General features: G+C 36.9%; 4 protein-coding genes, 1 long non-coding RNA gene, 1 other non-coding gene and 1 pseudogene across 9 annotated transcripts; 4 read left to right on the top strand and 3 right to left on the bottom strand.

The window, feature by feature from the left end:
* Window positions 1-4,602: 4,602 nt before the first annotated feature.
* Window positions 4,603-7,048, top strand: LOC148848164 (protein GRAVITROPIC IN THE LIGHT 1-like; annotated as a pseudogene). The gene has a single exon (XR_016100360.1). The product of XR_016100360.1 is annotated as a protein GRAVITROPIC IN THE LIGHT 1-like (transcript).
* A 4,798-nt stretch (window positions 7,049-11,846) lies between these two features.
* Window positions 11,847-11,951, top strand: LOC148848163 (U6 spliceosomal RNA). The gene has a single exon (XR_016101640.1). It is a non-coding gene; the product is annotated as a U6 spliceosomal RNA (small nuclear RNA).
* Window positions 11,952-23,794: 11,843 nt separating this feature from the next.
* LOC148848162 (protein YABBY 4-like) lies at window positions 23,795-26,961 on the bottom strand. Its single transcript, XM_088948561.1, has 7 exons — window positions 26,520-26,961; window positions 26,180-26,335; window positions 25,962-26,079; window positions 24,919-24,967; window positions 24,664-24,739; window positions 24,410-24,484; window positions 23,795-24,261 (listed from the first exon to the last, which is right to left on the bottom strand). Exons 1-7 carry the CDS (start codon window positions 26,610-26,612, stop codon window positions 24,193-24,195), a joined length of 636 nt encoding a protein of 211 aa, XP_088804687.1. The 5' UTR covers window positions 26,613-26,961; the 3' UTR covers window positions 23,795-24,192.
* A 30,277-nt stretch (window positions 26,962-57,238) lies between these two features.
* On the top strand, window positions 57,239-63,635 carry LOC148848161 (Pentapeptide repeat-containing protein). 2 transcript variants are annotated; one of them, XM_088949174.1, is made up of 8 exons: window positions 57,272-57,540; window positions 57,635-57,797; window positions 57,892-57,921; window positions 58,200-58,306; window positions 61,525-61,551; window positions 61,671-61,705; window positions 62,198-62,326; window positions 63,250-63,635. In XM_088949174.1, exons 1-8 carry the CDS (start codon window positions 57,393-57,395, stop codon window positions 63,439-63,441), a joined length of 831 nt encoding a protein of 276 aa, XP_088805300.1. In that variant the 5' UTR covers window positions 57,272-57,392; the 3' UTR covers window positions 63,442-63,635. The 2 variants fall into 2 exon arrangements, with proteins under 2 accessions (XP_088805301.1, XP_088805300.1); XM_088949175.1 differs by lacking the exon at window positions 61,525-61,551 and having other exon boundaries at window positions 57,239-57,540.
* On the bottom strand, window positions 63,497-98,091 carry LOC148848160 (Golgi SNAP receptor complex member 1-2-like). Its single transcript, XM_088949176.1, has 6 exons — window positions 97,647-98,091; window positions 95,301-95,488; window positions 65,088-65,177; window positions 64,901-64,972; window positions 63,846-63,975; window positions 63,497-63,760 (listed from the first exon to the last, which is right to left on the bottom strand). Exons 1-6 carry the CDS (start codon window positions 97,783-97,785, stop codon window positions 63,663-63,665), a joined length of 717 nt encoding a protein of 238 aa, XP_088805302.1. The 5' UTR covers window positions 97,786-98,091; the 3' UTR covers window positions 63,497-63,662.
* Window positions 98,092-111,389: 13,298 nt separating this feature from the next.
* Window positions 111,390-115,140, top strand: LOC148848159 (uncharacterized). Of its 2 annotated transcripts, XR_016100435.1 has the most exons (4): window positions 111,390-111,629; window positions 111,752-111,868; window positions 114,445-114,541; window positions 114,624-115,140. It is a non-coding gene; the product is annotated as an uncharacterized LOC148848159 (long non-coding RNA). The 2 variants fall into 2 exon arrangements; XR_016100434.1 differs by lacking the exon at window positions 111,390-111,629 and having other exon boundaries at window positions 111,721-111,868.
* On the bottom strand, window positions 114,100-122,376 carry NAC007 (NAC family transcription factor). The gene is made up of 4 exons (XM_088948686.1): window positions 121,680-122,376; window positions 116,636-116,817; window positions 116,258-116,533; window positions 114,100-114,999 (listed from the first exon to the last, which is right to left on the bottom strand). The coding sequence occupies exons 2-4, from the start codon at window positions 116,793-116,795 to the stop codon at window positions 114,341-114,343; spliced, it is 1,095 nt and encodes a 364-aa protein (XP_088804812.1). The 5' UTR covers window positions 116,796-116,817; window positions 121,680-122,376; the 3' UTR covers window positions 114,100-114,340.
* Window positions 122,377-144,179: the final 21,803 nt, after the last annotated feature.

Raw genomic sequence — 144,179 nt, 5'->3', positions numbered from 1 at the left:
TAATAGGATTTTTCGATGACAAATTGTTTCTCGAACTTATCCATTGTTTCCGACATCTTCTAGAGATTGTCGGTCGCAAGAGATGACTCTTAGGGTTTTGGTGAAGTGCCAAATAATAATAATAATAATAATAATAATAATAATAATAATAATAATAATAATAATAATAATTATTATTATTATTATTATTATTATTATTATTATTGTTATTAATTGAATCCACATGGCGATTCACGTGTGGGTTCACGTGGGCTCCTAGTTGTCATGAAGTGGGGTCTGTGTGGGCTCTCAGTTGAAATGTATATTATAATATGTGAAAAGCATTGTATATATGTATGAGTGAAGTGAGGGTTAAAATTGTCATTTGCATCAATATAAGCACTTACGGGGGAAATAGCTTACCAAACATTCCCACTCCAATAAGTGCTTAAAAGCATAATAAGTGATTTGAAAAGTTGATTACCAAACAACCTTAAGTGGTTGTTAAAATAAGTACTTCTAAGAAGTACTTGTAAAACAAGTAATTCTTTTAACAAGTACTTAATCATCAAACAGGGCTTAAAAGTCCCTACCTCCACTTCTAAAGCAATGTTTCTCAGAGCACTTGTGTAAATAAGTCATTATATGACAACTCTCAATTGTTTGGAAATATACACCTAACCAGTGGATCTGTTGTTCTTAGGGTTGAGATTAATGTAAATAATCTTGGGCACATATGTGATATGTTTCAACGCAGATATTGGCGTTGGTCGTTTTGTGAGCCATCCAATTAACCAATCTAGCATTTCCATTCAGAATTAAAAAGAAGAAAAAAATGAAACGGATGATATCCATTAAAGAAATAACAAGAGACGTCTAAAATCCAGTAAAGAAACTTAGGGAAGTTGGCTTACAAGTACCCTATGCCTTTAACCAGAAACAAAGAGGGGGAATAAGGTAAAAGTATAAATTAAACAGAGAACTTAGAGAAGTTTTGAAAGACTCACCTATGGTAGCACCAATGAGAGTAGAATGATGGTAGTTGCAAATGCCAGGGATAATCGGATTCCAATAAGTTGAGAAAATAGGATTACAAGTTGGGAAGATAAGGTTCAGAGAAGTGATCAGGGTTTCAAAATTTTAAACGGTGAGAGAAGATGGGGTTTAGGGTCGATTGAGAGAGAGAAGTTCAAAGATGGGGTTTAGGTTCAGAGCAGTGTTTAGAGATAAAGAGAGAAGTTCAAAGATGCAGAGAGAGAATGAGGAGGTGGTGATTAAGATTTCAGAGATGAACAGTATTTAGAGATAAAGATGGGGTTTAGGGTCGAAGAAGAGAGAACATTTTCTGAAATTGAGTTTGAAATTTTTTTGGAAGCTAACAATGGGGTTTAACACTCATGCGTTAGTTTCCCACACATGCCAAAATGTTTTGCATGTGTATGGACAGGTGTTATCTTTTCATGCGATGGTCAGCTCTGTGGTCATACAATTGTGGTCAACAGATCCAGACTCCATCTTGAGTGGGTTCAATTTGGTCTTCAATGTGCCAAGCGTAGCCTCAAACTTTCAAATTAATACATGGGCTGGTCTTGGGTCAGGCTCAGGCTTTGGGGCCATGGTCTAGTGGGCTTTCATCAACCCAAGCATAAAAGGAAATTTAACAAATCCAAATGGACCAGGCTCGGGCAGTCAAATCCTGTATTGCTCTCCAAAAATTGTAAGGAGATATATCATCCATGAATGAATTTAGATATGCATGAGGTGTTCATAAATTATAACATAGGATTTGAGTTGTTGGTTCAGTCAATTTGCAGTTAGCCAACACGAGTGAAAAACTGAAAACAAAGACTCCCATTGAAAACATTGTATCCCTTGTCGAGTAAGTAGAATGTAGAGTAGGTAGATAAACAAAGACTCCCACTTCTTTTTAATTAAACAATATTCAACCACTCTAATTTGTCTTCTCCTAGCCTGATGTTGATTCCTTTATATCTCCCAGTCACAGGAAGCTGAATAAAGTTCTGATTAGTGAGATTTTCTTTATTATTGGTGGTTATTGATTAGAGAAAAAAGACAAGCTTTGGGATAGAGGTTTTAAAAAAAGAGGGGTTGTTAACTAAAGAAATAAGAATGAAATCACATCCTTTGTTTAATGCCTTATGAAACGACATTTCCCGTGACTCATGATTCATCATCCATGATCATTACTGTGGGGACGGTGTTCCGTTGTCCATGATCAATTAATTGATCATGTCTAATCTAATTTGTTTGCATTATTACAACTACATACAAGTGATACAACAATTAATTAAATTTTAATACAGAATCATTTGCTATTACATTTTTCAGGGATTAACTCTATTTTTTTATTTTATTTTTTCTGTAGATTCTGCTGGACATTAATTTGTAATTTGGGTTCAATTAAATTTGGATATGCTAATAGCTCTTTGTCGTGAATCATTTGGATTTGCCATTTATAATCTTTTTATTGTTGTTGTTGTTGTTAAAGTTAAAAAAAAAGTATTTACGCCCAACTCAACTGTGCACAAATTACAGAAACCAATGTATAATGCAATAAAAAAACGAAAAAGTTGGTACTTAGGCACTTGGCAGTGGGATAATTTTGTCTAGAAAGGATGATGGCGTTGAACTTTTCCAATCCTTGTATTGTAATCTACGCTCCCCAACTGTAACTACCCTCATCTTCGATCTCACTATCATCATCATCATCAGCCCAGCTGGCAAATGGCAATGCCCACTCTAAAAGAATGAAATTAAACTCTCGGCCACTCAGGATTGGATCACTTACCACCGCCCTGTTTGCTATTTAAAGCGAGAATTCTTGAATCCAAAGAAAAGAAGAGACAGAAAAGAGCAGGGAGCTACTCACCTGTCTTACAAAACTACAACCTCAAAGCCCTTTTCTTGTCTTTGCTAAAGTTGCAGAAAGCAAAACCATGCTTATCTGATTCTTTTCTTGTGTCTCTCCTTTCCAACAAGCAAACCCTTTTCCTCTACTACCTTAGAATAAAAACATATTTTACACTATAAAAGTAACCAAAAGACCACTAAGGTCTGAAGCAGCAGAGGTTATCCATAATCCATTCATGTGCTAATCTACTATATTGTTAGCCATATATAATTAATTCCAAACTCCAACTACTTAATAATGACAGAATTGAACACGCCATCAATCCCATAAGTAAATTGGGATGATTAAAAAAACATAATTTATTGATGTCCATTACCCCAACATTCAGAGACAAACATATTAACCCCAGAACCTGAAACCCTGTTGTTGTTGTTCTTGGGGTATCATGTTACACAGAACCTGGTGAAATGATGTTCAGTGGCTGGCAAATGCAACTTCTTTTTTCGTATTGAGCTTTGGAAGTTTGTTGCTTGCAGAGTTGGAGGTTGGAACTCAGCCCCACACCCTCATCATTGTACAGAAGACTAAAGTGAGAAAACCGCGTTGTCAGATATAAAATTTCCTCATAGTTTTACCATTGGATCTGTAGACTCTCTTTTTTGCGAGATATGAAATCAGATGGCCCAGACTTAATTAATTTGGCATGTGAGAAAACATAATTTACAATTTTCCTTTTGGTATCATCAATCCAAGTGGGATTTAGGAAGAAGATTCAAAAGGCTCACACAATACACAGTTTCACATTTTTATTTGAAGGAAAATTTTAAATTTACTATCCTGAACTTTTAACTTTGGGTAGTGTAAAGTTAGTATCCGAATTTTTAAATGTGTCACTGTTAAGTTGGTCTCTACCGTTAATCAATCGTCAATTAACTATTGAAAATGTCAAAACTATCATTCAAAAGAAGATACTGTTCATTATCTTCTACCTTGAGATTGATATTGAACCGGTTATCTTCAAATAAAAAGAGATAGAGGGAAACAATAACCGAAAGCAAAGAAATAATTAGACAAGAATGTTTTTAAGATATAAAGGTAGAAGACAATGACTTCATTAGTCTAGAATCTCAAACACCTCAGTCAGTTCAATCTCAAGTAGAAAAAACAATGAACAGTGTCTTCTTTTGAAGGGTAGTTTGGACATTTTCAATAGTTAACCGATGGTTGGTTAACAGCAAGGACTAACTTGAAACTTTTTGAAAGTTTAGGTACTATAGTGATACATATGAAAGTTTAGGTACTAACTAGGGGTGTTAATTGGACCGATTTGGTCCAATCCTATCCTGTCCAATGTGAATCCATTATAAATGGACCAGGTCTAATCTAGTCCAATGAATATATTAGACCATTTTGGACCGGTCCAATTCAATGTTTGGACCATCCAATCTATTCAAATTCATTTTGATTTAGATTGGTTTCAATCTAAACCAAGCCCATTGGCACTTATACTCTTATTTTATATCAATGGATCAGATACCAACCCGATCCAATCTAATAAATATTTTGGACCGGATTGATCCAATCTATTGGTCCGTCCAATCCGTCCAAATTGATTTTGGACCGGACGGGTACAATTCAAAACCGATCCGTTGACACACTTAGTACTAACTTGATACTACCCCATACTTCAAGTTAATTAAGTGTAATTTTCTTTTATTTCAAATACTAATAAAGAAGTGAAGAGAAAACTTCCGTTCGTTGGAATTCTCGAGAACCCCTTTCAACATTACATTCCATCCCCATTCAAAAGCACTGCAACAAACCCAAGCGCCCTCTCTCTCTCTCTCTCTCTCTCTCTCCCTCTCTCTCTCTCTCTCCTGTTCAATCACGACTTCTCTCTCTAGTCTCTGGTCTCTGGTCTCTGGTCTCAAGTCTCTCGGCGGAGTTGTTCGTCTCGCCGGATAACAACAAAAATAAGCTTGTATTTTCTGTTTTTGGTTTCTTCTGCCAAGTTAAAAGAAAGAGAGAGGGGAAATGCCAGAGATGGAAGGTCCAGCAAAGGCTCCCCCCCAAATCTCCGAAATGTTTCAGAAGTTCGCCTTGGCCTTCAAGACCAAAACCATCGAATTCTTCGCGGACGAAGAAGACGACGATGCCGATCCCCTCTCCCTTCTCGACTCCACTGAAGAAGTCATCACCGGTCAGCGCGTCGTCGTCATCAAGCCCGATCAACTCATTAAGCCAACCCCACCTGCCCAACTGCAGCAGCAGCAGCAGCAGCATCACCAACACCAGCAATTACCATCACCACCACCTCAACAACAACAACCACAACAACAAAATGAGAGAGATCGTTACCACCCCGACAATCTCCAAATCGTCCAAACCCTAATCTCTTCCCTCTTCGCCACCATTTCCTCCTTCGAAGCTTCTTATTTGCAATTTCAGACTGCTCATGCCCCTTTCGATGCCGACAATATAAAGACGGCTGATCGAGCTTTGGTCTCACACCTTCAGAGACTATCCGAGTTGAAACAATCTTATGGGGATTTTCGCAAGAACCCTACCCCTAACCCCAATTTCCCTATCGCTTTGTCTGATTTGGAAGCTCAGGTACAGGAGAATCAGAGTCTGCTCCGTACTTTGGAGATAGTCGTCAACACGTTACAGTCCGATATCGATCTCAAAGATGCTGAGGTTTCCACAATGAAGCAAAAGTTGGAGAAAATTCAAAATTCCAATCTCAGGTTATCCAAGAGGCTGTGTAATTCGAATTCTACTTCGTCATTGAATTCTTATTCTTCTTCATCTTCTTCATCGTCCGCGTCCTCGTCTGTTTCTTCTTGTTCTTCTTCTTCTGAGGTTCTATTGTCTGTCGGAGTTTTCAGTTCGGTTTTACAGGACGCTTGCAGATCGGTGCATAGTTTTACTAAGCTCTTGATCTCTTTGATGAAGAAAGCCGGGTGGGATTTGGATTTGGCTGCGAACTCCGTTCAACCGGGTATCGACTACGTGAAGAGGGGGCATAATCGGTATGCGTTTCTCTCGTACGTTTGTTTAGTAATGTTTGAAGGCTTCGATTTAGAGGGTTTTGGCTTGGGAGGAGATGAAATCGAGTATAATGGAGTTGATTTGAGTATTCGGAGGAAAAATTCTTTGAGGCAATTTGTCGAGCAAGGTACAGGTAACGAGATGGAGCTTCTAAATAGGGACCCAAGTGGTGATTTCGCCAGGTTTTGTGAGAACAAGTACGAGCAGCTAATTCACCCTACCATGGGGTCCTCTCTGATCAAAAACTTGGACCAGAACGAACTTGTGTTGAGTTCTTGGAGGGCTTCCGCTGCTTTCCACGAGTTGTTTGTAAACATGGCTAGTTCCATTTGGATGCTGCATAAGTTGGCATTATCGTTCGATCCACCGGTTGAGATTTTTCAGGTGGAGAGAGGGGTTGATTTCTCGATGGTTTACATGGAAAACGTCACGCGGGAAGGTGTGACACGAGACCAAACAAGAGCGAAGGTTGGTTTCACGGTTATTCCAGGATTTAGAATTGGGAGGACCGTCATTCAATCTCAGGTGTATCTAATTGGCACCAAGCGTGCAGATTGAGTGTATCCTTGTTTCCCAGTGTAAAAGCCAGAATGAAGAAGAGAAGCACATATTGGTTCTTCATCCAAATCATTAGTATTCGACTTATGGAAGGAGCAAATGGTGAAAACAATTGGGTATAACGCATTTGATTTATGAAGGGGGCTCCCCATATTTGGTGTCTTTCTTCGCAATTAGATAGATCTTGGATGACTTTGGCTTGTTGGGCTGCAAGATTGATGCTAGGATTCTGCATATGACCCAGGACAGAATGTCGAGCTTGAAAGGAACCTCGGCTTTTGTGTAAAACAAGTGATGAGATTGGCATCCAAAGGATGCTTCATTTCAATGCACAGTTGTGCTTCTTCTCTTTACTGATTACAGAGTTCTGCTTTCCACTTTCATTACTGATTGGGGTTTTCTGTTAGACCTCCCTTGTAGAGCTGCTTGTAAAGAAAATATTTTCTTTCTCCCCTTTCATGTCCTTGATTGGTGAACCCGACAGCACAATAACATACGAATTTGTGTATCTGAATCAAGTATTTCTCATAATTACAAGAGTTATGAATTCAGGTGATAAATACCTAAATGATTCTATTTCATTTTTCATCTTCATCGTTTTCATCTGGTTCATATCGAAAGGTATCTAATTTGTTTTGCTATTAAATATATGTACTGGATATTTAAATTTGGTTAGCAACCATATCGGGACTCCTTTTTCCCCAATTCTGTATTTTTTTTTCTTATTTATTTCTTGAAATTCAACTGAGGCATAATGGGAAGACGGCTTCAGGTCAAGGGGAATGGAAGTTATGGAACTGGGTAGATATGCATATGGCTTACATCCCAGGGTCAATGGGAAGACAGCTTCAGGTTCGCTTCTTTTGCAGGGTCTATGGTGTGTTCTTTGAATGTTGCAATTGATGTTATGATGAAGGTCGGAGCTTCTTTGAGTGCATCGTCCTATGCATTACCTTTACTATTCTTGCTTAATGGAGAGAACTTCATAAAGCAAACTGAGTCTTCAAGGAATAACCACTTAACCAGAGTGGATGACTCCATTAAGCATGTCTGTATTTTCTGGTCAGTAACAAAAACAATCAAATGCTCATTTTGTCATTGAGGGTTATAGGTTCTATAGCACCAGAAAGGTGTCGTTTGTGCTTTTAATCTTGTACCTTGTTTGCAGTTCAGTTGGATTTAGCCACGTGATTTGCGAAGCCTATGTGTGTGTATGTGTTGGGCAATGAGCAGCAGTTAAAGGGTCTGGGGGAGGGGGGATTGCTTAAACCTCGGATCAGAGTTGACTAGTGTAAGAAGATTTGGTTTCATGTTTAGGTCTGGATGGTTAGACCTATTTTAGAATCTAGAGTTCGTTGTACAGAGCGTTTCAGTTCTTGGAGGCTGCAAGGCGATTGAAGTCTGGAGACTTTGTATTCTCGTTATTCTATCTAGCATATCTGCTTTATTTATAAAAGGTCCAATCGGACCCAGTAAAAATATATTTTCCATTCGACCAGGTACTACTTAGTCGTCGTTCATTTTTTGGTACACGGGTAGTGAACTCATGCAATTTGCTTTTTTATATGGAAAGTCATTACTCATGACCCATACCATTAGATATGGAGTAGCTCTGCAACCGCTAACCAAGCTCACTACTAGTGCTGAATGGCTTAGGTAATCTTATATGGGTTGACGTAACAGGTCAAGCTTGGACATGCTTTGAAATATTTAATGAATGAACTAAACCAAGCTTGGGCTATTGGTCTCCAGCCTGTCAGTACCAATAGGTTCATATCTCAAATCCTTGTTGCTTAAGTAGGGTTGATCTGTCCCCGTGCATCTTATCCCACTCTTTTCTGATCCAGTACTACTTGCACAGAGGAACTCTCCTCAGACTGCTCTTCGTCCCTGCGTTAACTTGTTTTGATCCTGAAATGCAAGTGAATGGACATATCGAAGTAAAAGTTTAGAGTGGAATAATAGATAGGGATGAATGATCCTACATTTTTCATTTTCACTACTAGTATTTACTGCTTTATTTTGGTAGATTAGTAAAATTTCCCGTGCGATGCACGGGGTATTTGAATCAATGGATGATTAACCATATAGAAATTTAACTAAGTTGGCTGTAACAACTTGGTTGATTCTTGACTGCTTGTGTTAGCATCAATTTGTTCAATTCTTGATGTTTTGACCCAACATAAAATCACAATTCAATTTCTTTAATCCTAATTGAAAAGGACGGTTAAGGTTAAGAAAATAAAACTTATTTAAAACATGATGAAGAATTCCACTTGGTATAATGGAAAAAACTAACATTTATGTATCTTAAAAAAGAAAAAAAAGTGACTTTATTCATGTTATGAGTGATCTGAAGCATAAATTATTGTACGTGTAGTTCAAACAGCTTGTTTAGAACATAAAAGGAAGGTACCGAGATGAAAACACAAAATGATCAACACAGGTTTTACAAAAACTGAACAATAATGCAGGTAAGGTTCAAAACATCAATACACCTGATATGCTGGTAGGGGTGTATCGGGCGAATTGATACTGTATTTTTTTTATTTTTTTCTGAAACTGGTTCAGGGGGGCCAGTTTAGGACTCCACCTCCTGAACCGGTCAAACCCCCAATACACCCACTATAGAGGCATATCGGAGGAATCCCAGAACAATATGTATCGACCGATACAGGCCGATATGTGTCGATACTTCAAACCTTGAATGCAGGTACTTCACATTTACCAAAATCCACTCATCAATACACTCCACATGAAAATTGTAAGCACAAGGGAGTCCATGAACCTGAAAAGCTTCCAATACTCACTTGCAACGTAACAATCTTAACATATCCTAAAATAGAAGGGACAGCACCACAATTCCTCTTGGATGAAACCCAAAAGGAAAAACATGCTTAAGGTAGAAAGCCCAAAAATATGCTGGCTTTCCATATGAATTAGATTATGGGAAATGGTCAAGTACATTTAAAACTTGGTTAGAAAACTCTTCATGCCATGATTTTTCTTGCTTCTACAATTTACGAAAATGACATCTATTATGTGGACCATGACAAAAAAGAAAAAAAAATGAAAAGAAAAACAAAGGGTGTAACCATGGGCAAAATACACAACAAATGAGCAACATAAAAATGAAGTGGATTTATTCAAATGGTTATGGCATCATGACATTCTCAAATATATATATAAAAAAACAAGATGATCAAATTTTCCCACTATAAATGCTTGGTCATTTTGATAAAAAACAGTGCAAAATTAGAATTATTTACCTCATTCCCAACATTGAACTCGCAAATGGGACATTCACTACATGTAGTTGGAACAACATTTAGATTAACTTGGGAAACTCCTGATTAAGTACTTCCACTACATCTCTACATAACCAAAAACAAAAGTTACAACAGCTAAAACAGTAACAAGAACAGAACCAAAGGTGGGATAAGAACTTATTAAACAATACAATATTGGCATACATACATCCTTGAGACAAATATATATATATATATATAATATAATAAAACAAAAGTAATCCTTACCTATCCTTTACAATGTAGTATGGTAGAAGGAACTGAACTTTTGGCATGCCTAAGCTAAAAAAAAGACTTGAAATTGTTGAACAACCACTATTAACTGAACCACTGGACCTGATAGTCATTTTAAACCTATTTGAACTAATGAACTGAAAAATCGATACCTAATTCAATAAAAATCCATTGTTAAACCAAAACACTAATTGATTAAAAATAATTGAGTCACAAAAAATTAACAAGAGAAAACATAAAACACAAAATCTGCTTATAAAACATGTAAATCTACACCTGATTTCGTTACATATGTTGTTAAACTGAAACCCTAATTAAAATTAATAGAATAATAGTAACAAAAGATTTCATAAAAGAAGTACTGTAGTTAAAACCTATGGCATTTCTAGCTAAAAACTAACTGATTATCAGAGAACAAGAATAAAAGAGATTAGAAACAATCTCTCAGATGGGGAAAAACACAAAATTGCTGAGAAGGATTCCGGCATGCTTTCTCGTTCAGTATTCATTACCGCAAAAACTCTGATTATCAACGAAACACATGGAGTTCCATTTTCGACAAGCGAAACACATGGCTTTTATATAGGATAATATTGTAAAATCAAGATCAGGCTCATTGTACTTGCTCCATTCTCATTCATTATTGGGGTTTTTATTGTTCAGCCCATCCCTAGAAATCTTAGCTCCACTGTACAGGTGGGATGAATCCTGACCATGAATCCATGCCAAATCCACGGGCATGATGTGGTTTATAGGGGGGCTACTGATAGACTAGGATGGTATTTGGTATTGATGTAGCTTTTGGAAGAAACAGTGCCAGCTTAGCATTAGAGATGCATTTAACAGAAAATGCCTAAAAAGTTATTTGGTTGAGCCATTTATATGATAAATGACTCTCTCGAAAATCGTGTGAACCGTTTATTAAAGAAACACCAATCTTGACGTTTTTCATTTTCAAGACAGATTTTTCATTGTTTGGCTTATATGGTGCCTAAGGGCGTCTAGTGGCACCCATTGGCGCTGATATAAAAAATCGTACAAAACGTTTAAAACAGATTTTGTTTCGTATTTCAAGACAAAATCATAAAAAACATTTATCTTATAAATGCCATGAATACCAAACAACCTCTAGGAGGGGGGCTGTAATTTCAGATTTCCGAGGTGGAGTGCAGTTTACTTATTCCTTTATTTTATAAATGGTCAATAAACTAGTATGTACGGTACGGGTTCATGATACTATGCTAGCCCAAGTCTTTTATCCTTCCTCTTTTTAGCAATCATTGTCGGCAGGCTCATGCAGTATGCTCCATCCAGCACGTGATTTAATGAGGTTGAATGAAGCCAAACATGATAATTAAGCACGTTAAATGAACATTTGATAAAATATTTTAACAACTTTTAATCTTTTTCAAGGGCGGATTGGAGGTATTTTAAGGGACAGGTATCAAAGAAAAATTTATGTGTTCATTAAACGTACTACAAAGTTGTGCCTACCTGGCCCGAGATGAAACATGGGCCTGACATTTCTAATAATTCAGCCCAGGGCTACCCAATATAAATAACTAAAGAACGACTGAACAAGCATGGGCCAGGCTAGACACTAAAGCCTGCCATTTAATGATATCGATCATAGTGTCTTTCACGAAAAATTGAGGAAATAAGATAAGCACGATTGTAATGTTACAACCTTTTTAGCTAAAAAAAATCCCTTTCATTTGTATGAGCAATTGGTAAATCTAGGTCTAGAATGCCCTTTATATCTACAACCCCGTCTCCTAGGAAGAGAGAGAGAGAAAAAGGATGGATCAGTTAGCCCAAGTCCCTCCTTATTGGAGAGGCAGCTTGTTTGTGTTTTAAGACATTCGATAAAATTGGAACGATACAGAGAAGATTAGCATGATTCCAGCACAAGGATGATACATACAAATCGAGAAATGGTCCAAATTTTTTCTTTGAAAAAAAATGTCTTGCTTCATAAATCAATGAGTTAGGATCTCCACAAATTAAGAACGCATCACAATTGACAATAGACTTATTCATGGGCCAGGTAGCTCAGCTGTTAGGCTATTGTTCAAGCAGAGATTGGACTTTGTAAATAAACCAGCCAAAACCATTTCCAATTTTCTCCTCCTATTTCCCATTTACAGATATGCTCCCTTTGTTATTTGTTGCAGCAGCAGCAGCATCCATCAAGTTAAAAAATATGGAATTAGAAGATAGAACTAAGATATTACATAACGTACACAGGACTTCAGGCTTTATATTGGGGCTGGGCTTGATTGGGTTCAAGAATAGGCTTGACAATCAGGCCAAATTTAGGCTTGAGCCTGGACATTATTTTGTTAATAAGTAGTAAAGCCTGGTTAGGGTCCGAACAGTGAACCTGTCTAACTGGGAATATGTCCTGCACATGGATGTTAAATTCAAGGGATCCTGTACATTTATATTAAATTAAATTCATGGAGAGATTCTTCCAACATCCAGTTGGATGCCTATGTTTTCAGAGTGTGCACAGAAATTTTCCGAAGACCAGAGAAAGCAGCAGCACATAAAAGGTTAAATATATGGATAATGTGGAATCGTCTGGTGCAAGGAAGCGAGCAGTAGATCCGGAGCCCCTTTTCTATACATGTCTAGACTTCAGGACAGTCCATTATTTGTTTTTTTCCCAAGTTATACCTAAATTCAGTTTGTTTGTGGTATGAATTTCATTTGTACTGGTATACAAAATAGATTGAGTGTAAATTTTGTCTTACCTTTTGCTTCAGATTCAACTTATATTTATTTGTAAGAAATAAAATAGCCCCTACTTTACATTGAAAGGGAATGGAGATAAGAAGAGTGTCATTTGTTGAAAGTGTGGTAGGAAGTAAAATGATATGATCCTCATTTTATATGGGGAAGAATTGAGGTATGAGGAAAGTTGTTAAATGAGGCAGAAAGTACGAATTTTATATCACACAGGAATGCAAATCATAGTTACAAACAAACTAGTGTGCAAAATTGAACCGGATGCAAGATTTATGTTGGATTCAGATTAACACCTCCAAGTTCAAACAAACAGAGCCTCAAAGCGAACTGATATTCAAAATTTGGACTCTGCCTTAGTGCCTTAATCATTGTCTTTCCAAAAACTGGAGGATGCAATGAACCAAATTAGCAAATATTAGAAGACCCCTCTGAGGCTCTGATTCATAAAAAACTTTCAGTCCTATTAAAAATTGTAGGCACAATCGAAGGGTGGATGGTGAAGCCACCACCTCCTTGTTTTTTAAAAAAGTTTTGAATATTGGGTGAAAAGTGACTGTATCTGTAATTTATAATAGGAGCCAAATTAAGTTGTCTCCTCTGATTCAGTTTCAGTGGTTAGTTTGTCATGTTCAACAAAATTTGTTGATATCAGATGAGGCAATAAGCAATATTAACAATTTAAAAATAGAAAAACAAATGAAGAGAATAAGCAATGTATGGAAACGATAGAAAGGAACACCACATAACGAAGCAATTTTGATTTTTGAGAGCATTACAATGCATTTCTTTGTCAATCGACCAGGGGATTGGGGCTCGTTAATGGTTCCACAAGTTTCACTTTTATATCAATGTTCTGACAATTGGAAATTTGGGTTGGGGTCCAGCTACTGGGTTTCCATGTTCCAACTGAGAATTCAACAACAATAGTCAGTTCACTTTTATATCAATGTTCTGACAATTGGAAATTTGGGTTGGGGTCCAGCTACTGGGTTTCCATGTTCCAACTGAGAATTCAACAACAATAGTCAGATTGGGAGGACTCAAAGGCTCAAGCTTATTAGGTTAATGGTGGCATAAAAGGGAAGACATTAGATGAAAACAAGAGTGAAAAAGATATTTTTGTTTTATATGGAATGTTTTATAAGGAGAAAAACACAGAGAGTTGGACCCAAGTTATAAAAAGAAACATGAATTGATCAGAAGTTCAGAACCATTCAAGTGGTTGAACGACCTCCGCCTTTGGCTCTCCGTGTTTTCTTCCCCCCAAACGTTGCTTTTTAACTTCTCTAAATTATGGAACCAGGTTACCAGAATAGGCTCCAGTTTTGTTCCCACTTCCATCAGATGGTCTAATCCAGTTTTCAGAGAGCTACTTTATAGACAAATTGATTGATGAGGAGAACACCTACCCTTTGATCTGTTTTCCTTTATACAGACCGTAATATTTTCCTTTTTTGTCATCCTAGAAAACAAGACATTGAAAAGAAAAAATAAAATGGGGGTGGATATGGAATCTTGATGCAGATTTGTGATCTACTATAGGTAGGTAGGACGCATCCAATACTCTGTTTTATTTTTTGTTTATTTTAATTCTTTTTTGCAGGAATACAAAGTTTGCACTAGGTTCAGTTTTGCATCAATCTGTTTATTTGTTACTATGATTTACAACTTTATCATCCTAAAAGTTTATGCAAAATTTACACCACTTTTCTTGCGTCTCTTGCATAAAAGTAAGGACCACATTATCTTGTTTCCCATGTCATTCCAAAACAAATAATCCTTCTTCTACCTCCATTCTCTTTCATGCAAGTCAGGGACCACTGGTCCACATCATTTTTCTTCTCACAAACAAATGAGACATTCAATTATTAAGGATAAAAAAAAACCAGAATTTATATCCAATATATTTCCATTCCCATACATTTACACCAGTGCAAAAGAAATTCGCACCGCAAAATTAAGTCTAAACTCTAAAGGTAAAAGCACAGGACAGGTGACAAGTTATTTAGGGGGCCCACCGCCAACCCATATAAGGGTCCTGTCTCTGCATACACAACATTTAGCCTTAATATTTCTATTTTCTAAGCAAATCAGTATTCATAAACCAACAAGAAATAATTACAAATCCATAAGAGATAACACAAACTATAGAAGTAAAATAACTCCTAACTTTTCCGTGCTCTATTGCGTTTTGATAAACAAAAACTAGGATGAGACAATTAACTGTGTGCCCTTAGGATGGTAATTTTTACCTTAGCCGATGGGTACCCGCCACTACCCTCTCTGACGGGGTGAATTTTTTTGAATGAAAGATGGGTTTTGGGGTGGGTTTTTTTTGCTTGAAGGAATGGGTTTTGGGGCAGGGGTGGGTTTTAGGACTCTACACCCATACGGGTATGGGTAAATAAGAAATAATAAGAAATTAGATGGGTTTTATTGTTTATTTGTGTTATTTTGTTTATTTATTGCTTATATATGACAAAAAATAATAGAAAATTAGATTCCAGTTCTAAATCCAACCCATCTCTACCTTTAAATGTGGAGAGGGTAGAGTTAGATAGGATTTTGTATTTTCATGTATAGGGAGGGTTTGGATTCTTAAAATCCAATCTGCTATGGATTTTGAGGCAGAAATGGATTAAGAGGTTTAGGGAGGCAAATAAAGTAAAAAATTTATAAAACCCTCCCAAACCTGTTCTATTGCCATTCCTACCTGCCCCTTGTTTTTCTTAAAAACAACCTTTGTCCATGTTATTTATTTATTTATTGATAAATACTTTTGCCCACGTCGGTAGTATGATATTTGGTTGTCTGGTTGCTGCTTTGCCCCCTAAATATATATAGCATGTTATATTTTATTATATCTCATTTAGTACAGTAGTAGTACAATTCCCCCTTATGATTAATATTGTTTAAATAAAAAGTTCCTATAATCTAATAAAATTTTGAGGAACCAACTTGGTTTCATGGTTATTAGAGCTAATATTCTCTAAAATTTATTAACTAACAATTTTTTAAGAATTTTTTATATTATTAGATATCAGAATGTAATTTTTACATGACTTTGTCTACACATACATGATGCATATGTGATTTAATGTCCATATATTTACATATTTAACATATTATTATTAGATTAGATATATAAATGAATAAAAATTATACCCTTCGTCTTTTACTTAAGTTTACATGAAAAATATTTTTCTCAATTCTTTATTCAAATGATATGATTTGTAGATTTCACTATATTTTATTTTCATACTTATTTATTTCTTTATTTTTACTTCATACGGATGATAAGGGGTGGAAGTTGATGTATCCTTTACAATCAACCGGAGATCTTAACAACTAGGGGTGCAATGGAATTGAGCAATAATTGAATAGTTCGGGTTTGAGTTTAAAGCTCTAATTGAATAGTTCAAGTTCGAGTTTAAAGCTCTAATCAAATAATTTGTGATGTATGTGTATATGGCAGGTCTCGGATTGCACCATGTGGCATTGGTTGGAAGGGATCCTGGTCGTCCATTTCTAATTGCTTCCAATCACTCTATGGCAAGGTCAGCTATCAAAGGGGGTATCCAACTCAAGGTAAAACCATCTTGCTCATTCTTGCTCTCTTGCATTTAGTATCTCGAGAGACTTCTTTTGAGCTCTTAAGGACTAAGCTCTGAGCTCTCGTTTCAAGCCTAGTCCGACCCTCTTTAGCACTTGACTAACTTGACCGTTGGGGTCTCTACCCCTAAGATAATACCCAGGGCCTCTGACGTGTGCTCTTCTCCTATTCATAGATTGGACCCATCAACCTCAAACATCAACTAAATTCCCTTGTTTCTCTCGGTCCCATCCTTGGCCGCAACAGTTCAGGTTTGAATCAATTAAGCAACTGATAATATATTCTTATATAATATATTTTCATAAAAATATAAGCCCCACGCATGTATATTTACAATGAAACTGATATCATGAAAGAAAGTTTTAATTAATAAAATCCCTTAATTTTCACCAGAATTATTAGTTGTTAGGGGCGTACTTGTGCATTACATTTTCCAAAAAAAAAAAAAGAACTTTCAAACATTGTCAATGGTCATGGTTAACCAGGATGGTCAAACAGCTAGTTTGAATTTATCAATGTATAAGTTCCAAGATGTTGGAAACATGGAATTTTGATAAAAACCGGACATAGTCAGTTTAGATATCCAAATAAGTTCCTCACTACCAAACACCCCCTAAAAAAATCCTTGTTTCCAAGTAACCAACTTTGAACAAAAAAAAACATTAATTAAACTAATGGAAAAGAGTCCAATTAACCAACAGAATGCCAGAATTCATGGAGTGCGCCCAATTATTGAAGATTGCAATGCTTTAAAAGAAAGATTAGAGCAAACGGAGTTTATCTCAGCTCCATTCCTATTCCTCTAAATATAATCACTTGTTTTGACTTATGGGGACGTGCTACCCCGGTTCTGTGTAGCCGCATTCTGATTTTATCAAAAATAAAAAATAAAAAAAGAATTACAACTCTATATAGATTGGAATTGTTGGAATCAGATCGACACCTCCCCAATCCCAATGGATAACTATGCGTGCGAGTGTATTGGTGGTTTCATAAAGCAATTTGGCAAGGGAGAGGGACCAGTCAGTCAGTCAGAGCCATGGGGTTTACAGGAGCCGACCGGCCATTTTGGTGGGACAATGCAGCCTGCAATGTCGCGAGACTGAATGCTGTGGATGTGGAGTGATGCCTCAACACTTTCAGATGTTGGGACGACAGCATATCATTGACCAACCTAAACCTAGTTTTATTTTTATGCCTGCTACTGTCTGCCTTATTCCTTTTCCGGCAGCATATATATATATATATATATATTTTCCTCTGAGTCTTTTGAACCAGGTCCAGGTGGGTCATAAATCATAATGACCCCCTGTGGTCCACATTAGCTTTAACAAGTTTCGACAGTTTGAATGGTTGTCTGTGATTCTTTTTTTCTCTTTTTCTTTTTAGTTGGGGCATGGCGTATCAGTTCAACCAGCAAACTAGATTGACGTCAAAGGCTTCGAATCCTGACTCAAACTGTCTGACATTTCAATCACGTTAGATTTTCAAAACAGTGCTCTCCATGATAGGGTGGATTGGATTCTGGATTCTGGATTCTTTTTAAAAGAATATAAAACCGGCAAGACAGATAAGAGGTGATGTTTGTCAAAAAGAGAAACTCTGGGATTGTGGGGAATAGGGTTGGTTGTAAGGGGCTGGCCGGTCGGCCCCAAATATCTCCTACTGTGCAAATTTTCACTTAAACCCTCCTCCAATGGCTCTTCCTTGTGCCAAAAAATGAAGTTATTTTCTTAACCGGCCGTTTCCTTATTCAAAAATTTTGACAAAAAGGGATCGATCATCGATGGTTGTGGTGAGAGATCATAAAGTTGGCCCGTACTACTGTTAGAAGAAACATATATGCTGAGAGACTAAATAGCTATCTGATGAATGGTCTGAATCGGCCACATCTGTCTGTGTCTTGGTGACTGAAAGCTATGATAACCGTACGTCTAATCAAACCTTGAAAGGAAAAAAGGATCAAGGACAAGCGACAAATTCTTTCCAAGGATCATAAAAGTGTTATCATCAGGATGGATATGACCTTCACTAGCTAAAGTTACATGGATATACTGTAACTCATTCCTGTTACTTGCCTGCTGCTTTCATAGGTGTGTTGTGTTAACTGTTGAGGGCCTCTTTCAAACAAACATCGGCCCTTCGACCCATGCAACAAATGGACTAAATATATATGAAAACTGTTCTGTTTCACATTATCTAGCTAATTCTAGGGAAAATGGGGAAAGTTCGTCCTAGCTAAAAAGTTATTCATCCATCAATATGATTTCTACCCTTCTCGCCTGAAATGGAATACCCAGCTCTATAATTTACCTGATGACCCTCTTCACCGTTTTAGAGAAAATGTTTTTGAGTTTCTACCCTTCTTCGCTAGATCTTATTTATTTTTTTATCTATTTCAAACAGACATCATATTCTACAAATTTGATTCTGCAGGAATATCAAACAAACAGAAAATGTAATACTTGTCTGAATCGTTGGGACCCAAATAATGTCTGGAGAACCCCCTGTTGCAAAACAATATTGTACAACTTAGCAAATTGCAAAGTTGAAAGTTGAAACCAAGCTATGACGAGGGCATCCCAGAAGAACACAACACGACAAACCACTAAACAGTCCTAAGCCCTATTTATTTGCAGAAACACCCTGTTCAGCCTTTTGTCCTTTTATGCTTTACAAGCTCAAGATTTTCCAGGGTTATTTGGGCCTCTAGCAGTTCTACAAGAATGTATCCAACAAGGTGGACAATTAACAAAAAAGAGAGCAGACGTCCTTCCTTTCTTGGCCATCACAACCACAACAACCATAAAAAAAAATATGAAAATGAGAATACAAATTTTAGGTTTTGTTTGACAAATAACTAAATAGTGAGATAGGGGAAGCTAAAAATGGGATAATTGAGTGCCACCATACTTCAATTCTTGGGTGAGATTTAAGAAAATGCAACCTATGTTAATTTTCTTTTGTACAATATTCTCACTAATCAGGATTCAACTTTGTCAACCAATTTTAATTAGAAGTTGAAAATCCAAATGTTGGTAAGGAAGCATCTCATGGAACTCTATTATGTAGGATTAGAAGGTAATTAATTAGCTTATCTAAAGTATCCGAATGCACTTAATCCCCAAGTGTCCACAGATAATTAGAAACTCAGAGTTCTTCAAAACAATTAATCATGATTTTTTTGAAGATAAATATAAAAATTTTAATCATGATGGAAGGTCTCATGCCCCCTCCTTTTTATTCTTAATAAAAATTTTCTTTCTTTTTTTTTTAATTTTGAAATAATTTAATCATGATGGAAGGTGACCATTCCTTTGATATTGCTGTTGCATTTTTGAGCATTAGGCGGATTTTGATTAAAAAAAGCTTATAAATATGACGTCATCACATTAAATTTTAAATACAAAATACAATGTTAACCAAATTATTAAAACTCTAAATTTGAAAGAAATTAATGAACGATTTCTAGTATCTTTCTTTCGTAGGTCAGAAATGTCAGTCCATAATAACCAAATAAACAAAACGCTTAACAAGAGTTAGAAGTCATAACCTGTAAATCTCTCAAATCTCTTCAGTTTGAAATTCTAGATAACATTTCAGAAAGTGATAATATTCAAATCCCATTGTTTTTTATTAACTTCATCTTTACTTTCATTTATTTCTGTCGTCTATGTCTCTAAGCTTCCATGACAATCAGACAAGCAGGCACTAAACTTGAAACAGTATGCTTCATGAACTCTAGAAGAAGTCAGAACAGAATAGCTGGTAAGTTTTTCTTTCTCGGACCCCCATCCACAGATATAAATGAATAATACAGGACCAGAAGTGAATATTATTCTACCATTTCTGCTTCTTTGGGCCATACTTTATCCTATTAGAGTCTTCAGTCTGCAATAAGGTAACCCTCGTGGCTATCATGCAAAATCTTCATATGTGAGGAACCGGCCAACTCCAGTTTTCCATGGATCTCTTCTTACTTCATTGACAATATCCAACCTCATGTACTATATTTTGCTTTAATCTCTTTCAATCTTGCTCTTAATTAATCCATATAAACATTCTTATTTTGGTTATGCTAATTATGCAAACATATTGTTTCCTGGTATAGTCAACCTTGTCCACGAAGGGTTTATTCTTCAACATGTTTTTTGTCCTAATTTGTTGTGATTTCAAGAAAATTGGGCCCGATAATGTTTTAAATTTATAAAATAAAAGTTATGTTTTTTTTTTTTTTGGAAAATTTCAATTTAGTACCCTAAACTTTAGGGATAATGTCAAATTAATATCCAAACTTCCAAAGTCTTTATATGATAGGAATTGTTGGTACGTGCCATACCGTACGAAATTTTGATCCTTGCTCCCTGCCAACTTAATAAATTATGCAACAAAAGGTTGCAAGCTTTAAAGGGCTTCACACACAAGCCACAGAAAGCCTAGGTCATATTTCCTTGGATATATTCTGTTTTGACATGCCATGGTTATTCTTTTGAGAAGAGATTAACGCAAATAATTCTAACCCAAGAACTTGGCTTATGCAAGAACCTCTCTGGGAGGAGCAAAAGAAAGGAATGAGTTGGGATTGGACCACCCCACTGCAGTTTAACTTCTTTTGGTACTAGGGTGCATTGCATGCATCGTTGATCCCCGATGGGTATTGGGTGTCGTCGTTTCCCCTCCCCCCTTTCTGTTCTGGTTGGAGGTATTATCGTTTCCTCCTCCCTTCTTTTCATTCTAGTTAGAGGTGGGCCTACCATCTAAAGGTAGAGAAGATAATGAACAATGTCTTCATTAGTTCAGAATCTCAAACAATTCAATCGATTCAATCTCAAGGTAGAAGGCAATGAACGGTTTCTTCTCTTGAATGCCAGTTTTGATATTTTCAAAAGTTTTAAGTTGTACATGTCACTATGTGATCGATAACTGGTTGATTAATGGTAGGGAGCAACTTGACACTTTTCTGTGGCTTGTGTGTGAAGCCCTTTAAAGCTTGCAACCTTTTGTTGCATAATTTATTAAGTTGGCAGGAGCAAGGATCAAAATTTCGTACGGTATGGCGCGTACCAACGATACGTATCATATAAAGACTGAATTTAGATAACCTATCGAGATCAATTATATTCGATAAACTACAGTAGCTCAACACGGTAATATATATATGGAAATACAAGCTTGGGCCCTTTGACTCAAACCTTCTCTCTCTCTAGGTCTCTAGCATGTATTCGATCCCACCCCAATTCGTCCCACCCGTTTCATTGAAGATTTCTATTTTCAATGAATGATCTTTTCTTTATGGTTGCAAATAAAAAATTATTTGTTCATTTTTGTATTTTTGTCGTTGATGGGAATATCTGAATCCATAACCAGCTTGACATTGGAGGTGGTTACGGGTTAGAGATCGGATATTGATCATAAGAAAATTAAATGATAGGTGAAGGGCATTTTTGTTCTTTTACATGATACTTAACTTGTTAGTAGTTTTGGACCAACTTAACACTTTTTGAAAATTTAGATACTACAAGAATACGTTTGAAAATTCAAGTAATAACTTAACACTATCCTTTTTTATCCCAAAATTTAAACTGGAAATATTTTTTATTTTGAGAGAAAATTACAAGACGTTATATTAATCCTAAGAGAGGAATATACAAGATTTGCAGCCCTTAAAAATAAGGTTAGGGCATAACATCGTTGCTATACAAATTTCTAATCATGTTTTTTTCCTTAAAAGCACCTTTTAGTTGGATTCTGAAACACAGTTGCGTTTTTTTTATGACTTAGGAATTACTACACTTGTTTGAACAACGAGCTAAAAGTTGGCTTCATATTTTCTAACTTAAAACTGGCAACTCTTTTTTAAGGTTGTAGGCATAAGATAGCTCGTTTTATTTCTTTATGACATATCGTTTTCACCTACAAGTAACTGGGTACGTAGACCAGTTGATGGATGTAGACTACTGTTAGCTCTCTGCTTCCAAAATTTTGCAGCCATTTTAGCTCCTAGTTGGAGGAAATGGAGTTTTGGTCAAAACATCTCATTTTCGTCCACGGGAAACGAAATTCCATTTCAACTTCCTTACAACTTCAAATTGAGTAATTAAGAATTGGCAGTTAGTCACCAAAAATTGAGGAAATTAATACTTCTCAAAACTACCATGTCTAAAGCACTGCTCCTGTAAACCCAAGTTTTACTTTTTCCCAATGTAATCCTACGGAGATTTCTGTGCATGATGGCTTACAACCACTGTTTTCAAAATCGGACCGAACCGGACGGTCAGACCGGATCGGTTCTGGTTTTTCTCTAAAACCGTTTTTCCCTCAAAACCGTTGATTTTGGTTGGTAAATCACTGAATCAGCTAGTTAATCGTTCGAACAGTTTTGATTGTTTTTCAAATTTTTAATTTTTTTGTCAGAACGAACCGGCCATTCGGGTCGAATGGTCGGACTGTACAAACCGGTAACCAGACCCCTGACCGGTTCGTTTTTAAAAACCATGCTTACAACTCTGTTTTTTATTAGTAAAACCTATAAAAAACAAGAACCATTTAAAAAAAATCTGATTAAGTGATTGATTTTTCTTACTTGTTCTAAGGTTGGAGCACTAAATTTCTTGTACTCTTCCAGATTCAGAACGTACGTGGTTTCAATAATTCATTGCAAAATATTTGGGTGTTTGTTATCCTCCTGCTTCTTGTTGTGGTGGTGTAACAAAACAAAACAAAACGAGGAAGAAAGGGAGAAATCAGAAAATTATCAAGACTAACATACGTTAGGACAAATACCTAAAAAGATCTAACTAAGGAAAGCTGCTTTATCACGTGCTCCAAAACCAAAAAAAGGGAGAATAATGGTTTAGCCCAGAGTCAGAATTTGTAAGCTCAAAGTACATTTGAAGTAGGTGCTAGTTCGGAATTGATGTCAATTCACGACAAGCATGGATGCATAGAGTGTGGAATTTTGAAATTTTGAATGTCTATAACTCTGCAGTGGAAATCAGAGATCTATATTGGGCCTGTCCAAAATTCTCTGAAAAAAATTGAAAATTCAAATGTAACAGTAGTAGATGAATATAATAAAAGAAGAAGTGTATCATTGAGACAATTAGAATCTCTCAATTTTATCCTATATAAAATCATAACAATGATGTATGTGTGTTTAGGAATATGATCACGTGTGGCTTTGTTAGGATACTAATTAATTATGAAAGATGTGTGCCTTGTAGACGTAGGTCACAAAAGCTAGAATTGTGTTGAGAATATCATCATTAGATACTTCCGAGTTTCCTAGCTAGATTTTAATTAATGTACTTTTGTTAGTCAATAGTATGAATATCCAAAATCAAAATACGTTCAAAGTTTAACAAAATGACCACATGGTTGAACTTAGTAACCGTATATATGATCAATCACATTGATAAGAAAACAATCTGGTAAAATAACAAGGGACGATATAATATGATTATATAACATGCAAATTAAAACACACCAGTATACTAAGAGCATTTCCAAACTCCAAACCAAAGGATAATTAATGTTCTACAAGCAAATTAAAAGTTGTATTGAAATTCCAAAATATACGTAGTCACGTAGAGAGCTATCAGTACACTAGGACCCTGACTTTTAGATGGGGTTATGAGGAGTTAAAAGTTGGTAGACTTGACATCCTAAACTTCATATATATATATATATATATATATATATATATAAGACTTCCTCTATCATTTGACATGAGAAGCCAAGACCAATGGTCTCTCCCCTAAAGAAAGGAAGTGAAGAAAAAGAAGAAGAGAATGACGAGAGACCCTATCTAGCTAACAGCTCACTATTTAGTAAGGAGACACGCCCACGTTGGCGGAAGCGAAGAAACCATCTTTCATAAGAACGTCTTCTCCTTCCTTCACCAAGAGCAAACAGAGAAACACGTTCAGTATCTCCAAACAGAAACCCGTGATTATATGTGTGTGCGACTATTTATGCTAGCTACTGTGCGCGTGGGTAAGAGAGAGAGAGAGGAGTTAACTAAAGTGGATTGCAGAAGGGTACCTGTTGGCGCACATTAGGTTTCTTCACGGTTTGATCAGGCATGAGACCAAAGTGGATGTGTGGGAAGTGGGCCCACTGAGAGAAAATCAAGAGGACTCACAAATCAAGAAACCGAAGAAAGAAATGCATAAATAAATAAGGGTAATACAGGTAGAGAGAGAGAGAACTCTAGTTTGAGAAATGAGAAGGAATGAAGGAAATAGAGATAGCAGTAGAGAGCTAAGAAATAATGCTGTAACTTTCTTGGATCTTACGTTCTTTGCAGCGGCACTGAAAGCCTCCCTATGGGTTATATCGGGATTTCCTGCCTTGATGCGTTGGATCTCGTCCCTGCAGCAGTAGGTGTCAAGATCATACATTTGTTTCTATGTTTCGGATTCTACCGTGTCTTAGAAACAACAACAATTGTATTAAAATGTCAAAAAGAATAAAATAACTAAAAGGAAGGAAATGAAAATGAAACAAAAAAAAAGAAGCTTTTTTCTCAAACACTTTTCATTATTACTCACTTGATGAATCGGTTGTACGCAGACGGGACTCTCTGTCTCTTCTCCGGAGCTGGACAGACACATTAAAAACACTTCACTGACTTTTGTGAAATTCTGCATTTTTTTATCTCTCTATCATCACTTCATCATCACCATTATCTGATCTATCTATCTATCTATAACTATCTATAGATTCTATTCTCCCTCTCTCTGTCCAAGACACACATACACACAAAAACAATTATAAACCACACACACGCACATCCTATATTCCTCTTCCCAAAATAAAAAACCACAACCCAAAAGAAAGCATGGATATATAAAACTCAAAAAAGCAACCGATTATAATCAATTCCGATACACATGTAACAAGAAGTGAGGAGAGAAGGAAACAAACCCAAAACTTGAAATTTTCAGAATATCTTCTGAATGGGTTTCATGGGGGATTTTGCTAACAAGGCAAAACGGCAGGGAAGTTCGCACCAAAGAGAGAACATCTTGATGGTACCCACAAATGAACTTTTCTGTGGCGATTTCAAATGTTAACTGTGGCTAACTGTAGATATGTATGAAAGTGGAGGTAAAAGATGGATGTTAAACAAAAAACGGTGCACTGAAAAGAAATGAATTTTGTGACAGTCATGACCACTGAAGAGAGTCTTTTAGTACTATAAAAAAAATGGCTGAGATAGCAGGAAAGGGAGGAGTAGGCTTCTATTATTGCATTAAAGTTTCTTTCTTCCCTCCACCAAACCTTGCGATTTTACCAGGGCGCAGTGGTAAGCCGCAAGCTTATAAAGTATATTGTCTAATTTTTCTAACTCTTCTTTTCTTGATTGACTAAGACATGACTATCCTTAAGGAGTATGGTGCAGGTCGTTTATATATATTTTATTTTTCTAAAAGGGAAATAAAGTTGTATACTTTGTTAAGGAAAAATGGAATGGAGAAAGAAGAGAACATTCTGATGGAACAAAGGAGCTGCCAGAGAAGCCACTCCTTATAGCAAACACAGGCGTTGCAGAGACATGAAAATGACAAACAAATGTTTCAAGGAATCTCACGTCTGTTAACAACAGGGGGTCTGGGGAGCTCATCGCTTCCTCCTCGGACTGAAACAATTGAGTCAGTTGGGTTAGGCTGATCGATCAACAAGTTGGGCTGTGGGCTTGGGATCTCTTCCTGCAACACAACCATTGATCGAGAACAACAAATAAATTCACATAAAAAAAATCAATTCCATAAAACTTGATAAAGAAATAACTAGATTCCTCCATTTTACCAGAAAGTTGCGGGAAGGAGAGAAGAAGGTATTGCCAAGGTGAAGCTGATTAGCTGCAGGTAGAAGCAGCCCGCGCATGTTTACAGAGAGGAGGTTGGTGCAATGCCCACATCGAACCGTAACCGTCTTGAACAAACTGCTGCACGGGACGCTCACCTATCATGGAACAAAGGAGCATCTTTTATGTAAGAAGAAAAAAAAATGAGAATAAGCTGAAACCCTAGAGAACCCTAATTGAGCTAAGTTGTGCCGCAAGTGCAGTGTCAAGGATAAACAAATGGGCAGTGGATGTGCAGTAGCCATGATTCACGACAAACAGAAGAGATGGGGAATTTGATACCGCGAGGACAGTGTCGCAAAAGTTGCAATGGACGTAGCAGAGCTGCTCGGAGGGAGATAGGTGGTCCAGTGAAAAAGCAGAGGACGAGGACATGTTTGATTCCTTGATTTGATTGGATCACTCGATTGATTAGCTTCGATTGATTGACTGATGATTGATAGATTGACAAGCTAATCAACTCGGATATGTTTTTGTTGACAAGTAGTTATAAATGGAGAATCAAAGATAGGAAAGAAGAAGAAGAAGAAGAAGAAGAAGAAGAGATGGATCGACTTATAAGGTAGTGGATGTAAAGAACTCAGAAAGCGCGCCTTCTCTTTCCCTCTGCTTCGGTGGTGCTTGGTGGTGTTGGTGGTGTCGTTGTTTAATATATTTTATAGATATTATACATGTATATATTGTAGAAATGTATCATTCATAGGGTAGAGTGAGGGAGAACCAGAGCCTACTCTAACATACGCCTGAGGTTAAATTGCAAGGAAATGTGTGGTTGGCATTCCCGATGAGAGAGGGAGAGAGAGAGAGAGAGTAGCAGCAGAGGCGGCAGAGGTGGGGGAGAGGAGCGAGAAAGGGACGTTTGCATGGGGTGATTAGCTTTCGCTCATTCACCTGTTGTTTTCGTAGTTAAGAGGGTGGATTGCCAAGCCTTTCTCGCTTTCCGAATCGATGTCCCCCTCTTCAAACTCTCGGGCAATAAGCTAAAAAAATTTTGCCACTCCGCCTTCTTAGGGTAATTCACCACCTACTCTATTATTTATTTATTCTGAGTGAGTTGGAGAAAAACAAAGCTTTACTTCTACCGATTTGACTACACACTCACACTTCTCTCTCTCACTCACAGACACATCAGACACACCCACACACCCACACATATCCACATACACGTATTCAAGTCAATAAACAACAACAGTAGACAGAGATCCTCTCCTCTCTTTTTCCTCCCTTGTAAGTTGCACCTTTGTCCTTTCCTAAATTTCTATTTCTTTTTGGCTTGTGTTAGCAAATTTAGTTAAGCCTTACCCCTTTGTTCACTCTCCAGTCTCCTCCACACATTTCTAGGGTTTTATTTGTTATCTGCTACAAATGTTGCGCAAAGGAACCCTCACTTTGGTGAAAAAGATGACCCTGACGTCTCTCTTACAAGTTCAAAAACAATCACCATCCATCCACATGTAAACAAAAGTTTTTCCTCTTCCCCAGAATTGCCCCAAAAGTAAAGCTTCACTCACTCACTCTCAAGTCACAAGCCATACAAGCTAAGTGAGAGACTGTGACTGTGAGAGAGTGCTTTCCGGGCTGCCTCTTACGCAACTTATATGTCCTTGTAAATAACAAGGGAATTAGCTAGTGGCTGGTTTTGTCCAACGTTTGTTGGGTTTATATGGACCATGGTCCATGGATGTAGTCTATATGTGTGGCCGTGTGGGTACTGGGGAGGGAGAGAGAAAGTGGTCCATGCAACAGAACTAAATGATCTATCCACGCACTCAATGTCTAAATAGTCACCCACCCAGTTATAGACAACAACATCATCAATGCTGAACCAAAAACAAATTAGAGTTTTTCTTCTCTCTCTCTTGGGAAGGGGGATGGCCAGGGAGGTTTGTAGGAAACTCACACCATGTATCAATGGGATGCATTTGATTCAATGACCATTTATTAGCCTCGGATTGAGAAAACTCAAAAGATGATGAGTAATTTAATGGTAATGAAACGGTGGAGGCAGCTTTGGGCAGTGGCAAACAATACAAATCCACATAACCAATGGGCTCTGAGCTGAGTGTACAAGCATCACCTGAGAAGCTTTTCTCAATATTACCCACCTGGACACTTTGTACTTTGCTTGGATAGACAAACAGAAACACCTTGGTTATATAAACTTTTATTTTAACTTAATTTGTAAACAATTATATTTGATATTTCTCCCTCCTTGACAAAACGAACTCAAACGGGAATATTGACGTCCTAATAATACTTGCAAATAAGACATGGCTTATTAAAGGGGCCCTACCTACGTACCGATCTCATTTTGTCTGGTAAACGCGCGGTATAGTATCTTCCTTAACAAAAAATCTAATCGGTAGAATGTCAATGACCATCCGTCCTCTACAGACCCAAGTGGGCCGGGACCATCGTTCATATATATTTTATATCTAGTTAATTGTTGACCATTCAGATGAAGTCACAAGATCATAGGGCTCCAACAAGTCGATCAAGTAACTAAATTGAGGAAATTAAACAGTAGATTTCCCATGTGACAAACCATACATACAGTGGGTGGGCCCTATATCCTAAATTCCTAATGCAAGTGTGAGAAGGAAAAAAAAAAAAACCGTACCAAGGCCTAATAGCTGATAGAGACCTTAGGCATAGACATCCCAAGTTTCTTTAGGACTATCCCATTGAACCAAGTGGTGGCAACTGTTATAGTCTCCGTTTCTACAGCACTAAGGCTTGACCGCTCAGTGTACAGTAAAATGGGTTTAAAGCCCAACATTACCTCACGGTGGCAACACTCACTGGAGCAAGAGAAGAGAAGAGCAGTAAATATGGACCACCTAAAACAACAACACAAAATAGTTTGCATTGATCGATCTCATGATATATCGTGCAAATAAAAACAAATAACACCGAGATCTTGGAGTTTGTCCTCTACCTTTGTCTTTCGTTTCCCATGTAAATGTCGTTCATGGTCGTAGTATGGATGCATGCATGCATGTACTATAGGGGTAAAGCTTTCTCTGCAAAAGCCTGTGAAGAGGTATTGTTGCTGTTGGCTAGGATACGGGGATCTCTCTCTCTCTCTCTCTTATGCTGGGTTTTTGTGTGACTGAAAGTGTGTGTGTGTGTTTTTGCTAAGGCGTGGTGGGGTAGAAACCGATAAAGGTGAAATTTAATGCGCTGTGGTTTCTGATAATTTGGACTCTCGACCTGACCGTGACCGTGGTTGGCCCCTCTGTGCTACACGTACATCGAGTTGGGGTGGGATAGCTAGATACTCCCACATGTTGCAGTTGTAGCCTCGTGGTATGTTGCACATGGTGGACATATCAGATTGGGTATATTGTTTTGAGAAACGATATGGATTATGGACAGTCCCCCACAAAAAGGATAGAATATAGGATCGATGTTCAGCATGAGCAAGACAGAGAGTGAGGACTGAGGAGAGAGCGCTTCACAAGTTTTATCAGTCAAACCTACTCCCTCTCCACACCTCAAGTCAAGTAGGAATAAGGCAAAGTCCAAACTCGGCTTACTCGGTTTTTCACTCGTTTTGAATGGTTAGGTTGTCCAGGTTCCGGCCAGCTGTTCACACTACTATAATTGTTTTCTGTATATATAGTGTTGTTCTTCGGAGAAAATTAAACTTTGATCCAGGTCCTGTTTGTAAATTATTCTTTTTAAGTGCTCCCTAATTCATCTTCCAAAAAATATAGGGGTTAACCGAACCATGGCTCTAAATTTCAAATCGAATCGTTTCGGTAATATCGGCTTTTGAAAAATCAGTAATTGAAACAAAACTGAAACTGATCGATTAATCGGTTCAATTAACTTAACTGTTGGTTTTTTTTTTTTTGATTTTATAAAATATATTGTAAATAATATATATGTATACCGATCCATTCGATTAACTCATTAACCATTGGTTTTTTATATTGATTAACCGAAATCGAATTGATACTTTCAATTTTTCAAAATACCAAATCAAAACAGAACCGATTGATTCAATTTACTAAAATTTTCAATTCCGTCTTGTCAGTTTGATTCGGTTTTTCTTGCTCACCCTAAAAAAGTTTTAGCCTAAAACTATCAATTGTGATTTGGGGTATCCACGTCCTAATATCTTCATGAGTCACTGATAGAAGGAATCTCCATTAGTATATAAGTATATTTTCACTTTTTCTGCCTTTTCCTTTAAAAGAAGATATCCCATTTTCAATAACATGCATAATTATTAGGGGCGGATTTGAGCTGAGTTGAACCGAATAGTATGAAGTTCGAGCTTGGCTCATCAAGGTAGGACAAGTCTCGAGCTAGAGCCTTGAGTTTGAGTTGGGCTCGAGTCAAAAACTCATAAATTCGAGCTTGGCTCGACTTGGCTCGAGCTTGATTTGAGAAAAAATAAAAATAAAAAATTATATATAAAAAATATTTTTGTTTGATATTTAAAAAATGTAGAATTATAATACTTTTATTATATATATTCGAGCTCAGCTCGCGAACCTCATGAGTCGAGTTCTATTAGGCTCGAACTCGGCTCAAAGCTCGATTGAAACCGAATTGAACCGAACTTTTCACAAGCTGAGCTCGAGTAGCTCGAAAAGAGCTTGGCTCATGGCCACCCCTAATGATGACTAATTCTGCCCTAACTGCTAAATTAGATGTTTCTTTTATGAATAACTGAAAAATTAACTAAGGACTTGCTGAAAAGCAGTGATGTAGATCGAGATGGCCAAATTCATTTACTATTAGGGTTTAGGAAAACATGAATTGTAAATAAATTTAGTGTATCTTAGTTTTCCATTGTTCTTTTATCTTGATTTGGAGGATCAAAATTGATCTGCTTGACATTTTATATAGTTTTGCCAATTATCCATCCAACTCCAACGAAACCAAGATAATGTAAATATGACATGAGGTATTTTTAGAATGCAATATGACATTACGTGATTTGGAAAAGGTTATAACAGTTATAATTTACCATTGGGTATGGTTAATGGTGAGATTTGGGCTTAATAGAAATTGTATTTTCAATAGGACTTCTCTTGGGTCTTAAGGTCGCTAGGGTTTTATTTATTATAGTTATTATTGAGGCATGCACTGTAAGGGGCTTTTTTTATTAAGCGGAGCTTTTATTTCTCTTGTGGATTCAAAAGTTATTATCAATTGGAAACAGTATCTAGTTCTCCTTTCTTTTCACGCGAAACACTTCATTAGGTGGGAATGAAAGAACAAATTAAAACTGAAATTTAATGTCCTTTTATATTAAAATCCTAAACCCTAACTACAAATTAGAGCCCCTTTTCTATTTATTTATTTATTTTTTGTATTTTGAGAAGGGAAAAAGTTGGTTAATGGAATTTTAATTCATATTGATCAAGATAAAAAGAATATAGATAAATAGACTTACTTCGGTAAGTGTTTCCTAGGAAATATTTACCCAGATAATTAAGTGCATTTACATGGACAAATAACTTCCTGAATGGGGCCTTAGGATCTATTAATCTTTCATAAAACAAGAATTTCAAGGGAAATCGAGTTTACATCAATGAAATCTATGATGGAAAGGATCTAAATCCCTGTAATAATATTTGAGGCTCTCAGGGATGCAGAAGGTTACACTATAACTTTATCAATAATGTCATTCATGGGAGAAAGTTTTTCCAATATACCTTAAAGCGGCACTAAATTAAAGATCTGCACATAACTTTGCTTAAGAGAGACATCTATAATGAATCCATCCATAACTCTTGATTATGGTGAATAGCCCTCTAGTCCATTAATTTCAAGATATTCTGATATTTCTTAGCCTTCCTTATAATGTATAAGTGGTGCTGATTATACTAATGTTATGTTTGGTTTGAAGGAAAAGGTAGAGAAAGGAAGGGAAAAGTAGAAAAATCTTTACAAATCTTGTATTGGTTTTCCTGTATTTTCCTTCCTTTCCCTACCTTTTCCTTCAAACCAAACATAACCTAAATATAACAAAATTATTCTTTTCCTACATTTTCTTGTGAATTTGGGGGTGAGGATGATGATTACTTGATAAGACGCTGGACTAAACCTAGTGGAAATAGTATAATTAAAGAAGTAAAACAGCAATATGGGGTGGAAAAAAACCATTAGGGTTGGTCTTAATTAATAATAATTATATCTTAATAAACTAAATGGAATCTATCTTTAGAGAACTTTCCATCTTTAGCCACTACTGTAGAAGTTTGAAGTGTTTATATTTGCGAAATAGGCGTTCTAATTTGGTAGTGCAAAACGATATATAGCTTTAATATTTCTAACTTGCAACTTAAATGCCAAACAATATCACTATAGAAATAGGTGATCGGATGCAATGTTCTCAAAACCGGACCCTATCGGACGGTTGGACTGGAAAAACCGGGAATCGGTCATCTGATCGGTTCTGTTTTCCTCCAAAACCGATTTTCCCCTAAAACCGTTGATTTTGGTCAACAAACCACTGAACCAGTCGGTTAACCATTTGAACCGTTCGAACAATTCTGACCATTTTCCAATTTTTTATTATTTTGTCAGAACGGGCCGGTCATTCAGGTCAAATGGTCGGACCGTTCAAACTTGTAACTGGACCCCTGACCGATTCGATCACCGGTTCGTTTTTAAAAACTGATGAATCGATTTTTGGTGATGTATCAATTTTTTGGCTAAGTACCTTGTCATTTGGTCTGAGCTGGGGGCAGATTAGGTGCCGAGATAACTGGGTCGAGCTAGGCAGGTTAGGTGACGAGCTGACTAGAGTGCCGAGCTGACCAGAGTGTCGAGCTGGCTGGTGGTGAGCTAGATTGATTGTTGAGCTCCGTAGTTCTTTAGAGACCTGCAAGGAATCAATGTCAGAGGACCCGGGGTGGCTAACCCAGGGAGGTCGCTCTGATGCTTAAGTCAGTACTCTCATAGTAGACTGCAAGCTAAAAATCACAAAGTATGAGAGTTAGAATATGCTTACTTGCCCCCCTATGCCATTGGGGTTGGTGCCTTTATATAGACATTGTTTGGCGTGGGTTTCACGCACCATATCCGAGATTTCTGAGAAGTCATCTAAGTGGTCTGAGATTCCCTGAGGTAACCGCCATGCACGTTGACCACCATCCGGATCGTTCGGCACGTGGGCCAACTTCCTAGGATCGTGGGAGTGTTCGGATATGCATGCCGAATTTGTTGGCGAGCACATCTCGTAGGCCGCTAGGTCGCGCCAGTGCCAGGCTACCAGCTCGCGCCTGTGCTAGGCTGCCAGTTCGCGCTAGGGCCAGGTTGCCAGGTCATGCCAGGGCTAGGTTGTGCCAGGGCCAGGTCACGCCAGGGCCAGGTCACTAGCTCGCGCCTGGGCCAAGTCGCGCCAGGGCCAGGCCGCCAGGTGGGACACCATCAACTTGACTAAGGCAAGTTGTTGCCAAAGTGGTTCTGGGTGTCACCTAATTTCTCCGAGGTGCCATGTGTCACAATATCATTGGAGGGCCAAATCCGCCCTCACCATTTGCCCCCACTCCCAAGCTGAAAGTAACTCGACGAAGGGAGTAGATTGCTCCTTTTGACTTGAAATGACTAATTCAATGAGCTTGTATGCGTCGGTTCAATTCCTTAGGCTCTGGGAGCGACTTGCAGTCCACTCTCCTTACGCTTGATTTTGCCCATGCCGAAGAGGCGATTGGGTCTTATGTGCCCATGCCGAGGAGGCGACCGGAACTTGTATGCACATGCCGAGGAGGCAACTAGGACTTGTATGCCCATGTCGAGGAGGCGACTGGGACTTATGTGGTGTTGAAGTCTTTTATTAGTTCTGCACTTTAGCCCTTAGGCTCTCGGAACGACTTGTAGTCCACTCTCCTGGATCTTTGATTTTGCCCATGTCGAAGAGGCAACTGGGTCTTATGTGGTGCCAAAGTCTTTGCCAGTTCGACACTTTAGCCCTTAGGCTCTGGGAGCGACTCGTAGTCCACTCTCCTTTATCTTTGATTTTTCCCATGCCAAAGAGGCGACTAGGTCTTATGTGGTGCCGAAGTCTTTGCCAGTTCGACACTTTAGCCCTTAGGCTCTGGGAGTGACTCGTAGTCCACTCTCCTTGATCTTTGATTTTGCCCATGCCGAAGAGGCAATTGAGTCTTATGTGGAGCCGAAGTCTTTGATCAGCTCGCCAGTTTGCGCCTGGGCCAGGTTGCCAGGTCGGCGCCCTTGCCAGGCCGCCAGGTCAGGGTCTGTGCCAGGTCGCGCCTTAGAGCTATGGCTGCGCTGCATCAGCCTCATTAGTGACGTCAATTACCCACTCCTACAAGAAGCTACTAGGAGCTCAACCTACAGGGGCAACACTACTGACTTTAGGTCACCAGCTCGCATGGGAGCCTTGGAAGGCTTGACCGGTAGGGGCGTCCATGTAGTCTGTTGGCCGCCTACTCCCACGGAAGCCACGAAGAGCTCATCTTTGTAGAGGGTACCTCGCGAAGAGGACTGATGAGGCTTTATCCGAGTTGAAATAAAGTTGGTAGAGCTGCTTAGTCTGTTGGCCATCAATTTCCTGTATAGTCTTTGAGTTCATAAAAAATGGAAACTAGAAAGTGAGACCTTTTAGTTTCTAAAAGGTGAGAACTTAGCTTTTTGGAAGAAGAGGACTTAGCCTTTCAGAAGATGAGAACTTAGCTTTTCGTAGTGTTTCCCACAGACAGCGCCAATTGATGAATCAATTTTTTGTGATGTATCAATTTTTTGGCTAAGTACCTTGTCATTTGGTCTAAGCTGGGGGCAGATTAGGTGTCGAGTTAACTGGGTCGAGTTAGGCAAGTTAGGTGCCGAATTGACTGGGCCGAGCTAGGCAGGTTAGGTGCCGAGCTGACTGGGCCGAGCTGTCTATTAGGTGACGAGCTTACCAGAGTGTCGAGCTGGTTGGTGGCAAGCTGGATTGATTGTTGAGATTTCGTAGTTCTTTAGAGACATGCAAGGAATCAATGTCAGAGGACCCGGGGTGGCTAACCCGGTGAGGTCACTCCGATGCTTAAGTCAGTACTTTCATAGTATAGTGTGAGCTAAAAATCATAAAGTATGAGAGCTAGAATATGCTTACTTGCCTCCCTATGCCATTGGGGTTGGTGCCTTTATATAGGCATTGTTTGGCATGGGCTTAACGCACCATATCCGAAATTTCTAAGAAGTCGTCTAAGTGGTTGAGATTCCCTAAGGTAACCGCCATGCACGTTGACCACCCTCAAGATCGTTCGGCACGTGGGCCAACTTCCAAGGAATGTGGGAGAGTTTGGATATGCATGTCGAATTTGTTGGCGAGCATGTCTCGCAGGCCGCTAGGTCGGCGCCTGTGCCAGCCGCCAGGTCGTGCCAGGGCCAGGTCACCAGTTCGCGCCTAGGCCAGGCCGTCAGGTTGCGCCAGGGCCAGGCCGCCAGGTCACGCCAGTGCTAGGCTGCCAGCTTCGCGCCTATGCTAGGCTGCCAGGTTGTGCCAAAGCCAGGTCGCCAGGTCACGTATTTGCTAGGTTGCCAGCTCGCTCCTGGGCCAGGTCGCGCTAGGGCCCGGCCACTAAGTCGCGCTAGGGCCAGGCCACCAGGTCGTGCCTGTGCCAGGCTACCAGGTGGGATACCATCAACTTGGTTAAGACAAATTATTACCAAAGTAATTCTGGATGTCACCTAATTGCTTTGAAGTACCATGTGTTACAATATCATTAAAGGGCCAAATCCAACCTCATCAAAAACCATGATCGGATGTGTCCCTATCATTAAAGGGCCAAATCCAAGAGACATGCACAGGAATGCAAATAGCGTTTGTTCTAATATCATGTCCCTATCTATTCGATCTCGATCGTATAAGATTATGGTATATGGCACATAACTAATTAATTAATGTGACAAATAGATATTCTTGCAATCACACATTTGCGAGTAAGCATTTAGATAAAGAAAAATAATATTAAGATACTAATTCCAAAAATCTTCAAGTGTTCAAACCTTCGAAGGTAGAAATAAATACAATATTATATCCTAAAGACGGGACATCATATAATTATAAAGAGAGCATTAACCTCAAAAGCCTAATCCAAAATATTTATCATTTGACCGCTTTTAGGAGTGTGACAAAACACTCACCACCATTGTCGACGCAGGTTAGCTCTCCCTAACTCAGCCTACCTAAACCCTCATCATCACCTTACATTGGGCTAGAGCTGCAACTAAATCGATCTCTAATCGAATAGTTTGGGATTGAGTTCAATTTGCCTCACTTCGACTTCGATTTTATTCAAGTTTAAATCTCGAGGTAAGCTTAACTATTTGAATTTAAGCTCGATTAATAAAATGTTCAGTTTAAAATTTTGTGAGCTTAACTTGATTAATATATATTCATACATACATATTCTTGGGGCCTCACAACAATTACCCACAATATGGTTTTTAAAAACGAACCGGTGATTGAATTGGTCAGGGGTCCGGTTATTGGTTCGAACAGTCTGATTGTTCGACTCGAACAACTAGTCTGTTCTAACAAAAAAAAATAAAAAATAAAAAAATTGAAAAACAATCAAAACCGTTCGAACGATTCAAGTGGTTTGTTGACCGAAATCAACGGTTTTAGGGGAAAAAGCAGTTTTGGAGGAAAACGGAACCGATTAGGTTCGGTTCCCGATTTTTCCGATCCGACTGTCCGGTCCAGTCCGGTTTTGAAAGCAGTGACCCACAGTATAAAAATACAAGGTATTTGAAATAGCAACCACAAGAAATCTAATAACAACAAAAATGGTGAAATCTAAACAAAGACAAATAAAAAATAAGCACCACAAAGAATATAAAGATTTATGTGGTTCGGCCTTACCACCTATGTCCACGGGAGAGACGAAACATGTTCATTACTATGAAAGAAAATTGAGAAACAATACAAGTGTTTTGTGGTTTGCAGCCCAAACCAATCCCTTGTACACCCATTCTCCCTTTCCTCTTAACCCAAAGAACAAAAGCAAGAGAAAAAAACCCACTTTTACACATTCTCTCCAAAAAAGGCATTAACCCTACATACAAAAGAAAGATTTTATATGTAAAACCTCTTTAACTTAATGAGGAACCACACCAATTGTTAGATTAAAATTAGTCCAGCAATTGTAAAATAAGACACACTCCCAATAGTCTCCACATTGGCTTATTTTTCAACTACCTTAGAGATATATTATTTGTGCCTCCACTTGTTTGCAAATACCGCAAATCTCCATTGGCCTTGTAAAATACTACCAACTACACATAACATGAACCACTAGGTCTTGACTCCACTTTATTCAAACAAAATGACCAATGTACCTGTGTAACTGCATTTAAGCTAACAATCCTAGTTAACTTCAAAGAGGAACCTCGATCATTCATTTCTTCTATTAGGAATTTTCCTCTCACCATCATCTATACATTGGAAACTTGCAGCACTTGTCTCTACTCTATTCGCAAAAGAGACCCTCCGTGTGACCACACTACCTTGCGCATTTCGTTTCCAACATCCTACCAAGGTCTTGGGAACCACTGTACTCCCAACCAAATGATACAAACACTTGCTTTTTTCTCTCTTCATCAGAACCATACCACCACGTGTGATTTTCATGGCTCCACCTGCAACAAAAATCTTGCATCCCTTGGAGTCTAATTAGCTAAGTGATATTAGATTCCTACACATTTTTGGGACTTACGCCACACCATCCAAAGTGCAAATCACTCCATCAAACATTTGGACTTTCATTGTCCCAGCACCCGCGATGTTACATGTAGATCCATCACCCAAGGAGACAACACCCGTCTTCCTCTCTTAGAACGTGTCAAAATATTCCTTCATAGAGAAAATATGCATAGAACACCCAAAATCTAAAACCCATTCGTTTGGAAAAAAAATTGCACATACCTTCGGAGATTTTGAAAACGTCTATATCATCATCAAATGCAATTGTCACACTTCCGGATTCATCCCCACTCCTTTTTCGTGCAAGACAATCTCTCTTCATGTGACCAAATTCCTTGCATCTATAACATTGTATCTTGCCCTTTTTCCTAGCTTTGGATGTAGATTTACTGCTCTTAGACCCCTTGTCAAACAACCTTCCTTTTCGATCCGTTCCCATCGTAACTAACATAGAGTCTTGCCCGCTCTCATACTTAGGCTTCCTCCTAACCTCATCGAATAGAAGAGATGTAGTAACTTCTTTGAGTTTCACTATATCTTTCCCATACTGCAATGTTGTCACCAAGTTTTCATACAAATCAGGAAGTGAGGTAAGAAGCAAAAGGGTCTTGTCTTCTTCCTCCACCCTGACAACAACTTTCCTTATTTGATCCAAGATATTGTTGAACACATTCAGGTGTTTTAGGAGATTCCCACCTTCTTCCATCTTTAGCCTGTACAACTACCACTTCAGATATAGGTTTGTAGTTAAGCTTTTCCCCAAATAAAGCTTCTCCAACTTATCCCACAATTCCGGTGTAGAATTCTCCTCCCTAATATTATCAACTAGGAGCAATCGAATCGTACTAACACACCTTGACCCGATGTCCTCCCAATTAATGTCCTTTATGTCTTCTAACTCCCCATTATTTCCCTTTAAAGCTCTAGCCAAGCCTTGTTGAGTCAGGGCATCCTTTACCCTTCTTTGTCATAGAGTAAAACTGCCTTTGCTATCAAACCTCTCAATCTGGAACTGAGAACCTATACCATTTACTGCCATTATCTTTCAAGCAATTTTACAAACACCTTGTAAGTACTAACATAGGAGCTCTGATACCACTTTGTTAGAGTCTTACAACAACCACCCATTGTATAAAATCACAAGGTATTTAAAATAGCAATCACGAGAAATATAATAGCGACAAAAATGATGAAATCTAAGAAAAGACAAATAAAAAAAGAACACCACAAATAACACAAAGATTTACGTGATTCAGCCTTACCACCTACGTTTACGGGAGAGACGAAACCTATTCTTCACTATAAAAGAAAATTAAGAAACAATACAATTACTTTGTGGCTTGTAGTCTGAACCAACCCTTAACCCTTGTATACCCGTTCTCCCTTTCCTCTCAACCAGAAGAACAAAAATAAGAGAAGAAACTCACTCTCACCAAGAGCACTCTGTATTTTTCTCTCACAATTTCTCTCCAAAAAAGGCCTTAATCTTATATATAAAAGAAATCTTTTATATGTAAAACCTCTATAACCTAAAGAGGGACCACACACAAACTGTTAGATTAAAATTAATCCAACGGTTGTAAAATAAGACAATCCCAACACATGCTTACATATTATAGAATATAAAATATATTTTATAATGATTTTATTTATTTGTTTATTTATAAAATATAAAAATATATTCATTTTTTTAGGTTCTGATGAGTCAAACTCGAACTTTATAGTATTTTAATAAAAGTTTGAGCCAAGACATACCGAATTTTGAGTTAAACTCAGACTTTAAAAAATGAGTTAAGAGACAGAGAATTTTGGTTCGCTCAGTTTGATTGCACCCAAGGTTTAATATAAGATATAGGATACACAACAAAATTGTTGTTGCATATCTATTCGACTGTATCGGTACCGCATCAGCACGATACGGTACCATATCGCCCATTTTGGTGGTGTATTGGTTGATACACCCCCGTATTAGGGGTGTATCGACTAATACGCCCCCAAAACGATACGGGCAGAAAACAAAAAGTTTGAATTGGAGAAAGAAGGCTTCTTTCTCCTGAAAAAAAGTATTTTCTCCCTCCCAAACCACTCCAAACCTCTCACGTACTTGCCTAGACTACTAGATCTACCAAAAAAAACAACAAAAATGCATCAAACTTGAAGATTTGGGAAGATTTTTGAAGTTTTGGAAAATATTGCGAAAATAGGTGAGTTTTTCATTTTTTTTTTCATTTAATCTCTTTGATTTGTTGTTTCTTTCTTGTTTGAATGCTTGTAAGTGCTCTACACTTAGCTGATCTACATTTCCCATGTCAAAAATAACAATTTTTTTGGTTATATGTGTAGATCTATGGATTTTTATGAAGAAATATGGAAAAATAAAAATAAAGAAAAAATAAAAAAAAATGTTTTTTTTTTATTTGAATGTAAGAACTTAATATGTTTGAAACCTATGGATGATCTACCATATCCATGTAATATTTGTTTTTTTTTATTTTTTGGAAATAAAAAATACATATTAATTATTTATTTTTTTATTATGATTTGTCCATAATGATTGAATGTATTTTAGATCTATGGCTGAACTATCATATCCATAGATAATTTGGCATTTTGGCATTTATTCTTTAAATATATTATTATTTATTTTTTTTAATTTTTAGAATTAGAAATAAATATTAATTAATTGATTTTTATTATGATTTGTCCATAAACACTGAGTATATTCTTAATATATGGCTGATCTATCATATCCATAGTGCATTTGACATTTATCATTCAAATACGATTTTTTTTTGGATTTTTTGTAATTTTTAGAATTAAAAATAAATATTAGTTAATTATTTTTATTATGATTTGTCCATACAAATTGAATATATTCTTAATATATGGCTGATATATCATATCCATAGATCATTTGACACTTATCATTCAAATATTATTATTTTTTTTATTTTTTTTGTAATTTTTAGAATAAAAATAAAAATTAATTATTTATTTTTATTATGATTTATCCATAAAAACTGAATATATTCTTAATATATGGATGATCTATCATATCCATAGATCATTTGACATTTATCATTAAAACATGATTTTTTTGTAATTTTCAGAATTAAAAATAAATATTAATTAATTATTTCTTATTATGATTTGTCCATAAACACTGAATATATTCTTAATATATGGCTGATCTGTCATATCCATAAATCATTTGACATTTTTCATTCAAATATGATTTTTTTGAATTTTTTGTAATTTTCAGAATTAATAATAAATAATATTTAACTACAATTTATTATGATATAGCCCTAAGGACTGAATATATTCTTAATATATGGCTGATCTATCATATCCATAGATCACTTGACATTTGTCATTCAAATATGGTTTTTTTGAATTTTTTTTAATTTTCAGAATTAATAATAAATAATATTTAATTACATTTGAGTATGGTGCAATTTCTCATAAATTCTATTAAAATATATTAATTTAATATATATATATATATATATATATATATATATATATATATATTAAAGCCTTATATTTAGTGTTATTGATGTATTTTTATGTTATATTGATATTTTTATAGTGTTTTTATGTGTATTTATGCGTATCTTAATTTTTCTCGATACACATGCGTATCCAAAGCATATATCGATATGTATCTTAAAATTGCCTTTTTGATATGCTAGACATATCCGATACTTTGAACATTGATTGCACTCCTAGCGGGGGCATTACCTTGGATGTCAATTCCACTTAAGACAATTTGAAAAAAAAAAAAAAAATCCACTCAAGATAAAATTTCAAAAATTTCATGTCTTTGTCAAATTCTTTACAGTGCAACATGATGATCATAAACTTCAATTCCATTGACATAAGATCCAAACCTCGATCATAAACTTCAATTCTCTTTTAAATGCTCACCTCACAGTTGAGGGAAGCATTTAAAAGCTATCTAAATTGATTAAAATGTCTTGTAACTTTCAAGACTATACCCCTCGATTTGTCAAGTGCTCTCCATCCTTTGTTATATATAAAATCATGGCCATACGACAAGCTGAGGCTGAAATTGATATTTACGCAGTCATAAAATTTGTTTTAAGTTAAACTATGGATAAATTATATAATTATTTTAACAATGGTACATTGTTAAAGTATAATATATTCTGAATTTAATTATTATATTCACCAAAAGAATAATAAAACATGCAAACTTAAAATATTTTGAAAATAATATATAAAGGCTTAAGATCATTCACTTACCTTCAATAAAGGCAAAAAAAAAAAAAAAAGATTAGACTAAGCATTTTGCTTTAGTGGGTAGTTTAAGTGCAGTTCCATAGGCACGACGTTATAAACATGTTAAATGAGCACTTAGAAAATTTTGACACCTGTCCTTTATAATATTTCCAACCTACCATTAAAAAATATTAATATCCATTTTTGACAGATGTTAAAATATTTATTAAATACTCATTTAATGTTCTTATTAGATTTGGTCTTGTTTAAATAGTTCATTTTGGGCTAATCATGTAAGACTTTTGGCGCACAAAATATATGATGGCAAAAAGTTGCATCGATGGAATATGAAAACTCGCAGTTTCCTTTGATTGTAATATTTATGGATGAACCTCTGAAACTAGTGAAGCTCGAGCTCAAATTGTTATTACATGCCGTAGGGTTTGGTGGTTTTTGAGTTAATTAGGTGTGTGTTGGAAAGGAAAAGCTTTTTGAGAAAATGTTTTGCGGGTAGTTTTGAATGTGTGAAGCCGGATTTGTTTCATTTCCTCTGATTGTAATCTTTATGGCCGATATAGGAATATCTGAATCTGGTGAAGCTCGAGTTCAATTTGTTGGGGCGTGCCATGGGGTGGTGATTTTTGAGTTTGGTGTGTTGGAGAGAGAGCTTTTTGAGAAAATGCTTGATGGGTGGTTTGATCAGATTTGAGAGTTTTAGAAAAAGGGAGAATAACGATTTAGTCCAGGGTCAGAATTTGTAGGCTTAAATATAAAGTACATTTGGGGTAGGTGCTAGTTCGGAATTGATACTAATTTATGGAGGGATATGTTGGAGAAAAATGGGATCACTGTAACTTTGGAGGAAAAGCTCTGAGGCGTGTCTGAAGACACTGCCTTTAGAACGCTATTTGCCCCCACTCAGTTTTATTGAGTTTGCTATTGGGTTATAGGCAAATTTATTGAGTTTGCTGTTGGATACAACAAAGCCTTGGGCGAGAATCTGCAACCAGCAAAGTTGAAGAGTCTCCAAAGAAACCTTCTATGAGACTATAGCAGACCGGACTAAGAGAGAGAGAGAGAGAATGAATTTCAAAATTGTGTTTTGGAGTCTAATTCATGCTCCTTAAATAATTTGTGAAGAGGTATGAGGAAAAGGTAGGTGCTGGTTTAAAGAAGGCACCTTGAACAGTCACAATTTCAAGCATTGTGACTGTTTAAAAAGTAGTTAATAGTTGGTGATTGTTAACTTTGAATTGTGCCTCTTGATTACATCCAATTGAATCGTGACCGTTGATCTCATCAACGGTGATCAACGGTCAGCAACGCACCAAAACCAAAGCTGCCTGTTGCAAGCCACGCAGGTGCGAGCAAAGTGCGCCTCTAAAGCACCTCATTGCGTCGCACACGCGCGCACATGCATGCATGCACGTTGCACGGTATCGAATCCCCATACTCTCCTCTGCTAATTCTGAGTGTAAATCAATTCCTATTGAAATACTGAAAACAAAACTTATAATTTTCCAATGTGGGACAAGTTCAAAACTGGGTTTTTGTAAGAGAAAAATCGTTTTTTTAATCAAGTGTGCATGTGCAATTTCTCATGTAATTGACTAATCAAACCCATTGGATTTAATCTTTTATGAGATTAAAATCCAACAATCCCCCACATTGATTGATCAATTACATAGTTCTCTCTCAATCCAAACTAATATGACACAGTTATGCATACAAAAGGTGTTTATCAACTTAAATCTCTTGTTAGTATAGTTATCTCAGAGCCTTGTCAAAGTTATTGGTGGTAAGACCTTACACCAATTACTCTGAAGACAAACCGAAGACACCTATACACATAAAAATGTCAAATCTCTTTAAGAGTTTCAAGTTTTGCTCAGCACTGTTATAGCCATGTGCTTCTTTCCTGGTTTCATGAACAATCCCGAGAGCAAACCCAAACCCTCATGAGAAGCACCACCACTTCTATGTTCACATAGGTGAAGTTCCACTATGTGCTCCGTTATTTGACACATTTCAGAACTTCATTAAGAGTTTATCTCAACTTTCATCATAACAGACAACACTGCTTATGTTGTGATGGGAAATTTCTCAATGTCAGTGCTAACAATCACATTGTTGTAACTTGTTGTTACCCATTAAACCCAATACTGATGGTTTTCTAGTTTAGTTTGTATTACTATTATAGGTGACTAAGTAAAGGATTTTAATCCCATCTCTTTGGTTGTCATTCTTACCAATTCTTTGGCCAAGCCCTTGGTAAGAGGATCAGCCAAATTTTTACTTGACTTCAAATAGGTTATAGTGATGATTTCATCTTGAATCAGTTGCCTAACAAATTTATGTCTCAGGCTTATACGTCTAGACTTACCATTGTAGGTACCACTGTAGGCCATTGACAGAGTTGCCTTACTATCACAGTAAATGGAAATTGGAGGCATAGGAATAGGCCAAAGTTTTATATCCAATAATAAATTTCTAATCCATTCAGCCTCTTTTCCAGCAGCCACTAAGGCTATGAATTCGGATTCCATGGTCGAGTGAGATATACAAGTTTGTCTCTTGGATGCCCAAGAGATTGCACCCCCACCAAGGACGAAAATCCATCTAGATGTGGACTTGTTATCTCCATTACCGGTAATCCAACTTGCATCAGTGTACCCTTCTAGTACAACTAGATAATCACAGTAAAACAAGCCGAGTTCCAAGGTTCTCTTGAGATACCCAAGAACTCTCTCAATTACCTTCCAGTGCTCTGCACCGGGATTACTTGTAAACCGACTGAGTTACTTACTGCAAATGCAATATCAGGTCTGCTACAAAGCATAACATACATCAAGCTCCCTACTGCACTAGTATACTCAAGTTGTGCAATTGCTCTACTAGTATTTTCTACTAGCTTTATACTAGAATCATATGGCATACTATATTCTTTAAACCCTAAATGCTTAAATTTCTCAAGTACTTTCTCAATATAATGTGATTGGCTTAATGCATAACCCCTACTATGCTTTTTAATTTTTATTCTCAAGATGGTATCTACTTCTCCTAAATCTTTCATCTTGAAGGTAGAGGATAAATAGTTTTTAGTTTCATTTATGCCAACCATATTTGTACCCACAATAAGCATATCATCAACATAAAGACATACAATTACTCTATAATTTTCAATGAATTTTGAGTAGATGCATCTATCAGTACTATTATGTTTAAAACCAAAAGCTAGGATGCAAGAATCAAATTTCTCATACCACTGTTTATGTACTTGTTTTAATCCATATAGTGATTTAACCAGTTTACAGACTTTCTTCTCATTTCCAGGAAGAACAAATCCTTCTGGTTGTTTTATATAAATCTCTTCATTTAAATCACCATTTAAGAAAGTGGTTTTAACATCCATTTGGTGAACAGATAAGTGATAAATGGATGCTAATGCTATAAGTGTTCTAATGGAAGTTGTTCTAGCCACTGGTGCATAGGTGTCAAAGTAATCAATCCCTTCCTTTTGACTAAATAATTTTTCTACCAATCTAGCCTTAAAAGTTTGTACGGTTCCATCAGTGTTGTATTTTGTTCTAAACATCCATTTACAATTTATTGGTTTTGATCATAGAGGCAGATCTACTAGTATCCATGTGTTATTTGACATTATTGAATCCATTTAATCATTTATAGCTTCCTTCCAAAAGGCAACATCTCTAGAGGTCATGGCCTCACTATAGGTTTTTGGATCATTTTCAATGTTTTAGGACAATAGGTATCATATTTAAAATCTTCTCTCTATCAGCCTCGACCAAAAATACAATTGTCTGAGTAGAGATAAAATCAGAACCTAAGTGTTTCTCTGTTCTTTGTCTTTGACTTCTTCTAAGTCCTATTGTAGGTATTACAATTGTGTCATTTCTTCTTTCAATCTCATTATTATCAATAGGTATTGAGATATGAGTTTCTCTGTCATTTTCTGTAGGTTCAGAACACAGTTTATTTTCAAAGAATTCAATATCTCTAGTTTCAATTATTATGTTGGACTCTAAGTCTAGAAGCCTATATGCCTTGCTATGTTTTGCATATCCAACAAACATACTTTTCTTAGCTCTAAGTCCTAATTTGGTTCTTTTAGGATTTAAAAATCTATAGTATGCTAAACACCCCCACACATTTAGATATGCTATATTAGGCTTTCTTCATGTCCATAATTCATATGGGATTTGTTATTAACTCTAGAAACAATTCTGTTATGTAAATGGCAGGCTGTTAGGAGTGCTTCTCCCCACAGGTTTAAGGGTGCATTAGCTTTTAACAATATGCAGTTTATCATTTCTGTAAGTGTTCTATTTTTTCTTTTAGTCAGGTCATTCTGTTGAGGGGTATAGGGAGCAGAACACTGATGTTTTATTCCAAATTCTTCACAGAAAGAATTAAACTCATTTTTAAAGTATTCAGCACCCCTATCACTTCTAAAGATTTTAATTTTCTTTTCTAGTTGATTTTCAACTTCAGTCTTATATAGTTTAAACATGTCAAAGGCTTCATCTTTAGTTCTCATAAGGTAGACATATGTGTACCTAGAAAAGTCATTTATAAATGTTATGAAGTATCTTTTACCTCCTCTAGTTAATACACCACTAAGTTCACAGATGTCAGAATGGATTAATTCTAGAAATTGATAATTTCTCTCAACACTAAGAAAATGTTTCTTAGCCATTTTAGATTTTACACATATTTTACATTTTTCAGTTGATTCATTATTGTAAATAATTATGCCAAGTTTGCTCATGTTCTTTATGGATTTAAAATTCAAGTGTGCTAATCTATCATGCCATAAAGAGAAAGAATCAACAATATAAACAGAAAATTTTCCTTCATTAATACTTAATTTGAATATACCATTACCACCATATCCCTTTCCAACAAACATCCAATTCTTGGATATGATTAGTTTGTTGGATTCAAAGACAACTTTGAATCCCCTCTTACAAACAAGATTTACTGAGACCAAGTTCTTTCTAATGTCAGGAACATGGAGAACATTCAGGAGAGTCAGTGTCTTTTCGGAGGTGAAGTTCAACTCTACGCTGCCTCTTCCAGCAACTTTGGCACATGTTTGGTTTCCCATCTGTACTTCCTGGCCATCAATCACTTCTTTATATGTCTTAAACAATGACTTGTCATTGCAAACATGGACTGTGGCACCTGAATCAAACCACCATCCAGAAGACGATTTTGCCATGTTGACTTCAATAATCATGGCCACGAGATTGTCTTCTACCTTTCCGATGTTGACAGACTTGGTTCCGCCTTTCCGATGTCGGCAGATTTGGGCATAGTGCCCCTTCTTTCCACAAACATAGCATGATCATTTCTTATTGTTACTCTTCTTGAAGTTCCCATCCTTCTTCTTTACTTGTAATGTAGGGTTAGTCTTCTTCGATCTATTTTCCACAAAATTGACCTTAGAGTTCAACATATCGGTCAGAGACTTATCCCTACTGTCTCTAAACCGAGATTCTTCTTCAATACAAAGGTGTTGCTGAATTTGCTCCAAGGTAAGTTCTTCAGCCTCGTGTAGAAGCTTCTTCCTATAATCCTTCCAAGATGGTGGAAGTTTGGCAATAATTGCTCCCACTTAGAAAGATTCAGGAAGGATGATGTTAAAGGATCAAATTTTATTGACTATCACCTGTAATTCATGAACTTGCTCTAGTATGGGTTTATAGTCGTTCATGGTGAAGTCAAAGTATTCTGCAATAAGATACTTATTCGTACTTGCTTCTTGCACCTTGTATTTGAATTTCAAGACCTTCCATATTTCTTTTGAAGATGTAAGTTCCTTGTAGAAGTTGTAGAGCTAGTCTGATAAAGCATTCAGTATGTGTCCTCAGCACAGAAGTGATTCCTCTTCTCGTTTTGCTCTTTCCTTCTTTAGTTTCTCTGAGTCTTTGTTAGTGGGATTAGGAACTAGTTGCAGATTCGGGTCCAACAGATAGTATAGCTTCAGTGTGGTCAGAAAGAAGATCATCTTGTCTTGCCATCGACAGAAATTTGCTCTATCGAACTAGTCTAGTCGAACAAGATCTTGGTTCATCATCTTGATCGAAGTCATGCTTGCTTCCGCCTCCATTGCAGTATAACGTTCTAAAATTGTTGGAGAAAAATGGGGTCACTGTAACTTTGAAGGAGAAGCTCTGAGGCGCATCTGAAAACACTGTCTTTAGAACGTTATTTGCCCCCACTCAGTTTTACTGAGTTTGCTATTGGGTTACAGGCAAATTCGTTCCCAAGATTCAACAGAGCCTTGGGCGAGATTTTGCAACCAGCAAAGTTGAAGAGTCTCCAAAGAAACCTTCTGTGAGACTGTAGCAGACCAGACTGAGAGAGAGAGAGAGAGTGAATTTCAAAATTGTGTGTTTTGGAGTCTAATTCATGCTCCTTAAATAATTTGTGAAGAAGTATGAGGAAAAGGTAGGTGTTGGTTTAGAGAAGGCACATTGAACAGTCACAATTTCAAGCATTGTGACTATTTAAAAAGTAGCTAACAGTTGGTGATTGTTAACTTTGAATTGCGCCTCTTGATCACACCCGATCGAATCGTGATCATTGATCTCATCAACGGTGATTAATGGTCAGCAATGCACCAAAACCAAAGCTGCCCATCGCGAGCCACGCGAGTAAGAGCAAAGTGCGCCTCTAAAGCGCCACACACACGCACGCACATGCGTGCGCGCGTTGTGCAGTATCGAATCCCTATACTCTCCTCTACTAATTCTAAGGAGTGTAAATCAACTTCTATTGAAATACTGAAAACAAGACTTATAATTTTCCAATGTGAGACAAATTCAAAACTAGGTTTTTGCAAGAGAAAAACTGATTTTTCAATCAAGTGTATAGGTGCAATTTATCATATAATTGACCAATCAAACCCATTGGATTTAATCTCTTATAAGATTAAAATCCAACAGGATATAGGTGAGGTTTTTAAACTTCTAAATGTTTATAACTATGCAGTGCAAAATCTACGTTGGACCTGTCCTTACTTCTCCATTAGAAAAGTAGTTTTTTTCTTTGGATAAATTATTTGAGATAGTGACATAAGTACCTCAACTTTCAATTGTAACACTGAATACCCCGAATTCCCAAAATTGGACTCTTAGATCCATATGATAGTATTTAGTCAGTTAAATATTATATAATACCAAAAATACCCTTTTCATTGTATTTTTTAGATCATTCTCATGTAACCAAACTCTTCCAAACATGACATTCTCACATAAACAATGCACCCAAATGTGTATTTTTGAGAATTCAGTACAGGACAATTTATCCTTTGTCTTCTTATGTTTTCATGAGGCCTCATCATCTAATCCCAAGAAAGTTACAATACATTTACATTGAATGCAAATTAGTTATTACGGTCAAAAAGGGGTTATAGTAAATAATAGGTCCAGGTGTTGGGCCTGCCCGGTCCCTGAATGCTTCTTGGTGTTTTGCTATATATTTTTAAAGAAGTGGGTGATGACTCTCTTGGAATCGGAGGTTTTATCAATGTTTGATCCCGAGAACTTTCAATGGACCTCCTCAGACCTCAGCTATATGTTAGTTTGATGATTTGAAGTAGCAGTTCCCAAGATCGATCAAACTGGCGGTGGGTAATGATCAGTTTCTTGTTATAAGAATTATGGTGGAAGGTCCAGCATTTGGATGGAGCAGCGATGTTGGCAGAGCGGATAAAGTTGAGCTCTTGTGGTGTTGACTCTCGTTTCTACTCTTTGGGTTTCGAGGCTGTTGCGATTCCGTTCGATGGAGAGGAGATAGATATGATTGAGGCCCTGGAGATGACTTGATTAACCAAAATCTGAATGCAAATACAAAGCCCCCATATGCATGATGAAGCTGATGGCCTTTGGTGCCGGTGAAGACAACGAAGACGGAGGGATGTTTTGAGAGAGGGAAGGGGGAACGGCTACTAGAGCTACAACAGTCGGGTGGCGGAGTTGGAATCAGTCCCCTACAACAGGATGTATTGAGAACATCTCCTGGTGAAACAATGAATAAAAGACTAGGTAGGTAGGTAGGGGTCTAGTTAGGATGGAGTTGGTGTCAGTGCACGTGGGCCCTTCCCCTTTCAATTTCAAATTCAAATCCATGTTCTCTCGTGCCCTTATACCGTTTTTAATTTGGAAATTCTTCGGGGCTGTTTGGCAAATCTTTTTTGAATGATGTTTTGGATGTTTAGACGGTTAAAATATGAAGTTAGTTTTTGCATTAATATGTTAACAGTTTGAAGATTGTTTGGTTAAGGTGCATCTGTTCATACGTCTTTTCGACAGAATACGAGTTGAAAAAAAAGACAATTCTATTTGGAACTTTTCGAAAATAGCCCAAAATAGACTTCTTGCATCTTTTCAAGGTTGCAGCTTTCGACGACTATATCTTTTCCCAACTAAACAAAAAAAGACTAAAATGCAAACTACGGAACTTCTAAAAAGTGATTAATCTATATAAAAAAATGTACCAAACGGGGTCTTAATAAACACAGCTATTGCTCCTAGAAATTAAAGCCTCAAGTTTAGCGGACTCTAACCAGAAATTTACTGATGCTCGCAAGTCGCAAGATTAACAAATAGAAGAGGAGGAGAGGTTAAAGCATAATAGGTTGAACAAGAAGCTGATTACCTTGGCTTTTGAGCAGAGGCAGAAATCTAATGAAACTAAAGAAGACATCTTAAGGGGATAGGGTGCGAGAAGGTGGAGCTGGCAAGGTTCTTTAGGAGAGACTAATCCCGCCCCCCACTTCAACTCAATACAAGTAGTCCAGGGATGTCAAAGGATACACAGGTGGTGGAATTAGTACGTATATAGCTAGGACTGCTCTTCCTCGGAAGAGAAGATTTTGTGAGAGAGAGAGAGTAAGAGTATGGTTATTAAAATTGGATCAAACCGACTTGTTGGACTAAAAAAATTGAGAACTAGTCAAGTGATTAGTTCTGCTTTACCTCATAACTGTTATTTTGCCAAAATCCATTGATTTGGTTAGTAAACCGTTGACCTAGATGGTCAAACCATTCAATGGTTTTTACCATTTTTTATTTTTGCCAGAACGGGCCATCTGTTTGATGCAAACAATCAGACCGTTCAACTCGGGAGTGCCCCAAAGAAAGATTATTGATATTGATGACGAAAAGGTTATGAAGCCTTAATTCCTCTTACCTCTCCTATTAATTCCTCCAACCCATAACCCCCCACCCCCGACCCCACACCACCACCACCAATTTATTTTGGTGTCCAGATGAGTCGAATCGGCATTATCGATTTTTACAAAATTGGTAATCAAAATTGAATCAAAGTTGATCAGTTAACTGATTGATTGGTTTGCATCAGTTATTTGGTTTTTTTTACTTTATAAGATATATTGGAATATATATATATATATATATATATATATATATATATATATATATATATATATATATATATATATATATATACTAGTCAGTTCAGTTTCGTCAGTTTGGTTTAATTTTTCTTGCTCGCCCTTAATAAATACCTAGATATATTTATTTGTATGTCTTATATACATGTACTATATCAATAAAATAAGTACTATATCAATAAAATAATATATGATAAATTATATAATATATGTAATAATTTATGGAAAAGTACATTGCAGCCAACTGCAAAACTCTGAATTCCATTGTAATTCTATACAATTCAAAATGACAAATACCCCCACCCTAAAAAACCAATACCTGTCCGTGAATTGGTATTAATTCCAACCTGGCACCTACCCCAATTGTACAGTGAGACTAAAAATTCTTAAGATGTATTGAACAGTCATTCTCCCATTAATTTATGCCTCTATATACATTTAGCATGCAACCAATGGCCTATGGATGAGATTAAATGGTTCAATGATATAACCACCCAAGTTAGAAGTTTTGTTTTAACAAACTCCCGGTTTTAAAGAAATTAGACCCAGAATCATGGCCGGGTAATTGTTCAAATGGTTTAAACATCTCAATCAAAGGCAGGTTGAAAACACGTAAAATAAAGATATATACATTTTCATTTTTATAATTGCACATTGTACTAGCAGTACTATTAATATGAATATTTCTAGCCGTATGTATAGTATCCATACGGGTAGCATCACCACTAATTTGGAATGGCATTTTGACAGAGACTTGTACTTGGTTTGGTGAATTCTAACCAGGAAGTGTTGTACGTTTTGGACCAATCAGGTCCTAGGCGGTTCAAAAGGTTACAAGAGTAGAGATGCAAGGAGCCATGAAATGCCTCCCCTGAATCCCCTCCTGCTCAAAAATCAGATGAGGTGATGTAAAGTAAGGTCACAACAATGCATCCAAGGGCTACAATTTCACAGTTTTTTTTTTTTTTTTGGCCATTCCATTTAACATTTCCCAGCTGCATTTCTCAGAATTGCTGATCGATTTGGATCCACGCTTACAGTGACCCAAGATCGATTAAACCACTGTTGTTGTTTTACAATTTTTGGTGTGAGAGAGAACAAGTAGATAAATGCAGATATGAGTGTTGGTTTTCTCCCCCAAGTTTCCCTGTCCAAGAGGGATTTGACATACCAGATGTGGGCATCTCTAACCTATTCTTGGTGTTCAAAGATGCTCTCATTAAATTCGGTGTACAATCATCATATTGATAGTGTTACTACGGTACATAGGGAGAAGCATTAATGCCATCTCCCACTTCAAATATCTCATGCATTTTTTGTGGTAGAGAGTAGAGACATTGGAATCGCCGGGTGTTGGAAGACATGGTACAATAACACTACTGGCTGATCTAACCCTATTACTTTGAAAGTGAATTAATTTGGTAGAGTACGAAACTGTGAAGTACGTACTAATGTTTAGCCGAAAATTTTTCTGCACGACTACACTAGCGCTAGGAGGGTGAAATAGTTCTCCCTCAGAGTAGATCCTTGGGACCATTGTTTTGTCTACTATACTCTGGGTTATCCATGCATGGTGACTGTGTTTATGGTTGGGGAATTGCAAAAGTGAGGTTTGCACTTTTCAAAGGGTGAACGCTGAAGTGGTAGAGTGTGTTACACTGATCTTGGTGTCTACCAGAGGGTCCTCCAATGTGGGACAAGGATGGATGTTATAGCCAGTTAGGCTTTTGTAGACTTATAGAATTCTCTCTCTCTCTCTATATATATACCATGTCCATAGGGGTGATAAATATTTTTGATCCATCCAACCAACACATTTGGAGGGTTGTATATTGGATGTCAACGCTTTGGATATGATAGAGCTCAAGAGCTTGCCTCGTTGCCCTCCCCATTTCAGGTTTGGAATGTTAGCTACATCAGCGCTGCATAGGCAATTCAACTTTCACATATCTGGTACAGCCCATTCAACTTGAATTCACATATTATGGATATTTCTTACAATCTGAAGGGCTTTTCTGCTTCATTTATTCTATGTGCGGTCTAATGGCACTTAGTCCTCCTTCTTTTCTCAAGTTATTTACTGGGGTAAATGTTTCTGGTAAATGTATTTATCTATGTTCTTTTATTTTCTAGATAAATAAGATAATAATAGTTTTAGCTATAAAAATCTATTATTAAAAAGAATATTTTTGTCCCATACAATTATTGACTACTTTCCTTCATATGAAAAAGTTGTTTATTCACCTGGGAGTAATACCCAAGAAAATAAACTTTTTATAATCCTCGTATAAATCTGAAAAAAGAATATAAATATCCTAATCAATGGGATTGACTAACCTTTTTTCCTCCCAAAATTCAAAAAACAAACACCGCTTTAACACATTCAAAAAATAATAATAAAATATCATAATTTGCATGACAAATTAAAATGAGCTTGATAAGATTTTTTTTTAGACCCAAAATAACCTGCCTTACCTTAGACGCCAGCAGGATTCAATTAATTTGAACCACTAGGATTGATAAGCTTGATAAGGTTGAACCGCTAGGGTTCAATTTTAAACAGTTCAGTTTGAAACTTTAAAGTTTAAACACCATCCAAGTGGATAGGTATAGGTTGGGTGAGGGACACCCATTACTTGTGTCAGAGTTTAGCATTGGTGGGCCACACACTCGCACCCATTTAGGCACCATGCTGGTAGGTTTTTAAATAAGTTTATGGGTTAAATGGGTGAGTTATAACTCAGACATGTACCATTCAATTGTCAGCTCAGTACAATAAACAAAAACCCTACAATCACTGAATGATGATCGTGAGAGTGTTGAACCAAATTTGTACTTTTTTATTTTGGCCAACAGTACTAACTCAAACCCCCTAGCTAACTCATACTCAAACCGACTCAAACCCATATACATCTAATAACATCTGAAAAAGTTCACTCTATGTCAAATACTTTGTTGGACTTAATGGGTCAAACACTTAAACTCGCTTGGGACTCATTGGCATCCTATCCAACGTACCTAGCTTGGGATTCATTTTGTCAAAATTTCATAAAAAAAAATTATTTAATTTGCTCAAGGAGATTGGTTTTTAAATCACCAAACTTTTGCCTAAAAATTTGAAAAGATGTATATATATATATATATATATATATATATATATTGCTTTGGGAGTAGATTTTCTAGTCATAGCAATAAAAATATCTTCCACGTGGCAAATTGGTTCAGAGTCTGAAAGGGTCGATTATGTTTCCTGCCGTCTCCACTTGATAGGGGCAAAATTGAGTCTAAAATCATTGTGATATGATTAGAATAAATTTTTCTTTTTGTTTAAACTAGAGGATGACCCTCTTACTAAGTACGGGGTAACTAAATGTGTGTATAATTTAGTATGAAGTTTATTATTTAGTTATTAAAAATTAAAGTAAAAAAAATTAATATGGGTCTTGCATCTTTGTAATTGACAACCTAGACCTATTTTATTTGAAAACTATTATTAATTTATGTTTTTTTTTAATTTGATTTAATATATTAAATGAGATCTTATTCGTAAACAATAACCCACTTTATTTGGTATTTACTATTTATCTAATAAATCTATTTTGAGTTATTTATTTTTAAAAGTTAAGTTAGCTTGTTTCCTAAAAGTTAAATCAAATTTGTAATTAATAAAATGTTTTTTTTTAAACATTGTTTAAAAACAAACATGGGTTTATGATAATTTTTAATGGGTTCCACCATTTGTATTTAATAGACTATGGATGAACATGTGTTAAGCTAATAAATAAATGTCTATTGAGAATGTTTAGGAGTGAAACTACTCACTTTTTGAATCATATTTCTTGAACTAATAGGATGTTGTTTGAATAGTGGTAGTGGGTTGTGGGCTTTAGTAGAAATTTCTTAGAAAATGTCATATGTCTATTTTTCTAGAAAAATGAGAAGACCACATGTCTAAATTGTAGGGGGCTATACCTAATAGTGGATTGTGGGTTTTAACAGGAATTTCTCAAAATTGCCACTTGTTTAGCTTTCTAGAAAATGAGAATGCCACTTGTCTAAATGGTGATAGTGGGTTGTGGGCTTTAACAACAACTTCTCAAAAAATGCCACGTGTCTAGATGTTCAAAGAAATGAAAATGCCATGTGTCTAAATGGTAGGGGGTTGTAGTTTGAAGACTTTCCTTTAATATATATATAATTCGATATTAAAATATCAAAACTTTCATTGGCCAATAAAAAAGCTTGTGAAGGGCACTAATAAAAAGGTGATCCACAAGTCGTTGTGGAATAATAAAAGATTGTACAAGTGGCCAATCCCAAAGTCCCCTACTTAGACAACTGCATTAGCTACAACACCTCTCTTTTTGTGCTAGGTTGTGTAGAGAGGCTCATTACTCTAACATGATTAGGAACTACTTACTACATGTAAAAAATTAAGGAAAATTCCTAATTAGTATCATGTAGTTTGGGCATAGTGCCACTTTGGTCCCAAAATTTTAAAACATAATAATTTAATATCCAAACTTTTAAAACGTGCCAATCCAATACCTATCGTTAACCAACTTGTCAATTAGTTGTTAAGTGGCATTTAAAAAGACACAAATACCTTTCGAGTGTCATCTAAGTTTCTTTATCAACCATCCAAACATTGATAAAAAATAAACAGTCCCAAACCCTTGACTTTTCTATTTATGAAAGTTGGGGTCACCAGAATGCCCAATGAGATGTGATGAACTAATTAACGACAGTACTGGCACATTTTGAAAGTGCGGGTACTGAATTGTTGTGTTTTAAAGTTGAGGGACCAAAGTTTATTATAAAATCATTTGATGATTTTAAAAAGATGTTGAGGGAAGGAAATTGAAATTATAATAACTTGAGATATACTGCATCTAGTAACTATATAGATACTTTTATAAGAATATAAGTAAATAAAAATGTATTCTGCGTGAAATACATGATACTAGAAGAGAAATTGTTGATGTATTGATGTAAAAGTGAATTGATGGAAAAGTCAGTGGATTGGTTTAAAATTTGAATGGAATGTTAGGAGGATTTTTTATGTAAGAATTGATAAAATCGATGCATCATTTACATTGATTTACAATGAAAAAGTCAATCGGTTAGATGGTTTATATCCATTTTCAATGTAAACTTTACATTCAAAACAAACTCTTAAAAAAATAGACTGTATGAAATTTTACATTGATCCATTTTTATACTGAAATCAAAACTATAATGGAATTTTAAGTTGATTAACATTTACACGGCAATCAAACCAAGCAAGGTTTAGCTGAACAGTGTTATGTGGGCGTTCCACGTTAGTATTAAATCTTTTACAGAATGGAGCCCATGAATTTATTACTGCCGTGGAACTTCATCAATCATCATTGTTCCACAGCTCAAGCATTCAGCTAATACGAAATCTCAATGAAAAAAAGAAAAAAAAAAGGATTTTTGGTCTGACCATCCCGGTCCAATCCTAATCTGACAACATTAGTTGAACGGGGTACTTCTTTACTAACATCGACGTGTCTGCGTAGCATCCATAATATGTTGCTTGTCTAAAATCTAAATACTTAAAAGTACACGTGTGGACGTTTTAACCATTCCTTAGCCTAGAGTGGATGTGGTTGGAGGGAAAGCGTATCGCACGTGTAAATTCGTTTTGGTAACTTCAAATCTGTTTTTCGGTCTCTCTCTCTCTCTCTCTCTCGTCATTCTTCATCCTTTGCCAATTGCCAATTTGCCATCTAAAAAACCAAACTCCTTAATCTTTTATTCTTTAGAAATGGCTCTTGCTTCCGTCTCTCCATTTTCTGTAAAAGCCCTAAAATTGTCGTTGTCTTCTTCTTCGGTTGGGAATAATCTGGAACATGTCTCGAGGCCCTCCGTCGTTATCTGTAGCGCCTCACCGGAAAGCAGGCCCAATCCTTTCGGTGAAATTCTATATTCTTTAACAAGCTTTAGCTTTATTTTTGGTTCTTAGAGCTTTGAGAATCTTATAACAAGATACGTTGTCGATAAGCACAGAATCGAAGAAGTTGAAGGCTCTAATGTCGACTGCATTGGCAACTGCGGTTATAAGCTTCAACTCCGGACTGCCATCTCTCGCCGATCTCAACAAATATGAAGCGGAGGTCCGTGGTGAATTCGGGATTGGATCTGCAGCCCAATTTGGTTCTGCTGATCTCAGGTTCATTTCCTTGTTAAATTCATATTATTTTCTCTTAACGTATATGCCTTAGTTCTCCAACAGTAATTCACTTCCTCTGTTTCCTGCTTCACAGGAAAGCGGTTCATGTGAATGAGAATTTCAGGTGATACTTCTGGTCTGGCATTCCCCTGTAAACTTATATTAAATATGTAGTTGACGTACTTTATACTGATCTGAAGTTGATATTTGGCTAATTTGTTTTAATTTAAGCTGAGAATGTTTGTATGGAATTCTTCATCACCAAAAAGTAGAGATAGTTCAAACGGGGGTGGGGGAATTTTTAAACTGAATGTCTATTCTTATTTCCTGACCTAATTAAATAAATAGCTAGGTTCTTCAGTTCAATATAATAATAACAATAAGTCTAACTGTTTTGCGCAGACGAGCCAACTTCACATCTGCCGATATGAGGGAATCTGATTTTAGTGGTTCAACATTTAATGGCGCATACCTTGAAAAGGCGGTTGCATACAAGGCGAATTTCACAGGTGCATTTTTTGCTTAAATTTTGTATTATCTGACATAGAAAACAAGATTCCAGTACTATTACTCTGGCCCTAAATCTATACTCCCTTTCTTGTACTCTTAGACTTCACAGTTTGTTTTCTGGTATGGAATAAATGATTTTCATGGACTATTATATCTTAGTTGAATTCAATGGTAGACTTTCATTGAAACCCAACATGGACCTACCCCTGTGATGATATTTGGATTAATGCTAACATTTCTGGATACAAACTCCATTAGTTTTCTTTTCCTTTCTTTGTTTCTTTTGTTTGTGTGTGTGTGTGTGTGGGGTGTGTGTGTGTGGGGTACAAACACTTATACAGGAGAGAGGGGCCGTGAAAGCAGGGTTCACAATCATTACCTTCAGAATACATTGATGTGGGCATTGAGAAGAGATAAGGAGGGGCTGTGAAAGCAGGGTGCACAGTCATCACCTTCAGAATATTCTGATGCAAGTTAATGCTTGGAAGGTCTACTAGCTTCATCAGGGAACACTTTATGATGTTGAAGCCAATGATTTAGTTAGAACTGAAGGAACATTGACTTTAAGGTCTATCTGCTTTGTATGATCTTTTGGATATTCCTGTTCCTAATAGCTTGGTGGCCTTTTTACAACCTCGTATCCATAAGGTGGAAACTGGCAATCTATGTATCCATCTATCAAGGGTCTTGGAGCTGAGATTGGTGCTTAATTTTTGGGTATTCACATTTTAAGATTCCTGTTCAACTTGTTAGTTGTAAAGGTAGTACTAGCGTATTCACCAAGGAACTTGTTGTGCAGGGGAACAGGTTCACATTCTAAAGAAAATGGTAGATGCATAAAAGGGGCACTACACAATGTTTGTCCTGACAATCCAATCTTGGGACTTAGGAGAAGTGGACTGGATATGGACCTAATTTTTGGCAGAATGTGGCTGCTTCATACCAGAACCTGTAATGTCATTCTTATTATCCCAAAGATTTAACATGGCACCAAGAAATCACCTCTTTTATCAAATTTTTAGAGCAAGCTGAGACTAAAGACCAAAACTTAAAACACGGATATCCATCTAACTGGAATGGATATTTCCAGGATTTCTCTGGGATTTGTCATCCTGTGATTTCTTTGAGATGCCTATGAGAAAAAAAAAAAACCTTGTGGATGGTCAATAAATGTAAGCAATAGAACCATTGGTTGGGGAGAGCATGGCATGATTGTTTGATGGAAGCGAACTCTTTTGCCTTGTAAACACATAAACTCAGGCTTTTACATGAACAAACTACTTAACCCATTTTAAAAATCTATTTAGTTTATTAGATTAGGACCTAAAGAATTCTCTCTCTCTCTCTCACATACACACACACACACACAATAAAAGGATCTCTCCCCTTCTAGAACCTTCATCTGTTCCCCTTCATCAGAATATTTCCAGATGTAGGGGCCATTTGATAAAAGCTGAAGTGCTTGAATTGAATGATTTGTTGCTTTGTTTTTTTGCAAATAATTTATTCAGGAGGTTGCATGCTCCTTAATGGATGAATCTTAAGTTTTACTATTATATAATATGGATATGGTTATCTACTAAAAAGAGCAATAAATCATTCATTTCAACCATATCAACTGTTATTAAGTGGCCTTATAGTTGGTGTTTTCTTAAATTTCTTAGTCAGTTGAGGGCCACACTGACTGCATGACTAACTAGTCCGTTGAAGACCCATGATGCGATCACCTGGGAATTAATCACAAACTTGATCAACTAGGTCCATTTACAACTAGTCAGCCTAATCAAACTATTCAGTCACTGATATTAAAATTTTATTTGTTTGTTTTTATTTCTAATTATTTAAAATAACAACTTAGATGCCTTTATTATGCATGCTAGTTGCTTTAAACATTTCTGGCGAAAGTGTGATGTAGGACAAGGTAGGGGCCTACAAATTTCAGATCTGGTGGTGGGCTTGTGGGGCGAAGGTGGGGATATAGGTGATTCAGGATGAAGAATGGAGATGGAAAAGTCCCTTTTTCTATTTAACTAATATAGCATTTATAAATGGATTTCCTTCTGAGTTGTTTCCATAAGATTCTAGATCTCAATGTCATATTAAGTTCACTTTAATAAAGTCCAAATTCATATTTCTTCTTAACTACTTCCCCTAAATATTGAAAATATAGAGAGAAATTTCTTGTGAAAGCCTACTGAGTGAGAAAAGGAAATGACAGGAAAAACAAAACAATTCAAATTAAGCTTGCAAACCTAAGAAGTGATTGTTTGGTTCAGGGAGGGTTAAGGACAAAAAAATTGGTGCTTCTAGGAAATGACTCCAGCATCTTCCTTGGGAGCCTCAAAATCTGTGGTTTCCAGTGATCCAAAGTGATAGCAGGGGCCAAAATAGATGGGACCGAAGTCTGGAGCTTGTTGATGGGAAATGAAATTTCTCAAATGGAACAATGGTTAACACAGTTAGAATATAGAAGACAGTACAAAAGATCCTTTGATTCTAAAAAAAAGGTTCTATTTGTTGATTTCAGTGAAAATATCAATCAGTTAAAAGTAAGATATATTTTAGATGTAAGACAATCTGTATAGATTTACAGTTAAAATTTTATAACATTATAAATTTTAATCTATGGAAATATCTCTTCATATTCTTTAAAATTATAAAACGTGCTTTTTAAAGTAAACAAGAAGGTTAAATGGGTATATTTATTTACTCTTTGTTAATGCATAAGTTTTGCACACCATAACTGTGTACCTTCTAAAATTTTTAAGCTGTGCCTGCTTACTACCAAAAGTGAAAAATTCCATAGTTGATGTACTCTTATGGTTCAATCATGTAATAATAGGGTGTGCTAAAGACTTTCTTGCTTATTTAATAACTTCTTGAGCTCTAATCAGAGCCTCAAAAGCAGCAACTCTCTCTCTCTCTCTCTCTCTCTCTCATAGCTGCAGCTCAAAATGGTTACATTTACTATGTGTATTGCAATATTTTTCTTATGCTTTTGCCGCTTGTGAGATCACCACTACCACCCCTAAAAATACCACACAAAAGAACACTAAATATGTCATGGAAGCAAACCACAATAACATATTTCAAGAATAATGTTCTCATTTTAATTCCATTAGATAACAATGAATACCTTGTTTTTTCTTTCTATTTGATAGTCTTGCACCACTAATTGCCTTCTTTTGTTCATTATTTTTGTGTGTTTCCTCTACAGGTTGTTACAGTGAAACTAATGTTGCATGTACTGCATCCTATGCCCAGCTTTTAGAAAAATCATACATTCTTATTTTGATATTGTAAATTTTTCTATAAATTAGATGCTATGTCTTTAATCTTCTCATTCCTTTCATTTTCTCCTAGGTGCGGACTTGAGTGACACATTGATGGACCGCATGGTAAATACAGTCAAACCGTAGCATCAGGATCCATTATATCTTCATTTTCATATAAACAATTTCACAAACTTATATTTTTGCCAATAATATGTGCTAAGAATACATTGTACAGAAAATGGAAATGGATATTTACTTAATCTAACTTCACCAAAAAAGAAAACAAATCAAAAGAAAATGAACAATCTGAATCCTATTTGGCTGTTGTAAGCTCCACATATAGCAATCTTGGCTTCATTCATCATCATGTTTAAATCTAACGGAAAAAGTTTGGTTGCAGTGCAGTAAACCGGAAAGAGATTAGTGTTTAGTTAACAGAAAACCTTGGGTTCTGTTATTCACCTTCATATTTGAAGAAAATTAAAAATACTTTGGTTGCAGTCTGGTAAACTGGAATGTGAATTTTGTTTCATTACGTTCTACTTTGTTTGATTTACAATGGTTGGTAATGAATATAAACATAATTCTTTATTTTTATTTTTATTTTCTGTCCAGGTTCTTAATGAAGCTGACTTCACAAATGCTGTGCTCATTAGATCTGTACTTACCCGCAGTGATCTTGGAGGTGCAATCATTGAAGGTGCTGACTTCAGTGATGCTGTCTTGGATCTTCCTCAGAAGCAGGTAGTAACTTCTATTCTTGTCTTATATATTGATATCCATTTAACATAATTTAGGTTTTCTGCACATGTTAAAACAGCCTTTGCTTGATGACTGTAGTTTTCTCTTCAGAATCCACTGTTAATGGTTATTCTGTTGCTTCCTTATTTACTTATAGTTAAGAATTTTCAGTAACTGAGGATCCGATACCAAGAACAACCTATTATTGGTGTTTATATATCAAGCGCTTTAGTTCTTAATATGTAGCAGCAATTAGGAAAGACAAAACCCTTATGTTTCATTAGAAGCTCAGTTATTGATAGCAGCCTTTGATTGACCACTGTTCCTTTTCCCCCTTTCAGAAAACATCTGGAAATGCCATATTATGCTTCTCCAGATACTTCCTATCTGTATACTGTTGAATTAGGAAACTTCAGTGACCGAGGGCCTGATTAAGGGTGGATTCAAGCTGATCTGGGTTGGCAGAAAAACATAAAGCTTGAATTCGGGTTTGATCTCGATTTGATCTAGAAACATGAGCTCGAATTCAGCTTGACTCTAAAGCTCATATGTTCAACTCGGTTCAGCTCAAGCTCAATAGTGAGCCGAACTTCATATAAAAAATTGTACATACAAAAAATTAAAAATATGCATAGAAAAACATCAGCTAATCCTTTGGTGGGCGCTTTAGCTAGAGATGGTGTCAAGTAAGAAGAGTTGGTTTGGGGTCCCGGCTAATCCTGGATAGCCAATGAGTATTATTGGGGGTTAGGCATATTTGTGTGCTGTTTATTTCATCATTCTTGTTGGTATTTACGTCCAATTAATTTGTAGGTATTTGTTCCATAACACGTTAAAAATCCTTACTGGGCACCTCATTTTCTCTTTTTTCAATCATTTATAACAATTAATGTCGTCTTTGTTTAACGTTGAGTTCATTCGTTTAGGCTCTGTGCAAATATGCAAGTGGAACGAATCCTGTTACAGGGGTGAGCACGAGAGCTAGTCTAGGTTGCGGCAACAGTCGTCGTAGCGCTTATGGGAGCCCATCATCTCCTCTATTAAGTGCCCCACCACAGAAACTGCTTGATCGGGATGGATTCTGTGACCAAGCTACGGGCCTCTGTGATGCAAAGTGATGGGGTGAATGAATACCATTGTCTTGTATTTGTGAATATACACATGGAGGCGTCAAAAAAATCATCCTTGTCGATCAATTCAGTTTATGGATAATTGTCAAGAGATAATCGAACAACAACGAGCTTGTATCTATTTGTATTTGTTTTAAACAAAATGTGAAGCAAAAATTTCTGAAACAGCATTATGACCTCCATTCTCCGTTTTGGCATCTGAATTCCTTTTATTTTGAAAGCCAATAGATAATCAGGAATAACGTGCAAGCAGCGATGACAGCTGAGAGAATAAGAGTGTCTCTTGATCGCTTCTTCTTGATGGCACCTGCAAAAGGTTCGAATCGAGTATTAACAGCAATTTCAAAAGAGCAAATTTGTTATACAAATAGATCAACAGAGACGCAACGTACCAAGAAGGCCACGGATGATAGGAAACTTGTCACTTAGTTGCTTGACTTTCCCTTGAACATCTCCAAATAAGGTTCGTTGGGAGCTCAAAACTGATCTCGTAGCTTGAGCTTGATTTATCACTTCATCAATCTGCCCGGAATCAAATTACTTGTATCGTGACTTTTGTGAGGATAACATTGGACAACGTAACAAGGTGCCTAATTAAATACAAATCACGGCATTTGGAGGGAAAATTGGTTTGCTCATAGAGCGCGCTTCACGCCAACCAAACAGCACATTGCAGCCCTATTTTGGCAACATCTTCCCATGAATGACAAAATCAATTACGAGAGATGTTCAGCATTATGAGGTTGGTGTGAGGTGCACTGTGAGGAGCAAATACGGATTCATTTGGAGGATTTTATTTAAGTAGGATTTCATGCAAAGGGGAAATAAAAATGGGGAATTTGAATAGGCTAAGCAAAATATCTATTTCTTGAAAAGCATGAAGAATGCCGAAAATTAGAAGAATTTCTATTTTTGGAGCATCACCATTATGAGCTAGTAATTCAACAGTTGATGGGCAAAAGCTGACGTACGGGAATCCACCTAAGTTGGTAACAATAACTATTTTGTAAGAAGTTGGTTGAAGTGAACAATAACCATTATAACTGCCAAGTTTGAAAACCTCAACTTAGGATGATAACGTAAAGGTTTGATGTTCCTGCTCCTGGACGATTTCTCTTCAAGGCTTGGAGAATTTCTAGGGAAATTGATTGGGTTTTCTAGGGTTAGGTTGTAAGATGATGTAGAAAATTAGAAAGACAATGGATGTTTACCTAATTTGTGATGATTTGATAGCCCAATAATATTAGTCCAAACTCCAAGAACAATATCACCAAAAATGCACCAGCAACAAAGAGAAGAAAATAGATCCAGGAGAGAGGCAAAGAAAGAATATGTCAAGGGGAAACACCTGAATTCTTTCTACGATTTAATATAAAATAGAAAAAAAAAGGAAATAAATGGAGAACATGACCTTCTATACATGAATATGAAATAAAATTGGACTTACATGAGCAATATTTCCATGTATAGCAGCTCTCTCTCGTAATAAATGCATTCTAGGTGACATACTCCCAGATGCCTAGACCAAAGTAGAACAAATAAGAGAACAAAATTAGCATGGACTATTGAAAAAAAAAACAAACAAATTAAAACTAGAATGAAATCAAATGAGTTCACAACCAAGCCTTGCTGACCTTGTGTTCACTAATATCATCCCTCACAGAACTTAGAAGTTCAGCATGCTCCCTCATGGAGTTTATATTTCCTTTGATTCGTCTAAATTCCTAGGAAAAAAAAACATGATCTCTTCAAATATACTCTGGGTGACCTTGATCAACACATAAAAATAAAGAACTTGTATTAAAGGCACTTCCATAAGTAGAACTGATTTTGTCATATTGAGTGAACAGTAAGTGATATGAAAAGGCAGTTCTAAAGCTAAACAGCCAATGTGCCTAATATTATAATCAGGTCAAGATATGTCAAATCCATGCAAACATATATATGATTATGCATGAAAAAAAAAGTTTTACGAAACAAAACTGTTTTGGCACATCTATCTTGATAAATAGGATTTGCATTAATTATGACCATAATTCCCATTGTCTTTGAAAGTGATCATATAGAATGCCATCAAATTCTTTAAAAATTGCAGCCCAACACTGTAATAGGCCCTCAATTTTGTCAACGTTCAGACCTGTTGAGCAATCATGTTGATAAAAAATTCTTCCATTACTCTCCTTCCAAAGGGACCAACAGATAGCAAAGGGGTAAATTCAAGAGGATTTTCCATCTAGTGCTGAAAACAATCACTTTCCACGAAGAGATCAAAATTACAAGATTTTCAGGGAGCACCCAAACCAGGCAAGAAGCTTCTGAAAGTGATCCCAATCTTGAATGTAAAACTGCAGTGAATTGGTTAATGCTTAAGAGTCTCCTCTTCCACACTGCAAAGACAGCGTGCTATTTTCAAATGATCAATAGTGAGGATCTTGTCTTTTTCTTTTATAATAAGTGAAGGATTTGTATCAATGTGAGGGTCTTTTCTTGAACAACTGTCGAAAAGAAAAAGGTAACTTTGGATGGTACTTGTACTTTGCACAGCCACCTCCAAGGAATAGAAGAATGGTTTGGCCCTTTCAGTTAAATAGAATGATTGGACTTTAAAAAAATCAGTCTAATTTTCTGAATTTTATAATAACACCTGGGATGAATGTTGGATCTACTAAGATTAGCTAATAAAATGATTGCAGAATCCACTTCCCAATAGTTAATATCATGTCAAAGCCAAGACAGCCATACTATGTTATCAACAGTCAATGGAATTTACTAAATGTGGCTTCCTTGTTCACAAACAGATGGAATAAGGAAGGAAAACCTGAGCTTTGAGACCTATCACCAATCAAAGATCATTTAAACCTGATTCCTTGAATGTGAACTCCTGTGCTAGGCTTAAAATTGATGTATTTAATTCTTCCCTAATTTGCTTAACACCTTGCAAGGTGCTTGTCTTGTAAGTGTTGTATGAGTCCAGATTCCTGGTCATGTGAAGTACCTCTACCTCCATATTTGGTAGAAATAATCTTTCTCCACAAATTATCCTTCTCCATTCTGTACCTTCACAATCATAAGATGATTTCTTCCTGACCACTAATTTCAGAATTTGGGTGATAGGGATATTGGTGTCTTTTTAGTTTGTTGGTATTTTAGGAATATGACTTTTAAGTCTTCTAGAAATTTACTTTTAGCAATAAAAAAATAAAATTATTATTTATAGTAACTTCCAAATTTACTATCTATAGTAATTCCCATATTTCTATTTGTAGTAAATTTACAATCTACTTACTTTCAGTAGTTTCTGGTTTCCTTGCTTAAGTTAGTTTAGTAGGATTGGTAATGAGCTACTAGAGTTGTTTTAGGAGTGAGAGTCCTTATGCAAGTGCCTCTATGGGTTCCCCATGGGTTTGTCTTAGTTTTATAGAAATTATATGTTCTAGATCAACTTTGGAGTCAGTTGAATGATATCCAAGTTCTTATGTTAAAAGTCACATTGTAATTGAAAAAGGATAACTAATTTGATGAACAAAGTTTGTTTAGTTAATTCTGGTTGCAGCTATCCGTTTTTCTATATATTCCTCTTACTTATTTCTTCTTCTAAGTGATCTATCTCTTTGCTGTTTACTCCAGTAGCAAGAGCTTCTCTTTCTTCCTAATCTTTATCTCATTCAAGGCTTAAAATGTTGGTGCTGGTGGAAATGTCAGTCGTCCAAATATAAGAAACATGTCAGAAAATATCATATGGAAATATTGTAAAAATTATAGATATGGTGGAAATATTGTAAAATATACAAAATATAAAATGACATTTTATGAAATGATAAAAGAAGCATATGCACACCTTTTTAAATTATATTCTTGTTTCAAATCATTAAACAAATCTAAGAAACTAAGGTTATAAACAAAAGAATACATTCTGAAGTTGCCTTGTAAACCTTGAGATTCAGAGCTTAATGATAAAATGAGTTAAAGAAAAAATTAAGTTTTAGACTCGTAGAAAATGTAAATGGTTGTAATATATCAACCAAATAATCTATTACACAAACAAAAACTAATACTTAACTTCATGTTTGAAATGAATATTGAGCTAGCTCAAAGTGGTAAGCATGTAGGTGGGCACTAACATTGTTACTCCACATATCTACAATATTGTCACCAACTTATGTTATAATACTATCTCTTGTACTCAGTCCACATAGTGTTTGTAGCGATTACTGGGGAGTATGCTGATTGCAGTATGTTGAGTTGGTTCGGTTTGTTTTTATTTAGTTAGGAAGTTGTTGGGCTTTAGGCCCATTAGTTTATGGTTTTTGAAGTCATGACTGTTCAGCTTTTAGTAGCCGCCCTACTAAGGGCATCCTTGTAATATCTCATCTTTTTAAGTTGAGTATAAATATAATGAGAGGGGGGCGGCTAGGGTTGATTTCACAATCCTGGTTGACTTCCTACTCTCTTCTTCTTCTCCTTTCTTCTCTACTGCTGAAATCTTCATCTTCCCCCTCTTTCCTTCACAAGAAACTCGACTAAATCTGCAATTAGTGATCTCTACTTGGTATCAGAGCAGGTCGAAGGTTCCTTGAAGTTGTTCTCTCATGCAGCCCTAGATCGGCCAACTACATGGTGATTTAAGAGGCTGATCAAAGCTCTCAGGTAAGCCCAGTTTTTGGATTTTTTTGGTGGATTTGTGTGCCCTGTAGATGGTCTAGGGTTTCTCATCAAAATCAGGAAAAACTGGAGAAAGGGGAAGAGTCATGTTTCTGTTGGACTCTTCAATTTTGACCTAGGAAGTGGTGCCCTAACTTTTTAGGGTTCCTTGGAGTTTTTTGTAAGGGGCGATTCAAGTCCTGCCTGATTTGGAGGCTTCTAGAGAGGGCAGTTGCTTCTCTCTCTTCTCCCGTCTTACAAAAAAGGAATCTTTTGTGGGAAGAAAGTCTAGGACACCATAAAGGTGTTGTTGGTTCCAAAAGGTGTTTTGTTTGATCTTGCTGCAAATTTCAATTATTTTCTTTACATTTTTTGAGAAGCATGGAAGGCCACAAAGTTGAAAATAAGCCCGGGAGTGAAATGGGACCAGTGGGAGGAGGTGTTAGAGACCCTTTTGGGGCTGGGACCATTATTACAGTTAGGTTGGATGGTGCAAATTACTTAGAATGGTCATAACCTGCAAAGATGGCCATTGGTGCTCGTGGAAAATTAGAGTATATCACTGGTGAAGAGGTGAAGCCCGAAACTAGCAACTCCCAGTGGGTACAGGAGAATTATATGGTAATGACTTGGTTGTGTAATTTCATGTTGCCACACATAAGTAAAATTTTTTTATGGGCAAATACAGCTAAGGAAATATGGGATGGGGTTGCAGAAACCTATTCACAGAGGGAGAATGTTCCTAGGGCTTATCAATTGAGAAATCAAATTATTGCTACAAGGCAGGGAGAGAGATCTGTTGCATCCTATTTTTCAGTCCTTGAAACCTTGTGGCAGGAGATTGACCATTTAGAAACTTTTGCTTGGGAAACCACTAAGGATGCAGCTACCTATCAGAAACATCTAGAGAAGTATAGGGTGTTTGAATTCCTTGCTGGCCTTAATCCTGAGTATGATATTGCACGACAACACCTTCTTTCCAGGGACAGTGTTACTCTCCCCCAAGCATATGCCTTTGTGTCAGGGGAGGAGTGCAGGAGAGATGTGATGATGAAAAACCTTATTTCTTATCAGTCTGCCATTTTAAGTGTTGTGAAACCTAAACAAAGTGGCAGTGACATCAAGAAGGAAGATAAAAAAGATCTGATCTGTGACTATTGTAAGAAGCCTAAACATACAAGAGATACTTGTTGGAAGCTTCACCCACATCTTGTGCCGACTAGATTGAAAAATAAGAAGGGAAATGCGCACATGGCAGTTATTGGTGACATTCCGGCCCCTCTTACTATAGCTGCTTTGGAGTCTGTTGCAACTGCTACAGTAAGGGCCAAACTTGAGAGGTATGGGCTACTTCTGAACCAGCGGGATACAGCCAGTTCCAGTTCAGCCGCAAGCGGACAACAAGGTACAGGTGGCACTGGTGGAGTCCACTCTACTTCCTTTGCTCACACAGGTAGTTCACAAGTCACTGTAAATTATGTTTCCACTTTAGGTAAGGAGGGACCTCCTTGGATTATAGATTTTGGAGCTTTAGAGCACATGACCCAGAGCTCTACTATTTTTTCAACTTACCAACTCTATTCTGGCAGAGATAGGGTTTCCACAGCTGATGGATCCCATGTTCCCATTGCTGAGAAGGGATCTGTCAAGATTAGTGATTCTATTTCTCTACCCTCTGTCCTTCATGTTCCCAGATTGAGCACTAATTTGTTATCTGTTAGTAGTTTGACTAAGAACCTGAACTGCTCAATATTTTTTTCTCCTAGTCGTTGTATTTTGCAGGATTTGGATTCAAAGAGGACGATTGGGAGTGGTCATGAAGTGAATGGAATCTACCTCCTGGATGTACTTCCTTCTCATCAGAGTCATCATGTCAGTAGGGACAGTGAGTCGGGGTCTATGAGTCAAATTATGCTTTGGCATAATTGTTTGGGTCATTTTACCGTTCTCTTCTTTGAGTTTTTTTGTTTCCAAAACTTTTTGAGTTTGTTAGTTTGTCAAGTCTGGAGTGTGAAGGTTGTCATCTTGGAAAGCATTGTAGACATTCATTTAAACCTAGTAATAAAAGATGTTCTTCTTTTGATGTTATTCATTCGGATGTGTGGGGCCCTTACCATGTTCCTTCTATGGGAGGCTATCGCTATTTTCTCTTATTTGTGAATGATTTCTCACGATACTCTTGGATTTACCTGATGAGATCCCGTAATGAGGTACCATCCTTGGTGAGGCAATTTCATCAGATGGTACTAACACAGTTTGGAACAAGAATAAAGATGTTCAGATCTAACAATGCCAGGGGATATTTTGAAAGACATCTTGCTTCATATCTGTTAGAATATGGTGTTGTCCATCAGAGCAGTTGCCCCTACAGTCCACAGCAGAATGGTGTTGTAGAAAGGAAGAACAGACACATTGTTGAGACTGCAAGAAGCATGATCAAAAGGTGTTGCAAAGAACAAGCTGGAGCATGATCTACGCAAGTTGGGAATGTGTGACATTTACTCCCAACTTGAGGGGGAGTGTTGAGTTGGTCCGGTTTGTTTTTATTTAGTTAGGAATTGTTGGGCTTTAGGCCCATTAGTTTATGTTTTTTATGTTGTGACTGTTCAACTTTTAGTAGCCGCCCTACTAAGGGCATCCTTGTAATATCTCATCTTTTTAAGTTAAGTATAAATATAATGAGAGGGAGGCGACTAGGGTTGATTTCATAATCTTGGTTGACTTCCTACTCTCTTCTTCTTCTCCTTTCTTCTCTACTGCTGAAATCTTCATCTTCCCCCTCTTTCCTTCACAAGAAACTCGACTAAATCTGCAATTAGTGATCTCTACTCAGTAAAATGTCTTCATGCCGCTACCCATGGAAGTGGAAATGGAAATGTCATGGAAACTATCTCTTGGACTCCACATAGTGCTGGTAGTGTTCATCATGGAATATGTCAGTTTAGTAAAATTTCGTGTTGCCACCCATGGAAATGGAAATATTAGGGAAATTAGGGACATTTCAAACCATGCTAATAAGTAGGTTCTCGATCTCTCTAAAATTCAGGAATTTGGGAGACAATTTCATTTGGGTTCTATCTAATGTTTATGGTCCTAACAGATATATAGAGAGAGGTGAAATGTGGGAAGAACTTGTTGATGTTAGAGGCCTATGGGATGGACTGTGGTGTCTTGGTGCAGATTTTAAAATGAGACAAATAATCCCAATCAGACAGTGTCAACTAGTATGAGGAAGTTCAATGGGTTTATTGATTATTGTGCTCTAAAAGAGATTCCTTTCCGATAGACTTTGTTTACTTGGTACAATTTATAAATTCCCCCTATCTGCTCCAAGTTGGATAGGTTCCTTTTCAGTTCTGAACGGGAAGATCATTGGGTAGGGTTAATGGCAAGGGCCTTGCCAAGAGTCATTTCAAATTATTGCCAGATTAATATTGGAACAAAGATTTTATAAATGGCCCCAAACCATTTAGATTTGAAAATATGTGGCTCACACATGGTGCACAAGGTGGAGGAATGATGGAATGAGGAAGTGAAGGATGTCTTGTGGAAAGGGGTTAAATTCCATAGGAAGATGCAAAGGCTCAAGGGAAAAATAAGAGAATGGAATACAGAGCATTTTGGAAGAGTGGAGGAAAGAAAATTAAAAGTGGTGTCCCAAATTGAACAGTTGGACCTCATTCTTTAGTGGACAGTAAGCCATCTACTTTTCTGTCAATCCATTCGTGTCAAGTCGATCGCAAGGCATCCTTCATATTGAGGGTGTGTGGGCTCAAACCGCAGACAGGCAGACTCTCTACATTGTGTGCCTGTGGCCCCCATATGCACCCTGTCAATAACCCACTAACCCATTGACTAGGTAGCATATAGCACCTGGCCCCTATCACCCTATGGGGGCTAAAGCTGCATCACCAACACTTAAAGAAAGCTATCTACTTTTCCACTTGTATTCTTTGTCCTTAATCATACAATCACCTTATTTCACCCTACAAATCCCACCACCACATCTAAAAGTTGTAAGATCCCTAGTTCCCTACCTGTCCTACTTCAAGAAGTGCTCTATTCATCTTCCTTAGAGGGAAAAGTGCCTACTCCCATAAAAAAACCTCCCTTTATTTTTTCCAAAATATTTCCAACTGATGATGGAACTGAAAACAAAGAGTCAAAGACAGGAAATATGTCAGGAGATTTCATAGGGAATTATGAATCTATGTCAATTTACCTCCTGATAAGTAGCCTCTTTTCCATCCTGCCATTTTCCTTCTAAACCTCTTGGTGATATGATCCTAAATAACCTTGTATCTGTAACTTGCATCCAAGGCAAGCCCCAAAAAATTTTGATGGGAGTGTATCACATCTATAGCCAAGGGTGGTGGCAAGCTCTCCAATATTTGGAACATCACCTACTGGAATGAGTTCACTTTTTTGAATATTTATCTTCAATCCAGAGGATCTGATCATCTCTCACTTACAATATGCAGACAATACGCTGGCTTTTACTGATGCATCAACTGAACAAGTGCAGTATTTGAGGGGGATTCTCAAAGTGTTTGAAGAATAATTTAAATAAGAGCATGTTGATTGGAGTAGGTGATGTGCATCAAGAAGTTTTAGAAGATTGTGCAGCATATTTGGTATGTCTCATTGGTGAATTTCCATTTACCTACTTGGATTTGTCTGTTGGAGCAAAAGCATAGCACCTTCAATGTGGCAACTGCTTTTGGATAGGATTAAGCAAAGATTGGCAGGCTGGATTGCTGGAAGGGGAAATATCTCTCATTTGGGGGGAAGATTACCACCATTAAAAGTGTGCTGTCAAATTTACCAATATATTACTTATCTCTTCTAAAAGTTCCAGCTGTGGTGAGTCAAGAAATTGAGAGGATCCAAAGGGAATTCTAAAGGAATGTTAAAGTGGCCCTCAGAAATTTCACTTGGTCAAATGGGAATGGGTTTGTAGGGTGAAAAAAAGATGGGGGTTTGGCAATAAGGGTGAAAACTGTTAATCAAGCACTTCTGGGGAAATGGGTATGGAGGAGGCTTGGGAGGGAGAGGGAAGCCTGATTGAGGAAGGTCATTTCTTGTAAATATGGGTTGGTGAATTTTGGTTGGGATACAAGGGTGGTTAGCTCTTCTTGTATTTTTTTTTTTTTTGATCAATAATTGTGGATTGAATTAATATTAAAAATATGAGAACATTACAGGGCAAGGGGGCTAAACAGCCTTAGCTCCCAAGAACAACCATTAAGCATCAAAAGAACAAAAATTACAAGACAGCCCAAAAAATAGCATGTCTATTCACCCCTTGTCTAGCTAGACCATCTGCCAAAGAGTTCACACTTCTTTTTACCCATTTGTATTGGATTTCCATGTCCTTAGTCAGTCACTTGAATTTCCTCTTTTCATTACTGTAATTTCAAAGTCTAAGACTATCCTCTTTCAGCCAGTTTACCACCACTTCAGAATCTCCTTCTATGATCAACTTGTTAATATGCATATCTTTGATTCTTTGTACCCCTTCAAGAGCTGCAAGAATCTCAGCTCTCAAAGAATCTCCCACCCCAACTGGTCCAGAATACATAGCTAACAGCTTCCCTATTCCGGATGGCCCTGGATTGCCCAAGCTGCTGCCATCAAAGTTTAGTTTAACAAAGTCTGTCATGGGGTGGGGGGAGATCCAACAAACATTTGAGGCCTTCCTCATTGGAACAAGTTCTGCTATCTCCTTCCACTTTCTTTGCAGCTCATCAACTGAGAATTCTGCGAACAGAGCCAAGGTTTTTAGCCAGTGTATAACCCTAATGTGGATGATCTCCAGAATTGCTTCCAAACTTCTCTCCTTATCTATAAATATTCGTGAATTTCTCTCCTCCCAAATAGTCCAACAGACTGCAGCCCTCATACACCTCCACATAAACTTGGCCCTTTTTGTTGGCCGAAACGGCATACATGTGAATAGGCTTTGCACATTCGATGGGGGGGTCCACCTGCACCCAAACAAAAAAAGTACACCACTCCCAAATGATGTTAGTGAACCGACAGAAGATTAGTAAGTGATATCCAGACTCACCATCAGCTTTACAGAGGACACACCAGTGTGGACAAAAACAACTATTGGGTCTTTTTCTTTGAAGTAAATCTGTTGTGCTAACTCCTTCCAGAAAGGCTTCCCAACAGAAATCCCAACCTTAGGAGGTATAGGATGACACCACACCTCTTTAATAGGGAAAGACAAGCCCAGAGAAGAACAATGTGTGAGAGCACTAAAGAAAGAGGCACAAGTGAAAGAACCAGAGGGGATGAGAGTCCAAATTCTACTATCTGCCTTTGTTGGCTCTAGGAACACCCCTTCAAGAATGGATAACAATGATGAGATACCATCAAGCTTTGTGCCCCTGATATCTCTTCCTAGGCCCAAGTTCCAGCTGACCCCAGAAATAGAATTAGAAGGAACAATGAATGAAGACACCAGTTCGTTTTTAAAAGTGGAAAGGGCAAAAAGGCTTGGGAATTGGTCTTTTAGGGAGGAGTCCCCAATCCAAACATGTTCCCAAAAATTAATAAGATTGCCTGAGTGCAAGTCATACCTGATCCATGGAGAGAACAAAGGTAGAATAGATTGAATAATTTTCCAAGGAGATGCTCTTGTACTCCTTGCCAGAATCCCAGAGTCCCATCCATTTGCTACAACCCCATGAATACTTTCCACTATCTTCACCCAAAGTTTGTCCTTCTCCAATGAGAACCTCCAAAGCCATTTCCCCAGAAGAGCCAAGTTCTTATTCCTTAAATTCCCGATACCCAAACCTCCCTCCCTCTTACTCCTACAAACCATCTTCCACCCCCACCCTATGGTCCTCCTCCCCCGACTCCCAGAGAAAGTCTCTCATTAGTTTTTCTAATCTACTAGTCACCTTTGTCGGAATCTTGAAGATTAACAAAAAGTAAACAGAAAGGTTAGCTAAACTAGACCCGATTAGAGTGGTTCTCCCTCCAAGAGACAAATAGTTTTTCTTCCAAGTTGCTAATTTCTTTTCAAACCTCTTCACAACCAGAACCCAAAACTCACCTTTCTGAGGGTTATCACCCAATGGCAAACCAAGGTAATTAAAGGGCTAGTTTGCTATTGCACATTCTAAGATGTCTACAGCCTCAGAGATCTCCCCCTCGCCCATATTTACCCCAACTATACAACTCTTCTCAAAGTTCACCTTAAGGTTTGACATTTGCTCAAAAAGTCGTATAGTAAGCTTCAAATTTCCAATCCTGTTAGGGCCCCCTGCTTCACAAAAGAGTATGGTGTCATCTGCAAATTGCAAATGTGTGAGTGGCACAAGCTCCCTCCCAACTCTCCAAGCTCTAATTAAGCCCCTGGAATCTGCTCTATAAATTAGTTTCCCCAAAACTTCAGCTACCAAAGTAAATAAAAAGGGAGAGAGGGGGTCTCCTTGCCTAATCCCTCTCAAGGCTGGGAAGAAATCGACCACTGTCCCATTTACCAGTATGGAGTAATGGCAGTTCCTGATACAACCCAAGACCCATCTGCACCAATTATCCCCAAAACCAAAATTGGTCATCACCTCCATCAAGAAAGACCAATCCACCAAATCATAAGCCTTTTCCAAATCCAGTTTACAAATCACCCCATTTTTCTTGGATCTCTTAAACTCCTCCAAGTTCTCATTTGCTATCAGAATCTGATTTGCTATCTGTCTCCCCTTCACAAAGGCTCCTTGATTACCTGCTATAATTGCTGGGAGCACTTTCCTTATTCTAATGGACAACACTTTGGTGATAATCCTATAAAGGCTATTGACTAGGTTGATCGGCCTGAAATCCTTTGGGTGACATGCATTCCTCTTCTTAGGAACCAGTGCAATAAAAGTGGAGTTCAGCCTTAGGTTGATCACCCCTCTAGAGTGGAATTCATCAAACACAGTCCATAGATCCTCCTTTAATATCTCCCAGCAATCTTGATAAAAAGCCATCGTAAAGCCATCTGGACTTGGTGCCTTTGATCTATCCATAGAGAACACTGCCTCCCTTATCTCTTCCACTTCAAATTTCCTTTCCAACCAATCCCTATCCTCTATCTACAAATTTGGCCATTCCATACCCTCGATCCACACCCTACTATTTAGGGATTTTCTAAAGATAGACCTAAGTGATTTGCAAAAGCTCTTGCTATTTCTCTTTGGGTGGATATTGTAACCCCTCCAATCTCCAGACTTGATACAAAATTCCTTCTTCTTCTTCCACTTGCCACCGCATGAAAAAATTTGGTATTCCTATCTCCCTCCTTCAACCATTTACACCTTGATTTTTGTCTCCAACTTATTTCCTCCTGAAGAAGATAATCCTCTAACTGTTTAGGCAATTTCCATCTTAGCTCCTTATCTTCTTCTGTAAGACAACCCCTTTCTTCCTTGCCATCCAGGCCCTCAATTTGTGCAGGCACTATTTTCTTTCTTTCCTCTAATCTCCCAAACTCTAACAGATTCCACTCCTTGATTTTGCCTTTCAGATATTGGAGCTTCTTATGAAATCCCATTCCACTCCATTTCACAATGGATTGCTTTCTATCCATCACTCTTTGACTTTCTTTATGAACCCCGGGTGTCCTAGCCACATGTTTTCAAATCTAAAGGGAGCAGGACCAGCACTTCTCACTTCCTCCCTACAGATTAGAATAGGCCAATGGTCAGAAGTCACCCTTAGATATGCTCTAGAGTTTAGATTCCCCCAATATTCTTCCCAATCATTTGAGAATAGAAATCTATCCAGCTTAGAGCAAATCAGGTTCACTTGGAGATTGGATCAAGTAAAACAGTTGTGTGATAGTGGGATCTCTTTAAGCTCGTAAACATCCACAAATTGATTGAATTTCCTCATACTCAAGGTCGGTCTCCGCCTCGGACTATTTGTCTCTTCTAGGAATCTTATAACATTAAAGTCACCTCCAAGACACCAAGGTCCTTCCCATAGTCCCCTTATATCAGCTAGTTCTTCCCACAACTTCCTTCTCTCTCTGTAGTCATTTGGACCATATACATTGGTAAGCACCCATTCAAACCCTTCCTCCACTTGTTTAAACTTCAAGGAAATTGAAAATTGGCCTATTAACCCTTCCTAACCTATGACTACTTCGCTCTTCCACATTGTGCCAACACCCCCCGCAGAACCCCAAGAAGGCAGAGCTGCCTAGCTAATCCCCCTGCCTCTCCAGACACTCCTTGCCCACCTAATGTCAAAATCTGCTCTCTTGGTCTCCTACAAGAGTACCACATCTGGGTCTGTTTTCTTGATGGCCTCTTTTATTACTGCTCTCTTCCTAGCACTTCCCAAACCTCTGATATTCCAGCTTAAGATCCTCATCTAACTATCTTCTTCCCCCTTAGACCCTCCTACCCTCAGTTCTTCCTCTTCCTTCTTTCTCCTTTAACCTTCAAACCTCTATCTCCTCCCACCTCCTTTAGCAGCCTTTCAGCCTCACTCACTCTTCTCCTTTTAAATTTTGCTTCTTCTTTCTTTGTTTTCAAAAATACTTTGAGAGCATTTGGATCTTTCAATTTGCACCCCAGTTTCTGTACAAAACCCGCCACAGAATCCTCACTAATTACATCTCTTACACTTGACTTTCTACTTCCCTCCCCTGTTTTTGTCTCCCCCCTTCTATCTCCTTCCTCCTCAGAACCCTCTACTCTAACTCCCTCTGACCCTTCCTTTTGAATGTTTTCCACCACTGCTTCATTTAACAGACACTAGGATTTCCAGGATTCTTTTCTTTTTTCTCAATTTCTCCTTCATTCCCTACTTCTCTCTCCTAACCCTCCCTGTCGCTTCTATTTTCTCTCACCCCATCCCCTCCTACAAGGGAGCCTCTGGGTTGAGATTTGTATTAGGCACGGAAGTCAAAAAGCAACAATTAGTATCACAAAACGAAAGGACACAGTTACTTGGGTTGTGGTGGGAAGTCAAAAAGCAACAGTTAGTATCACCCCCTTCTGGCTGAGCCGATCGGTCCATCCACCGGTTCAGATGACCCAGCCTGCAGAAATCTCCCTTTCTTAACCATGTCAGTGAAGGTGTCTTGTCCCTTCGAATTACCGGCTAATTCAAAAAATTTTGAGTTTACTTCTTTTAATAGATTCGTGGCTTTTGGTTCTCTCCCACCGACTTTTCAGCTTCCTTTCTAAGCTGCCCCCTATGTTCAGTCTTACCCTCCAGCTGTATGCCCCTAATAATCCAACCCTCCACGTCAGCATCGTCTTCTACCTTGGGTCTTCGTCCCCACAGCTCTGCTTCCACCTCTGAAACTAACCATACTTTAAACCATGTACCTTCAGCAAGAACCTCTATTGTTCTTGGGAGCGATTCCGGTCTAACCCCGACCATCCTAACCACAGCGGCACAAAAATCTTGCAGATGGACTTCCTCCATTTCTCCACCCAGCAGCTTCACAATATTTCCCAGATTTGCTTCACTCCAGAGATGGAAGGGAAGACCTACCAATTTGAGCAGGAAACTTCTGCAGACATGTTCCATCTCATTACACAACGGTTTCCAGTTTTGAATCTGAATCAAACCTTCTTCACATTCAAAAGATGTAAATCCCCTGATTTTTTCATCGTCAATTCTCAACACTGCCTTCCTGTCTGAGAATAGTTTCAGAGAAACCTCGGACTCCAGCTTCAAGTTGTGCACCACCGAGTTTAGGACCTTCCTCCAATCTCTTGTATTGCTTTGCTTGCTGAGATCGCCATTTTCCGCTCCCAGTCTTCTTTCTCACCCTCAAACCATAGCTTCACCCCTGTATTAGAGCTCGAAATAAGTTCACCATCACTGCATGAGCTCTTCTTCAACGGCTTCTCCAGGCTTTTAATGGGTGCTGAACTTCGTTCTTGCTCCAACACCACATCGACAGAGACAAGAAACTGCTGCAACACCTCTGCAAAGGCCACCCAACCTTGTTTCCTCTTCCCTTCCAGTAAGCAAAGCAATTGTCTTCTTGCGTCGAAATATTCTGTGACCATGATGAACCAGCCTTTACCATTGCATCTCAGTTCCACTTCGTACCTCTTCTTTCCCAGTTCAAAGACAAATTTCCATCCTATTGTCCTAACCGATTGTATAACACCATCAATAAAGCCCTTTAACCATGCCACTGCTTCCTCAAACAATAGCATTGTAGCCTTCCTATCCTCCCTAATTTTTAACAGGTTCTTTCCTCTGGCCCTTCCGCTCTCAAATAAAAATTTCTTCGCTTCAATAATCAGTTCAGACTTCCATCCACTCATCAAATGAAAAAACTTCTCCACTTCAGCTTCCCATCAGTTCAGACTTCTCCATTTTTAAAGGCACTTCTTCTTACCTGGAACTCCTTGTTTGATCAAAGAGTTTACAGAAAATCTTCACCTTTCTACTTCCTGGAATGCTTGGCTAAGGTCTTCTCGACTTGTGAACCCAATTTTGCTAGACTATCAACCAGACCATTGGCAATCCAAGATTTCCACCTGATCCTGGGAGTTCAATAGAAATGTATTAACCAATTTTTTTTCCTTTATGATCCCATGCATTACCTTGCTTTCCCATTTGTTCTCTACCTTATTTCCAATAAGAAATAGTTATTGGCTGGTAATCATATATTCATATACAAGCCCTGGTTAGCTCTTCTTGTTGGGCGAGTGTGTGGAAGGGAATATGGAGTTCCAAGATAGGATTTTACCTTTTATGTCTTGGAAGGTGGGGGATAGGTCTAGTATTAGATTTTTGGAGGATGAGTGGCTGAAGGTGGGGAAATTGTGTGATCTGTGTCCAAGACTTTACAGATTAAGTACAAAGGAGATTTCAATTGTGCAATGCTTCAAGTGGAAGCAGGGAGATGTTTCAATTGCGCAATGCTTCAAGTGGAAGCAGGGAGATGTCTGTTGGTGACCAAGTTTTAGGAGGCCATTGCTGGATAGCGAGGTGGAAGAATGTTTATTTTTGTTATCTAAACTTCAAGAGGCAGAGGTGGAACCAAAATCTTCAGGCTTGAGGTAGAGAAAGGAGAGCATGAATGGCAGGTTTACAGTCAAATCATTTTCTAAAGTTTTGATTAGAAATTAAGTGGCAGGTCAACCTTTTGTAGGAGTGTGGGGAACCCTGTCCCCCCAAGAGTTGAAGCTTTTGAATGCCTGGTGGCTATGGATAGCATTCTTGCAGAGATCATCTGATGAAAGAAGGCTTTTATATGGCAAAGAGATTTGTCTTTTGCTAAGCTGAATCTGAAGAGGTGATGGATTTGATGGTGAATTGCAGCTTTGTTAGAAGCATTCGTCTGTTTTTCTTTCATCTTTTCAAAATGGAGGGATGGTCACCCAGATTTCCCAAGGAAATTTTCAAGAAGTGGTCAATGTTTTGGGGGGGGGGGGGGGGGGGGAAGATAGTAACATGATATCTTTGTACTCAGGTCCAGCGGGTGTAGGAGACTCTTTAAGGGCCGAGTTACTGGCTGCTGTACGAGAAATCCAGCTTGCAAATCAGCTAGGCATAGAGCATCTGATTATTGAAGGGGATTCCCAGGTGATAGTGGGTTGGTTGAAGGATCCAGACACTGTTATTTAGGGTTTTAGAGATCTTCTCAAAATGGTTAAATGGTTAACAAGAAATATGACAATCAGAGTTCAGTGGGTAGGCAGATCAGCAAACTCATTGGCTGATTCACTTGCAAAACAAGGGGTTTCCCGGGATACTTTATTTTGGGCTTCATTGTAATTTCTTTTGTACTTATAATTCTGTAATTAGCTTTAAAGGAAAGGTCGCATCTCATGCCTTTCCACGGGTTGCATGTAACTCTTATTTGCTGGTTTAATAAAATTTCACTCATTTATCAAAAAAAAAAATGTTTTGGGGGGGAAAGGAAAACTAAAATCATGTGGAGTTGCATCCCCTTTTGCAGTTTTCTGGGAAGTGTAGAAAGAGCAGAAGAATTTTTAATGAAAAAGCAAAGTGCAAAGAAAAATTGAATTGGTTCAAGGCTGGTGGAGATGCTGGTCACCCTAGATTTTCAAGACTCAAGAAGAGAGGATTTCTTTGCTGACTTCTGGAACACTTTGAAATTTTGATTTTTGTAATGAAAACAGTTGTATTTGGTCTATTTTTGTTCTGTATTACTTTTCAGCAGGTGATGCCTTGTCACCTGGATAGACACCCCCTCTAATTTTGGGATAAGTGTAATGAAAGTGGATTTTTTCTCGTGTTATGGACTGACAACAAAACTCAAACATCATCTGCATAAACTAATCCTTGATAATGTGCCAACACCTCATCAGAACATCATGGGAAAACCATCAAGTCCTGGAGGTTTACTGGATTTCATCTCTTCCATGGTTTGCAGCACTTCTACCTCTTTCAAGCTTCTTTGCAACTGACCACCCTCTTCTATCTAGATGTGATCAAACACTACTTCAAGTTGTAAGAGGAGTAGGAGGTCGCTAAGGTCCAGTATGCTCTGAAAGTCTAAAGGATTAAGGCAGTAATTCCCTCATTTCTGAGTTTCTATTGTTGTTGAGAATATTAGCCTTTTATAGTTGGGATTTTAGAGCTAATTCCAGAAAGTTCTTCCCGCTTCATTGCATTTTGTTTGTCTTGAGTTTCTATTGTTGTTGAGAAATATGAAAGTTGGCATTTTTTATGAGTAATAGTGAAACTTTATTAATTCAGAAACTGATTTAGAAATGTAATTTCATATAATATCCCATGGAGAGGCTGCAGCCTATCCCAATAGCTTACAAGTAAACTAGGAATAAATCACAGAAATCAAAACTGAACCCAAAACAGCTATTCCCTATTTACCCCTTGCTTGGCTAACACATCAGCCAAAGTATTTGCTGATCTCTCCACCCACTGTATAGAAACAACATATTCCTTGTCATCCAACTAAATTTCTTAATTTCATTCTTGTAGCATCATATAGTATCCTCAGGGTTTTTCAACCAGCCCACCACCACCTTGGAATTCCCTTCAATGATTAAATGCTCTACCCCCAATTGATTTGCAAATTGCACACTTGTACCGCAACTAATAGCTCTGCCCTAGCAGAATCTCTAAATCCTAAAGGACCCGAGTAGTGCATGACAACCTCTCCAATCTCATTCCTCAAAACACCCCCCATTCCAGATAACCTTGTATTGCCCAAGCTACTTCCATCAAAATTCAGCTTTAGTGAGCCTTAAGATGGAGGAAACCACCTTGTAGCTATCTTATTCTTAATGGAAGAACACCTCGCTGCTGCTAACAAGTTTCTCCAAAAGTCATTAAATGAAAATTGATGAAAATTTTCCAAAGTCTTCAGCCAAAGTATTGCCCTATTCAACACACAGTCCTTCAATTCCTGGATGCTCTTTTCCTTTCTCTTGAAAAATCCTAGCATTCCTTTCTTCCCATAAAGTCCAAACCAAGGCTGCTCAAGCACATCTCCACATAATTCCCCCTCTTTTTGTAGGTCAAAGATCATGTTTACTTATGCTGGCAAGCTCCAACTACAACCAAGCCCATAAATCTATAAAGAATGGACAAGATATTAGTAGAGATGGTAACAATCCTCCCCATGAGCTCTACAAAGGGTATACCAGTTGGGAGAAATAAAAAGGAAGGATCTTCTCTTGTGTAAGTTTAGAGTGTTTTATAGTTCGCATTTTATAGTTGGAATCTTGGATCTAATTCCATAAAGTTCTTCCCAGTTCATTGCATTTCTTTTGACACGCTCAATCTTCCTTTTCAGGTTATTCATTATTTATCTGTATAAGGTCAGCATGACCAAATTGTCAGGTGGTTGTGCATGACGGGGATAATTTGATCATGTTCCTTTTTTCTTTTGAAGAAGAAGAAGAAGAAGAAGGTAAGGTATTGACTGAAATCAGAACCATACAAAGAAGCTCCCAGGAAGGAGCAAAGGCTGAGAACAGCCTCTCCGTTTACATTACAACTCAAATATACTAATAGACCTTAACTGAGACCCCAAGACCCTAGAATGGAAGTCTTTTACGCCTGCAATCCAAAACACTAATTTTCCCACTGCACAAGACACAAGACAGTCCACCTCCTTTTCTTTATTTTGAAAGATTCTTTTGTTTCTCTCCGCCCATATGGAACTGATTACAGCTGCAGGGATAGCCCACCACACACTTCTAGCCAGCTTTGAAAGACCTAAGATATCCTAACTCCTTAACAGATCTGATACCTGTTTTGGCATGACCCAGGAAATACCTTCAGAAGAGAAAATGATTCCAAATTCCTGCCGCGAAAGGGCAATGGATGAGGAGATGATTATTGTCTTCCTCTGCTTGACCACACAGCTCACAAAACATGTTTTGAATCAGAATTCCTCTTTTTGCCAAATTCTGTTTAGTTAGGTTTTTATCCAACACTACCATCCACAGCAGCGCATTCACCTTGAGAGGAGGAATCTGATTCCAGATTCTAGCTGCAGGAAAATTTTCAATTCCTCCACCAGCTAATCTTCTGGCAAAAGAATTTACAGTAACATTCCATCTGCATTCCATTTCCAGATCCATGAGTCTTCTTCCAAGGGGTTCAAAATCTGACTAGAAAGCAATTCTAACAGATTCACCACTTGGTCCACTTCCCAGTCTTGGAAAGGTCTTCTGAACGAAGGACTCCAGGCAAGAATATTCCCAATCAGCTCACAATAATCTGCCACCATTACATCTTGATTCTCTGCAAGTTGGAACAGGTAAGGAAACAGCTCTTCAAAGGACCTATTGTTACACCAATTGTCTTTCCAAAACTTCAAGCGAAGTCCTGACCCCAACTTAGGGGACAAACCACTTTGGATCAGAGGGTAGATTTCCATAATTTTCTTCCAAAGAGAGCAACCCAAGGAAGGAAAGTTCAAGGTGGTTAACCAGTTTCCTCCATCTGTTTCATACTTAGCTGCAATTAAAGACCTCCACCAACTAGTTCTTTCTCTAGAAAATCTCCAGATCCATTTTCCCATTAACGCTCTGTTAAAAGTTTTCAGACTTCTCACCCCTAAGCCACCTCTTTCTTTTGGAGTACACACCTGATTCCAACTGACTAAGTGTATTTTCATTTCCTCCTCCCAACCCTTCCAAAGGAAATCCCTTTGGAGCCTTTCTAATTTATTTGCCACTTTGGTAGGTATTGGGAAGAGAGAGAGGAACTAGGAGGGGAGGTTAGACAGAGAACTCTTTAGTAGAGTGATTCTACCCCCCAAAGAGATATTTAGCTTTCCAAGATGCCAATTTCCTTTCCAATCTTTCCACCACCGGATCCCAAATTAGAGAGGAAGAGCACTTAGCCCCTAAGAGAAGCCCTAGATACATTGTTGGAAGATACCCAATCTGACAAGCAAGAGCTTCTGCTAGAACTTCAAGATTCTCAATCTTCCCCACTGGAATTACTCTACTCTTGGCCCAGTTAACCTTCAAACCTGTAACCACTTCAAACCAACTCAACACCCCAAGCATGACCTCTAGTTGATCTAGCTTTGCATCAATAAAACACAATGTGTCGTCTGCAAACTAAAGCAACTGGACCTTTTCTCCTCCTAGTACTGATTCAAACCCTATAGAGAAGATGGGCCGAATGGCCCATAGGCTGTTATCCTTTTTTATCTTTTATGTTCTTTGCTGTAATGGGCCTTATTCTGTGCCTATTCTTTCTATGTTATGTTCTTTTAATTTCTTGCCCAACTAAGGGCCTCTTTGTAAATTATCAAAGTTTAACTTAATAAAATTGTGTTAGGGGGTAAAAGTAGAGATTAAGGTTCGAAACTCTCTTACTCTGAACCCTTATTGCCACCATCTTCTTCTTCATCTTCTCTTCCTTAGAAGAATGATTTCTGTTATTTTATTTTGATTTCTGCATCTGTTCTAAACAGTCATTTGTTCTCAAAAGACTTTTTCTTTTTGGTATCAGAGCAGGTTCTCTTTTCCTTTTTCACCCCTTTTTTCCCATACACAGTGTGTATGGAGAACTGAATCGTACGGACTGTTAAAGAGACTGTTCTGTCCAGTTGTTAGTGGTTTCTGGAGAGAAAGGGGACTGACTGTGTCGCCTCCTTGGCTGATTCAAGTGTACTACCCAAAACCCTAATTTTCTGGAGAAAATTGTTTGTGGGCTCCGTAGGGTGTTTGGACTGGGTGCTCAGTGTTTGGAGGCTTTCTGATTTTCTTTCTTGAAGAGCGAACCAAGTTGGTTGGTGTTTCGTGTAGTCTACAAGGTGCGGCTCCTTTTTTTCTGTTTCTCCCAGCTTCTGGGTGTGCCTTAGATTTGTGGTACTGCTGCATAGAGGTAGGCTTAACACAGTCCTTGTTCCATCTTCATTCAGTGTCTTTTTGAAGTTGGTTGAAATCTTTTTGAAGTGTTTAAAGAGATGAACTCCTCAGAGATTGAAAACAAGAATGTTGCTGAATCTGAGCAAGTTCCGGGAGCCTCTATTGATTCTTTACTGACTGTGACCACAGTCAAGCTGGATGGAACTAATTATCTGGCATGGTCACAATCGGTAAAGATTCATACCTGTAGTAGAGGAAAGTGGGGTTTTATCTCTGGGAGTAAAAAGGCTCCCTCAGAAGATGATCCATCTTATGAGAAGTGGATGCAAGAAAATTATATTGTTATTGGGTGGCTTGTGAACTCAATGCAGCCACAGATTAGTCAGCACTATTTGTGGATGAATTCAGCAAAGGAAATATGAGATAGTGTTACTGAAACCTAATCCCAAAAATTAAATGTGGCTAGAGCTTACAAGTTGAGAAGCGATGTGAAGAATTTAAGACAGGGGGAGAAACCTTTAGTTGTATACTTCTCAACACTGAAGTCTTTGTGGCAAGAAATAGATTTGATAGAAGTTGTAACCTGGGACACCACTAATGATGCAGAGACCTACAGAAAGCTAGTTGAGAGAAACAGGGTGTTTGAGTTCTTAACTGGACTAAACCCAGAGTATGATATTACAAAACAAAATATTTTATCCAAGGATAGTGTCTCACTATCACAAGCATATGCCTTGGTAAGTAGTGAAGAGAGCAGAAGGATTGTCCAGGTCCAAGAGGTTGGTCTGAATGATCACTTTGCTAATATGGGAGTGAAACCCAAAGGGGTTGCAGGGACTCCAAGTGGCTCAGGGAAGAAAGAGGTTGTCTGTGAGTATTGTAAAAGGCCAAAACACACTAAAGACAAGTGCTGGAAATTACATCCTGAGCTTCTTCCTCTTCAGTTCCAGAAGAAGCATGATAATAAAAGGGCAGGGAGTGCTAATGTTGCTGCTGGTCCAGATAGTGACAAGTACCAAACTAAAGAGATGACAGCTAGTGCACAGTTAGCAGCCATGAAGCAGAATATGAGAAATTTGGGAGGATGATCAATCACCTAGAGGGTGTGACTTATTCTTCCAACCCTTCAAAAAATTCAACCTCTTCTGCATTTGCTCATTTAGGTATACGGGCTTCTGCCAATAATGCAACCATTTCAGGTAATCGTAGGATCCCTTGGATTATTGATTCAGGTGCTTCTGATCATATAACCAACTTTTCTACATTGTTTGTTTCATATGATTTACTTCCTAGACGTGACAAAATCACCATTGTCAATGGTTCTCTTGCCTCTATCTCCGGCAAGGGAACCATCAAGGCTACAGATTCCTTGATCCTTCCTTCTGCTCTTCATGTACCTAGACTAAATACAACTTGTTATTTGTAAGTAGTCTAACTAAGTCATTAAATTGTTGCATAACCTTCTTCCCTTCCTACTGTGCTTTTCAGGATCTAGAGTCTCAGAAGGTGATTGGGAGTGGCCGTGAGGCGAATGGAATATACATGCTTGATACTCCGAGACAGTGCCCTGATCAACCTGGAAAAGCTACTTTTGGGTCTATATCTTTCTTTTTCTGCATTGAGTCATTTATTCCCTGAACTGTTTAAGGGAATTAGTTTGTCCAGTATTCATTGTGAGTCTTGTGAGCTGTCAAAGCATTGTAGAAACAATTATCCCTTGAGTAGTAAAAGATCTTCTTCTCCTTTTAATATTGTGCACTCTGATGTGTGGGGGCCTTACCACTTACCCTCTATGGGTTGCTACAACTATTTTATCTTGTTCATTGATGACTTCTCTCGATTTACTTGGATATTCTTGATGAAATCCTGTGATGAAGTTCCCAGACTTGTGAGGCAATTCCATGAATTTGTCCTAACCCAGTTTGATACCAAGATTAAAATTTTCAGATCTGACAATACAAAAAAATATTTTGAGAAGAACTTGTCCTGCTATCTCACTGACTTAGGGGTTATTCATCAAAGCTCCTGTGTTAGGACCCCAGAACAGAATGGAGTTGCTGAAAGAAAAAATAGACATATTGTTGAAGTTGCAAGAAGTATCCTGTTTTCCTCACATGTTCCTGCAAAGTTTTGGGGTGATGTTGTTCTCACTGCTACCTACCTTATAAACCGTATGCCATCCAGGGTTTTGGGGTTTAAGTCTCCTTCATTCAGACAATGAGCTTTTTTCTATTCCTCTTCGTGTCTTTGGCTGCACCTATTATGTACATATCCCTAGTGTCCAAAGACATAAATTTGAGCCAAAAGCCCACGAGTGTATCTTCCTTGGTTATTCCCCCACACAAAAGGGTTATTGTTGCTTTGATCCAAAGACTGGTACTCGATATGTCACAATGGATGTCACCTTTGATGAGCTTTCTTCCTTTTATGGTTCCTTTATGGAGGGACATTGTCCAAAGGGGGAGGATTTGTCACAGGTCTTTGCTCTTCCTCTTCCTGTCCCAGTTGAGTCTTTTATTGAGTCTCTTCCTCTTTCAAATGAATCAAGGGATGATCAATCATTCCACTCTTCCTATCCCAGTGTTCCTCCCCCTTTACCTCCTCGTCCTCTTTTTAATCCCAAGATGTATCAAAGGCAAAGATCCAGAAATGAGCAGGTTGTTTCCCCTACAACACATGAGCCTCATGCACTTCTAGTTACAGATGAGACAGCAGATACTGTTTCAACCCCTTTGGAGCCATCCTTCCAAGACCTTGATACACCCATTGCTATTAGGAAAGGAAAAAGGAAGTGTACTGCACATTGCATTTCCAAACACCTTTCTTATGGTTTGCTTTCTCCTTCATATTTTGCCTATCTTTCTTCTGTTGCCTCTAACCCAATTCCCAAGTCTGTGTCAGAAGCTCTTAATATTCCAGAATAGAGGGATGCTATGAGATCCGAAATTGATGCCCTGCACAAGAATGACACTTGGGAAGTGGTTGATTTGCCTGAAAGGAAGGATCCAGTTGGCTGTAAGTGGGTCTTTACTATCAAATATCATGTTGATGGCACCATTGAGAGGTACAAGGCTAGCCTGGTTGCAAAAGGTTATACACAAACATATGGGATTGATTATCTGGAAACCTTTGCCCCTGTTGCCAAGATGACTTCTGTGAGAGTTCTTCTATCTTTGGTTGCTTACAACGACTGACCACTTTATCAACTAGATGTAAAGAATGCATTTCTGAATGGAGAATTACATGAGGAGGTTTATATGTCTCTTCCTCCAGGGATGTATGAAACAAATATGAAAGGAAAGGTATGCAAGCTGAAGAGATCTCTTTATGGACTAAAACAGTCCCCTAGAGCATGGTTTTAGAGGTTTAGGGCTGCCCTTGTCAACTTTGGCTATGTACAGACACAGTCTGATCATACTCTCTTTGTGAAGAGGAGAGGATTCCTGGCAGTTAAGCTAATTGTTTATGTTGATGATATTGTTGTGACTGGTAATGATGTTTCAGGAATTAATGATCTCAAATCTTTTCTTCATACAAAGTTTGAAATCAAAGATATGGGGGAATTGATATACTTCCTTGGCATAGAAGTTGCTAGATCCAATGATGGGATTCTTATCTCTCAGAGGATGTATGTTCTTGATTTGCTCTCTAAAACAGGGAAGATGGGTGCTAGACCAGTTGCTACTCCTATTGATATGAGCCATAAACTCTCTGCTTCAGATGGAATATTGTTAGAAGACAAAGGAGTCTTCCAGAGACTTCTTGGAAAACTTCTCTACCTATGCATGACTCGGCCAGACATTGCATATGCTGTCAGTTGCATTAGCCAATTCATGCATGCTCCCTAGGATACTCATATGGCAGCAGCAGAGCGAGTTCTGTGTTATTTGAAGGGCTCCCCTGGAAAGGGAATTCTGTTTGCCAAGCATGGCCATATGAAACTTGAAGCCTATACAAATGTTGACTGGGCTGGAAACATTGATGACAGAATATCTATTTCTAGGTACTGCAACTTGGTGGCAGGTAATATTGTCTCTTGGAGAAGCAAGAAACAATATGTTGTTGTTCGATCAGTAGAAGCAGAATACAGAGCCATGGCACATGAAGTTTTTGAACTATTGTGGTTAAAATCATTGATGGAGGAGCTGGGGATTGAGCATGATAAGCCAATGATGTTATACTGTGATAATCAGGCCGCCATCAACATTGCTCACAACCCAGTACAACATGACAAAACTAAGCATATTGAAGTTGACAGACACTTCATTCGAGAGAGAGTGGCTTCTGGTGAAGTTTGTCTACCTTTCATCACCTCTGAAGGACAGTTAGCAAAGTTTAGCATGATACTGGCAAGATTGGCATGATTGACATCTATGCTCAACTTGAAGGGGAGTGTAGAGAAGATGGGCCGAATGGCCCATAGGCTGTTATCCTTTTTTATCTTTTATATTTTTTGTTGTAATGGACCTTATTCTAGGCCTATTCTTTCTGTGTTATGTTCTTTTAATTTCTTGCCCAACTAAGGGCCTCTTTGTAAATTATCAAAGTTTAACTTAATAAAATTGCGTTAGGGGGTAAGAGTAAAGATTAAGGTTCGAAACTCTCTTACTCTGAACCCTTATTGCCACCATCTTCTTCTTCATCTTCTCTTCCTTAGAAGAATGATTTCTGTTATTTTATTTTGATTTCTACATCTGTTCTAAACAGTCCTTTGTTCTCAAAAGACTGTTTTTCTTCTAACCCCTTCCACAAGCCTTCTTCACTAACTCGGTGAACAAAAAGGGACAATATCTCTATTATACAAATGAACAGTAGAGAGGGAAAGGGGGTCGCCTTGTCTGAGGCCTCTAGAACTTTTAAATAAGTCAACCGATTCACTATTAACTAGAACTGCAAATTTGAGGGAAGAAACACAAACTTTGATCCAGTTCCTCCATTTCTGACCAAAATTCATCTTCTACAAAACTAAATCCAAACATTTCCAGTTAACATGGTCGTAGGCCTTTTCAAGATCCAGGCATCCAGCTTACAAATCAGCCCTGTTTTACCCTCCCTTCTCCTTGAGTCTATCAATTCATTTGCCACCAGGACACTGTCTAACATCTGCCTTCCCGGCACGAATGCAAATTGATTCTTTGCAATCACAGAATTCAGCACTGTTTTCAATCTTTCTGCTAGAACCTTTGCCAGAATTTTATAGAAACTGTTTAACAAACTGATGGGCCTAAAATCTTTAATGTTAGTTGCCCCTTCCACTTTAGAAATTAAGGAGATGAAAGTGGAATTTAGACTTCTTTCTAGAGCTGCACTTTGATGGAAGTCTTGAAATACTTTCATTAAATCCTCTTTCACCACCTCCCAGCACTTCTTATAGAAAAGACTTGTAAGACCATCCGGCCCTGGAGATTTATCTACTTCCATTCTTGATCATATACCATATTTCAGCCTCAGTAAAAGGGGTTTCCAACTCTCTTTGTTGAGAATCAGAAATCTTCCTAAACTCAAGATCTGTTGGAAAAGGTCTTCTAGTCCAAATTTCCTGGAACAATTCTGTGAAGTATTTGGTGGCAATTAACTTCATGTTCTTACACACGTGCTTGGCATGTGATACCCCTTTTTTTATATCACACAAGTCAGGGTGTCCTCATAATATTCATTCCCTATCTTATATTCACACCCTCTTACATTAGGCATTTGTTATTATTATTACTACTTCATCCACCTTGAATAAGGCATCTTCCTCAAATTGTCAAAATTTTGGATTGCTTCTCTAGGCATTTGTTATTATTATTACTACTTCATCCCCCTTTACCATTCACTTTTCTTTGATGCCTTCTTCTTACATCCAAATGCTACAGTAGCAAATAGAACCCTTCTCTTTCTCAGGTGAAGGAGACCTCCCCTTTCTCTTCTCACTACCTACCACCACAGGGCCACCTTTGGTAACATCACTTTCCTTACCTTTGCCTTGACCACTTTTCCCTTGCTACTAACAGAATGAGTAGTTCCTTTCTCGTGATCTTTCTTCTCTGGAATAATCTATGAAATGGGTACATTGTTATCAGGTAATGCAAGAGGATAAAAATATATACTAACAATGAATAAGTATGAGAATATCTATAAAAAATGAATAAGTATGAGAATACCCTCACTTAAGTGATATAAGTGAAAGGGTAATATGGTATCATGTACTAAGCACACACCTAAGAACATGATCAAACCTTCCCCATCATGTGCAACTAACTAAGCCTAGCTTTGCTAGCCTAGCATAACTAAATAATGAATAACTAGAAAAGGAAGATTCATCATATTAGAAGATGCAATGAAGTGGGAAGAACATTTTGGAATCACATCCCAGAGCCAACCGTTATATTTCTCAACAACAACAAAAACTTAGACAAAAAAGGAATCACTAACTTAATCCTTCAGGCTTTCAAAGTACACTAGACCCTACCACCTCCTACCCCTCTTAAACAAGTTGTGGATAAACTACATCATGATTGGTGAGTAACTTGTAGAAATCTAAAATGGTCCTGCTTACCTTAGGTTCACCATCAAAACCTTGATGAATTGTAGTAAACAAAACTGTGAATCCCATGCATCAAATGTGATAAAAAGGAAAAAAGACAAAATATATATCTCTACCAACTTCTAGAGCTATGCTGGATTTTCCACAACTATGTCTTGGGAGATAGATGAGAATGTGGAAAAACTTGGAATTTGTTTTCTCCATCTCCTGTATTGAAATAAAAATAATCTCAAGTTATTTGTGTGGCTCTGTTGCCCACTGATAAAGGAAATTGATTCAAGAAGACACTGGTTTTACAATAACATGTATGTAATTGTACATCAAATGATCCATTGCCTACTTTTGATAAATAAGATTGCTTACTATTTTTTGTTATATTTATGTAAAAATGTGAATAACTGAAAACATATATTATCATCCTCCCCTTCTCATGGGGGCTGCTCTTGTAACCATTGGTGTTTCCCCCTTCCTTTTGGCAATAGAATACTATATTTATCTTTCAGTGCTGCCTCTTAGGGAAACACTGGATTAATTTTTTATCGATAACTTAAGATTTCATTGCTTATGGAGAAAAAATAATATATATAAACTGCAAGCAGCTCCTTGAGGTGACCACTGCCACCAATTCTTTGTGGTATTGCTGTTTACAACTTACAAATTAGTTGTGAGCCCTTTACCTACTTGTACATCATCAAGTAGCTCTCCAGAAAAGCAGATCCCTATTGAATCTCTCTTTAGCCAAATAGTCAGAAAATCCATTTTTTGAGTTGTGCACCCATGAATATGTGATGTTAAAGTGTCTTATCGGTTCCTTGGTCTTTCTCATGATGCTTTGATAGTGCCAATTTCCCATGTTGTTATTTTCAATCTAGCCCACTACTACTTTCAAGTCCCCTTTTTTTATCAGTGTTGAGATAAATAATTATCTGCTATTCTGCCCAACCTTATGTAGGAGTGCTATCAATTCTGCTCTCATAGAGTTTTCTTGCCTATTGGCCCTGAGTAGAAACTGATCACTTATGCAAACACAGAAAAGACTAGGAAGGAAAAGAAGCCCTTAGGCCACCTTTTCTTTTCTTTAAGTTATTTTCTACTTCTAGATATCGTAGGAGTCAAGTGGATTTAGTTATTTAGAGTCAGAATCAGCACTTGAGTGCCCCTACAAATTAGAGTAGGAGCCCCATCTCTTGCCTCCAGTGAGAAGGTTAAACTGTCGTATCATTGCAGCTCAAGATGCAATCCAGGTCCAGCTAGAAACTAGAACCAAAGAAGTATTTCTTAACATCAACAGTAGTAGCATCTCTGGGCTTTCGGTGAACCCACCCACTGGATATGCTGATTACACTGGGGCAGAAGGGAATATCTCAATGTTATATTCATATTGCAAATCAGTTAGAGTTCTTCTTGGTTATTTAAGGTTTTGGCTAATGCAATAATGGTTTCGACTTCAAAAAAATAATTAAAAACAAAATAATGGCTTCAACTTTCAAATGTCAAAACATGTCAGAAATGTTAGCTGACATATTTCAGTTTGAGCCATCAACAGAAATCTTAAAATAAGTTAGAAAATTCCAAAAAGTTGGTTGAATATCATAATATTTTGGTCAAAGTCAATAATTTTACCTGACAATTGACACTCTACAACATGCCAAACCAAAATGTTGATAGAATATGTAATAAATGTTGTCCATAAGCATGATATGTTTTTTATATACTTGACATTAGCTTTTCAAACATATACAGTAGACAGTAAAATTATTTGTGTAATATATTGTATTCCATTCAATGATCAGTATTCTTATTTTTGTTTTCCATTCAACTTTTCCAAGTTCTCTGAGCTTCTTCAGTTGTCAGCTTCAAAGACTGAAAAGTAGTGAGAGGAAACACCAAAATAGGTCAACTAACCCCACAATCTGAGCCCAAATAGAAGATGAGAAGGGGTAATGGATAAATAAGTGGCTGGCTGCTCTTAGGGACTTGGTGCATCACATAACAGAACACACAAAGAAAGCAACATATAAGGGTCCTCTGAGGAGATAATGATCATACAACACCCGGTGCACCTCAACACTTAATTCAACCCACTCCAATTCTGTGAAAAATATCTTCTTTGATCTCTCATTTGTTATGAACTACTAAACGAAGTGGCAGAAATCATCACTTCGAGGTATCTCTTGGCCACCAACTCTAATTGCACCCTCACCCTCATTTACAATACACCAAACATATTCTATCTGAGTTCACTTTAAAACCTTTTGATTCTGAAGCATCTTGTTATAGATTTAATTTTACATAATCCTACAGTCTTGTCAATTGTTACTATATTGTCATCAAAACATCACATGTCATGGAATCCCTCTCCCTCCATAAATGCCTTGTCAGCTCTCAGCTCATCTAACGTTGATGCAAAAATACATGGACTAGAATTGACCCCTAGTGTAGACAACGCAACAACAAACTCTCCCCTCCCCACAAAATGTTCTGATACTAATGATGCACCATAAAAAAATATACTTAATTAGGTTAAACCATTAAAGTGTCCAACTCTGCTTCTTTTTTTCCAAAAACTCACCACAGTAAACTCCCAAATCAATTTTCTTTTTGATGGAGCTACATAATGGTGGGTAGCCCACCTCCATCCCCTTAACCCCCTCCCTCAAACCCCGGTGGCAGCGGGATTTGATCCCAGGTCTCAGATACAACAAGTCAGAGATCCTACTAACTGAGCCACCATCAGTTGATTAACTCCCAATCTCAAATTAAAATTTATAGGTTTAAACTTAGGCGTAAATTCATAGTCAGGCAATCATGTATCTTATAGAAAAGTATCAAAATAACCATGTAATAAAGATGTCAAGTTGGAGAATATAGTGAAGATCTAAACAACATGCTTGTCAAAGAGGCAGAGAAAGTGAGGAAACTCACGTGTCATTACCAATGTTGGTCCCAGTTATCACTCATCAAAAAAAAAAAAAAAAAACGTTGGTCCCAGTTATCCAGGGTCTTGGGAGGGGTGGACTGGATGCAGACCTAACCTTCAGCATTTTCTTGCATGAAGTGGCTGTCTCAGAATCGACCACCCATTCTCATGCTTGTGAACCAAGGGTTCCACTATTGGAGCAAGCAATGGCCCCTAAAGTGAGGAAAATTCTTATTGGTAATTATTTCAGGAAAGCATGGCATTAAAACAACAAAATATGGCTATCTACTGAGAGTGCATCATGCATAACCAAAACAAAGTACCCAAAATACAGGAAGAAAAAAAAAAGAGGGAGGAAAAAAACAATTTTCAACAAAATAAAAGCTTGCATAGATAATGAAGAAATAGCCAAGTTACCCTAACCATTAGAGAAAAAAAGAAAAAGGAAAAAAACCTGAGAAAACTCATGAAGTATATCCCTGTGCCTTGCTAGCTTCTGTGTTACCGAAGTAGTAGGTGCTGCAGATGCAGCACAACGGCTCATGGCATCATTTGTATCTAGTAGCTTTTCAAGCAAAGACTGAATCTCCATTTCCATAGACTTCCATGATCTGCTGGACCCAAGAGTAGGTGATCCTGTATCTGTATAATGTGAAACACTAGTACAATCATCTTACTGGATCACAATGAGAGAAGAATGAAAAAACTTAGAATTGTGAAAGAATAGTAGTATCCATAAATTACAATAACTTCCTCCAATGCAATGCCACTAACCTAATAAACCATGACAAGGTGAAAACTTTAAACTCTTGTAACCATAGACTACACAAAGCTACTTATTTCTTTTCTTTCCTTTCCTTTTTTCTCCTTTTTTTCATTTTTTTATTAAGGCATAGTAATACCTTGTAGAATCTCTACTTGCATGTTAAGAGTTCATGAATCTTTTGCGAATCCAAGGGAAATTTTGCAACTCTTTTAAAGTGTGGACGAGAGGAACAAGGAAAAATGGAATCATTAGGTGAATTCAGGCAGATTCCCATGTGGAGAAGGCCTTGAAGATCAGCAAAGCATTTTCTTTTGGAAAGCTTCAGGGAGAAAGGGAAGGGAGCATTGAAAATTAGAGAGATGAAAAATGGCTATGGTATTCCTGGTAGGGAAAGATGTGATAACCTGGTTTAAGGATTTTGTTGAGGAAGCAATCGTAGCAAGTTGGAAGACGGAGTGTAAGGGATCAACAGAGGAAGATGATAGGAAGTATGTGGTAGAAAGAAGAAGGAATGCTAAGCGAAGCTTTATGGTGATCATTGAATATTTTGGAGGAAGGGAAAATCAACTAGTTTGTTTCCCACAAGGAAACCTGGCGACTGGTTGGAAGGAGATCTTAGGTGCTTTGAAAGGTTTCATGCTATGGATGGGAGATATGCAAGAAATAAGGGTGGAATCAACAAAGGAAACTCAGAAGCCTAGCAAAGAATCTGCAGGAAAGGAGCAGCAGCAGCAGCAATTTGAGAAGATGGGAGAGCTACTGATGGTAGGACACGTTTAAAGTGATAATAGGATAACTATCAATGCAGCCAAGGTTGATTTGGAGAAGAAGTTAGTAGTGGTTACCAAAGAACCACTGGGAGACTGGAGGAGAATCGCAGATGGTGTGATAAGAGGTTTAAAGTTGAAATCCACCATAATGTTAACCCCTTTCAAGAAGTGTAAGGCGCTCTTGGAAGTGATAAGTAAGAGGTTGGGGTTGATGCAGCATGTTTCAAATGGAATCTGATAATATTACTGTGTTTAGGTGGAGTCCCCTGTCTAACTCAAAAATTCTGCAAGTGGAAGATAGAATTGTTGTTTGAATCTTGGGCCTATTGTTTCATCAATTTATCTCTGGAAATTAGAAGGCTTTTGTTCCATTGCTTCTCTGTGCAAGGCTCAGTTGGATGGTTTCCTTGTGAAAGACCTCACTCAGTTGCTGTCAGTCTAAGCAACGTAAGGCCAGAAGACATCCCCTGGAAGGTTGACATGTTTACGGATGGGGCATTTTACTCTGTTTGGCTGGTGACAGCCATTGAAGCTTCTTTGTGGCGTGAATGTAGGAGGGAAGAAGATGAGAAGGTTAAAGAAGATTGAGTAGGTGGACTTAAGGGATTGACCCGTTCAAAGATTGAGTAGGTGCATAAGAATCAGCTTTTTTGGACTCAATTGTAATTTGTCTTGGTTTTGAGGCTGCATCTCACACCTCTATGTGGGAAGCCTCTACTGTATCTTCTTATTTAACCTTTTAATATTAATAAATTCTCCATTACTTATAAAAAAAGATTACAATTTACTTCATAATTCATTGAATTGGTTTGCAGTTTGTAGATGCTTCAAGTGGACTATTCCACATTGCCACTGCATCAAAGAGGAATCTAATAAGAGGGTTCCAATTAAACTTTCAATGTAATGCAAATACATGTAAACCACATACATTAGCACATATCCAGTAATTCAACTTCACATGGATGGTCTCTCTGTTACTCGTAAGCCATTTTGCAGTTTTCACCCAAAATGCATAGTCAGATATGAAATCGGTCAGATTACATTTGAAAGACGAAAACGAGTTTACGTTCAAGTGCCCAACGCGGGCACAAAATGGATCTTCCCATTTGGAACCTACAATTTCCAAATCCCTCTACTAACATAAAACATGTTCAAAATGCTCATTAACAGTGGTTGAAATTCACTATTGAAGAGAATCTAAAATACGATGCACAGAAACACTGACAGAGAGAAACAGAAAGGAAAGAGATCAAAGAAGACAGACCTCCCTGGGTAAACCTTGCACCGAGCTTGGCGTAGGAAGAGAGCTTGACGTCAAGATCGCCCTCAATCTTTCTGGCCTCTTTTCTCAATTCCTCCCAGCCGGCTTCCTGCAACTCCAGATTTGGATCCGTCATTTGCATAAGCAAGCAGCCCTCGCTTTCTCGGATTAAAAGATTTTATAATTTTGAGTTCTGCTTGTTCTTCTATGCAGCAGCGGTAATTGGTTCCGTTAATACAGTTGAAATTGTCATTCAACCGGATAAATTCACAGAAACCCTTTCTTTCTTCTTCCTTGGATTTCTGTTCCTCCGTGCATCAAACAACTCGGACTGAATGAATAGAGAGCAAGGATCGTGTTTAAAGGCTCGAAGCCCATCTGCTATGTCACTCGTTCACACTACACAGATGTTATGTTATAGACAGATCCTCCATCGAGTCTCTGTGTCAAACTCAAGACAAGTGGTGTCGCCTTATGGGCTTCTCTTGGGCCCAGGCGCTGATGGTCCCACTTAAGGTAATGTTGATCTTGACGTCAAATTTTCGAAATTATTTGACGTGATCCGATGATTATAACCGTCCGATGTATTTACGTCAAGAAGTCAAGAGATCAGGATTCAAGTAATCAATTCAAGAGGTTGAACATGCAGTATGCCGCGTAGCAGATTCATGTTTCCGGGAGGGTTTGGTCCATGGCTCATGGTTCATGGCTGGGTGGCCGGGTCACGGGTGGGGGCGATGTTAGTCAGACTGAGTGAGAGTGAGACGCCTTAGGCCAGACTATAATGGAACCAGTCACTTTAAAGCCCAATATGCAAGTTGTTACGAGAAATTTCTGGCTCAAGCTCTACCCAAAAATTCCATCACTGTGCCAGCTTGGTCACAAGTAATGGTGCCTGAGTTTAGCAGTGATCTCCTCAGTAGCTAGATGCGACGGGATATTGCTCAATGTGCCAATTGCAAGGAATGCAATCGATCAGGATGTTTGGATGTGGATGTTTGTATTTTTGTTTAACTTATTGATTAATATTTATTAGAGATTAATCTATTATTTGATATTATATTATTTATTGATTAAATTAATTATTGGATATTATTAGATATTAAACTATTGTTATTTATTAAAGATGAGACTATTAATTTTGTTGAAATTATGAATGTTCATGAGTTGGTTCGGTTTGGTCGTAGGCATTTGGCCAACCAAATTGACCTTGTCAGGTTGGGGAGTTGGTCAATTAAAATCGATTGACCTTTTGTGAAAATCGACCCACTCAAGTTGTATCGGTTTGGGTCGTTTTTTGGTTTGGTCAGTCGGTTCAAAAGATTTAAACTTAAAAATTATAGTGCAATTATTAAAAATGAAATTTATGATATAAAATATTTTAGACTAAGAAATATGGGAAATTTCTCACTTTTTCATATTAAAAATTATTTAAAATATAAAATATTAATATATATCCATGGTTAGGTTGTTCAATTTTGGTTGGTTTATAATGGCCAAAGTGAAATTGATCCAATTTGGTCGAATTGAGAAATTTTTTAACCAAAGCTTACCTAAAACACTAGAAAACCGACCAATTCGGGTCGAGTTGGTCGAATTGGTCGGTTTCATCAGTTTGATGAATAAACCTAATTGAAATTAACTATTGTTATTTTTGTATTATAAAAAATTATTAAAGTAGTATATAAAATATGAATAATTATTTATTATTTAAAAATTTGAAAATATAAAACAATTGTATACTCTTATGTGATTCTATTAGGGTCATTTATTAGAACACATCTTATAGTTTTACATATTTATTTAAACATATCTTATAGTTTTCATTTTATTAAAAAATACAATGTATTTTACAACTAATTTACTTAACCAATATTTCATTAAAGAGTGTTTGTTTTGCCATTAGGCCGGTGATTTTTATTCCAAAATTACCCTTAACACTTTTTTTTGTACAGAAAACAAAATTAACCAAATATAACCAATAGAGTAGTTATCCGTGTCTTATGAAAGGCAAAAATGATATTTTTATTTTTATTTTCTTTTGATTAAATTTATTTAAATGAACATTAGGGTCAACGTTGTCATTTTCCATTGTCATCTAATGGAAAATTGATTAAATTCATTGCAAATTATAAGTGGTGTTTTAGTAAAATTTTGAGTATAGAGTAGATTTTAGTAAATCTATGAAACTATAAGGGGTATTTTAATAAATAAATCTTTCTATTATTTAGCTTTCTTTTAATAAATCCCGTATATCCTACGAGTCCCCGCTAATATATATATAATGAATGTGCCAATTGCAAGGAATGCAATAGAGGATGTTAGGATGTGGATGTTGGAGAGAAGTGGCCAGACTTATTTTTCTATCAAAACAGATATACGCGCGTGCCTAACTTTAGATGGGGAAGCCACCTTTTGGAAACTCAAGCTCTACGTACCCAAGAATTCAAATATTTTCATGGACGAAACTATTAGACCATGGACTCGATCGTGACCAGAGATAAACTTTATTGGCTACAAAACGATTATATATGCCCTAGCTTTCGGGTGCCAGGCAATGGAATCGATCATTTCATTGCCATATCTCGAGGTCACTGAGGTCAGGAGGAGTTTCAACAGTTTGTAGCTGGATTCGGACTTCTATATCTGAAGTGGTGTGCAATGATGAACAGTCCTCTTGGTGGAGATTTAGGCTACTACACTATGGAAAATATGGATGGCCAGAAATAATTGAAGTGATCTTCTAAAATCTTGTTTAGAATCCTAGATCTCCATTAATTTCATTTGTGAGATTGACCAATTCCTTGACAAATGGAAGCCTGTGTCATCGTGTGCTTATAACAAATCCGTTGGGGCGGACTTTAAAATCTATTGCGATGGTTCCTTGCACTTTGGGTTGCCTTTTGCTACATGCATGGGTCGTTGTTGATAATTAGTAGGGCGTTTATTCGTGGAGGCTAGACTGGAACCTACTTGTGTTCTTGGTGTAAAGGCAGTGGAAGCTGAAGCTGCACGTCATGCACCCTTGTTCCAACGTTTTTGGATAAGGTGATCCACATATTAATGAGTGATAACATGATCATGGTGATAAATTTCTTGCAAAGGAAAAACTCAACATGCTCTTGATTCAGTGAAGATGAGATAGGATAAGAAGACAACCCCTGAATGGGCTAATTCTCCCCCATCTACCTGACTTAGAAAGAAACTACTTGGAAAGGCCTTTTGTACTATAATGCTATAAGGCACCAATGATCTTATATGCCATGAGCCGAGCTTCTTATGAGCTATTTAAGCTTGGTTCGACTCGGCTTAAACCGAGCTTTGAGCCAAGTTCAAGCTTGATATATAGGCTTGATTTCTAATTGAGCCAAGCTCGAGCCTAATGAAGCTTGGCTCGTGAGGTTCGCGTGCCTAATCGACCCTAGTATAATAAATAAATAACTCTTTATTATATACATACATACATATAATAATATATATACATATACATATGTAAATATATATAATAAATAGTTTTTATAATCCTTATTTTATTGTATGTAAAATAAAAACATTTTTTATATGTGTATTTTTTATTTTTATATGTATAATAATAAATAACTTTTATAATTCTTAGTTTTTGGTATGTAAAATAAATAAAAAAATTATATGTATGATTTTTATTTTTTAGAAAAAAACTTGGTTTGTAGTTGAGCTCGAACCCATCCGAGCTCAAACTTGCAAGCTTTGAACCAAGCCGAGCTCAAGCTCAAGTCTCTAGCTCAAATAGAGCTCGAGCTTGAATAGCCAAATATTCAGCTCGTCTCAAATCCACCCTTACCTATAAAGTTCTACGATAGGTGTTGGCCTTTCTCAAAGCGGGATTTGAAGTAGGTGTTTTCTAACTTCTATGCCAATACAGAGCTAGAGGATACTTCAAAAGCAGCTTTCTTAGCCCTAATCCCAAAGAAGAAAGGTAAAATTAAAATCAAGGACTATGAACCAATAAGTCTAATTGGAAACTTCTAATTTCCCCTTCCCAAGGTGCTTTTATAAATAGGAGGCAAATTTTAGATGGGGCTTTGGTGGCAAATAAGGTCATCAACTCCATACTAAGAAAAGATCTTCCAGGTGTAATCTGCAAATTACACATGGAAAAAGCTTATGATCATATGCATTGGGGTTTTATAGAGTATTCTAAGGAGATTGGGTTTAGGTTGAAATGGAGGAAGTGGATAGGTTTCGGGTTTACTAAAATTTCTATTTTAGTAAACAGGAAGCCAGAAGGTTTCTTTCCAGTTAAGAAGGGTCTTTGATATATAGGGTTATCTCATTTCACCTTTCTTGTTTATCTTGGTGGTGGAAGCTTTGAGTACAATGATTGATAGAGTTGTCTTAGCCGGCTATCTCAAAGGAACAACGATTCAATTACTATCCTCTAATTTGTTGCTTTTTCTTAGCCCAAGTTGTCATGATCTGATATTCCTTATAGTTTTCTTTAAGGCTATGTTTGGTTTGAAGGAAAATGTAGGGAAACCCATACAAAGTTTGTAAATGTTTCCCTACTAAAGATAAGCCTCCAAAAGAGTGTATTCGTCCATATTGGGAGTGTTCCAAATATAAATTAGTTGGCAAAAGTCCTGGGCTGCAGGGTGGAATTCCTCTCATCTAAATTTGTGGGATTACCCTTAGGTGTTCACTATAAATCTAAAGAGATATGGGATCTGATGATTGAAAGAGTAAAGTCCAAACTAGCAGATTGGAATACTCGTTACCTTTCAAAGGGAGGCAAATTAACTCTTATTCAAAGTGTCCTTTCAAGCTTGCCCATTTACATGTCTCTCTTCCAAACACCGGCCTTTGTCTTAAAATCTCTTGAGAAACTTAGAAGAGACTTCCTATGGAATGGAAAAGATGATGAAAGGAAATTCCATTTAGTTGTGTGATCAGAGGTGTGCAAACAAAAAATGTTGGGAGCTTTGGAGTAAAACCCCTCAAGCAAGTAAATTTGGCCCTTCTACCCAAATGGTTGTGGAGGTTTGCTACAAAATCCAATGCTCAGTGGAGAAATTAATATGATGAAAGACTAATATAGGAAAGCTAGTTTAGGGTGGGAACCATTCCCGATTAATGAGTCAGTCTTATGGTGCAGATCTTTTGAAGGTAATCATGCAAAATAGAGATCTCTTTTTCAATCTGGTCCCTTTAAATTTGGGCTTAGGTGAGGGAATTCTTTTCTAGAAGGATAGACGGTGTAGTGATAGGCCTCTTCGTATTGCTTTCTCCTTTATGTTTGCTTCAGCGTAAGATAGGGAAGATAAAATCATATGGAGGCATTAATTACATTATTAAAACAACTTGAATAGATTAAACCCTAGCCACTAGCTGAAGGTCGGTTATTGTGACCCTCTAAGAAGTCTAGAATCCCTTCAAAGGTTTTGTTGGTGACTCTGAAAGGAAAAATCAAACCATTGACGTCCTAAAAAGAAAGGAATGTAGCTGGTCAATCGGTGTTGCTTATTTGGCTATGTAAAGGAAACCATATAACACTCTCTTAGCTTGCAACTATCCTTATAGTGTGTGGTCTCATGTCCTAAAGCTCTTTTCTATGAACTAGGTCCTTCCCTACCTTAGAACTATTATTGGCCTCCTGGAAAGTGAAAGCCTTTAGTAGAAGGGGGAATCTTTTGTGGCACTTAGCACCTTTTGCAATTTGTTGGTGTATCTGGAATGAATGGAACAAGTGGATGACCTTCGATAACAAGCTCTCCCAATTGAGCAAGTCAAAAGCAAGGTAGAAAGGATGCTAGTCAAGTGGACATCAACCAAAACTTTATTTAAGGGCTTCAATTTTGGTCAGTTCTCTAGTCACTGGAATGATATTTTGTGGGAGGGTGGTTTTAGATTGTAAGGCTTTAATTCCTTTGCCCTTTTTTTGCTTTGTTGTTTTTGGTTGTCCCTCAGGAACCTTTATATATATATATATCTTTATCTGTATTTTTTTAATAGAAATCTCACTTTTTCTCAAAAAAAAAAGGTGGTTTATTTGTTGTTTTCTGTTGATAAGAATTCATGCTTTGAGACCATTAAACATTAGAGTGGTAAGAGAGTTCATGAAAGAGGAGATGTAGAAAGAAAATTGGTCTAAGTTACTTTTGAAGATGTTGACAAGAGGAAGTGGAAACATAATTAATTTAGTTATTCCCTGAATTATCAAATTGAAAAGTTGATAAAAGAAAGTGGAAACCAAGCATATTTACAAGTGAAAACTAACAATGAAGAAGGAGAGAGAGAAGGAAAAAAAGAGAAAAAGAAAGAAAATGACATATTTTGAAAATTTAATGAATAATTATGGATACTTTTGTCTTTTGCATATTATTTGTTAGACTTAATGTTGGAAAGGATAACAAGGTACACATAAGTTAAACTTAATACAGATGGAGCTTGTAGAGGCAACCTAGGCTTAATTGGTTGAGGTGGTGGGGTACTTAGAGGTTGTGAAGGAAGATTTATTGTTGGCTTCTCTTGTTTCTATGAGCATAGCACTTCTTTGAAAAGCTCTTCTTGATGCTTCAATTATGCTCAAACATCAATTTGAGTAATATATTGGTTGAGAGTGATAATATGATTATAGTGAACCTATTAAATTTAGGCTCAATGTCTCCTCGATGTGTGTATTAACAAGTACTTCAATAATTTTATAGTGTTTTCATTTAATAAAGTTTTAAGGTGGTCAGCCACCCACATAGAGGAAAGTTTGGGGCTAAAAAAAAAAACAAGGTACATATAGGTTGCTTTTAAAAGTTCGGGTAATATAGTGTTTTCGAACCACTGTTGACCCAGCCAGTCGAACCGTCTAGGCAACTGGTTCTATTTTACCCCAAACTTAGTCTTTAGCAAAAAATCATTGAATTGGTTAACAATCCACTAACTAGGGCGGTCAAACCATTGACCTATTTAACATTTTTTGGCTATTTTTATTTTAATTATTTATTTTGTTTTTTAGTTCGAATGGACCATCCATTTGAACCAGATGATCGAACTCTCGACTCAGAAACCGGTGGCTATAACGGTTCTGGTTCTGAGTCATTTTTTAAAATCTTGATTTCTCAAATGTACATAATATATATAAGTAATTAACCCTTATTGGAAATTGTTGGCTATTATACTCTTGCCAAGGCTGCTTTCTAACTAGAAAAAGTTCTATTGCAAAGTTTGGAAATCAAAAATTGTGCAAACACTATGCGAGCATGACATCCTATCACTAGACAGGATTTTCTAAAAAAGCACAAAATCCAGCTATACATAGAGAATATCGCTTCATAAATTTAACATTCTTTTTGGTGCAAAGAGCTCAAGCTGATCCATTAAAATGAAAGTCGTCTGAGGCCAACTTATAGAGCCAAGATGACTCCTCCATTAGGAACGAGGTCCCAAGGGCAGAATGGACAAACCTCTAGCCATTTCATGCGCTATAAAATTAGCTGATCTAGGCATAAAGGAGAAGGTTATATTTAGACACAGATCAGCCAAAGATATAATGTCTTACACAATAAAAGCCGAATAAGGGGAGAAGGAGTTCGCTAGGGTGTGTACAAGTACAATAATATTACTAATGTGCAGCTAGATTCCATGCTCCTAGAGTGTATACATGACTTTTGCTTTCAAGAGATCCATCCTTTGCTCTAATAAGTAAATTGCCATACATTAATAATATGCCTTTAAATTGAACTCTTATCACCTACACCAAAATCAAGGCAAGTGTTTGTTTTATAATATATATATATATATATATATATATATATATATATATATATATATATATATAATTCTCTCTCATCTATCCACTTTGGTGTTACTATGACAAAAAAGATGCTTTGCAAGTTTTTATGTGTAATTTTTGGCCCATAAAATAAATGCTAGGAATGGCAACATGGCGGGTTCAGGGTGGGGACTATATTTCCCATCTCTAACCCTGACATCCAAATCATCCCCCATCCACATCAGAAAAGAAATACTCTTCCATCCCTGACCCAATCAGGGATGAGTTCCCTGTCAAAGATCCAGATCTTTGATTGTTTGAGAGAGAGACTTCAAACTTGCGACTTGTGAGTTGCAAAGTTTCAAATCTGTAACATCTCACATTTGTTTGAAATTTCAAAAATCAGAAACCAAACTTGTGAGCACTGAGTTGAGAGAGAGAGAGAGAGAGAGAGAGAGAGAGAGAGAGAGAAAGGGGGGACCGTTGTGGGCTTGCAGTGTTGCCTCACCTGAGAGAGAGAGTACCAACGACAACGGAAGAAGAAGGGTAGGGTTTTGAGTTTCAAGCACTGCCACCGCAAGTTCTTTTCTCTGTTCTTTCTTCTTTGTCTGTTGAGTTAATTAGTTTAGGTTTAAGATAATTAGTAGAAGAGAGTCCAGAGTTTTAAGTTTTTGTTATTTGTATAATTATAATATAAATAATATATGTATATAATCGAGGACGGGGCAGGACGGGGATTGCATTCCCCATCCCTGTCCCCAAACCCGACTAGGGATTCAATTTTAGCCCCATCCCCTACCCCGACCCCGCCAAAGCACTCCCCATACCTGACCCCACCGGGTTGGGGAGCCCGGGTACCCGTCAGGGATGGGGAAAATTGCCATCCCTAATAAATGGTCTAGTTTTGAACTAGGGTTGTCAATAGGTTGGATCCGGGTTGGGGGACAAGGTGGTCAATAGTTGGGTCTATTGGGACAAAATAAAAAACTCAAAACCATCCCGATTAATAGTTGGGTCTATTGGGTCCCAACCCAATACCTGATTATACTAAAAGCTATATTAGTTTATTTAAACAATAACTTAAAATTTAAAATTTGATAATATAACCTTAATAAAAATGACAGAAAAATACAAAAATTATTTATGTATTGACAAATTAAACATTTTTAACTAATATTATCTATCAAATTTACAATTTCAAACATAAAAAATGATAAAAATTATAAGAAAAATTAATAAAATCTTATATATATTTAATAAAATAATCGTTTCCAAGTCTAAATAAATTTGAAACAAACGAATTAAAACCAACCCAATTATTAATTATGACAAAATTGTGAACAAAGCCCTTGTAATCAATTTAATTGCTTTAAATCCACCGGGTAGACCCGACCCATTAACAGCCCTATTCCCAACTAGTAAAATACACACAATCTAACAATCTCTACGCTCAATGTCCCATGCTTGCGATATGATTTGCCACTGTGCTGCTTTCTCTATAAATACGACTATTCACTAATACTGATCATTTCAGCAAATTATCTGTCGAGTAGTGATTGGGTTCCATATGATCTGCTTTATGGATTTTGACATTTGTATGCCTACGTACCGGTGTCTTGATTACAACTTGAGAATCACCTTCAATGTGGACGCACATTGTTTTCGTGTTATGTAATTAATTTGTAATTTGTTTTGTATTAAAGTGCACGGTTGCCGATCATAATAATTAATTATTTTAGGTAAATTACAGACAATCACTCCGCTACTTAGCAGGTACCGACACAGCCCCTGAACTTTATTTTGTAACAAAGACATCTTGTACTTTTGGATTCTAATATTTTGCCCCATCAGCTAACATTCCATCGGTTAACTTCATCGATTATCATTTTAATGTACGGATGTAAACAATGTTTTTAAAACTCCAAACCGGCTTTGTATTTTATCATGAGACCATTTATGCGTCCCTTTATATAATTTGGTTTTAATTAATGAAACCTTGAGGTTATGTTTAGTTTGAAGAAAAAGATAGGGAAAGGAAAGGAAAGACAAGAAAATCTATATAAGGTTTATAAAGGTTTTTCTACTTTTTCCTTTTTTTTCTTATTTTTCTTTCAAACCAAACACAGCCTGAATTTCACATGTTTCTCTCTAACTCTATCCCAACAAAGTTCGGCAAACAGTAGCGATGTGCTGATAGTCTTAAAGGAGACTCCAATGTTTTGAGGGTCAATTGGCAACGGAAAGCAACTTTGAATCAGTAACAGGCCTTGGTTTCGGTCATGGTTCAAAGTATCAGTAGAGAGGTGTATCGGTACTTTGAATAATATTTTTTAAATTTCAGTTCTAAATATTTATATATATTATTTAAAAAAATAGGTCTCTAAAGCACTTATAAATAGGTGTATTAGAAATCAAAATATACAATACAATACACCCAATATAAGATATATTGTATAAAAAATTTGATCCTTGTTTCAGCTTATTTCTCAAGTTCTCTAAACTAGGAAACGAGATCAAGTTAAGAGCAAAACTGCAAAGGGTATTCCATTAGAACTTGAAAAATTCTTGAAGCAAGAATAGAATGAAAACCAAAAACACAAAGTATGAAAGGAGGGATTGAAAGAGATTGGGGAAGTAAAGAAATAAATATGAGAGGGAGATAGGAAGACTGACCTTGTTGTCTATTATGACCAGAAGGGAATTGAATATGCAACCAATAAATCCAGGAAAGAAACCTGATGAAACGAGAGAGAGAGAGAGAGAGAACGGGATAAGCCACATATCAGGATAAGCCATATCAGCTTTCATACATGTAGCTCCTACGGTCAAGCTGATGTTGCGTATACCCTGACTAGTCCAGTATTTCTACCACCAATTTGTATCCACAAGAGGGAACGGGAGTGCATGAGAGGCTTGACTGATCATCAAGTGGTTTCTTTTTAAACAGAACACACAATTTAAAATGGGTCCGTCTTCATCATGATGAATTTCTTCTGCCATTTTAGCTTGTGTTTTGAAGTCCTTCAGTATAGGATGACAACATTAATTAGTATTTTTCCTAGTCTTCTCCGAGTTTAAGCTATGGCTTTTTGCATCCTTGCTTCCATTTTTAGTGTTTTTTTTACAATGTTTTAAAAACTGATTCGGGACCGTGTTTTAGTGGTCGACTTGTACAATGTTTCTGGACTGGTGGTTTGATCATCCAATATTAATCTAAATGGATGGCTCATTGCAATTTAAAAAAAATAATTAAAATAAAAAAAATGGCAAAATCTATTAATTGGGTTACATGAGTCAATAATGGTTCAATCGTTCGGATCAATTGATTGTTCATCAAATCAATGAATTTTGATAAAAGAACAGTTCAGAGGTGAAACAAAATCGATTGTCTTGATAATTTTTGGGCCAAACGGTCCAACCAGGGTAACAAATGGTGGCCCGTAAGTTTTGCAGATTGGCTCCATCCATTTCCTTTGATGGACTGTATCAAATTATGAAGCAACCTGTAATTTATAGGGGAATCTATTTATTTTAATTTTTGTATATATATATATATATATATTGTAGAATTTATGCTTTTTCCAAATTAAAATTCAAAAGATTTCTCTTATACAGATTCTATTCTCTTTTTAATTTGAGACATTGAACAGTAATTTTATCACATCATAATTAGTCAAAAAATGGTTTTAATTTCCATATTTACTAGCTAGTGACAAGGGCATGCATGCAGTCAACCTGTAAAACATATATAGGTGGTGAATCAATGTAAAATCGGAAAATAAACAGAAGTGTTTAAATATAATACAAAACTTCTGTATTTACATTTTTGTATTTGCACTCTTCCCCAAGGAGCCTTAGACTTAATGCAAATACAAAGTCCAAATTGAGCCTTACACTTTTTATATTTATTCTCTATCCAAACTGAGCCTTAGATGCAAAAAAAAAAAAAAAAAATCCTATGGACTATAGAGATAGTGTAGCTTGTGCTGTTAATTACAAAGTACAAAAACGCATTTGTTTTTGTGCCATTAATTTGAATTACACCGTGTACTGTACAAAGTCCCACCATAGATGTAAAATTGCAGCAATAAAACAATATTATAGCTTGAGGTGCAATTTGTGGTATTATTACCAATTAGAAGTACAGTATGAACTTCGGGAGTTGAACAAAAATCTATTTTTGTTTCTTGTTGCGTGTGGTTCAATAATGATCTTACTATTGCAATTTCATCTAAGTAGCTTTATTGACAAAGGATTTGACATCATTCAAGGAAAGAAGTTTTTAATAAACTAGTTTAATTTATTAAAATTTTAATAAAATCCGGCTGACCTCTCATTTTTTTTAACAAAATTTTATTTTTAATTACCTTAAAAGAGGTTTGGCTCTTCTCATGACCTCCATAATTATGCTTTGAATGTGGTTATAATTTATTGACCATAGTTATCTTTTGAAAGAAGTTAGCCCATACGTACCACCGGTCCTGCTGTGTGTCACTGACCTGGGATCATTTTGTTCATTCAATGAAAAAAAAAAAAAGGTAGAAGAGAGATCCGACCCAATTCCCAAATCAAAACTCCCCACCCTCTGAAGTAATCTCAGTAGCTTTAGTCTAAGTGGGCCAGATCATAACCAGTAGGGAAACATCAATCACTGTAAAAGGAAACAGATGTTTCCTTTGTGGCTGTCTCAAACATTGCCTTGCAGGGATTTTACCTCTTAGTCCATCTATCCTCTTTTTCTTGCTTTTTTACCTATCGCATGCAGTTATCTCGTCAACTTTATCATCTCATGACAAACTCAACATTCAAGCACTGCTTTATAGGTGAAACTAAACCTTATTTCCTAACATTGTAAATATATTTAAAATACCATCTTACAGAGTCAGTGATTGATATGATTAATATAATACCACATGATGAAACCCACTTGAAATCCACTTGCTTAATATAGGATCATCAGATTGTTGAAGGAAGGGTAGGGCTGTTCATCAAACCCGTGAAACCGATCAATCTTAACCAATTCGATTTGAGTTGGTTGGTTTTTTAATAACTTTTATTGGTTTCGGTTCATCAGTTATTATGCTAATTTGAGAGTTTGAATCAGTTTTGATTAGGTCATTTGACTCATCTCTACTATAGATACATATTAATATTTTATATTTTGAATTTTTATTTTTTAATATGGGAAAATGAAAAAATTCCTATATTTTTTAATTTAAAATATTTTATATTGTAAATTTTTTTAATCTATTTTTTTAATAATATAATTATAATTCTTTAATTTAAATTTAAATCTTTTAAACCAATTGAACAAATAAAAAACCGACCTAAACTAATATAACCTGAATTGACCGATTTTCACCAACCAGACTAGTTCTGGTTTCAAGTGGTGCTTAGGTTTTGATGCTTGCCAGTTGCCACATGTAATCCACGTGGTGCACCATGGACCCTCAAGTCTCTAACTTATGGTGCAGGCAAATATATATGGTCTAGACCTGTTGATATATGTCGAAACTTCAAGGAAAATCTGTTGTTCACATCATCACATGACAACGAGAAATTTTTTAGTTTGATCATTGCGACAAATAAAGATTAGGCATTTTAATTTCTTTATCTCGGGACAATATCCTAAGCTAATTAAAGATTTGATCAAAGTGTACTTGAGAGTTGAGATGGAGCGTGTAGAGAGCTCTCTCTCTCTCTCTCCATTGTTGTTGAGGGGAGGGGGTTGGACTTGGAGAAGAAGGATATAATGAAACCACATGGATGTTTCACCTGCGAATCATGTTATCTTCTCCTACAAACAACATTTAAGAAGACCCTAATTATTCAATCACACTGTGACCTGTCCTCGATGAAATCACATGCGTATGGGTGGAATTTTGACTTTGCAGGGCAGCGAGCCTCTGTGGTTGGTTGGATAAAAGAGAATCCTACTCTTATCCTTCTATACCTGCAGGTGACAAACCTGGTACAAATAGAGATAAGGCACAGAAAGCAAAACCGTAATGAGAACCTTCACGTCATACTTGGTCAGAAAGAAGCACAAACTTCGCAAGCTTTTAGCTTTGAATTCCTTCCCTTCTTAGGAAACTGGATGCTCTCTCTCTCTCGACTTCGAAGTTTAGAGAGCGTTAGAGATGATGGGTACTTATGGGGTCATAAGAACACGCCTAATGAGTTTGTCGCTGGAAGTTTTCATTGCTTAAAAGGGAATTCCATGATTGACTTCAACTCAAACCCAAGTGAGTGCTCCCTCAAACAATAAGTGAAGTAGTAATTTTACTGGCCGTTGATCAAATGGTCCATAAATAGGGTTAGCAATTTGTTTCTTCTGCTACTGGTATTAATACTGAGTTGGTTTCAGAAGCATATTCCTGCGATGGAATAGGCACACCGTTACTCTTCTTCCTCATTTGCAGTGCTGAGCCAGTGTATCTCAACCTGCAGGGAAGCTACGGATGTTGGATTTTTAATAGATTGGGTAGGTATTTGATGATTAATCGAATAACTAGTACTGCTCAGGAAATATACTAGTGTTTCTTTGCTTCTTTCTGTGTTTCCTACCCTTCGGTTTTTGACCTCTCAGTGTTCCTATTCTTCATTAGTTGATGGAATTCAAGAAGAACTATAGAGCTCCGTTGCTTTTATATGATTCTAATTTTAGTTTCTACTTCAGGACTAAGAGATGGGTTGCCTTAGTACCTGTTGTAGATTAAAAAGTTCAGCTTCTGCAAACAGGGATTCAAGTGTTCTTATAGATTGGTGCTTTTATATATGTATGCATATATAATCTCTCTAGCTCAGTCTCTACTGAAAGCTTCAGAAATAAGAGACTGGTTGCCTTAGTTGCTGAAGTATAGACTGAAAATTTTTAGCTTCAAGAGGAATTCAAGTGTTCTTATATATTATATTGGTACTTTTATATATATGTATGCATATATATAGCCTCTCTAGCTCAGTCTCTACTGAAAGCTTCAGAAATAAGAGATGGGTTGCTTTAGTTTCTGAAGTATATATAGATTGAAAATTTCAGCTTCTGCAAGAAGGTGATGTTGTTTCTCGTAAATAAATTTCCATGCTCAGGTACGTTTATTTTTAGTTAGTAGTAAAGAAGAAATTAACATGAGGAAATCATTGGATTCTTGACTTGTTGAAATTCTTTTCCAAGTAACTAATGTTAGTTCACCATTACTGTCATTGTCTAAAATAATCAGCAAAGAGTTCTTAGTTGGTACACCATTAATTACCATTTGGATCACCCAACTCCTGCAATAGGTTCGTCTAGCAAACCTGGGACACACACACACACAGAAAACAAAAAGGATGTCCTACTTACATTTATGAACCTTACTGATTATAACAGAAAAGGGCTATTGCCCAATGCTGGTCCCAACTATCCCGGTGTTATTGAAGGGTTGGACTGAATGCGACCTAACCTCTAGCATTTTTTGCACGAAATGGATTGTATTCAAACACTTCAGCCCAAGATATCCCTACGGCACACCAAAGAATTCCTTATGTGAACCTTACTAATTATAGGTTTAGTACTTGTTTATTAATTTATTCGTTTCTTTTGATTATTATAGTAGCTGGTGGCTTGGTGGAGGCTATTGGAAACCATGATTCATCCAACCTAACAAGGAAAATATTATCTTTCTGACAATTTCTGTAGTCTCAACTGCAAATATTTTCTCTTTTCTTTTCCTACTTCGTCAATTTTTAGTGAAATCATCACACTGAGATTTTAAGTCGCTACAAATCGTGGTTAATTCTTTTACCATGATTTTTTCATTTAGAAGAAATAAGTTTAGGGTCCCAGCCCCAGATATCTGGGACCAACATTGAGTAATGGCCTTTTGCATACAATAAGTTCATTTAGGATTCAGGTTCTTGCAATTTTATTTACATTAAATTACAATGCAAAATTATTAGTAGGAAATGTGGAGTCATTGCAGAGACTTCCTGAAGTGCAAAACATATGTATTGAAATATTAGAGGTAATTTAAACTTTTCAGCAAGTTACAATATGACCTGAAACAGAAAGGAACATCCAACCCTTCTCTCCACGCAGCTTCTTTACTGCTATTTAAGTAATTAGTTAAAACTAACAGATTTGGTTGCTATTGAGCCTCATCTAATTTTCTGGACGCCCCAACACACCTTTCACTACGTCATCCCTCTGTTTGGTAATACATAGCCATCATCTAGTCGAACTGAACTTCTCCATTTAATTAGCTTTTGATGGTGGAGATGGAAGGAATTTCGTTGCATATATAGAAATTAATAATTACTAGATCTTAAAATCACTCTAGCTGCATGTAATTCATTGATCATTTCAACTGAATATTTTGTTGAAACTGTTCAAATTAAGCCTAAACAATTCAACCATGCACTAAATGTTGCATTGTCAAGTTCACTTATTCTCATAAACTCTCATTTTCAGGTATTGTCATCGGAGTAAAAGAGAAGGAGAAGAAACAGGAAACATACATACATAATAAAGAAAAGAAAAACAAAACATATTATTCTAACTCCAGACAAAACATACAGAGACATCTAAGAATCGAGCTCAAATCGATTCCGTCAACAGAGCAGGCCATAGCTGTTGGATCATGGACTATGTAAAAAAGCTAATTACATGCAGATAATGCTGCAAAGAAAAAGCAAAATACCGAGTCAGCTGACACAGCATACTCGGCTGCACATTCCATATTTACTAATATATATATATATATATATATATTATCTTTATTAAGAGTAGAAGGGGTTCCTTCCTAACACAGTCCTAAACCGCTATTACAAAGAGTAGCTAGGCAGAAGTCCAACAGCTATAGGTTTTACCATTTTAATTTTATTATATACAGGAATCTGGATCATAATTTTCTCCCTTTCTCTTTCAAATCTTACTTCCTATAATTAGTATATATTTTGGATTTACTGCATTATGTAGATATCACTTCCACAGATCAATTTGGCAACTAGAGGTGGATGTGGAAGCATATTCGGGTGCCAGTTGTTGCTTGTTTGGTTGTCTGACTAGAATGCTCACTTGGTCAGATACGTGAAAGACATTGGCAGCATTGGAATAATTTGTTTCCTTGGAGGCATGTTCATGGCTGAGTTGAGATGCAACAAACTTGTCAAGAACCCGCCAGTCAGTAGTCACTTGATCCACTGCTTGTTCATTACTGTTGTTGTTGTTGTAGAGAGAGTTATTCACATTGTGCTGATGATAGCTTTTCTGCATCTGTTCTTCTTGCGTGAGGGAGGACTGAAGACTGCTTCCATGGTTATTAATGTCAAGGACGTATCCAGCCATGGAGTTACAACGAACACTGGCTACTGAATGCGGAAGTTTGGGGCTCTCTAGTTGAGGGAGCTGGACATAGGCGTCAAGAGGCATGTGATACTGCAACTCGAGCTCTTGCTTGCAGGAATAAGGTTGGTGGAAGGGCATATGATCAGGCTGAGGCTGAGCAATAATCCTTTTTGGCGAGTCGAGGTCTGGCATGAATGAGACCTGCTCGTCATACCAACAAGGAGATTCATGTTCGCTCACTTTCCGCATTGTTGTTATCCGCTTCTTGAACACCCTACAAACCACCCACCCCTCTTCCTGGTGCAATTCAATCAAAGTTACATTGATCGTCACTAGCTGTTGTAAATAACTACAACAACAAGTTATACAAGTAACGACGGAGAGTCATATATATTAATAAATGCTCAACTATATGCCTAGAAAATCCATCAATATATAGTTTCTTAGACACTCCCACAAACACATACTCCTTTCCGCAAATTAATGCACACACACACACACAGAAGCCTATAAAAAAATAAACCATTTGGAGCTGAAATTTCAAGCTAGATGTCTTCCAAGAGAACATGGAGATTCAAGATGATTCAATTGGCTATATCTCTGTTGAACTTTTAATAAACTTTAATATCAACCTCTTATTAAAGAATTCTCTTTCTTGAGTTTTCTACCAGATCTAATATCAAGTAGTGCTCTTTACTTCTGTATGCATAGCATCTAGAATTACACTTATGAATATTGAAACATTTCTCATGCATCAAATGGATAATAAAGCAACCTATTGGGACTGTTCACCCTTATATAGCCCTTTGTATACCCTTGTTAGAGAAACCAACAACAACCGGTCGGTTCAGCTGCAAGGAGCTATGGTTAATGACATCAAGATACTCTGAAAATATATTTTTTTTCCCTTGTTATTGCTGGATTGTTCATGTACAAATGCACACTACAATATTGAGTAAAACCAAAAAAAATATTGTAAAGTCTCAAGACGTAGAGATTGGGAGAGGGCCTAGATAGAAGTTAATTAATTGTTAATTGGATCAGCGCAAACTTATTATTGATGGTGGATACATGGGGTACCAGACCATCACTCGAAAGTAATGAAAAAGAAGAGCAAGTTTTCAGTTTTTGTCTCTCATATATGTAAATGATGTTTGGGATGAAAATTTTGAGTTGTTAATTGCATGCCCAACATGTACAGAACATAGGAACTCAGAACAAACTAAGTTGTTCAATTTAAAATATTTTATAGTCATGTTAACGTATAACTTTATTATCTGTCATTTTACCATCAAGACAATATAGGCTACTATTATGCACATGCAAAAGTTTCATAAACTTATATATATCCTCTCAAATTTAATGCTAAGTTTCAAACACAAGTCCTGAGGCTTGTATTTGACAAGATATCCTCGTCCAATCTTGCTCAATTTTTGTTTTCAGATGAAGAATAGGGAGGAAATAAATGATTATATTGAGCAAATCATCATCAAATAAATTCCATATGATTTTATTTTTAGTTATTCCATTGTTATAAAACACTAACTATACTTGCCTGAGGTGTCCCATTTTCATTTGTTTCAAGACGATACTCATGCATAATCCAATCTGATTTTTGTCCATTTGGAGCTCGACCTTTATAAAAGACTAAGGTCTTTCTCATGCCAATCAAATTATGCCTGGAGTAAATAGCCTTGTCTCTTCCTGTTGCTTTCCAAAACCCTGCTGTTGTGGCTCTATTAGTGCGAGTTCCAGTTGGGTACTTCTTATCCTTATGGCTAAAAAAATACCATTCATTTTGTTCTTCTGTTCCTATCTTGCATTTCTCTGTTCAAACGAACAAAGTTAGCAATGTTATTCTGCGATTGTTTATGAATTACAAACGAAGCAATTCAACTCTGATGACAAGAATGAATAGTGTGAAACTACCTTGAAGATCCCACGGTTCTATCTTATAGAGATCGATGTCTTTAATGACATCTAGGTCAATCCTCCTTGAAGCAATTTTTTTTCTAAGGTAGTAATCAACAAGTTCTTCATCTGTTGGATGGAACCGGAAACCCGGAGGAACATGTGAAAAACTATTCATATTCTCCTTAAGAGGACAAAATCTGCAATTTAAATGGAGAACTCTGTTAGAATTTTATCCTTAATTTTAATTTACTAAGATAAGGAAAAGGATAATTATGAAAGCATTAGAAAAACAAGGACACTTCTAGTTTTGCACACTCTGATCACTGTACATATATATAGGTTGCAACACTTCAATGTTTTGAAAGTCTAGACTGCAAACAATGCAAGCCTAGTCTGCAGTATTTCACATCCGTAGTGTTTCACAGCAAACATGTTTCTATATTCTGTTTTTGGGTGTATCTATCCCAATTCCCAAATAGCTGGGATCATACTTTCTTGAATTATGCTGAAGGTATCAAAAGAAAGAATAAAAAAAGACTCATCATCATGAATTGAAATATTGAATAGGAAAAAAAATCAGAGTTCTTTTCAATAATATATATATATATATATATATATATTTCATCTACCAGTGAAGAAGTAATGAAAAATTAAATCACTATACCATATTCCTTCATTTACTAGCTATAGGTGGGAGATGAATTCTTTGATAAATGAACATTGGCTTGTTTATCCTCCTTTACTTGACGATAATCTTTGTAATTTTTCTGGTGATGAATGAAACTAGCCTGAGGGCTTTTTCTTTCAAAGAAAAAACCCTATGGATTTGTAATAGGAGTTGTATTCTTCAGACAATTTATCTCCCTGTGCACCAGTTAATCCGAAATTGAAATTAAAAAAATTCACCGTTTTAAAGGTTTACCTTATTTTTTAATAGCCAATAGGAAATTATATGCTGCAAAATATTTAGAAGGCAGTGGAAAACTAGAATATTATATGTTTGCCATTGGGAGCTAAAAAATATAAGTGCCTTCTCGTTGGAATAAATTGTGGGGATGGAGTTATGTTACTTTTCCTACTGGCATATAAATTGATCTTTTAGATATATAGACTTAAAAAAAAAAATGATGGTTGGAACTTGGTATCTGTTTGTTTAACAAAAGACATGGCCCTGAATCTTGCACAGCATTTAAATGATTTAATTGTCTATCAGCATTTCACGGCTGTTTGGACTTCTAAGGGTTCTGTTTCTCAAGTGTTTATTTAGGGAACTGCTGTCCAATGCTGATAGGCAATACAACATTCGACTACAGCATTTGTTTACAGCAGATATCAACTCCACTTTCATTTACAAACTTTCAATTTGAGTATATAAATATAAGACTACCATTAAAAATATTAAAGTTAGGCATGCTTCCTATAATAGGACTCTATTCCCTTTTTTTTTTCTTGGAAAGTCTAACTAGGTGGTTTATTGGTAAGCTGTTGGTAACAATGGAGATTGGACTACTCAATCCCATCTCTAGGGTTCAACTCCTTGAGCTTTACCAGCATCTTTTCAATCTCTAGGAACAATATAACATTAAGTTTGAAAAATACAATAAAAACAAAAGAAGTAAAAGGTTTTGATTCAACTTGATCAAACTTGGGTAGGCTTGGGATTGGTTAAAATTTGGAGGGGGTCCAACTCGAGGACTTAATTCTGATACAGTGGATATACCTCATAGGTACCTGATTTGTAGCCCCTAGACTATAACCTTAGGAATTAAGTTATTTAGTCTCAGTTTGGAAAGAGTACAAATACAAATATGTACAGTGTAAATACATACAAAATATAAGGTTTTGCACTCTGCATATTTGTATTTGTCCTCCTTCCAAACTGAGCCTTAGGCTGTGTTTGGTTGCAATGCAAATAAATTTGCACTGATGCAAAACCATGGCAGTGCAAATGATTTGAGTGTAAATTCTGACCTATTTTTGTTTCAAATTTTAGCTTATTTTGTTTAGTTGCAGTACAAATGAAGTAAATTAAGACAAGAAACAGAATAAAGTAAAATCCAAAATAAAATTAAACGAGATCGAATTTGCATTTTTTACATTTGCACTCCCATGCATTTGTACTAGTGCAAATAAAATTGCACTTCAACCAAACACAGCCTTAAAGACAAATTAAATTAAGGAATGAAAGGTAGTAAACATGTTGAGAGATTGTGGAGTGGGTTGGAAATGAGCTGTGGGAAGAACTTTTACTTCTCTTCATTTTTATGAATATGGAGACAGAGTACAGGAGAAATAGGTTGTATCTTTTAACTTCATCTTTTATAATGCATATTTGAGGAAGATAGAACACAAAGTGGTTTTTTAACAAAGATCGAATAGAATGGCCTTTCTAAAGGAATTTCTTTATATTTACTTTTGTTATATCGAATACATAAATATAAATATTTATATACACTTCATATACTACACGTGTATTCATAAGGAACCAGTTGGTTCTTCCTTATTTTATTAGGTTATAGAAATTATTCATATATAAAACATCAATTATAAGGGGCCTAATGCGGTAGAAAGAATAGTGGTCAAAGTGGATTATATTGCAGAAAAGAAAATCTATGTCATGCAGGGAGAACTAATACTTATCAACACTTGAGACTGTGTTTGGTTCAATAAAAATTAAGAGAGAAAGAGAAACTTGAGGGGAACTTCTTAATGAATTTCACAAATTAAAACTTGTTAAGAACAACTTTCCCCTCATCAACTTTCTGTTGCTCTCTTATTTCCTATATCAAACCAAACATATCCAAAAAGCTCCCCCTGATGCGTGGTACTAACATTGTTATGCAGAAACCCAAGTTGCTTTTAATTCACCTTGTAAACTAGTGCCTACAGTTTAGCATGAACTTAAGGCCATTTAGCTCTTTGTCTCCATGTTAACTTTTCTTTGCATTTCTCCTTCCAAAAGGAGTTACAAATTAAGCAAGGAGAGTGTCCATTTGGTATCATTTTGTGAGGTCTCTCATGCTAATGATTTCATTTTCACTCCCTCCATTAAGAATCCATGTGTCCTACAAAGCACCCCAGAGAGATTGCCACATAATCAGGATTGTTTTAAGGCCTAAATAGTCCTCTCTTTTTAGGTTGACGTTTAGCCTGCTTACGTTTCTGCTGCTGAGGTGCTAATTGGAAGGACTCTCATCGAAGGAGTGAAATTGAATTCTGTGCTAATAGAGTGCTTCTTCCCCCTGTGATTTAACTCAGATATTGCAATGTTGAATATAATCCTAGAAAGAGTTTATATTACTGATTAAACCCAAATATGTTGAAGCCCCCCAAAAAAAACAATAAACCTAAATCAGCACAAAAACAAGTATACATGGAGCATAAAGTGAAGGTATCTAGTCCATGAAAATCGGCTAAAAGTCAATGGTAACCGAAGCTTCCAAGCCACATATCATAGAGATAATAAGAAATAACTTATCAGTAAATGAAATTTAGCTAAGAAACAGAAACTTATAAATCATGATTCAACAAGGATTTGAATAATGCCAACTTGTACAAGCTCGGTTTAATACTTTCTAGATTACAAACTAGTGTAAGAACTCCTACAAGACAAGCATTGAGTTGATTAAGAAGCATGTATAGAAGTTCATTTCCTAGCTTCTCATGGAGAAGAAGAGAAGAAGAAAATGTCTTTTCAACAGTTAGCATTCAAAGGATCCCAGGCTCATTCTCTTATAAAATGCTAATTTTGAGCGAAAATGCAAAGGATGTTTCATATTGCTACATATAACAACCATATTGTTTGTGTTGTTTACAAAGAACGGAAAAATCAAATCAATTAGGTTACACAGCTGACAAAGGCAAAGGAGCGATTTCTCCATTGTACATTTCGCAAATTAATTACTTGTGTTTCTTTCTTGTACAGTTTTTAGTAATACTGCTAGCTAGTGTTCCTAGAACCTGTTTAACTGAGTTACTATTTCAATCGAAAAACTAGATAGTCATAAATACAGCAAAACAAAGCAATGTTTCGTTCATCAAATCTTGAAGTGAAAATTTCCCACGAATCCACAATTTGAAACTTAAAATCTTTCATTGGCTGAAATGTGGTGGAGTTCCATTTACTGTGGAATAGAGATGAAAATTTTGCTATTGGAAGTGTACAATACCCTAGTTTCCTGCTCTCAAATTTGACTTTCTTTGGTATGTTTTCCATATAACTTTTTTTTTTTTCAGATGAGATCCAACGATGAATAATAGTGCAATTTGCAAGGGCACTTATTGCATTTTGTCCATTCTCAATATATATATATATATATATATATATATATATATATATATATAATGTGAAAAACTTTGAACCCATGAAGTTTTATTGGTGAAAAGGCATCAAGTAATAATGAATACTCTCAACGAATATGAACATAAAAGAAAGAAAAATAAAAAGTTGCAACAAATTGTTTTTGAAATTAACCATTGTGCTTCCTCTTTTTGATCTCTTACTATTATTTTATTTATCAGATTGCACTACAATCCTAAGAGGCATATATCAAAAATTTGGACATGAAATATTTCAACCTATAATAACATCAATTTCCTAGAAGTGAAAACAAACACACAGGAAAAAGAGGAAAAAAAAAAGGGAACATGAGGATCCCCTCCACCTGGAATAAAGCTTGGGGTTTAGAGAAAAAAGAAAACAAGGAATGGAAGAGGAGAAGAAGAAGATAAAGGCATATTATGAGAAGGTGGAAAGAGTGTTAGATGTGGCAAGTGAGATGTGAGATTACCAAAACCAGAATATAACCATGTCATTGTTGCCTAATCTAGCTGCATCACAAAAAGCATATATACGATCAATAAGCAAAACCCCAGATTGAGTTTAATACCAGAAACGAAGCCAGAAACTATCAGAGATTTGAAGATCTATAAACTTGAGCATTCTCTCACGTTAAAAAGATTTAAAAAAAAAAAAAAAAGGAAAGAGTCCAAATAGGAAGTCGTCAAGAAAACCCAGATGAGAAAAGAAACAGAAACAGGAAGAAAAAAGAGAGCTCACAGATGAAAAGAACAACAACGAGCTGGTCCTCCCCGACAAGTTTTGGCGTGACTTAGATTCTGTGGTGCTGACTTAAGCCCCTGCGTACAAGATCTGGGTCAACTCAACCTGGTTTCTTCAAGCAGCAAACGATAGAGACTCCACACGGCGGCTTTTTTCTGAATTTCTTCCAAATACTACACAAAAACAAGAAGCCAGAAAAATCGGCAGCTCTAAAAGAAAGGTCAAACAAGAAACACTAGTTTTCCTCGGGAGTTGAACCCTGATTCCAGAATGAGAAAATAGTTTGTACTTCTGGTTAAAGTGTCAAGATTGTCGGAGCAAGTGTGAATGGATCAGATCCCGAGGAGAAGAAATGCAGGTGTTTGTGGGGAAGAGGTGGACAAAAGTGGAAAGAAAGTAGGAGAGAAGGAACGGCTGAAGAATGGAAGAAAGGAAAAAGAGATAGCATTAAATAACAGAGAAGCAGGCAAATGAGAGCACACACCCCTCAACTATCCATCATGTAAAAACACACACTTTTCTTCCTCTCATTATCTCTCCTTGTCTCCGAGTTGAGTTGAGAGCTAGATTGCTGGGAAAGTCTCAGGCGGGAAGAAAGGAAGGCGGAAAATTGGCCGGGGGAAAAGAACCTGCGTATAGGAAATCCCAACTGCCACTTCCACTCCACCCGCTACTGATAAAGACCAGAAGCAATCTCTCTTCTCTGAGCTTGCTGGTCACTGTGTAATATTTGTGCAATATATGTGATTTCAGAGAGAGAGAGAGAGAGAGTTACGGGCGCTTCGACCGAATGAGAAAACGGTGAACGTCAGAGGATGTAACGGCGAGGACCACTTACCGTTCCTTCGTTAAACCCTTCAGACCCAGAGAAAACAAATGAAGAAAAAAGAAGAAGAATATATAATAATCATAGTTCGACAGGATTTTGGTGGTGACGCAATTGCACATCCTCTCGCCAAAAGCGCTCTCTCTCTCTCTCTCTGGCGGGGGAGGACCGGACGGGGGCCGGGGGTGGCTTTTGGTAGGCCCTGAGTTTGTCCCTACCACCCTATCTCTCTCTTGTCCCTGACTCTTTTTATATTAAAATAATTGCAACCCCACTGGTGAAAAATATCATTCATGAACCGTAATTCCACAAATAGCCTTCATTTTGCGACGTAATTACTAAAAATTTTGAACGTATCAGTTCTTGGGTGGGAAGGCCGATACGTTATCCCCTTCAGACAATGCCTCACTGTTATGATGATAGAACCATGATAAATCATAGCTGGACTGGAATTATGGTGGTGAAAGCTGAGTCGACTCGATTGTTACCACCCACGAGGCCCGTTGAAGCTCACCGTTTTTTGGTTCCGTCCCGTACTGGTTTCATGTTCCTTTTTAATTATGAAAAATACAGTGAGATGAGGGTAACTTAGGTAATAAAATATTAATAAGCTTGCCTTTGGCTTTCACTAGAAAATGGCACGGGTGGCTCTGGTTGGCCCGCCTCCAATATTTATTTAATCTTTCTCTCTTTCATGTGAGCCCCGCAAACCGACCTAAAGCATTATGAAAGAGACAGCTCTCCAAATAGAAACAAAAGCTTTCCTTCAAGCCGGCTAGCTAAAGGCTAAAGACAGCCTAGCCGGCAGGCTAACTGATGAAGCCAAAGGCCCGAAAGCCTGGCCTAGAGTGATAGAGTCGAGAGACGGAGAAAGCTTGGAAGTTGGGACCTTGGGTGAATGCAATGGTGGAATGTGGGACCCGTCGACGGAATGATGTCCACGGTTCTGAACGTGGCGGCTCATGGTCCGGCGTGGGCTAGTCCCGGTCATTATTAAGCTCGCAATTTGGGTGCTTGCCGGTTGTGCAAGTGGGCCCCAACCTTTCCGGCCCAACCTCTCGGCCCACCTAGAACTGCTTTTTTTGCCAGGATGGAGATGGATTGATGCATTCCCCTAATGACACGTAGCTTTATCCTTAGAACGTGCCGTACCGATAAATTAACAAACTCCCCAACACTTCCTCCATATCGGCCCGATTCGTCGCCGGTTGCCATGGATAAATAAGGGAAAAGAAAATTTACAAGAATTCACTTTGTTTTTTTTTTTTAATTTATATATTTTCTCTTCAATCAATCAAGTAGTAAAGTGAAGCAAAAGTTTCACACGTGATCCAATAGTCATGAGGGTACTCATCGTCCACACCCCACGAGCTCAAAATCACCGTGCCAGCATCTTTATATTCCTCACGTGGGTAGAAAGTGGCAAATTCACTGTTCACTCCTTCGTTAAAACTAAAAACCGAAACGTTAAGCAAGAACCAGCCGATACACGCAGAACGTATCGTAGCAGCTATAGTTGCTTAAAGATCCTTGTCCGGATGCAAATGAATTAGTAAATATCGTGAAAGAGAGAGGTAACAAAAGAAACTGTATGGTTGAGATTTAACCTCGGCGGGCCCCGCCCTTAATCATTATGGATGTAAGAACATCATTATCTCCGTTTGCCACGTCCCCATGGAGGGGGAATTCCGTTTAACATCCAACGTGGCACCGTTTGGGTGGCTGAATTCGACCGCAACGAAACAATACTGATGCTGCTTCTCTAATACACCTTGGGCCCCACCATACCCCTTCACTTGTTCTACCATCATGCCTACTCGTCCAGGCTTATCCCTACAGTCGCGGAGAAGAACTTCCTTTTCTTTTCTTTTTTTTTTTTTTTTTTTTTTATATTTGCTTAGGTGGGCCCGCATGGATAGCTCTTATTGGTCACCTACCACATCTAAGAAAGTTTTAACAGACAAGATTGAGCTTTTTTCGTAATCAAGCGTGACTGAGAAGCACCATAAGAGAGAATTAAACATTAACAGAAACACCCTTTAACCTTTTCGAACTCTACAAAATAAATAAAACACCTCAATTCAATACACAATACTCAACCGTAGGATGAAGCTTAGTGGTCCTGTTTTGTAATTTTTGCAACTTATATAAGGGTGGTTTCTGAAATTTGAATCATAACATCTTTGCTCCCACAAGTCCACAACTACGAGGTGTACTGAATACTCAAGTTTGATACAGTGATGTGATACAGTGTTTAATGTATATCTCATCAGCTTGTACATAGCACTCAAGGGCTGCTTACCAACTTGATATACAAGTGGACTGTGGGACCCTCTCTTGTTCGATTGGTGTTTTATGGGTGCATTGCTTGTCAGGAAATCAGTCCAGCCTAGCGATCAAAGCCGTTCATCCTAGAAGCATTTTATTATCAGCTTTATTTTTACGGAGATCTTCATTTGTGGGGTCCTCGTGCATTTGAACCAATGTACTATTGGGTCGTGCTATATTACCAATTAATTATCAAATATCAACATCAATAGCGCTCTCTCTCTCTCTCTCTCTCTCTCTCTCTCTCTCTCTCCTTTTTGCTCCCCAATGCCTTTGATTTCCTATTCAAAGAAAGGAAACAAATGGTTCCCTCACATAATAACTTATAAACTAATTAATTAATAATTAAATAAATATTGTAATAAAATTTAATATCAAGTAATGTAAATTTATTAATAAACTTGAAAAAATTATTAGTTCTTGATGATGGCAAATTTGGCCCTCCACTAACATCATGACACATGGCATCTCAGAACAACTAGTGACACTCAGAACCACCTAGGCGACAATTTGCCTTAGCCAAAATGATGGAGTCCCAGCCAGCGACCTGCCTCTGGCACCGACCTGGTGACCTGCCTCTGGTGCTGACCTAGCGACCTGCCTCTAGCGCTAACCTGGCAACCTGCCACTGTTATCGACCTGGCGACCTGCCTCCACTGCCAACTTGGCAGAAACCTAGCCAGCGACCTCGTCCACGACTCAGGGCAGCTACTAGCACCTCGTCTAGGACCAACCTGTGGTACCTCGTCAGTATCGACTGAAAGCGACCTCAACTTGGGGAGCGACCTCCCTCGAGGGCTTGCCGACCTGATTGAGGTCCAAGTGGCGACCTACGAGTCATGCTCGTCATCGATTTCTGCATGCATCCCATCACTCCTGGGTCTCTCGGAAGTCAACTCTCACACCGAATGTTTTGGGAGAAACTGAGTAAGGTGCAAAGATTGGCCTACGTGCACAACTACCTCCATGGACTTCGGAGCAGTTAGGCACGTCCTCCCGGAGATCCCGGACGTGTTGTGTGGTGCTCACGCCAAACAATGCCTATATAAAGGCCTTACCTCCAACTCCAGGGGAGAGATGTGCAATTTTTAGTTCTCACAGCTCTCTTACATTTAGCTATCTTAAAATCTCTGACTCGCTAACTTAAGCATCGGAATACCCACCCTGGGTAAAGAAACCCGGGCACTCTGACATTGTTTCCTTGCAGGTCGCATCAGAGCCACCTTTCCAACTCGTCACCATTTAATTAAGCATCAGAGCCACCTCTCTAGCTCATCACTACTTAGCTAGACATTAGAGCCACCTCTCCAGCTTGTCACCATTTAACTAGGCATTAGAACCACCTCTCCAGCTCGTCACCATTCAGCTAGGCATCAAAGCCACCTCTCTAGCTCGTCACCATTCAGCTAGGCGTCCAAGCCACCTTCCAGGTAGGAACTATTCAACTAGGCATCCATGCCACATTCCAGGTAGGGATTATTCAGCCAGGCATTCGAGTCACCTACTAGCCGCGAGAGCTGCCGAAATGCGCATCACCAGTTCTCAAATTAATCTTTATTAGTATAAATCCAATTAAAAATAATAGAATTAATAAAAATTAGTAAAAAATAAAACAATTTTATCTAACAAAAATTAATAAAATAAAATTATTAATAAAAATTAGAGTCCATTTAAGTTCCATCTAGAAATGATAAAAGAATAATAAAAACTAATATTAACTTATTAACTTAATTAATTAACATAATTGATAACTTAGCTTAATTAATAACTTAATAAATTAATCAACTAATTAAGGCAATAACTTAATACAATTTTATTGATAAAGTTAAAAAAATTAGTTTTTGAATTATATGTATTAATTGAAAATTATTATAAAAATAGCAAAAATTAAATAAGTTTATTTAATAATAGTTGATAAATAATAATAAAAATAACAATAATAATAATAATAATAATAATAATAATAATAATAATAGTAATAGTTAAAATCCATTTATTTCCATTTAAAATTTATAAAAAAAAAATTATCTAACAATACATAACCCGAAAATAATTCTTGGAATGGACTCAATCTATCTTGGTCTAATTGAGAATGTCAAAAGGCTTCTTCTGCCTCAATTTTGCTGAACAAAGCCTCTTCATTGCACAGGTCCTTACTAATATATATACTATATTTTAGGGAGAGATAGAGAGAGAGCACTTAACCTTCTTGTTCTTGAATTATTAATGCCCCTTTTCTATAACTTAAATTTTTCTGCAATTATTTTTATTACTTAATTAGTAAGGAAATTGTTAATCTCAGCCTAGAGGTGAGCATTATTTGGTTAAAACCGAACAAAAGATTTCGGTTTTGTTACGCTTTCAGCTTTTAGAATTACACATTCGGTTAATCGAATAAATCAAACTTTAGTATATAATATGTAAGATGTAATATATAATATGCAACATTAATATAATGAAATTTGATTTCATAATATATATTTTATAATATATAATATATATAATATAATATAGATTATATTATTAAAATTGGGTTTTAACCAAAAACCGAACAAAATTTTTCAATTTTTCTAAAATTTGGATTCAGTTTGATTTTTAAAATTTTGATTTATTCGAATTGGTTTTTAACTGAATAAACCGAATGCTCACCCTATCTCAGCCTACTTCATGAGGATCTAATTGGCCTCCCAGTTATTTGTTATGGCTAATTCCTTTTGCTTTAGGAGGATTGAGTTGTTGAGGGAGAACTTTTGTAAGCTTGGGTTTGGAAGCAAGACAGGATATATCCTTCCTCATATTCTTTTTATTATCTCTTTGATAATAGTTAATAAAATTTTAAGGTGGCCATCCTCCAAATGGAATAAAGTTTAATTTGTGAGTAAAAATAATAATTAATAATACAATTTGGTTAGAAAAAAAATAGTAAGGTAATTTAGATTGATTATATACATGTGAAAAATGTGTAGGCACATGCTGACATACATATCAACCACTAGTTATGATTGAAATTGCATGGTGCCATTGTGGTAAAGTTTGGACCCACCACTTGGGCTGCAAGCTAGTCATATTAAACCACGGAACAAGCATGGTGGGTTACCTTCTTCAACAATACAACAAACATCAATTTCATATATTCTAGAAGTTTGCTCTTTCACATTCAGGACTATCAAGTGTTTTTTTTAGTTATTTGATTTTTGCACTTAGGAAAAAAATAAAAAATGTAAAAAAAAAAGCTCCAGATCTTATACAGATCTCAAGTTATTTTACAGCAGGATTCTATTTATTTATTTCTTTGTCCTTTTCTTTTTTATGGTTGCTGGGTTTGGAATTCATATTTCTTGAAATGCCTTAAAAAAGGTATTTTGATTCTTACAAAAGATATGATACGATATTTCCAATGCAAAATCGCCATTTTGAATCTTGCCCTGATGACCGGATCACTGGCTGCACCTCGCTCTATTTGTACTAAAATCATTGAATGATCTTCGATATAAAAATCACTTGGGCTGCATTTGGCAGTGCGACTGATAAGGCCTTATCTTTTTATTGCAGTTAAAATGTCTTTATGAAAACTGAGAAATGAGATAAGTCCTTAAAATAAAGAATGCCTTATGCAACTTTAATAAGGCCATAACGTTTTTTTAGATGCCCTTTCCAAAATTTTTGAGATGTTCTATTGTACTGAATGGTTTCACGTGTTCTAATGTAGGGGCCATTTGGCAAATCTTTTGGGGAAGATCTTTTGGTAATTCTTATGGTCAATAGACGCATTGAGTTTTTACATCAAGATTTGAGCAGTCCAAAAGTAATTTTGCTACCACATGTCTTTTCACACGAGAATAAAATGCAAAAGATACAAAAAAACTTCATTTGAAGCTTCCTGAAATCAACCCAAAAATAATCTTCTCACATCTATATATAATCATTCACAGATTGATCCATTAGAAAGAAAACCCCACTGGACTAGAGCAGGACCTGGGCATGCATCATGAATTGGATCAGCTCAAGTCTGGCCCAGTACTGTAAAATGTAAATTGTTCATCCTTAATTAATTTTTCTCAGATTGAATGCGATCCAAGGTAAGTCTCCAACAAATTAACCCGCTTAATTTGTTTGGGGAATTCTCAATGGAATCCGGATTTATAAGCAGGTGGGGTTAGACATATCCCAGAATCAGACAACCCTACTTCGGCTGGCAGCTCTCCTCCTCTCCAATGGTGCAGGAAGTCCAAGCAGAGACATTCACTAAGAACATTTCAGACCATTTCCGTTGAAGGGTCTCAGTCATTTCAGAGTTCATTCTTCTACACAGATTAATTGACATATTTAATTTGCAATTTCTGGCAAAAGAATAGGAGGGCCGAGGGGCCATGCACATCTATATAAAATATACAAATCCAGAACATTAAAAAGTGTTTCGCCAAAAACCTTTGACCCCAATCGTGCTTGTCAACTTTGTCTCTCCGCTTCCATCCCTCCACATCTCTCACTGCCACGCACAGTATTGTTGTACTTGCACAGCAGCACTGAGTTCAAATCAGCCCACCACAAGATTGTCCCTCACCACGTCCTACAGTATATCTCCACCGTGTATTGAAAATATGTTCCGATAATAACATTATTATTTCTAGGATTATCATTAATACAAGATAGGGATGAGCTGTGAGACGTTATGAGAGACAATCTTGTGAGAGGCTGATTTAGTCTCAGCAGTGCTTAATGACTAATAAGTGTGTTCTTATATGTAGCTTTTATAATGTGTTATTTATTAAATTATTTTTTGAGTTGGGAGGAAATAGATGATGAAGCTTCACTTAAATTTATATTAAATAATAAGATGAGATTATGATTGCGTTTTGGTTTATATGTCTCCTTCACGATAATACCAATTATAGCAATAATAATATGAATAAGAAATCAGAACAAATAAAGTAGTGCATTAGAGAGTGGAGCTTGTAATGATTCTGGGGTCTCATGAGAAATTAACCGACGCATCGATATCGAATCGAACAACATGTTACTGTAAATGAAATTACGACAACTGGAAAGAAAAGTAATTCAGTTGGGTGGTTAAGTTAATAACACAAACTCTAATTGAATTTATCGAGACAATTAAAATAAATTTAACTAGAAGTTATCAACAGAAATAGGTGATTAGGTGACTGATTAAAGGATGACCACTGAAGATTGATAGATTAATCAGAAGCTCCGTTGCATCCATCACAAGGGCAGACATGGCAAGTTAATATTTCTGCAAAATTATATGAGAAATCTAACTTGTTTTGACAAGATTTCGTTTGCTAATAAAATGGCCTAAAATAACCTGATACGTGTCAAGAAGTTACGCCTAATGCTCCGTTAATTTTTTGGTAAGTGATTTTATATGGATAAATGTATTTATTCATATTTTTTTTTATTTCTCATATAAATAAGAAAATGATCATTTTAGCCATAAAAATCCATTATTAAAATGGACATTTTTGTTCTATTCAAGTGTTGACAAATCTTCCCTATGTGAAAAAGTTATTTACACCCACTTAGGAGGGTATCACTTACATGATAAACTTTCCCTAGTCTCCACACAAATCTGAAAAAAAGTACATGGGTTTCTTAGTATATCTCATTGATCAGCTTTTTCCCCTCAAAATCCATAGAAGGAACTCCCCCTAGGGTCTTGTTCATTTTTCGGTAAGTTATTTATCCGAATAAATGCAATTACCTAGGTAAGTTTTTCCTGAGAAATGCTTACCCAAATAAGTGCATTTACCCATATTCTTTTATTTTCCGGGTAAATAAGACAATGACCATTTTAGCCATAGAAATTCATTATTAAAACGGACATTTTTGTCTCATTCAAGTGTTGGTAACTTTCCCCTTAGGTGAAAAAGTTATTTATCCACCTAGGAAATGGTATCACTTTTCTAGGTAAATAATATCTAAGAAAATAAATTTTCCTTGGTCCCATATAAAGTTGAAAGAAGAACATGAAATTCATGGTCAATGGGAATCAACATCCCATTGACCAACTTTCCCCCCTCTCCAAATCCAAAAAAAGAACGCCTCTTAAAAGTTAGCTTGTTAGAAAGAAGAAATCCAAGCATATCCATACTCCACAACAGCATCTCATACTAACAATGTGAGATCTTTCACATTAGCATCCCATACGATCAATGTGGGACAAATAAATCCTAACATAACCACCATGGATTTGGATGTTGACCGAATAAGGAGACAGGGGCCACATCAAGGTAGTACTGGTGGTGGGTCAAACCAAATGAAGACAATAATGGTGGTAGTGTCTAGCTGCTCCTGCACTCTAGCTCTAGCCAGTCCGCATGCATTGGCCAGTTCTTCGCAGTTCACAAGCCAACTCATCCTGCTGATGAATTGCTCGTTATCTTGATCGACCTAGCCCATAGTGTCTGGTGTCAAAGGTGAGATGATAGTGACACCTAGGAAAGGGTTTTAGTTTGGGAAGGCTGTTCTTTTTGTTCTATTTGATTTGTTTTTTTCTTGATAAGTAGCTATTTATGGTGCATTATTTAAAATGATAACTGTTTCCACTAATTAAAGCAAAGAATATAAAAACATAATAATTTCATCTGAATTTGGTATTATGAAACAATGGAAATGGTGGTGGTTGATCAATCTGAGAGCAAATTAATGCGAGAAATCGGTTATCATTAGAGGATGTTGGATGTCGCTCGGATTGGAGTAGGTAGGTGGTCGGTGGTCCGGGGCGGAGCCACCACCGGATATGCTTCACAGTTCATGCCATTGCCATCTTCACCCACCATCACCTCATGTTCACACAATATAATCCAATGTCCAGACTGGAAAATTGATTAGATGCCTAATCATAAACAACCATTCTTCAAAAATAAACTTAACAAACAAACACAAATCAAGAAATAACTAACCGTATTCGAACCTCTGCCAATAATCTATTAATTAGTTTTGGAATGTCAGTTGGTTAGGCATAGAAGTTCTGCAGTTAGAATTAATCGCCCAATAATCACACATGGTTATTATGGACCTGAATAAACATGAACACACACTCGCATGTAGTAATCGGAAAGAACTCATCATACGTAGAGAAGAAGCCAGAGAGAGCTTCTAAGGAGCTAGCTTCCATTACCGTTGGATATTTTGGTTCAGAGAAGAGAAAAGGAAGTTGATGATGTGGTTCAATGGAGAGCATGCAAAGAGATAAAAGTCTCTTACAGATATATTACAGTTCTGGTTTGCAATGTGATATCTATTGTTTCTTAATTTTTCCTGGAAACCCTTTGTGGTGAGGAAGTTGGCTAGAGAGTTTCTTTAGCTTTTTCTTTCCTTGGCTAATGTGAATTCTCTTCACAAAGCAGAGCTGACAAGAAAGAATGAAACTTCTCTTTCCCAAGGATGTGTCATTAACAATGATATCTTGTTTTTGCCCCACAACGCAATTCACCTTATGAAAGGAACCTTAGCGGTATTGAGTGTGGGTGGGCCTTTAACCAGGTGATATTGAGCAATGGGGTATGATCATTATTAGGGCAGTTAGCCAATCTCAGTTCTTCACAGCCTATGTATTTGATCTCTAAAGGCTCATTGCCAATTGCCTCATGTCATTCGTCGTATGGTGTAGCCTACATGTATATATGCGTCCTTACTAACAAAAAGAAAGAGAAAAAAGGGCGAATAAATAAAAATCCAAGCGATGAGATCCTTCAATTCGCAGTGGGATCGATATACCAAACAGAACATATCCATTGCCTTAATACCTGCTTGAAAGACCGAAAAGCAAGGGCCAATTCATTTGGTTTTTTATGGAATATTGGCATTATAATAATGGGTGCATCCATGCAAGAGGTGGATCATCAATTGAAATTGATGGAGACTAAGCATGGAATTAAGCTGAATAGTGACAAGACTGGCTCATCAGTATGGGGTTTACCATATGGTCCATATCCCCACTATCTACTAATTAAAATGGGAGAAAGCTTCTACATATCCAATATCCCCACCATTACATGTCTTTGAAGCACGTATAATAATCTTTCACTATGGCATGAGGCTTCAGGCTCCACCATATTGGCAAGAGAAATTTCAGATCATCATGTCACATGAAGGGCACTGATTGGGTCAATCTAAACTTACACAATCAGCAGGGAACATGTAAGGAACTGACCATGGTACCTCGGTTAGTAGACGGTGGATTTCTTGATTCTACACCAGACGATTGACAGGGGTTTTTCCTAAGAGATTATTTGCCTATTTTAAACACTGCTTCATACTTCATCATCCACATTTAGGACCCATTTGGTTCGCGGGAGTAAGGGTCTGGAATCAGCATCGGAATAAGACTGGGCCATTTCAATTCCAACTGTTTGGTTGGACAGAATCAGAATCTCATTCCCATTTCTAGTGAAATGACATTCTCCCATTTGAGGGAATGGCCATTCCCTTTTCTTCCCTTAGGAATAAAATCTCATTCTAGCTTATTCCAATTCTGATTTTGATTCCTGTCTAAATCAAACAAATTATAAGAATAAGATCATTCTGATTCCGATTCCGATTGTAAACCAAATGCATCTTATATATTAAAAGAGCATGAAGTTTTATAGGCTTTGAATTTAAATATTAAAAGAGCAAAAATTGGTCGAAATCCCTATATTTCTCTGTCTCCCAAAAGCCTAGTTGTCTTTTTTTTTTTTTTTCACTAAACAGTTTCTATGAGATTTAATCTTGGTAAATTTTTGTGATTTGCTGCTGCCAACTTGGTACATGGATGGGAGACTTTAGTACATTGATACTACATATGGCAAAGTATTCAAATATTTTAACTACTAAAAGAAGCATAATCCAATGAGAACCGTTTTCCCTTCTTTGTCAAATAAGGCAATATATATCTACTATGCTGGAAAGGTATGAGACGGGAAGAATTTTGACCAATGAAACTTTTCATTAATTTTGATGAATACCGGACTTATTGGTTATAAGCTTTTTTTTTTTTTTTTTTTTGAATAAGCCTTTTTGGTATCATAGTGGAACCTGCATCAAATTTTCTTTTATATTTTAAGTGTTTTAGCCTGAAGAATTGGTCACATATTGATAGATAGATGAAAGGAGAACCCCCTACTACTTGGTCAAAGAATAATTGTACTAGCGAGACATGAAATGGAATAACGCAAAGGATGTCAAAATCGTACAAACTATTCTAGAGGTGCCATATAAATCTAGATTTGGTATTTTTATTGCTTCACTTAAATCATTATTATCATCATCTAAGCCGTGTCCCAATGGGTCAGCTACATATAAAACCTTATTTGTGTCATTCCTTTTGTGTCATCTTCATTGTTAAATTATGAGAGCTTTTAAATCATTTAGTTTCTTGCTACTACAACCCATGTACTTTTCAATCTATTCTTTGTTCTTCTAGGCCTTTCATATGTAATAATGGGTCAATTCTTATAGGTATTATGTTCCTTTTGATCTATCAGAAATTAAAAATTAATTAATATTAACAAACCCCTGCCCATGGTGATGCACAATGCCTTATTTACATAACCAAAAACTATATGTTTGTTATGTAGATTTAATCTATTAAAGCAGAATTTTAGCAAAACTAATTCTAACTGCAACCTCGCAAACAATTGACCTTCAAGATTGATCCACACAAAATACACAATAGATAAGAGATTTCAAACCCATTTGATTTCTGTAACCTAGCTAGGGACTCTCTCTTCTATATCTTATACAGTTTTCACTCCTTTTCTAATTATAAAAGGATTTATCCAACAAATCCTTATAATTGAAATTAGGTCCCTAATTCTTATAATTGCATTCCTCTACTAAGACTCCGCTTAATGAGTACACCCTCCTCCACACTTTGTTTGCATTTTGCCCCTTATTGTCTGTGATCTCTTAGATTCAACACTATTAGGTAGTGGCCAATAATACCAAACTCCTACAATATCCTATATAGAACTCCTTCTAGTTGAATTAAATTAAAACTCTTTTAATTCCCTGTTGAATGTAGGGGTGTAAATGGTTTGAATTTGAATCAAATCAAGCAATATTCAAATTCGAATCCGATTAAAAAATTTGATATCCAAATTCAATTTGATATCTAATGGATATTGGAAATTAATATTTGAATTTGATTCTGATTAAATATTCAAATATTCGATTCAATTTGAATTTGACTAATTAATTATTTTAAGTAATTAATAAATGTTTTATTTATATAAATATATATATATATATATTATTTATATATTTTAATTATTATATATATAAATTATATAAAACATTTAAATATCTTATATATTATATATAAGAATTAAACAATTGATCGAATTCAGATATTTATCGAATCAAATCAGGTCATATTCGAATTTGAAATCGAAATTTCGAATACCGTTGACACCCTTAATTGAATGTGAATAATCAACCATTATTCACAAGGGTAAAACAAACTATAAGTGACACCTACCGGTATATCATACAAATGAATCTTTCTTTCTATCATACAATGTCTTAAGAGAGAAAAGGGTAATGGTGGATAATCAAATCCTATTGGGCCAATTGTATGTCCCGTTGAAATTAGTGACACTTGAACTCTTTCCATATACCATTATACTTTGGCCAAGGACTTTGTGAGTCTCATCAATTTCAGTCACATAGGACATTCTCTCTCCTCATGGAGAGTGATAGACTCTATGAGTGCATTCACATAGCTTCATGTATGAGACACTATAGCTAATATGTACAAGCCTAAATCCATATTGGTTAGGGCATAAGTATTTGCACTATTAAACTATAATGCCTCATATAGAAAATATCCATGATCCTCAAGCCTAAGGATTATCTATATGATTGGGTGATACAACAGTTATTGACTAATGATTACATGTAACATGTTCTCTAACAGTCACCCACATATTTGCTTAGTGTTTCTACACAAATGACTTGAAATTCATCACCCCATAAGCAATTATAATATTGCTAGTCAGTTTGGACCATCAAATACCTCTTGATAGTCCTTTGACTACGAAAAATTTTAAGATCTTTGTATCAATTGAAACATTTATATCTTATAATTACTAACATACTTAGGAATACGTTTACTTAAACAAAGAAACTATAGGCCATTCATATGAAAGTAAAAGTTACAAATATGAATGATAAAAATGTCATTTTATTAATAAATGTGAATAGTACAAAATTACCCCTCTACTGTGTCACATAGTTGGTTTTAGGGCATACGACTAACAGTACGTTTAATATTTTCTACACGTAATCAAACCATATCAGACTATTCAAATTATCACCTATCTGAGCTACTCCCAAGGTTACTTCAAATAACTTCATGTTTTTTACTCTGCCCCTTATTGTTTTACACTAGTCCTTCTCAATATTTGCATTTTTTCCACGAACATTTTATCACCTATTAATATGCACCTTTAGGCTGTGCTTGGTTGAAAGAAAAGGAAGGAAACCCTTACTTTTCTTTCAAATCATACACAACCTTAATTTGATTAAATTTATCTCTTATTGTTTTATTGGTGGTCTCTATTTTTTATATTTTTCAAAATCCTAAAAACCAGATATTGCTTATATGACTCTACCTAGAAAATAATTAAAAAAGAGATATATTTAAGACTTTGTGGGTGATTGTATACTTCATTTTGAGGCCTTGTTCATTTTTCAAAAGGTTACTTACCCAGGTAAGTGCACAACGATTCTTGGGAAACAGTTACCTGGGTAAGTTCACTTACCCATGTTCTTTGGATTGCCAAGTACAGTTATATAATGACATCTTCATCTATAAAAAACAAATGTCAGAAAGTTTTTTGCGCACCTGGTGGATGGATATTATTTAAATGGATAAGTAGTACGCAGGAAAAATAACTTTACTATGAGGCCAGGTGCTTACTGAAAAAAAGAACACTCTAACAAAATTTCCCCTCTTATTTCCCGAAAAAACAAACAGGGCCTGAGAAGCTAAAACTCCTTTTTCAAGTATCAATGGCTAAAAGCGTGTTTCCCAAATGAAGTTTATGTTCATATCATTGGGGATGCCTTTTTGAGTCTTTCTGTGTGAGTGAAAGGCCTTCAATTCCATAGTCCATACAGACATCAGAAATGTATGCAAAAGAAAATAATGGCAAGTGATGGAAGGCAGGCAGACCAATATAGAATCTATTTCGAGACACCCAGTTTTGTATTTGCAATGAATGTAGGAAATGATGGGCGTCTACAGCCTAACTTGGCTGAGCCACCTCCAATTTATGCCTGAGCTGGGCTGGGCTGGGTTGGCAAAGTCCCACGCCTAACCTATCAGTAAAATCCAAGTCTGCACTTAACCATCAAGCCCCTCAGTTTGTCACTTTGTCCCAAGCCAATCCCTGCTCATAGTTGTTATTGAATCCTAACTAACATGCATCTTAACCTCTTAACCATTAATAACCACCGCTACCCAATGCATACATAGTAAAAATAGTATTTGTGGGCTGGGCAGGAAGTGTAGATGGGCCCGGTCCAATTGACAAATAGTTTATACCCATGTGCTCAATTCCAGATAGAAGGTTATTTATTTATTTATTTATTCTTTTCTCTGGAGGCGAAAGCCAAATTCCTTTCAACCATCCGAAATCCAAAGAAAGTAATTACAGTGCTTGGGGAGGTAATGTCAATAGACAGTAGTCGGCCCACAAAGAAAACGGGAATGTTGGGCCACATAATGGGCCACACCAAGATAGAGTTTCAATTGCATCAGGTTCGGGCCCATTCAAAATTATATTTGACAAAAGCTCAACCCAATCCAACGCAAGTTGCAAACGGGACAGATAGATGGGTGGGTTGAAATTTGAAAATCGAGAAATTGTTGCACATGGCACCGTGCTGTTTGTGTATTCAATGGCAACTGATTGTCTCTCTGCTGTCCCTGCTCTTCTCGCTTCTCAAAGTGCCCACATTTCAAGTTATTTAAATGTTCATGTTCTCCCTAGGAGCTTCTTTATCCATAGACCATAGCTATCATATTAATATGGCTGGCTGTGGATTAATCACTTGCCCACCTCTACCTCTGACCATATAGCATGTTATTTCTCGGAACCATCCCCACCCCCATAAGCTTCCTTAAATTTCACATTTGAAAGTTGTCCAAACGGATGACTCAGTAGTTCAGTTGGTCAAATTTATAAAAATTTAGGTTTTAGGGGTTTTCAGGGTCCGATTTGGTTTGGTTTGAAGAAGGTTTTAGACCAAATCAATTAATTATAGTATTGAAATATTCTCAAACCATTTTAATATAAATATAAAATCTAATACGGTTTGATCTGGTTTTTAATATGGGTGGAATTTAAAAAGTTATTGTATTATATATTAATATATATTTTGGTTTACAGCTTGGTTTGGTTTTTAAAATTCAGACAACTGAATTAAAATCGTAAATTGGAATTTGAAATTATCCCAAACTAAACCAAACCATTTCTAAGTTGAGGTTAGACTAAACCACCAATTTCAGTTTGGTTCAATTTGGTGTTTGGCGGTTGGGACCATATGATGAACACTCCTAACAGGCTCTCTACCTAGTTAATGCTAGTAGGAATGCAAATAGATCGGATCAGATTTGAATTAGGGTATACTCGAATCCGATCTGCCATTGTTCATGTTGGTCCAATCCGATTTGAAGATCTGACCGGATTTGATAGGACTCTATCTGAATTTGAATCCTATCAGATCTTTGGATTTTCGGATTTGATTTGATCTGACTTATTTATTTAAAAATTAATAAATGATTAAAAGAAAAAATAAAATATACCAATTTAAATAAAGCAAAAAACAAAAAATACAAGTTTTTTTAATTATTTTCATCATATATACATGTTTCTTATAAAAAAATAAAAAAATAAAATTTATAAAAATACAATATAAATAATAATGCGTATCCTCCGATTTGAAGATCCGAATCCGATTCAAAGATCCAACAACCTCCGAATTCAACCATGATCTGATCCATTTGCACCCTAATGCGTATCCTACCATAATCACATCTGCACCCACAGACGCTCAACATGCTCAGCGGGCATTGGAAACATTTCTCGAATGTGTCAATGGGAGATATTTCCAATACACAGTTGGGATATGTTGTAGGGCACATATGTGAATTCCACTACCATAATCACATCTGCGCCCACAAACGCTCAACAGACTCAACGGGCATTGGAAACATTTCTCGAATGTGTCAATGGGAGATATTCCCAATACACGGTTGGGATATGTTGTAGGGCACAGATGTGAATTCCACTAACACCACACCCCTCCTTGTGGGGGTCAAAGCTGCATCGCATGTGCCCAAAACAAATTGTCAAAATATGTGGACTTTCGAAAATGCTGATTAACTCATTCAAATCTGCATCACATGAAGCTTGGCCTCTCCAATCTCACACATGTGAAATACTTATTTTTTAAAATTAAAAAGTATAAATATTAATAATACTGATCTCATCAATTCCTCTAATTATTAAAACCTGTCTTTATACTTCCTAGCTTCATTCACCTCTAGCGTTACTCTCTAATTAACCTATTCTCTATCTCTCTCTCTCTCTAGGTTATTACTTATTTGTTATATATGTCAAATTTATATTTAAGTCATGCATTTAATGGGTCCCCACGCTAGTAAACATATTTTAGATCTGACCATCAAATATGCTATATTTATAAAAAAATCAGCAATATAACTGGTTACTGCCATTTATTTTCCTTTTAAATATTTACTGTAAGTACAATGGTGTATTCGGACTGATGTGCATGTATACAATATGACAACGAAAACAATAAAATTTGGCTTGTTTTAGTCTTTGTTATCTCTTTCTCAATGGGCCTACCTTCCTGGTCTGGAAAAGGTAATCTGTCCTACATCCATACCATCAATAATATGGTTCTGCTGATACTTCCATTTTTCTTCTGAAAAAGCAATACCCTTAAGGCATAATAAGGTTGGATGGTGGTTGCTTCAGACCATGGATTGGTCGAGATTTAGAGAAAAATAATAACAAGCATACTCTACAGGGATGCTTAATTATGTTCCTACTTGCTACACATGAGGAATATCTCACTAGTCATATTCATGAGAAATATTCTCAATGCATCGCTGTAGTGCATGTCTTATGGATATACATGTACTTAGTGGGTAGCAAATTTGAACTATCAATGTCCATTTGTTTATTTAGACTCTTTCTTTTCTTGTTTAAAAAGTGATGACATTTCTCATCTCCCTCTTTATAAATATATCCTGATATCATATAATTAATGTGAATGTGCTTCACAAGTTCTACTATGCATATATAGGCAAGAGGTAGACGAGATTCCTTGCTTGCTAACCAGCAAGTTCACTTTACTCTTTAGGATCCACATTGATGTTATGAGGTTATTAATTGATTCTCGACCCCTTTTTCTTCTCCATTGACAACATCACCACAATTTACTGTTTGAGAACAAAAAGGACATTGTGCACGTTGCTTGTTAACGATTGTTAGTCATGATTTAAAGTATTGATACGATATGTTCCGTATCAGGTGTATCATATCGTATCTTTTGAAAATGATATGATCTAAAACGCCTGTTTTCAGGTTTTTTAGAATCTTAATTTTTTTTAATTAAAAAATCATGATTTTAACTTCCCAAAAAACTAAACTTTGAAAAGAAAACTAAAAAAAATATAATTTCGGGCGTTTCTAAGTACCGATACGATACTGTCAGAACACATATGATGTCGATACTCTGAACCTTGTTGTTAGAATGTTAGATAGATTACATTTGTTTTCTGATCCAACAAAAAATTAGGACAAACCCTGAATTATTCTTTCTTTCTATTTGTTGTTTTCCAAACTCCAATGTTGCTGTATATGAGTTAGCAATATTTGTCAGGTGTAACCATTTGCTTAATATTTATTTTTATTCTCCAAAGAAAACTTTGGCATTTCTACTCCTGTTCCTTATTCACTTCATGCATTTTCAATAGTTGAAAGAGATAAAGTACTTTTGGAGTCATCCATAGGGAAGGTATTTGTAATTTCATTTTTATCTTTATTGGAGAGAGATAGAGAGATGATACCAGGTTGGGCATTGTTTGCCTCAACCCTAGTCCAACTCTCCAATGTTTTGACCCAACCAAGCAACATGCAATTTCAGAACCCAACCTGACCGCAGCCTTTCAATTATAATTTTTATAATACATTTTGAAAAAAAAAAAAAAACCATTTATTTAAATTAGGATTTAATTAACTTAAAGGTTTTAAGGTGTCACTTTCTCTATTCCTAAAAAGAGAAAAACCAAAATAAACATGAGAAAAAGAATTCTTAACTTTTAATGCTATAAAGTTAGAAATCAGCAAATTATAAGAATCTCAATATATATGTAAGGGTATCATGACCCAGCGGGTGGATTAGCCAAAACCAAAACCCGACTCAGGATAAAAGAATCAAAACCCCAACCTGACCCTAACACAACCCTATAGGGTCAGGTAAACCTGGGTTTACCACTTAACCTGACTCATTGACATCCTTAGGTACTAAAAAGTAGGTTTTGGGAAAAAAAAAACTTAAATGTATAAACGTGTGTCATTTTCTGTTCTCTTTTATAGAATTTTATTGTGAGGAATAGCATTGTCCAATCAATATATATGATATATAATATTTGCATTTAAATTTTTATAATGAATGCAGGCCAAGCCAAACCAAGTATATCAACCTAAATCTAAGGGCCAGTTCTATCTTTTTTTCTGGATTTTGAGAGGGGGGAAAGTTGGTCACTAGAATTTTGGTTCCCATTGACTAAAATGCTCATGTTCTTTTTTTAGATTTATGTGGGGTCCATGAAAAATTTATTTTTCACATGGTGGAAAGTTGCCAACATTTGGACAGAATAAAATTAAATAATCTTTTTCTTATTTACCTGGGACACAGATAAATACATTTAGGCAATGTTTGACACCGTGTTCATTTCGGTCTCACCCACAGGATGAACACCCGTCCACACCCCAATTTCTTGTCCACGGAAAAATCTCATCGTTAGGGACCGTCCACACTTGATTTTTGATCCCCTACTTCACACTTCCCCTGAAAGGCTGAAACCCTATTGTCTATTTCACATTTTAATATTTTTGTCAATAAAATATTAATTATTTTACTTTAAAATTTTATTTTTTTAAAGTTTAATGTTTTATCAATAAAATAATACTTAAAATATTTAAAACATATTTTTTAAGTTTTTAATTATTTTACTATTATTTTTATAAAAGAATTAATATTAATTCATTGATGCATTTTTCAATATTTATCATATAAAATGCAAAAATTAGATGTTTATGATTAACCGTGTAGATCAAGGTTTTTGAACTGTCGTTGACCAAAACGGTCGGACCGTTCGGCTCAGGAACCATCCAGGCAAGCGATTCTGTTTTACCGCAAACCTAGTTTTTGGCCAAAAATCGTTGAAAAAGTCAACAACCCATTGACCCAAGCAATTGACCTGTCAACCGGTCGACCCGTTCAACAATTTTTTACCGTTTTTTATTTTTAGTTATTTTTTTATTTTTTATTTGTTTGTCAGAATGGGCCATCCGTTTGAACCGAACGGTCCGACTGTCGACTCGAAAACCAGTGGTCAGAACAGTTCCGTTTCCAGGTTGTTTTTTAAAATGTTAGTGTAGATCATTCATAAATGTATATGAGATACATGGAGTCAAAAGGTATGGTGTGGATTGGTCCACACCACGCCTACAGAATGCTACTGTAGATTGGTTTCTACCATAGGGTGTAGTGAAAACCAATCCACACCCATCAATTTCTCATATTTCTCATACACACTACGCCTCAATTCGATAAATAACTTTTAAAATTTGAATAGGATGTAAAAGATAAAGTTTTATTATTCATATAAACAAGTTTCTAAGGGAATTTTCATTTGCTGTACAGAGCCATGTACTGAATCAAACCTCGATCGGTTGACCTATTCTTGAGAAAATACCGATTGGGTTCATTAATAACTGAATGACAAACCAGAAGCCGATGCAGCAATGGGTTAGTTTACGCTTGTTTGGTGGAGGATTGAGGATAATATATGTGGTATTATAACATATAATTAATTATGTTTTCACTGATTAATATGGAAGTTGGAACGTCTCCCTTCAAAGTAAATTAAAGGATTTTAATAAAAAAAATTATTTATTCAGCTAAATATAATCCATGAATCAAGAGGTTGAACCGTCACGTATACACACTGGGGAGTGGAGACACATTAGCTAATACCTTATCTCTTATTAATGTTGACTTTGAGTAAACCAATGAAATATATATATTGACATGCATGGAACGAGTCTTCACTCTTCAGCAGAACGCAAATCAAGGGTCCATGAACGATGGAACCAAGACATGCAGATTCTGGGAGAGATGGATTGCTGCTGATACGGATTTGTCAGTGTTAATAGAACAATTCCTGGACAAGTTGTCTGGGTGTGTTCCCTCAAACTTTTGTGGGGTATCATACTATCATTAATGGAAGAAGAACGGTCCATCGTCATTGATTGCTCTTTTTTTGTTTGTTTGTCTAATGATCGATATCAGTGTCCAGAATATCATTTACATGTTAATTTACACCACACAATTAAGCAAAGCATTATTTATTTCGTTTAGATTTAATAATAATGATGATGATCATAAAAGATGTAGCAAGTGAAGACAGCATGATTTGAGTTCTTGGAGTATAAATTTGTGGACAGAAGAAAGTTTAATTGCACAGGACTCAAGCCTTTGTCTTCATGTACATGGAATCTCCAATCCATTGTGTTTTTTTCGGTTTAAGCTAAGGAGCCCAGCGTAGAGCACGATTCATATCATGCATTATACTTATACATGAAAGCAACCAAGGGGACAATAACTAGACAAACAAAACCCAATGTATAAAGAAAACCAAGAAAAAGAAAAAGATTTATGACCGTCTAGTTTAAATAATGGATGATGTAATTAAGCACTGGAGTTGAGGGTGTGGATGGAGTTTGGCAGTGACAGGCATCTGTGCTTCTGTGGAAGTTGTTCCCTGCTTAATCACTGGTTATTGGTATTAACTTTAAGAAGATTTTCAGGGGGAGGTAGCAGCCTGCAGGGAGAAAGGTTCTCAAGGTCAGGAACATTCCAGGAAACCGCGACAGATCCTCGTCAATATTTTAGAAAGGTGATTTTGGAGTCTAGAATCTGGACACATTTGCAAGGAGTCGTCAATATAAGGAATCAACAATCAAGGCCACACCCTAAAAGTGGGTCTCCCTCTCAAGCCCAACAACATTTATTTA

The sequence above is a fragment of the Nelumbo lutea genome, chromosome 6 (assembly GCF_056320005.1).
Source record: "Nelumbo lutea isolate HS-2025 chromosome 6, American lotus-T2T, whole genome shotgun sequence".
NCBI classification, from domain to species: Eukaryota; Viridiplantae; Streptophyta; class Magnoliopsida; order Proteales; family Nelumbonaceae; genus Nelumbo; species Nelumbo lutea.
This window is presented reverse-complemented; position numbering and strand designations above follow the sequence as displayed.

What these genes read in the sequence shown, in the direction of transcription:
- LOC148848161 (XM_088949174.1), top strand. Translation starts at nt 57,393, where the DNA reads ATGGCTCTTGCTTCCGTCTCTCCATTTTCTGTAAAAGCCCTAAAATTG. An exon ending in AAGCAGGCCCAATCCTTTCG is followed by an intron (nt 57,541 to 57,634) that starts GTGAAATTCTAT and finishes CGATAAGCACAG; the next exon opens with AATCGAAGAAGTTGAAGGCT. An exon ending in TTTGGTTCTGCTGATCTCAG is followed by an intron (nt 57,798 to 57,891) that starts GTTCATTTCCTT and finishes CCTGCTTCACAG; the next exon opens with GAAAGCGGTTCATGTGAATG.
- LOC148848162 (XM_088948561.1), bottom strand. Translation starts at nt 26,612, where the DNA reads ATGTCCTCGTCCTCTGCTTTTTCACTGGACCACCTATCTCCCTCCGAG. An exon ending in CTCCTTCCCGCAACTTTCTG is followed by an intron (nt 26,080 to 26,179) that starts GTAAAATGGAGG and finishes GTTGTGTTGCAG; the next exon opens with GAAGAGATCCCAAGCCCACA. An exon ending in TCAGTGCCGCTGCAAAGAAC is followed by an intron (nt 24,485 to 24,663) that starts GTAAGATCCAAG and finishes ATTTTCTCTCAG; the next exon opens with TGGGCCCACTTCCCACACAT.
- LOC148848160 (XM_088949176.1), bottom strand. Translation starts at nt 97,785, where the DNA reads ATGCAAATGACGGATCCAAATCTGGAGTTGCAGGAAGCCGGCTGGGAG. An exon ending in TACATGGAAATATTGCTCAT is followed by an intron (nt 63,976 to 64,900) that starts GTAAGTCCAATT and finishes GATTCCGGGCAG; the next exon opens with ATTGATGAAGTGATAAATCA. An exon ending in TATCATCCGTGGCCTTCTTG is followed by an intron (nt 63,761 to 63,845) that starts GTACGTTGCGTC and finishes AACCTTTTGCAG; the next exon opens with GTGCCATCAAGAAGAAGCGA.
- NAC007 (XM_088948686.1), bottom strand. Translation starts at nt 116,795, where the DNA reads ATGAATAGTTTTTCACATGTTCCTCCGGGTTTCCGGTTCCATCCAACA. An exon ending in AGAACCGTGGGATCTTCAAG is followed by an intron (nt 116,534 to 116,635) that starts GTAGTTTCACAC and finishes TCGTTTGAACAG; the next exon opens with AGAAATGCAAGATAGGAACA. An exon ending in AAATGGGACACCTCAGGCAA is followed by an intron (nt 115,000 to 116,257) that starts GTATAGTTAGTG and finishes TGCACCAGGAAG; the next exon opens with AGGGGTGGGTGGTTTGTAGG.